Source organism: Bicyclus anynana, chromosome 3 (genome assembly GCF_947172395.1).
Source record: "Bicyclus anynana chromosome 3, ilBicAnyn1.1, whole genome shotgun sequence".
Taxonomy (NCBI): Eukaryota; Metazoa; Arthropoda; class Insecta; order Lepidoptera; family Nymphalidae; genus Bicyclus; species Bicyclus anynana.
The window spans coordinates 5,098,798-5,242,976 of NC_069085.1; the positions used below are offsets into that span (position 1 = coordinate 5,098,798).

Consider the following 144,179-nt stretch of genomic DNA (forward strand, 5'->3'; position numbering starts at 1 on the left):
ACTATAGGTACTACCAACTACTATGTATTACCTTACCTTACCTTACCTTATCAGCCGATAGACGTCCACTGCTGGACATAGGCCTCTTGCATGGACCTCCAAGCACAACGATCTCGAGCCGCCAGCATCCAGCGGCTCCCTGCAACCCGCTTGATATCCTCGGTCCACCTAGTGGGGGGTCGCCCAACACTGCGCTTTCCGGTGCGGGGTCGCCATTCCAGCACCTTGGGGCCCCAACGTCCATCGGCTCTTCGAACTATGTGGCCCGCCCATTGCCACTTCAGCTTCGCGACTCGCTGAGCTATGTCAGTAACCTTGGTTCGTCTGCGGATCTCCTCATTCCTGATTCGATCACGCAGAGAAACTCCAAGCATAGCACGCTCCATCGCCCGCTGAGTGACTTTGAGCCTTCTAATAAGGCCCATAGTCAGCGACCAAGTCTCGGATCCGTATGTCATCACTGGCAACACGCACTGATCGAAGACTTTCGTCTTCAAGCACTGAGGAATTTCGGACGAAAAGATGTCGCGGAGTTTCCCGAACGCTGCCCAGCCGAGCTGGATTCGGCGATTCACCTCTTTCTCAAAATTGGACCTACCTAACTGGACTGTGTGTCCTAGGTATATATATTCGTCTACAATTTCGAGCGCAGAGTCCTCAACAATAACTGGGTGGAGCGGTACATGAGTATTAGTCATGATCTTCGTCTTGCTCATGTTCATTTTTAGGCCCACACGTTGAGAAACCCTGCTGAGATCGTTGAGCATGGTACTAAGGTCCTCCAGAGTCTCTGCCATAATGACTACATCATCGGCAAAACGTAGTTGAGTGATGTACTCACCATTGATGTTGATGCCAAATCCGTTCCAGTCCAGAAGCTTAAAGACATCTTCCAATGCAGCGGTAAATAGCTTTGGGGAGATCACATCTCCCTGCCGCACTCCTCGCTGCAGTTGGATTGGCCTCGTAGTCTGATCCTGTATACGGACTGACATGGTGGCGCTTTCATACAAACACTTCAACGCTTGAATGTACCTGTAGTCGATCCGGCATCTCTGCAAAGACCTCAGCACAGCCCAAGTTTCCACCGAATCGAAGGCTTTCTCATAGTCCACAAACGCTAAGCAAAGTGGCTGGTTATACTCTTCAGTCTTCTGTATAACCTGCCGCAGCGTATGAATGTGGTCCATGGTACTAAAGCCTGCTCGGAAACCGGCTTGTTCGGGAGGCTGGAAGTCGTCAAACCTACGAGCGAGACGATTCGTAATGACTCTTGAGAACAACTTGTAGACATGACTCAACAACGAGATGGGTCTGTAGTTCTTCAGCAAGGTATTGTCACCTTTTTTGAAGAACAGAACCACCACGCTCCTGTGCCACGCCTTAGGTGTTGTACCCTCGTGAATGACGGAATTGAACAACCGCTGAAGGACCTTAAGTATCGGTTTTCCACCCGCTTTCAGGAGTTCTGCTGTGATTCCGTCATCACCTGGTGCTTTGTTGTTCTTAAGTTGTTTGAGAGCCATACTAATCTCGTATAGGCTGACGTCCGGGATATCTTCGGTATAGTGTCGGGTCAATTTGGCTCTAGGATCTTTGGCCAAATTGTCAACAGGCTTTTGGGTAGAGGTGTATAACTGTCCGTAGAACTTCTCGACCTCACTCAAGATCTCAGGCTTAGAAGAAATGATATTGCCCTGATCGGTCTTCAAACGTGTCAACTGTCTTCGTCCAATAGACAGATCTCTCGCGAACACTTTCGAGCCTCGATTTTTCTCGATTGTATCTTTGATACGCTCGGTATTAAAGCGTCGCAAGTCGCAAGTCTGCGATTTAGAGATCTGTCTATTAATCTGACGGTATTTTAACGCGTCTGTTGAAGACTGCAATCTCATTTCTTGTCTTTCCTCCATGAGCTTGACTATGTATTACGTGGTACCTAACACTAAATATGTGTACATATGTATATCTCGTCAAACAATCTCTTGTTGCCAAAATAAAATTTTAGGGAATTAAAACTTTCTAGAATTGGGATGATGACTAGGTTTGAATATATTGTTTTTTATAATACATTCGGGTAAATAGGGTCAATGTTAACTAATTTATACATAAAAAGCAAAGATTGTCTGGATATTTGCAAAATAAATGAGATTATAAAATTTCAAAATCTATTAAAATTATTTTATCGTAATTAGATGAAAATTCATACAGTTTTAGCTTCCTTACATTAAATGTGACATTTTTTAATATATGAACTATAAGCATAAACGCACAAATAACAAAGATATTAGTAATTTTGTTTGAACGCGCATACAATTCTAACAATCATTACATTGCCTATGACGTCATATTTTTGAGCCATTTTGTATGGGGCGTTTTTCAGGGATCCGCGGCAGCGCCGCAAATCTGACTCTTTAAATCCCTGTAGCTCCGAAAGTAATGATCGCAGATACCCTGTTCCTTTTACAAAATTGCTTTACTATTAGTATACTCTTAATTTATATACAATTTAAAAAACTGTCATCATCCCTATTCATGCGTTTTTCTATTCAAAAATAAATTAAACCCGTTTTAGCACACAATGATAGCTACGCGTATGAACCACGCTATAAACCAAACATATAAGTAAATGAGAGTAGTTCCCGACATAGGGTTTACGATTATCACGATCACATCAAAATGTTAATGTTTCTAGGAACTATCAGTATCTGAATCACCATAAAAAAAGACTCTGATAGATTTGTGAATGATTAACGCTGCTTTGCTTGAACAAGCTCATGACACAGAACCTCGAATAAGTTCAAAACTAATCAAACATACTCGTATTGCGATGAATTCCGTAGCGTAAGCCATTTCTGAAACTTCTTATGGGAGGGTAAAACGCTTCATAACGTAACGCGTTACGGCGCCACTGTCTGGCTTCCCTTTCTCTCCCTCATACAATAGCAGTTTTAAGTAACAAGATCAGTTTAGTCACAGTAATATTTTTTTGTGCATAATATTACTGTGCTTTAGTCAGGCGCCCCGAGAAGCACTAGTTTTGTCCCCCAAAATGTTTTTCAGATAGCATGGGTACGGTGAGAGTCGCCTGTATGACGTTCATAATACGTACCACTCGTATTATCGTGAATCGCGGCAAACTTTCAAGACTAAAACGAACTGTAATCTACCCAATCACGTCGCAACTGCCGAAACGATTAGGCTAAAACTTGAAATGGAGATAAATTATACCCAGGATTTAGACATAGGCTACATTTTATCCCCGAAAAAATATATATTACACCCATAGATTTACGATTCGGTACAAGTACGTTACACCAATGAGGATATACATATCAGATCGATGTGTTTCACGCCGAATTTGTGATAAACAGACACGCAGTTTCAAGCGGTCAACGTCCGCTAATTACTCGTAGTAGAAGATAAAGATACATAGAAAGCTTACCTCCCTCAATATTTAGCGTTTATTTCTGCCAGTAACTAATTTCTTAAAGCTACCGTTCATTAAGGAAAGTTCAATAAATCAAGTCAGTTGCGTGTTTCGAAGAGCATGCAATTTTTTTATAGAAAAAAGCAAAGGGCACCCCATCGCGATGATTAGTGGGTTGGCCTTAGTTCTCCAAGTGGTAATGGTCTATCGGAATTGTTTTATTTATTAACTAGCAGAATTTGGTAGTTTCAGTAGTATATTAAGGTATCGAGAGAGTTGAGAGGTATTGAGATTTCAAACTGTAGGTAAGCCTACAGTTGCAACAACTTGGAAAACACATAACGACATAATATCGAGACGAGAGAAAGACAAATGTCTCTTTATATTTTTAACCGACTTCAAAAAGGAGCAGGTTTTCAAGGAGACCGTTACGCGCTATTTGTCGACATTTTGTCTTCCTCTTTTTTCGGGATATGCCGTGTTGCGCATCATAGGCTTATTGGTGCATAGATTAAAATATGGAGAAAACTACTGCTATATCTTATCATCTTCTAAAGCAATCCTCACTGTTGAACACGAGTCTCTTCTCAGAATGAGAGGAGTTAGGCTAATATACCACCACACTTTTTTTTATTCTTTACAAGTTAGGCCTTGACTACAATCTCACCTGATGGTAAGTGATGGTGCAGTCTAAGATGTAAGCGGGCTAACTTGTTATTGTTAGGCGGGTACGTCTTTGCCCGTGGGGTGGTAACTAGCCACGGCCGAAACCTCCCACCAGCCAAAACGCTGATCCAATGCGGCGGCTGATTCACACAAGTAGATAATTTAGAAAATTCTCAAGTAAGAAGTTTTCTTCACGATGTTTTTCCTTCGCCGTTTGAGATACGTGATATTAATTTCCTAAAATGCACATAACTGAAAAGTTGGAGGTGCATGTCTTGGACCGGATTCAAACCTACGGAGGTCATATTCACTGAACTATCACAGCTATAGCATACAGATTGGCATATAGCGATCTTTAAAATTTCTGAATCTATGCTTTATGCTTTCACAAAAAAAAAAAGATTTTGTCAACCCTAGGGCAGAATGCGAGGACGCGCCCAGACCGAGGCGCGGCCAGAGGATACATTACTCCTTGCCCGCAATGCGACGTTAGAACGATATCAAAGCTTTCGCCGCTGCGATTTTATTAATGTCTACACGGGCATTGCGATTTGTTTTCTGCTTCCCTTAAAACAAAAACTTCCATTCTTCTTGGTTGTTGCCTTCTCTGCAGAAGGTCGTAGCTGCATTTAATTTCCCTTGTTGCGTTCTTCACTATATTCTATAGCCATCGTATAGAATCGTCGACTTTACTTGGTCAGACAGCAGCACCCGACCGCGTGATTGTTTGCCCTCTACGTTTACGAGTACCTAGCTCACAACTACAAGTTTGTCCAAATTATAGGGCAGGCGACGGGCAATGTGACAAAATTAACTCAGAATTCTCTGGTACTTAACATATAGCTAAGAGCCTTGTGGCAACTCGAATCTACTTCAGGATCGAGACGTTAGTTCTCGCCAACACCACACCTCAAATTCATCTAATCTCTTTTGATCTATCGCTCGTATCGTCCATGCTTCTGAGCCTGAGGATTGCTTCTGAGGAATATTGAGAAGGCTGAGGTCTTAACAAGTCTCTTCTTAGTGTCGTTCTGCTTCGAGACCTTTTTGTTTTGCCAAATTATTAACATTACAGGACGTTAAATGACCGGTTAAGAATTTATGTTAAAAAGGGAAAACTAGCGGTTAACTTGGATTTATCTAGATAATAAATACTTTATGGTCAAATCAAATCTATCCATTAATGCCTCAAAATAAGTTTATTGTTTTGATGAAGGAGGGAAACTGCCTTTGAACTTAACCTAACGTTTTTCCATAAATAATATTATTCTGAGTATTAAAGCAATGTATAACCTTAGATAGTCGCAGCAGCGTAACTGGGTTTTAGGCATTCGCAAAAGCTGAGCTTGACTGCGAACTCCAGGTCGTATTCAAATGAGATGTAGGTTCTTCATATTAGGTTTTCAGTAGTTATCAAGCGATCTCTGAATCGTGTAGTTCCCAAAGAATATATCTCTATGTGGTAGTATTGTTGTAGTAGGTACCTACCTACATTTTACCACTGTAGACAGAAAAATTTTGCAGATGTTTCTAAATAAGTTGGCAGTTATTAAATTTTATATCACCATGGATGATTAAAATTAAGCCCTCATTCACACGAGAGATTTTTTAACGGACGTTAAAAAAGCGTTCAAATATAATAAATTAAAAAAATGCATCCTATACTTGGGATACTTCTTCACACTACAGCGTTTTTAAAACACGACGCCTTTTTAGGAGGGCGGGCGTTCGCTTGAAATAAAACATTAATAAAACCATGAAAGTTAATAAGAGCCCCAAGGGTTTTAACGTATCGCTTTTTTAACTCTCATGTGAATGAGGACTGACATATTAACAGATCTTCCTGTACTCTATAATATTCTTCTAGATTAGATTAAATCGAGATTAAAAGACAATATTTTATCACTAAATCCTACACAAATTATTTTGTACGCGCTAATGGAAAACATTCAAAAATGCCGTTATGAAGGCTATATATAATGCATGGTTCTGCCGGTGATCGGCCGGTTTCGCTGCCTTGGAGTTTGGGAAACATTACTCAATACATTTTAATCTTTTAAGGTTGACTGTAATAGTTGAACATGAAAAAAATATTTTATTTATCTACCTATACTATCTTTGATATTTCGACGTGAATGGAGCATATACGCAAGTGAAACCGCGGGGCACAACAAGATTGAAATATTTATATATTTGTATGAGAATTTGAGATTATTATATCCCAGTGGTGTGCAGTGTTTTACACACTTTTCATAAAGCACTGCTTAAGGTTGACAACAGACATTCTAGACTCCGCGCGACGAAGGAAGTCCCGCGGATAAAACCCGAACTAAAATTGACAACGCCTTACACAAACGACAATAAGACCGCCATTACCAAATGCCAATGAGCGTCATTAAGACATTAGCGCCGCATCTACGGGACTTGTTTTGTGGCGAGAAGTATATAATTCTTTTGGGTATGCAATGCTTTTATGTTTATCTTACACACAGTTCCATAATACAAATATTCATAATACTTTTATACCATAAATAGAGTGTAATCCATTTTGAAATATAAATTAATAGATACTTTAAAATTACAATGAAAAATTGATTTGTTGAAATTATGATTTATATTTATGAAAAAAATCCTTACCTCAACTAATTAGGTATTTAGATCTGAATTAATCTGAAATAATATACTTAAGTATATAGTTGATTATTATTCAATGAAACAAGTTAAATTTTTGGAAAGGAGATCATTCATTTTGGGCCCTTTTTGAAAGTGCCGGCCAACAAAAAAAAATGGCTCGATTCGTTAGAATTAGCCATTTGAATTAATAGCTAATATGGCATAAAAGTTGTCAGGTGGCTCTGAACCAAATTATACAGGTTCGATGATTCGTTAATTCCATACATTTTCTCAACTTTTAAAAGTGCCCGCTAAGAAAAAAAAAACTATCAATCTAAAGAAATATAAAGAAATACATAAAATAAAGAAATACAATCTTTGTGCCATACTAACTATTGCTCCAAATGGGCAGTTCTAACAATGCGTATCAGTTTTTTTTCTTGGCGGCACTTTTGAAAATCGACAAAATGTATGGAAATAACGAATCGTCGAACCTGTATAACTTGGTTCAGAGCCCTCCTACAACTTTTATGCTATATTAGCTATTGCTCCAAATGGCTAATTCTAACGAGTCGAGCCATTTTTTTTTGTTGGCCGGCACTTTCAAAAAAGAGCCCAGAAATGTATGGAGCGTGAATGATCTCCTTTATCCATGTACCCACTTGATTTTACTATCTTCATCATAGTATCTATAATTTGTATTAAAATCCAATTTATGTACTATAACTTACTTAGCAGTAGTGACGCTGGCAGCACCAAGCGTACTAGCAATACTGATATATAGTATTTATGCATTGTCTGTAAAAAAGAAAACATAAATTATTATCTTTAAAACATCAGTGTCATCTACTACATTGCCATAATATGTTGAATATATTGCACATACTATGTTTAAGTTAATTGTATAACTTCATTTTTAAACCCTCAAGAGCTCCATTTATTATAACACTGCAAGACAAAACAGAGGGTTTCCATTTCTGTTATTGATATTCCAAGAATTTCTACTAAACTTTTTGCAGAACGGAAATGGAACTCTACTGAAGTCAATGTCAATTGTTACCTGATTACATATATCCTGGGCAATATCTAAGACAAGAGTGATTAGGCATCTTCTACACAAGTGCAATCCACCTTAGCTTGCATCTTCACTTACCATCAGATAAGATTAAGCGTAAGTCATACATTTTTGTACGTATAAGGGGTTTTGAGTTTGGTATTTTCCAAAGAGTTTTGAGTTCAGTAGCCTCCTGTTGGAGCATTAGTATACTCAAAGTTATTACCAATTTATTAGACTAAAAAGGGGATTAAATATGAGTACTTTCTTTTTTATAAAAAACTGTGCTGGATTATGCAAATATTTTGAAAAGTTTTGAGCTCTAAGTTGTTGCTATACATTACTGTATGTATAGTCTACATACAGTAATGTATGTTGTTAAATTAATTATTGACACCAAATTAATCATTAATACACAGTGTAAATAAATATGAGAAAATAAAAAACTGATTAAGTCATAATCTCAAATCTTCAACAGACAAAATTCATATCAATACAGTTACCGTACGTTATGTTTTTGATACAAGTTTTCAACCATGTTATGTCGTTTGGTTAAAAACTTCGATGAAAAACAGAACGTTTTTAATGTAAATAATATGTTTGTTTTAAAATACACTACGTATTGAAACAATTTTAAAACGCATGATATTGATTAATAACATAATTATATCTTTTCTACATTATTAGGGTATATGTGTAACTTATTTAACTATTTAATTAATCATTGTATGATAAACACAGAGGTTTATTGTGCACAATATTTAGCAATTTTTGTACGTACCAGACCTATAATTAAACATACAAACACACACTAATAACACTTATTTACAACAGAAAAGACAAAGGTAAAAGTTTATGACTATGATTTGTACTTCCACACTTTTCGCACATTTTTTTACATTGTGAAAATCGTTAAAACCAAAACACAACCAACACTTCTCAACATCCGCAACGACTGTGACAGATCTGACAGATGACGTTTGATTTGACGTAAATTGTGTTGACATTTGGCTATACATGTCAGGAGATGAAGTGAGTGAAGTTTTGCACTGTCTGTGTAACAATTTTTTATTTGGGGTGGTTGCTAATTTGAGAGAGTTTGCTAGTAATCATAGTGCATTTTTACAAAATATATTATAATATTCAGTATAATATTTTAATTTTAATTGTGAAGAATGAGTTTAGTTGCTAAGTATAGTTTTTATATTCAGTATAAATTAGTTTACATTTCAAGTTTTAGACTAACCATTACACTAGTAACACTAGTCATTGCATACTCTTTGGTCACCGACTAAATTTATTTTTATTGCGAATTAATGGCGTAGCCAGGTGAGTTTTCTTGTTTATTTCTTATTTCATTATGTTCCATAGTTTGTCATTTGTTTTGTCTAAATGGTTTTCATTGAGTAAAATATTAGATCTTCTTCAAAGTCAAAATTTTATCCTATAAACATTTTTATTACATGAAAAATAAACCAATTTAACGAGGAATGAACACGTATCGAGTTTGCTCCGAATTTATTCGCTAGGATCATTGTCATCACTTTCACTTTTCACGCGATTTGCTCTAATAGTGGTTCTAGTGTATATCAAAAAGCCGCCATGGATGAGTGAGTTGCCTGTTTTCCTAATCGCCGTTCCTCGTAGGTAGCATTGTTTCATCACGAATACATTGACTGACACTCCTTCAATAGGTCTATGTAACCACGGTCCGTCACACCGTGTCCGTGTCTGTATTGTTAATGTAATGAAGCCGCTGGTAACACAATAGTAGCTACAATATTTTGATACATTATGTTGCTTTGTTTTGTTTGTGTTATTATTTTTTATACTAGCTACTGGATAAATTATCCTATTAGTATTGGTAAAGCAACATTGACTCAACTATGTATTTGGGTAGATGAATCATTTTAAATATTAGAATTTGTGCTTTAAAAAAGTATCAGAGAACAAAATAGACTTTGTCCATAACAACTAAACTATTTTTGAAACTATTGCTTTGGTATTATTATTTATTAGGCTAAGGTATTGGTAACACATATATTGTGACCATACAATATTAAGACAAAGTAATTGTTACTTGGCAAAATCATATTCATTCTTGAAAATCGCTAAGTATACTACAGGCTCGTAGAGTATTAGCCAAATTTTGAGTCTGCTCTGACATTTCAACACATCGCTATTATTATCCAACTGGGATATGTTTTAATTTACCACACAAATCATATTACTCATATTCAAAGTGGACTTGATTTTCGGTGCAGTGTATATCTATAAATACTATCAAAAATATACCTGTAAATCCTGCAAAGAGGAAGCGTAAATTTTTGACTTGAACAGGCTGTCAATGTTGACTGATGACTTTTATTTTGACAGCACCATGTCGACCCTAACGAAAATGACCCGCACGGTTAAGAAACTCGAAATGCCCAGACCCTTGAGATCAACAACCAGTACACATATCCGCAACTCTGTTTTAGACATAAAAATAAATTCTGGTAAGAATTTTGTTGCCTTGTATAACCTTTTGTAATTAATTCAATGAATTTTGCAGTCCAGCAGTTTTAGGCATTTTTATCACTAATCTGCAGAAAAATTCCTATAGCTTGCAGCAAGGTGCGGGTGACAGTTAATTTTACTCTTGAAAGGTTGCTGCGATTCATCAATGTTGATTTTCCAAATCTTCAATACTAATAAATTATAATTATAAAGGTGTATACAAAAATTCCGCATTTTTACGTAGTTAATACCTTAGACTATGCTACTATATTTTATCAAGTGTATTGAAGTATAACTTCATTCAATTAGATAGTTATAAACTTCCATTTTTTGCAATGTTGTAAAAATTTGTTCTTGACTCAGTTTCTAGAAGCATTAAAATATTGTAATACTAATAACAAAGTCACTGAACTGCATATAAATGATGAGTCACTGTAAAATGAAATAATGTTGCTAATGAAAAGCTGAATATCTACTCATTGAATTTAATTTGCATAACTACCTAATTTTTTGGTAAAAAAAGTAACTACAGTAACTTAGTTTGTTTCTCGCCAAACTGGAAAATCAGCTTCAGAGAAAAATGTGCTTATCTTTTAAGTATTTAGTCATAAAATGTTAATGTTCTTAAAATCACAATAGATATAATATATCTGAGGTCTGAGATGGGAAATTGGACTCCGCGCAATGAAACAAGTCCCGTAGACGCGGCGCTAATGTCTTAATGGCGCGCATTGCAATTTTGCAATGGCGGTCTTATTGTCATTTGTGTAAGACAGTGTCAATTTAGTTCAGGTTTTAGCCGCAGGACTTCTTTCGTTGCACGGAGTCTATATCTGCCCAATATAAAGTACCTGCTATTATGCTGTTACAGTTGACGACATTATAGTTTTCACTGAGAGGGTGGCTTGTCAAATGATGCAGGGAAATTTTGACCAAGCGCTTCAGAGCAATGTTTCCACTATGTACTCCAACCTTAAGGTTTTTGGTGCACAAAGTGAACTACTCTACAAGGACTTTCTTGACAGGTTTGTTATGCAGTAAGGGCCCATTCAAGTATTAAGTAAGTACTATAGGGAGCTGGGAGATGCTTTGTTGATTTTTGATGATATGGGGAGGGGGTTTTAGATGATGATTATATCAGCAGTAGTTATTTTCATATGTGCACACTTAGTCTATGTTTGAAAATCTAAAAGAATTTTAAGGGAATCTCACAATATATGGGATCAATATATTGTTTCCGTAGGTACGATTGACAATTTGACGTAGGTATTATAAGCAAAGCAATAAAAAACATAATTGGAACATCAAAATGCATAAAAATAACAATTTAAGTAAAAACAGTTTACTTTTGATGGGCGAAAGGGGTGTGGGGGGTAAATAATCCTAATAAATCTGCTTACATAATACTTCAATGGCTCCTAAGACAAACTTGGAACAGTAACACCCACCACACACAACAAGAACTTTTATTTGTTTATTTTATATCACACAAATGGATAGAGTTTAAATTCTGCATACAAATTTAAATTCAATGACAATTCATATATGATGGGCTAAGTGACGTCACGTGAAATCTAATATGGTGGACAATAGAAGAAGAAGAAACTTTAACGTTAAAGTATGGTAGGCCCTGGAAAGAAAAAGACAGTCAACAATATTTTTTGTAACTGCAAGACAAAGTTACATAATAATAATGATTATAAATTTTTTTTTTTAGATATTTCGTCATTTTCCGCAATGGATCTCAGGATGAGCGGCTGGATAAAAAAACGCGACTTCATCTGCTTGAGTTAATAGAGTTGCGTGCTAAAAACTGGCAGGGTTCAGACTTCATGAGCCAATACTACAGGCACCGCGGCACACACACTGAGGTGAGATGCTACTTCAAGGCTAATCTAATCTAAATACTAATCTTTAGAATTCCTTGACATTCTCAGTCACATGACTAGATGTCCACACTCTGAATCCAACTGAAATTATCTCTAAAGTAACATTAATCCTTTTCAAATAAGTGCAAAATTTGATAGCAAATCTGGCAAAATGGCATTTTGCCAGATTTGCCAGCATGTATTGGTTTCCCAGTGAAATAACAGTTAAATGGGCACAGGACAGTACTTTGTAGGTCTGTGACATGACTAGATGTCCACACTCAGAATCCAACTGAGATTATCTCTAAAGTAACATTACCCCTTCTCAACTAAGTGCAAAGTTTGGTAGCAAAGTGGCTTAGCAACCTCTGTACCTCCCTGCAATACTTATGTATTGGTTGCCCAGTAAAATAACAGATAGATGGGCATAGAACAGTACTTTGTATGTCTGTGGCATGACTAGATGTCCACACTCTGAATCCAACTGAAATTATCTCTAAAGTAACATTACTCCTTCTCAACCAAGTGCAAAGTTTGATATCACATAATATAGCAAAGTGACTTAGTAACCATAAACTTAGATACCTGTCAGCAATACTTATGTATTGGTTTCCCAGTAAAAAGTAAAATAACAGATAGATGCACAGGCGTTCATTACAAGCCTGTGATATTTTTGTGAAGGTATTTAACAACTAGTGTACCTTCTATTTGTTCCTTGAACAGTTACTATGAATGTTTTTGGCAGCCAATTCTGGTGCCGACGATGGATGGTTCCGGGACGAGCGCGCTGGGCGGCTCGGTGTCCCCCACGCTGGCTGCGCCGGCCGAGCCGCCCGCGATGCTGGCCCCGGGCGAACTCATCAAGACCTCGGGCAAATTCCCCAAGCCCACCAAGATCCCCGGCAAGAACTACTCCAAGGATGAGGTTGTGATACGGAATGCTGACTCAGGAAAAGGTATGTAACAAACATTTTGCGTAACATAACATTTTTATGTTTGTATTTGTGCAATAAGGAATGAATAAATTTCTTGTTGCACAAATACAAGACAACAAAGTATGCAAGGTTGACACCTGTATTCTGTAATAACTGATAAACTTGTATGACATGTTTTGGTTTTTTTTTTGTTTAATTGTGATCACCTGGATAGCTGTCTGGTGATGACAATCAAACAAATATTTAAAAAAAAATCACTTTTATTTTTTGAGTAATAGTAAAAAATACATAAAGAAATCATGATAAAATATTTCATAGTTTTGGACTGTCTGTTCTGTCTGTAGGTTGTGTTATGACAGTAGCAAGGGGTATATAACATTGCATGGTACAGTAAATGTCCCAAAATCTGGAAAGTTAATTATGCTGACAGTTGCATGAAAATAATTTTACTGTCATTACTTTTATTGGATGTGTAATTTACGAGGGTTCCATTTATCTTTTGCATGTTAAGGGTTAATATTATCGAATAGTATATTTGTTATGAAGAGGGCAGTCAATTAATGTTACTGTTTATGAAATGTTGGTAGAAGTAGAAAAATAGTAATAAGCATGTATATTTTTGTTATTTAGTGTCATTATATATTCAGTTTTGACATAATAAATCCTATATTTATATATTTTATAAGTTACATGTATTGTTTTGTACACTGGTTCTATGACATGGAACTAATTTTCACCGTCAATTTTCACTAGAGGAGTCGTCCTTAGAGAGTCATTTTGAACGCAGAAGCAGAAGAGATTTCTGCTTCTGCCTTTGGGCTCCACCGAACACACCCGATGGCACCGCTAAGGTTCCATTAAGCGTTATTAAAATATCAATAAAGATATTATCATCAAGATAGTAAGGTTATGTTTTTTTTTTATTATTGAGTTTGACCAGGGAAATGTTACTGCCTAAGATGATGACAAATGAAACCAATATTTTTAGGTTTATTCTATTAAAAAAAATATTTGGTGTTCGACAATGTTGTATCTGCAAGACTAAAAGGTTTATTAATTTGAGAATGATTGTTTTAATGTGAACTGAAGTGGAAATTAGAGCCATATGTTATAGTCTTTATTATACGACTGTACGAGTATGGAGAACCGACGGCCGAAGTCAGACGGTGGTCTGAAGTTGTGTTGTGGTGTTACAGTGATGGGTATCAAGGGCAGGCGGGTGCACATGATCGAGGAGCTAAGTGACACGATCATATCGTTTCAGCGAGGTATGAACGCACGGCCGATGACGGACGCTTGCGCATGGTGTGGTGGACTCTTCTCTCTCTTTCTCCTTTTGTTTTTTACCCAAATAACAAAAATAATATAATGTGTTCGTCACGTAAGTTTATGAAGTGGATAATCCCTGTGCAGATATAAAATTCACCATTTATAACCCAACTAGCTGATGCCTCGCGATTTCACCAGCGTAGTTTCCGTTCCCGTAGGAATACGGGGATGATATATAGCCAATAGCCTTCTTCGATAAATGGGCCTCAGTAGTTCCTGAGAATAGCGCGTTCAAACAACCAAACTCTTCAGCTTTATAATATTAGTATAGGAATTCAGGAATTTAGGAACAAATTTTCGATTGCGATCATTTTCTCTCCTACCGAAAAATACCCAAATAAATAGGAATGTCATACAGTCATTAGCTTATGCATCATCACATTTAGCGCTTTTAAAAGCATTTTAATGAAGCGATAATTTAAAATACATTTTAATAAAACTTATTTATGGTTTCTATTATTATTTTTTATTACATGAGCAAATTACTATAATTATAGCCAAAAGCGTAATCGACTATTCCACTGCTTCGACTTGCGTGACGAGATATGTAACTGATGAACACTTTACACCACTTCCTGTTGCAATCATGAATATTAACTCTTGTGAATAACATACTAATTTGGTATATTAATCGATAAACAATATACTATATTTTTAAATTTGACATGTCTAATGGTTGCGGTTTTAACCTGCCTGCCTTCTAAAAATATTTAGCTGTGCTGTGCTATACTATGTGTGCTGTAGCATGGTGCGGGTGACAGTTGTCTATTATCGTGAATCGCGGATAACTTCAAGATTGAAACGAACTGTCACCTGCACCATGCACAGCGCGCGAACTGTAATGGAATGACAAACGTATGTATTGACAAACTTTGTCATAACTTTTTACATTGCAATGGTTTCAGTGAGCCCCGGTGCGAAGGAGCGTCTCGTGCAAATAACTGGCCCGAACGAGGAAAATGTAAAGTTAGTATTTGTTGAATTTTAGTAAAAAAAATACAGAAATTCAACACTCTTTAAAAAATATATAGGTACTATTTTTTCATTCATTAAGATTAGAATCTCGTTTGAAGTTAGACGTAATTTAAGATTACTATAGAATATTACTACTTGGCAGAATTTTTAATTTTAGATATGTGTTATATGTTTATTTTATGCGTTTAACACTAATAAATATTTTATATTGTAGCAAAGAATTTTATCTCTTAATAACGTCATTTTAAGGAGAAATAAAAAATCTGAAAAATAAGTCCCACTTTGGAATTTAACACTTTATTCAAGGAACCAGTCAAAGTTATATAAGAAAACCCTATTTTAAAGTTACCGTGCATCGCGACAGGAACAAGAAATAATAAAAAAAAATGTTTGCTCTCAGAAATGTCTATAGATTTATTATTTAATTATTATCTGTATTTCTGTATATTTGAAATGGGTGTATAACCTGAAGTAAATAAAAAATTATTATTATTATACCACAGTTACATACCTTATTTGCATTGTTACTTATTGTTTCTAGCCACGCAAAACATTTGATCGGAGACACGATCCGGCGCAACGCGTCGCCCGTGCGGCTGGAGCCCATGGAGGGCGCAGCGCTGGGAGCTTCGCGCGCCTCCCTCGACTCCACCGGCTCCGACGAGCGTCCGCGGGAGGTAACTCTTTATTATCTATGCATACTATATTATAGTGCACAAGTGTCTAAGTACACAGGTGCACTCTAATAGTCGACATAGTTACCACGAATAAACGGCGACTAGCGATTAAAATAAATACATAGAAATGTACCGATCATAAGATGTGCACGCCAAGAGGGATCTCACTCTCTCTTTCTCTCTCCCCCTACTCTCTTTTTCTCTTCCCCCCCCTCTCTCTCTCTCTCTCTTTCTCTCTCCCCCTCTCTCTCTTTCTCTGTTTATCAGGAGCATCAACTTAATCTCTTGTGTCCCTAAATTGCCCAATATGAGTACTGTTATAGAGATTTTCTTAACCAACCTGGCGGAGGCGTTCTGCATCCAATATCCCGGCCTATTGGCCCTTTAGGCCCACACACTTAGGGTTGCCGCTCATTGACAATTTTTAGTTGGCCGATAGTTGGACGACTATTTAATTGTACGTGATATAATTGGACGATTTAGTTGGACAGATGTGTCATACATCGCTATACCTGTTCTATAATCGGCCAACTAAAAGTTGTAAGTGAGCGGGGACTCTTATGCTTACTAGCCAACCAATCCGAGGATCATGACCGTTTTCGCGGCAGGCGACTGATACCACAGCAGTGAGGCTAAAACCTTGGGACTGTTTCCTCACACCCCAATGGATGTCAGAGAATACAAAAACAATTTACTTGACAGAAACGACACATGCTATGCATTGTATATGTACCAATGGTATACATATATTAAAAATCTAATGCGTCATAAAATGTACTCGAGTAACATTGTAACCTATAGCTTGGCAACTTTGTTCGTAACACTCCCGATGTTATGCGTGTAGCGATGCAAGAAAAACCCACGTCTGATACACGTCATTTCCCCGCACGCACGGTTTCACACCCGCGCAGTCTTTCCCCCTGTCGCCCGCATATCATGGTAGTGTTACCAACGATCTTGCCAGACTTTAATTCCTGATCTGTTATCTTTCAGAAGTCGCCCCACAACAACAGAGCGCTCCTTCACAGTTTCTCGACAAACGACGCAGCGCTGGGAGAGTATAAATACACTGTCACTTTTGGGGAACATTCCATGAAGATTACTGGCAATAATTTGGATCTTGTTAAGGTTAAACTCTTTCTCTTTCTCCTACAGTAACATACGAAACGCAACTGTCTCATTCTATTTTCACTAACCAATATCTGCTTCTCAACGCCCGTTTGCCTCGCCCGATCACATCTTTCGTAACGCTCGCGTAACGCATTCACCAGCTTATTCCCCAATTGAAGCGTGTTTAAATGGAAATGCCCACTGGCCAATACAACGTCGGGAACCCAGGGTAATTGATATAATAAAAGTTTGTTTCTTGAAGTAAAAACATTTTTTTTTATCACTCTTCTTGCTCAAAAAGTACGCTGGTGTACCAAAACGGAGAAGTAACATTTGAAGCTATATTATTTTTTATTTTGTATTATTTTTTTCTGTTACCACCAAGCTTAGTAAACAAAAAAAAAACAATCATAAGTCTCCTTAAAATGTCATAAAAGTCAGGCTGTACCGTTAACGATCTTTGCTTGTCAGATTAAAGATTAATTAAAATTGTCGTAAAACATAGTAGCAAACTTTTTTTGATAAAGTAATGATTTCTTTGTTAAAGTAGAATCATTTAGATACAAGTAAATTGCCAGGTGGTTAGGTTAGGTCTGGGCCGGGGTTGGGCATTCCCTTCTAACACGCTCTATATTTGCTTCACTTGTATGTATGTAAGAAAATCTTGGAATCATAATTTGACCCACTTCCCGGTTTTCGATTAGGATGAAATTTTGCACACGCTCTGAGTTCTGATGACAATACATGACTAGCTAAGAAACGTCATCGGCCTCTCCAAGATGGCGGACTGGCTGTTTGAAATCCACCCCCATGATATGGATATCAAATGAAGGGGTTCGTTGTCCGGAATACGAAAAAAATAGTCACGTGACTTAAATCCAATATTTGTAATTTTTAGTGCGTGTTAAAAGCATGTTTTTTTAGTTTTTTAAACTATTTTTCAAGAAAACATTTGGTTTCATAGTGAGTGATGTTCTCTGTTGTAGACGGCAAAACTAGTGTTGGACGAGTACTTCGAGAACTTCGCGTTGGAAGCCGTAGGGCTGGGCTCCGGCGACTTCTTCACGCTGTCGCAGCGGCCCGCCGCCGCGCAGCTGCTGCGCGACGACGCGGCGCTCAACGGCGACGACGACGTGTTCCTCGCCGACGCGCCCAACAGCCCCGACGACCAACAAGGTAACGATAGCATAGCATAGCATAGCTCACTGTGTTCATTGAACCCTTGCCACTAGCTCATAAAACGATGACATTTAAGAACGATGATTGTTGACGGCCTCCGTGGCGCAGTGGTATGCGCGGTGGATCTACAAAACGGAGGTCCTGGGTTCGATCCCCAGCTGGGCAGATTGAGATTTTCTTAATTGGTCCAGGTCTGGCTGGTGGGAGGCTTCGGCCGTGGCTAGTTACCACCCTACCGGCAAAAACGTACCGCCAAGCGATTTAGCGTTCCGGTACGATGCCGTGTAGAAACCGAAGGGGGTGTGGATTTTCATCCTCCTCGTAACAAGTTAGCCCGCTTTCATCTAAGACTACATCATCACTTACCATCAGGTGAGATTGTAGTCAAGGACTAACTTGTAAAGAATAAAAAAAAAAAAAACGATGATTTAGAATATGCTACTTGACAAGACGACGAAGAGACATGTTGTCGTTGTCTCTTGTCTCGAGATATGTTATAGTGTTAATGTGCGGAATCTTACTATGTATGTATTTTTATTAATGTACTACAGTTCGTTTCATGTAGTTGCAGGACAGTTCGTTTCAATCATAAAAGTTTCCCGCGATAGTAGTATTATGAACGTCTCACAGGTGACTGTCACCACATCTGTGCTTTCTGAAAGACACTTTAGTCATATAGATTTTTGGGACAGAATGTGTCGGGGGACATTCTACCGCAATGCTTATTTCTGCTGTTAAGCAGCAAATCTGTGTTCTGACCTGAAGGGCATGGTTGCTGGTGTAATTAGAAGCGTATGAGGCTTAACACCTATGCCCTAGGCTGATGGACACAGGGTGACATTTTGTAGGACGCGTTACCCTGCGAAGTTACTTTTTTAGACGATTGTTTTCTACTTGCAATCAGGTTATACCTGTTTATTTTGATTTTCTCCGCTAAAAACCAATAAATCATAGTGTCACCTAGTCAGGTTGACTTGATTTGAGGAGTGAAATATACATGGACGGCTTTTCTAGTCTGGATAACGTTGCCACTCGGATTTGTATATTTTTATGGAGAATATCAAAATAATTTAATGTAACAGTCCCTGCGAATTAAAAAGTAATTGATATTAGGGCTCTAAAATCATATAACTGTTGCATTGACAAGACGAAACTAAGTTTTATTCGGAATACAAATATCTAATCTAAAAATTGCAATGGTGTCACTTGTCAGTGTTTAATACTTAAAAGAATGACTTCCCGCTATAAATTATAATATACATTATAATTATATTCCTGAATTCCTGTGTATATTTTTTTTGAAATTGAAATTTTATAACTTATCACTGATATATTATTTATTGTTTTAAGTTTTGTGGAACCACCGGCAGCTTCTTTATTGTATTAAGCGCCTAAAGCTGTTTTTCATAGATCAGTTAACTTGCATGGTAGGTTTGAAAAATATTATGCATTACAATAAACCAATAAGTATAGAAGCTATAAAAACCAAATAATATGTATAATAATATAATATACACTAACATAGATTTTATATTACTTTGTAAGTGAACAGTTTGAAGCTTTTGAAAAGCATGAATTTAGGATTTTAAACTAAAAATGCGTGTGGCAGAATAATAAATAGGATAGTGTGGCGCAAAAGGTATTCAGTGTCAAATGTGGCTGTATATTTTATATTTGCTAAGAACGTTATATTAATTAATATTATCTATAAATGTTTTCATGATAGAGATACTCCATAATAATATGTAATATATACACATTACATACAGTTTCGTTATTAAATCTATTCTGTTCACATTATTAACGTTATAAACGTTCGCTATTGGTCCACCGAAAGTGACGTAATCATACGCAGTAACAAGCCAACCAATAGTATTAAAGTCCCTTTTGACATGTGTGACGTCATATTTTGATTGCTCGAAGCATGACAAATATTTACAGTAATTTATTCTGAATTTGAAGGTTGTTTACAATGATCATTTGACGCTGAATATCCTTTAAAATACCAACTTAGGCCTGGTACAACAACATAGAGTTATATCATTGAACGCGACACTAAGTAGGTATGTCTTCATATTGTATTTTTTTTTGTTTTCATAGTTTCATATATGTTATTATTTCAATATACATAATGCCATTTTACTCATATGTATTTATATATTTATATGCATCAATTGACCATTCCGTACCACGGTCGCCGCTGTGTCTTCCGAATTAATACCATTTCTTTGATGGTCATGTACTCGTATTTCATTATTAACCTGTGTCGAGGAGTGCAGAATAAACTATCATTTATATACTATGCAACTTATTTATTTTATAGTTTACACGCTCGAATAAAGAAATACAATTTTACACCTAACTGTATGTTTAAAAAACGAGTTTTATACTTATTTGAAAACATTTAGAAAATATAAATTTTCGTTTGTTATTTCAATTTATTCATTTTATTTAGAACCTCTGGTGAATGTGGTAGATGAAAACTTGCCTAGCTGGCATCACAGTTACTTACATCGACCATACTTATGCTTAAGTTTTTATTCACATGCTCTAAGGGACAAGCTTAAGTTTTTAAGTTAACTTAACTCAGCTAGAGCAATACGATTAAACAACTGTGCCAGACTGCCCTTACATATCTGATAAATTAAATTTGTTATTAGTATACAACATCCACAATACAATATTAGCTATAATCTATCCATAGTATTCAAGAATACTAAATTTACAAATACTTTTGAAATGTCAGGTTTGTTGTGACTATAGTAGTGACTACCACTGTACCAGCAGATACATCATTTTGTATGTTTGTATCAACAAAGTTTAGTTGCATAATTTTGTTATAAAGTTGCACGTATACGGTACACCATGTCCTGCGGTGTAGTGTACTATACCGTATACGAGGTGATAGTTTGTTGCGCACAAGTCGCGAGTGGGCCGTGGTCGGTGGTCGGTGGTGGTGTACCGGTGCGTTGTGTGCAGCGGAAGGCGAAGCTGTGCCGCGCCGCCCAAGGTTCTCGCGCGCCGCCTCCACCGACAAGAGCGCAGGTGAGCCGAGCGTACCCTGTACCCTGTCTTAGCTTTCAGTACCCTGTCTTAGCCTTCCAGTACACTGTCTTAGCCCTCGAATACCCTGTCTTAGCCTCCCAGTACCCTGCCTTAGCCCCCCAGTACCCTGCCTTAGCCCTCCAATACCCTGTCTTAGCTTTCCAGTACCCTATCTTAGCCACCCAGTACCCTGTCTTAGACTCCCAGTACCCTGTCTTAGCCCTCCAATACCCTGTCTTAGCCTTCTAGTACCCTATCTTAGCCTCCCAGTACCCTGTCTTAGCCCTCCAATACCCTGTCTTAGCCTTCTAGTACCCTTTCTTGGCTCCCAGTACACTGTCTTAGCCCTCTAGCACCCTGACTTAGCACCCCAGTACCCTATCTTAGCCTCCCTGTACCGTGTCTTAGTCCTCCAGTGCCCTGTCTTAGTCCCCCAGTTCTCTCCACATAATGTAACATTGTCAATAAAATAGGGTTATATAATATTGCCGGGTTAAGACTTGCGCCTAGTTCAGTGGCGTAATCACACTATCTGAGACCTGAAAAGACTACAGCGCTATACTAGATTATAAAGCCGGAAATATCTCTCTCTCTTTCGTCCTATAGCAATGAAACAGAAAGCTATATTTCCGGTTCGACAATATTGGTTTACATCTGCCATTTTGTCTTTCCGAGATATGTCGTGGGTCGCATGCTAGGCCTACTGCAAAATTTTTAACACGAGGCCTCCGAAAAATGGTCTTATACATTACTTTTGAGTTCATTATATTTTCGGACCGTGGGACCGTGGTAATTTGTCTCTATCTACTTACGCCACTGGCTGTGATACGACTTTATGCAACCTTACCCTACCTTATTGACAATATTGTTGTTTGTCTGTGTGGGACCTTAATCTATCTTGTCCCGCCCATACACATCGCCACTCAATTCAATACTCATTTATCATTGGTCTTTTTTTAATGGCCACCTACAGGGTCAGGTAAAGGTAAAGTCGCTATTTAGAACTTACAATCCTCTTTGCTCGCACATTATCAGTTTCACAGTATATATAACTTTTATGTTTGTATATATATTTAATTATTATCATTAACAAAATAATGGAGTCATCGTATACAGGTGCAGAAAAGTGAGGGCAGTATAGTAACCGCGCGGGCCGGGGGGCGTGTAGCGATGAATGAAAAACGCACTACTGATGCACCTCAATTCCCCGCACGCATGATTTCAAAACCGCGCAGTCTTTCCCCCCTTCACCTGCATATCATGGGAGTGTCATCAACGAAATTGCCAGATTATAGTCAATGAACGATGTATGTGCCTGCCGCTATCTCTAACTTCCCTCTGTCGTGACCCCTGTATCACGCGGTCGATGACTCACTTATGTGGTGCTTACACATACTTCTCGTCAAAAAAATCGAGAACCGACTGTTTCTATTTTTTTGTTGAGAAGTATAGTAATTACGCTATATTATATAGGCGAAGCTGAATTCAAGCGAAAGACTAGTACAAAATATTTATTGAAAATATTTATTTATCGTAATCATAATATTATGATTATATATTTTAACGTTTTTTCTAATGTAGTTCCTGCTTTCATTGAATATATTGCACGCGAATGTTTAGGTATAGGAATAATTTCTTTACTAATATAAATAAATTGCCAATACACAATAATTATGCTTGCTTTGGGCATGTTTTTATTCTAAAAGTATAGTTTAATACACTATAATAGGTGCATCGTTTAAAATTTTTTTATTAAATTATTGTAAATATAAAAAATAATATTAAGTGATTAATTTATTTAGGATTAAGGTGATCAGAGATTGTGCGTCCTTTTATTCTAAGAGGTCAATGTTTGCAATATATACATATTTCAATTTGGGAGCATCAATATCCACCATAATTTTTAATACAATGCAGTGCACCGTGGGTTGCTCTATCATTAGCGCTAGATGTAAGCATTTTTTTCATGTTAACGCTATTTATCTTGATGTCGTTGTAAGTAAAAGAAATTAAGCCCGCATTTAACTAAATTTATTCATTAGCTTTATTTTATAGAGTTTCGCGCGTTTACAAAATAGAATCCTAATTTTTCACTAGATTTTTATACCAACCAAATATGTAATCCATGTCTAATATTCTACTAAACGGACCGAAATTAAACATCACAAACCTCAAAGTTGTTGATGTCTCTACTTCTTGCATCTAGGTATGCCATATTGTATAATATTATGGACTATGGTATACAGATTCTGGTAATTCACATTCCTCTTTTGGCACAATTATCATGATTAATCCACGCACTTATTATTATACACTATTTTTACTTAGTATGTACAATTCAATTACAAAGCTTCAAAACTTAATCATTATTTAGTAAGATCAAGATCTCTTTACACATTTTACTATATCGCACCTACATTTAGGCTGAAGCAAGATATCCCTTTTTTGTTTTTTTTTAATGGATATATGTACTACTATACAATAAATAAAGTGCTTATTTAGATCCTAACTACTGCTACTTAATGATGGTATGTGCAACTAACTGCTTTATTGATATTACACTTAACCAATCAAGGTTCCTAACTGATTCAGTGCTATATTTATTGTGTAGTCTAACCCTTAGGGGTTAATTCTTGTCATAACGTACGTACAATATACTAAAGAACTTACATACTTCAACTACAGACGACAGTATTTACGACGAATATTGTAACAGTGACAGCTCTATGTTCACAGCAGTTTGTCTTAATGTAGGTGCGATAAGTATACTAGTGCGAGATCCGGCATAAGAAATGTATACCCTCATCTGTTATTTAATTGGGATAAGAAATTAATGATAGAAAATGTTCACATTGACACATTGCACATAGGTTGTCTAGTTAAATTCCGGCCGTACTTAAAAAAAAAAATATTTAGTCTCCTTCCCTCATTGGTTCATTGGTTAATTAAAAAATGCACTACACGTAAACAACAAAAGTACACTAGTTAATAGATTATACCCAAAAGAATTGTAAAAGTAAAGGTTGCTTGCTCTTATACTGCAACTGTGGGGTTGCCAGATATAATCAATTAAGCAATGTTATTTATATACACTCATCAGTTATTAAGTCATCTAATATGTCAAATGGTAGCTCATTTTATGCTTTATTTAACTGTATTAGGTTGTCTTTGTTCAAGTTCATAGTTTCTTAGATTTTGTATGAAAAATATGTTTGGCCGCAATTTAACTATACAGGAAGAAATTTTTTTAGTGCGGATATTTTTATATTTTGTACATAAACAAAATTTAATGATCACGTATTTTTTCTTTTTTTTTTAACTCAAAAATAACAAAATTATCGTTAGCTAAAGTTATTTACTTTTGAACAGAATTTTAGGGTCACCCTATTGTGCGTTTATTTTATTTTCGTTTGATACCTAAAGGACGTCACCAGATCACTTTTAAGCTGAATATATATAATATGTACATTATTTTGTTATTTTAGAGACATAAATTTAAAAAAAAAAATACATAAAATGTATCGAACTGTTTGTAGATTTATATTCTATTAATGATACAGAACCACGAAAAAAAATATCCGCACTAAAGACCGAATCACCCTGTATAGCCTCAATAGCTCAACGGTAAGAGCGGTAGGACTCATCATCAAGGGGTGGTGATTCGACCCCGTCACGTTGGTCTATTGTCGTACCCACTCCTAGCACAGTATTTCCCGACTAGTCTAGACTTAGTCGTAACTGTCTTTGCTTGCACTGCACCTTTGTGAGAATATTGGCTAATATTCTTTAAAAAAAAACTAGGCAACATATTTGCAATGTGTAACTGTGAACATCATGATTTATTTCATAGCACCAATGAATAACAGATGAGGGTATACATTTGTAATGCCGGATCTTGGACTATATGACTTTGATTTTGTTAGTTTGTTTACCAGTAGTGACGATGTAGATTGTAAACACAGCTCGATGCGCGCAGGAGGCGGGTCGCGGCGCGTGTACTCGCCGGAGACGCTGATGAAGCTGGCCGACTCGCCGCAGTGCAAGGAGGCGCCCGACCGCCTCGCCGCCTTCCCGCCCGAGCTGGTGCGCAAGGTACGGTTCCGCCCTAGCCCCGCGCAGCGCCTGCCCTACCGTCCCAACTACCTCGCGGCGCTGCTCTGCCGCAGCTTCTACTAGTACTACTACATTACCCCTCACCTACGCAATACACCCTCTATGCGGGACGATTTTACAGTCGCACGTTAAAATTAAGCATGTCTTTGTTTCTATTAATCAGTGGTATGTGCAGCGTATTTTTATAAATATTGTAAACTAAAATATTGTAAAATGCACGCCACTGTATTTTTTTTTTTGAGAAATTTGTATGCTCGTGCATTCTCGAAACGTTTACCGTTATTAGAATTCGATTCGAATCTTTTAACGAAGTAAAAATAGCCTAGCTCTATATTAAAATATATGTAAATATCGTAAACGATATGGAAATATATTTCGCATTCGGTCGTTTCGATTTGAGAAAATAGTCAAGAAATCGTCCTGTTCCTTATCCTAATATTCCACACTAACCATATTTCCTCAGCTGTATACTCAGTGACAAAAGTTGAACTTTTGTGTATTGGCTATGCTTGCTATGTGCTTTTGTTGGGATATTTGTGGGTCCTTGATCTTGATGAACTTTTTATTTGCTTGATTCATATATTCATCAAGAGCCTTAATTATATTTGCATGGAATCGACACAATCTTTTTAATTGTTCTTTAGTTTCGATATGAAACGTGGAAGTAATTATTATTCGATCCGTTTTCAGACTAATAGCTGTAGTCTCGTACAACGGGCGCATCTTGTGTGATTCGATTACATGCAAACATATACTCAGAGGCACAATTATCCGCCCACTTTAATATTATCGTCATATTAAAGAGGGCGGATAATTGTGCCTCTGAGTATATTTCCCACGCTTGAAAACGCATTTGTTGTTCTTCGTTCATTCCGTATTTACATCTGGGGCCAAGTACATTATTGAAAATTATTTTGGCAATACATTTAGATTGCTTAGATTTGTTAGTCGACAAAAAAGTGTGTAGTTTTAAAATTAACTAGTCATTTGAATTTCATTTGAAGACATTTAAAAATTGTTAATAAATACATAATTTGATAGGAAACAAAGTCTAGTTTTGTCCAGTCAAAGTAAAGTTTAGTATTATTATTTATTAGGTATAACGCTAAGCGTAAATCAATATTGTAAGTGAAATTTAGAAAGATGTTAGAAGATTTGATCTCATAGAGTAAGTGACACGTATAAAATAAGACTGACTCCCATATTCTTATTTAACAGAACAGACAGTTTCAATCTTATTCTTGCTCTCTATAGTAAATAAATTTTTAGTACATTAACTGTCCCTAATCAGTCGAGTGGGAGCATAAAAATATTGGATTTTTCAATACAATTTCAGTCTTGCTCCTCAGTAGTATAAATTTTTAGTTCCTATTAGTATAGTTACTTGTGATTATTTTCAATACTCCCAGTAGGAGCAGAACCAAATGATAATAATATACTATTATATTCTAAAGTAGGTATTTGATTACCAGAACAATTTTTGACAGCATTGATACTCGTATATGTACTCAATTGACCTCATATTTTGGAGTAGCGTTCGAGTTATGATAGATTTATTTACAAATAGTATTAAATTATATCTCTGTTGATTTTATAAATGAAACATTTTTGAAATATTTATTGCGACCTGTTTTGTGCAAACAAAATTTAATTTTCATGCTGCTTCGACAGAATGGATATTCCAGAGGGGTACTGTACAGGTAGGAGAGCGTGTGCTACCCCCTATGATGTTATTCGGACAACTTCACATTTTACTGTGTTTTGTATGTTGCTGATTGTTTATAAATTATCTGTGTTATTCTTGTTTCAATATTGTGATTTTTTGGTAATAAAACTTTGAAATGTAACTGTCTTTGCTTGCACTGCACCTTACCAATAACGCTCACATCTCATACCACTAACAAAATTGAGGATTACTATAGATCCTTACATTATATGCATTACCTAACCTACTTGCCTAAGGAAATACTTGCTTTGGAAATAATTGGTGGCAGTAAATCTACAATTGATATTTTTACTGTTTGGTTTAAAAATTTTAAATTCTTTCTACCTTTCTACTAAAACACTCAGTTTAGGAAATTAAAAACTGTAATAGTGTCATTTCAGACTCAATATGTAACCATTTTTAAAAGAATTCTTCAACACAAATAAATGTATGCACGGTAAATCATTGGCTTTTGCTTTGACAAAATATGGAAATGGATGCACGATTGTTCTAGTAAATGTAAATTCAAACGCAACTGAATATACAAGAAGAAATAATTAACTATGTATGCTTGTAAATTCCTTATGAGAAACATCCGAATTAAGGAAGAAAGAAGATCGCTAACGTAGCGAAATTGGTGTCGACAGAGTTGCCTGGAGTTCGACAGCGCTACCTACCTGAAGCGCGCGCGAGCGGCCGGCGGCGTCACCATCGCGCAGGACGTGCCCGACTCGCCCGAACCCGAGTGACGTCACTGCGACCCTCCCCAACCCCCCGCCACGCGCCCGCCCTGCACCGCTCCTCACCTACTACTTACCAGCACATTTGCACCTAAATATACAACAGAAATCGGGCGGGCGCTTAGTATATGTCTCATACGCTTTTCGATGCAGCTAATCTCACATTTACGCATAACGCACTACGAACGAAGCGAAGCAGTTCACTGGTAGCTTTATGATTGGGAGCAACTAAAAATTTGTCGTTTAGAGCCGTCCGTGTATTGGTATAGATGTTTAATTGTTTTTTCTTTTATGTAATGTGACTAATTTTAGCGGACTCATTTAACTACTAAAAAGTATTAGCTCACCAAAATATTTATTTATTTTAGCGTCGGTATGAATTTATATGCCGCACTTTTTATTAACGAATAATAATATGTTGTATCTTGAAACTTCGTGTATGGATCTGTTTGATCGGAATTGTGATAGATATTTTACAATATAAAATTCAACATTAAGACACTTTAAGCGTCAAGATACAGTCTACTATATAATTTTATGATCTCTATAATTAACATAATATGCTTGAATAATATCGCGTTGCTGGAATGCGATTCATTTATACTCCACTTTGAACAAACGATAATAAAAAAACGCAATTCTACAGATCCCCTGTGTGTACCGAGGTAATAACTCTTCTACTATACATATTGACGAAAAGAAATTATATTTCGGACGTCAAAGAGTGATTCCATTTATATTTTAAGAAGAATGCATGCATTTCTTTGTGTGTTTGTATATTTGTTACGGGCGAGTATTCTTGTAATCATAATGGACAGTACGAATAATGCGAATGAAAATTGGGCATTGTACCTAATTAAATGTCTATTTATTATGTCACTAGCTGGCCTAATGAGCTTTGTACAACCTGAAATGGACTATTGAAAAACATACATCTGAGCGATAGAACTTGGTCCTTTTTAGAATTCGGTTACAAATAATCTAATTCCTTTAAAAAATACCTGCTTTCTAGTATGTATGTAAGTGGTAGATAAATTAGGGTGTTCGTTTTTTGTCACTTTTAGATTTATTATCAGTTTTTAAATTCTTATCTCTAAACACAGACCCCGATCCAGGGGGGGGGGGACAAGCGTTATATACAAGCGCCCAGAGCGGCAAAAATGAAGTGTAGCAAAATTTACTTATTCCCCAGCAGACCTTTTTTCCCTCTGTGTTTGGGTCACAGGAATTGATAGGTGTACTATATTTTAACTTAATTGGTCCAGTAGAATCGGAGAACATTGATTGTGACAGACAGACATTCGGATGTGCGCGAGAGATCTTATAAGGGTTCCGTTTTACGTACGTACATTCGGAACCTTAAAAAAAAGCATATTATGGAAAGAGCAGCAAAATTTATCAAATTGCTGGATCGGGTCCTAACAGCACAGTTTATATGTTCTTAGCGATGAGTATGCTCTATTCAACTTTGCATTATTTATGGTGCGGTTTTCATTGTGAATGAGTTACTATGCCCGTGACATTCATATTCAGATTTGTACTCGTATCTAGCGTCTAGTCTTGTGGGTAGGTAGATTCTCACTATGTCGTAAGCGTTTGTTTTCGAGAAAGCCTGCCAATCTTGAGTTTTAATTTTAATGTTAAAAGTGAAATTATATTATTAACGGATAATCTTTTAATTGTTGTTATTATTATTATTATTAGAGTATATAAATATCGCTGTGCAAACTAAACCAAATAAATAAATTTTACATTATGGTTGTTATAAAAAAAGTATTAAAAGTATTTTAACGTTGTTGTCGGGCTTTCTCTTGTGTAAAATGTTTATATGGTCTCGTAAATAAAATGCATTAACATATTTTACTTTAACAGTCTGTACCTACTTGTGGGGGGTCGGTCAAGCAGAATATACTATACTATACTATTCTTGTCTGATCTGATAAATATACAGGGTGCTCGGTAGTATTTCCCATAACTTCAAGGTGTTGACAAGACCACTTATAGGAGCCGAACTGCATGACTAATATTTTTTTTAATAAAAAAAATTAAAACATTTTATGTTTTCATACAAAGTAATTCAAATATTTCCGATTATCCCCATGTAACACACGCCTTTATTTATCCTTGCATTTTAAAATACGTAAAACTTGGCTACGTCATAATTATAAGGATGCGTATAAGGGACACATTTTAAGATCTATTTACAAAAGAAATATTATTTACCCTGAAAATATTAATTTTAGAACACATGTTCCTTGAACATTTTTAATTAATTTTCGGTAAAGAATATAACCCCAGAGTTATGGGAAATACTCCCCAGCACCCTGTATAGTGACCGATTAACGTGAACAAATTGATAAAAAATGTCTACCATTAAACGTACAGACCTTTTTTACCAGGTAAGAAACCAGACTGTTATTTAGTTACAAAGGAAAAAGTTTTATTTTCGAGATTGTTTAAAAAGTATATCTAAAATGTCTATATCAGAAATATTCTTGTTACTTTTAAGACTGTTAAAAAATATCACCTTTACGGTATATATGGCCTTATTATATACATATTATACCCCCAAATATTATGTTACTTTATTGGATTTTTAGTTTATTTTTTTTTTGTTAACAAAACATATTATTATACATGTGTTGGTGGAATTTATTTGAAATTACTAAATATGTGATGTAAGTAATTATATTGTTTGTCTATGTATTTACATTGTGAAACTCGAAGCAATATTAAATTCTTAGTATTAGATGTTGACATTGGGTAAGTACATAATATTTTGAGTGTGCTCAATCAATACATAATATATCGACTGTTAGGCAAAAGTCACGTACCAGCGGGTGCTCTTGGTAAAGTATCATTTAAATGTTAGTTGTTTACACCAATTTTTGTTCTACGTCCAACTAAAGGCTATATTGTGAAAATTTATGATATATACTAAATTTTCTAATAAAGTTGTGTTTCATTAGCCATTTACCTAAACTCAAACTCGGGCGTAATTAGATTTCAAAGACTAATTGGAATAAAAGAATTATATTATAAGATGTGAAATCTAATAATATAGTAAATCTAGGAAAAATCAAAAGCAAGTATCAGTAAGAGCCTCATATTTAAAAGGAAATAGGTACAAATAAAACATTAGAATGTCAATAATGTTTTAATTATATTTACAAACAATTAATAGATATTTATAGATTGTACAACAATTGCTGCCACCATAATCATATACGTTACATACTATGTCATATTTTCATGATAATATATCCAACATAATTAATCAAGAATGAATTAATTAGCGCTCATAGCGGAGTATTAGCAAAATAAAATCTCCATTTACAAAAAGTATCCACAACTAGAAGTAAAATCTATAAAATTCATTAAATAATACATACCAGCCAAAATCCCGGTTTTCCCAAAATGTAGGTTACAAAATTAGACCCAATGCAATTTTTAAAACTCCAGTTTTAGTTAATGTAACGTAACACTATTTTTAGAGGTAAAATCACAAAAGTAGATTTTGACCTTTAGAATATATTTTCCTAGCATTTTTTGCACTAAGAAAATGTAAGTGTTTTTGCTCTGATTGATTTTATTTATTAATATTCATTGTCTACACAAATGGCACATAATTTTGATCTTTACTTTACTTAGTCATGTACTTACTATCACAATAATATAAATTAATAAATTAAAACAAGAAAATATATCTGAAAGAATAAAATATTCAGTTTTACTAATACTTAAGAGGTTGCAAATTCAGCAGTTCATTTTAGCTTAAATATAAATGCTTTATAAATAAATAGCTTAGCTTGTAGCCATCGATCTCCTATAAAAAAGTGGATGCACCATCACTGATCAAAAAACATCCCCACTCAATGAGTGCTAAACACAACTTCTTGGCACTCAATTCATGTAGTCGCATTTGCAAATTCAACCTTAAACTCATTTTTTAAGGTGAATTTGCTTTGAATTTCGGATTTTATTGGATATTGGTCTTTATTTAAATGGCTTTAGGTATAATTTTCTTCACCAATAATTCTAAAACTGTCAAAGCAAAATTGGCCAGTTTTTAAGTGAAATTTTCTACATGATTGTGCGTCCTTTTATTATAAGAGGTCAATGCTTGCAGCACATATTATAGTTTGAGGCAGTGATTGTATATAGGAATGAAACCTATATATACTTGGCTTACGAGATGCCAAGAGTCAAGCAGCGGTCAAAACTCAATATAAGTATAATATACGGTTACTCGGAAATAACAATCCTTACGATTCCAATATTAGTATGTGGATGGAGTAATCTATCGATAAGTTTTCCATGCTTCACAACATATGCCAAACAACATATATAGCTTGGCAAGTTCGTTGATATGCGGGCGACGGGGGGGAGGACTGCGCGGGTGTGAAGTCGTTCGCGCTGGGCATCGCTAGCCCCCTTTCGGCCCGCGCGGACCATCGGGAGTGTTACGAACGAATTTGCCAAGCTATAATCTGGAAATGGCGAAAAATAATATATTTATTGAGTATACAATTGCATTAGGAATGTCATACTTATTCTTGTGTAACAGTTTTCTACGGTGATCTACCGCCTAGTTCATATTATTGCACTATGAATTATATTCGATCTTTCGTAAGTAGCACTTAACCTAAAATTCAACATAATTATAATTGTGGTATAAATTATAAAGACTGTACAACCTTCATCTATTTTGTGACGTTACTTTTAACACGCACGATACTTTTAGCGCCAATAGTATATTATTTTGTCTGTCACGGCACGTGTCTGGCACGCTAAATGTCTGTAGATATAAACGGACCTTTCTTTAGTCGCTTCTTTTTGGAAGCTCATCACTTCCGAAGACTACAATCCTGAAATATCTATTTTGGCTCTACAAGTCCAAACGCAGCAGTTGTGGAAGGAGCTCGATGCCTTCATATTTCACTGCAAACAATCCATCAAATTGTATACCAATGGCAATATGGCAATTAAACTAAGAAAGTCAAAATTGGGGTGAAGTCACAACATTGATTATTATTATAAAGATAGGCTCATGCTTGTCTAAAATTATGCCTGACGGAAATCAGTAATGCGGTCTAGGTTGGAGCGCACTTGCCTAGAAGGTGCCTGTTCACCCTTTTTAAAATTGTAAGTGTCTGAAAACAAAAAGAAGGGCATTCCAATATTTTGCTGTGCGAATTAAAAACGCTGAATGTTAATCAATTAGTACGAGTTGCATGGATATCCACGACCTAAGGATGCCACTTCTTCGGAGGATTGAATTCGCTAATGCTATAAGTATTGTGCGTGCTATAACTATAATTAATTTCTTCGTAAATGTGCTTTGGGGTAATAAGATATAATAGGAAAATGTGGATATTTACGAATTTATATCTATGGAACCAGTCGAATTAACTAAATACGCCTGAAGTTTAAAATACCAAGATAGCTGGTCTGGTACAATTTTGGGATGTCCCCATTTTCGTGATTACCCCAAATCACATTCAATGAAACAATGTCTATACTCGTTCGGCGATTTTATCCGTGATGTTGGTGGCCCTGGAACGCGCGTGTTCCATGATATCTATGGCCAGTTCGTCGACTGTCGTGTATCTACATTTGTGGAAGCTAAACAAATCTGTAACGAAACCGACTATTTCTGATTGGAAAGATTCGCAAACGTCTCTCAACCGTTCCCTCGGCCCCAGGAAGCCCCACACGAGCACGGGCAGCAGGTGCTCTGATATCGAGTAGAAGTGCGCCATGAACCCGTCCGGGTACTGCAGGTAGCGGCGCTTCGCCTTTATGACTGACCATACTGCGGTCGTTAATGCCTAAAATAGAGAAATTAAGAAATTAATCATCTTTCTCAGACTCAGACCAATTACAGAAGGACCTGTATCACACTCATAGTCACGAACAAAATTGTCTGTCATTTTCTGAGGAAAACGAGCTAAGATTTTGTATACATCTTATACTAAACTAGAAGTTTTTGCCCGTTTTTTAAGCAATTCAAGTACACAAAAAGGTATTTTTACGAAGCTCTTTAACCGACGAACACGATTACAACTATTTAACATCGATTCTATAAATACAGTTTTTATAATCGCATTAGATCGTTGATCATATACTTTGACAGAAAAGTAACGTCTAGCGTGGCAGGTCTTATACAATAATTGGTCTGAGTTCTCAGATGATCATTATGGAATGAAACGTCCCAAGTTTTCTCGTTTCGTTTCGTACAACTACGAGTACCTACCCACACCTAAATGATTCACTAAGGTACATTTCTAAATGACATGATTATACAAAAAATATTTTTGTCATCGGTCCAGGCGTCTTCGAGTAATCGAAACTAAAAAAAATTAAAAAAAATATACCGATCAAATTGAGAACCTCCTCCTTTTTAAAGTCGGTTAAAAACAGGAGTCTTAATTATAATGAAATTGTCTGTCTTCACGGGCCCTCCATGACTTGAAAACAAACCATGGATATCGATTGATAAATATAGTCTGATACAATATTTATAACGGTTCGGAAATAAGCTGTGAACATTCGTTACAGGTAGTACATAAATTACGCTAAAATCATGACTAATGAATATTGTATTGCGCAGCTACGCGTACGATGTTCCGAAATGTAATAAATTTGCATTGTACTATATACGAGTATGTTTAAATAAATAAATATGAATCTTGTATGTTCTACTTAATAGTTACACAAAAAGGTGGCTTTATCGCTTCAGAGCGATCTCTTACAGGCAATCTGTGGAAATGTATGTCGTAGAGTACTCACGCTCTCCTTGAACCCGTCGGAGAGCCAGCGGTTGCGCACGACGGCCAGCACGGACGCGGGCGGCGCGGCGAGGTCCTCGAACGCGTCCAGCAGGATGTAGTCCAGCACCACGTCGTAGAACGACACCACCTGGGGGACAACACATAACTTATAACTCTATAACAATATGACAATCAAGGTCATTCAAAATCAATTTAGATTTGAGAAAAAATTAGTCCTAGATAGTAGCATGTAAGCTATTTAAGCAATTGCTTAGGGCATCCCGTCTAGGCAGGCACCAGAGCCGACGGAGAAGTAAAAAAATTAGCACACGAAAGTTAAAGCAATTTCACAAACCGCGCGGTTTAAATTATTATCATTTAACACATAGGGGAAGATTGCCTAGAGCAGGAGACACGGACCGTGTCTACTATGTTGTTGGTATTCAACATTATGACCACAAAGACATTACTTTTAAACCTCACCTTGACTCCTTTGCTTGTCAATTCGTTCTCAATAGCTGACCAGTTTGCAGGGTCGTTCGTCCACGATACCATCTCTTCATATGCGACTAGAAATTCTTTGGGTTCCTGTAAGCAACAACAACAGCTGCTAAGCGATAATGCCAACTTATTATACATTATTATTATATGCCACCGTATTCTACGTCTTTTTATGTTTCTGTTTTGCTTGTTTTTTTTTTTAATTATTGTGGTGTACAAATAAAGAGTATTAAATAAATAAAAACAAAAAGTTCCTATATTTTTCTGTAATTTGTTCAACAAAAGAGCAAAGTTAATTTTTTATGCGTGTAGGGTTTAATTAGAATCCCAAGCAAGCAAAGAATTCTAAGTTAGAATACGTAATGAGCCTAATGAGGGTTTCAAAGAAACAAGAAGCAAAAGACTTTAATCTCTTAGATTGGTGGCAACCCTTCGAAAATCAGCAGAGATCAAACTTTTAAAGGTCTCTAATAGCCAAGAAGCTTTCCCAAAGCCACAGTTGCCCACCACACTTTCTTATAATAAGAGCGTGCGCTGAAAAACTTGCAGTTTTTACAAAATAACAAACGCATGTTAACACAGAAATTATTTTTTTTTATAATTTCTCTCAAAAAGAGGGTATTCTATCATCAAGTTTCTGTCCCGGTTCAAAGAACATCGCAGGTAGGTGGTGACTCACTTTATCCGCAAACAGCAGCAGGTCGGTGAGCACCTGGCGGCCCGCGTCCACGAACCAGGCGCGCGCGGCGGCGGCTCGCAGCACGTGCTGGAAGCCGAGCCGCAGGCAGTGCAGCTTGCACAGGAACTCTGTGTCCGAGCCGCACTGTACCACCTCTGTGCGCAGCGTTCTAGAACATACCACAATAGGCTAGTTGACACTTTTTTTTAATGTTCTTTATTAGTTCATTATCTTTCACTGATTGAAAAAATAATTTTCTTATTTTTTTGAGACGAAAATTTTAAATATTGGATAGAAGCAGGCGTTACTTTGCGGAAGTTCATCATGATTATATAATGATTTATTTATTTTGCTATCATCCGCGAAAATTCGGCGAACCCATGCGACAACGTCACCCAGGTCCGACAAAATACTCTCTACGTACGTTTCACCCCGAAACCGGAGCATCCTCAGGAGACGTTGACTCAAATTCTTCTTAAAAGTCTTTCTTAAAAAGTTGCTTCTTTGCAATTGCACGTTGTAGAGTCAACATCTCCTGAGGAAGCTCCGGTTTCGAGGTGAAACGTACGTAGAGAGTATTTTGTCGGACCTGGGTGACGTTGTCGCATGGGTTCGCCGAATTTTCGCGGATGATAGCAAAATAAATAAATCATTATATAATAACGAAAATTTTAGTTATCAAATATGTTTTTGACAAAACGAGCTAAAAAGCTGTCGGCCATGGTGGTCTATATTTTAACTGTTTCATGACGTCACTATAACAAATACCTTAGAAAACGGAGCGTTTGAAAAAAATATTGTTTAGTAGCTACCTACAAAAAGTGTGTTATACGTCACAAAATGGACGACAGAGCGTTTTTGACGTTTGGAATTTTTTTTAAAAAATATGTAACATTTAAATTAAATTTTTTATGAAACCCTGAACTTGAAAATTAATTGAGATCGACATATTTCGGACCCTTATTCCATGTACTACACGAAATTAATATTGTTTACTTTTATTGAGTTAACTGTCCTATTGTTCCTATTTAGGTACTTTCATCCTTCGGATGATGATGTAAGGTAAATATGGAAACAAACTTGATACAAGGAATCAAGACTTACCTGTATGGTATTCCAACGTCGAACTGTTTGACTGCCATTTGATATAATTCTAAATTTTCTAGTTCAGCAACTGATTCCGCTAGGTCGTCAAATTCTCTAAGGTCTGCCACCTGGAAAATGTATGCATAGGTAGATATAATGGCAGCCTTCGATTAGTAGGTATTTACAATAACATCAATTATATGTTATATAATACTGCCTATTCAGCTGTATCACCCGAATTTGTTAAATAGAATAAGACGTAGGTACCTACCTAACTCACCATCACGTAATGCTATTACCTACCTACTATCCAAGAAGGTACCTACTACACTAGGTTTTAACGTGGAAATCGCTCCTGCAAGGTAGCTTGAAATTTTGTACCTTAGTACTTTGGCTGATAGATGGGTAGGGACATCGTGAAAACTACTCTTATGCATATTGCGCATAGGTATATTTAGGGATTTTTTCAATAGTTGTGAAATTCGCAAGCAAGGATAGAGGACATTGGACTTGCAAGTTAGTGAACTCAGGGTAACTGGGTATCATCACAGTCGCAAGTGCAACTGATTCCGCTAAGCTACGCAAACTCACCAAGCTGCATTGATGCAGCGTGAGCATCTCTATGGTCCTTCTACTTTAAGGAGGCTTGGCCCTGGGAAGGACGATGTAGCTATAATTTACCTATACATGAAATACTTCCTGACCTGATCCTCCGCGGAGGCGAAGGACTCGGCGCTGGAGTGGTGCTCCTTGCGCGTGTGCTCGGACGCGGTGTGCGAGGAGAGCAGCCGCGTGCGGCGCCCCGCCGACCCCTCCCCCGCGCCCGCGCCGCCGCTCTCCGAGCGGAACAGCACCGAGCGCTGGTCCAGGAACAGCAGCTCGCAACGTTCCTACAACACGTTAGATCAGGGTTTCTAGGGGTTCATCAACTGACGGTAGAGGGGGTTTGCGACATAAGATTTACATGATGGTGGCTGTATGATGTATCAATAAATGTCAGTTGATAAAACTCTTTATGGTAATTGTCTGTCTTTGATTGATTTTTGGGCAGCGAGACAGGAAGAATACCTACCCCGAATCATCACGCAAAGCGGTGCATTTCCTTTCACCCTTTGTTGCAACTAGAGTGGAATCATATTTATTTTTAAATATAAGCCGTGGGAGGCACGTGAAGCCATAACTTTAAGAAACCCTGCGTTATACCTGCCTACAACTTGGTACCTACCTAAATATTTGGCAAAATAGGCGATTGTTTGGAGGTTTCAATTAGTTTAATTTAGTTCGAACTCTTCACCTGCAGTATGTAAGCGTTCTGCGGCAGGCCCTGTATCTCGCGACAGAACTCTGCCACATCGGGCGTTAACGGGAGCGCACCCGTGATGCCGCGCACGCCCTCCGAGAACGCGGCCAGCGCGTCATCCCACTAGTTTATACTTATTTAATCTCTGTAGTATTAGGTAGCTGATTATTTACCTGCAGGAGGTAAGCGTTCTGCAGCAGGTCCTGTATCTCGCGACAGAACTCCGCCTCCTCCGGCGACGTGAGCGCGAGCGTGCCGGTGACGCCGCCGCGTGCGCCGACTGAAAACGCAGCTAGCGCGTCCTCCCAGTAGTTTATACTCGTTTCTAACGCCTCCATACCTGAAACCAAACAGTTTTTCTAGTCAGATAGACGCTAATTTGATAAAGTTTAAAAAATATATATATGTTTGGCGACAAATGTGTAAATGCAGCACTGATGATTGTTTTATATGTATATAGGTATAGGCCTAAAGAAAATATATCAAGTCAAGTAGTAATCTCGATAAAGACCATAACTATCTTGGGGATCTTGTTATAGAAGATTACACCCAACCCTAACGAAAGATTTTTTTACTCTTTCAGAACCATCTGGCCATGTGGCTATCTTTTCAGTATCTATCTAGCTATCTTTCAGTATCTATCTAGCTATCTTTTCAGTACCTTTCTAACTGCATAGTTGATTGATTGTTACACAAAAGATGCAAGAAACCTTAGAAACAAACCTCTTCGAGGGTATTTTATCTGATTGAAATACGGCCATTTAATTATTATTAAAATGGTCGCTTGCAAATAAAAAACCTTTTTGGATAGTTCAATTTATTATTAAATATTTTAATAATAATAATAATAATTTAAGCTAAGTATGTATTTATATTTACAAATTATTAAAAGTTATATGCTCCTAATATACCTACATATAAATGGGAAATTAATAGGTATTAATAGAACAAAATATTGTAAAATCTAAATTGTTATTTACAACATATTTACATAGCTTCATATATTCGAAAGACTATAGAAATATAACATCTTTCATTGCACTCTCTTGATCTGATTGCGTGGGCATATGGTTCATAGCGTTCCTGTGTTGTGAACTACTGTTGATCTCCTGCAGGGTGCCAGCGATGGCTGTCAACGCGTCGGCTATCCTCTCGTCCAACATGCTGCGTCTTTCTTCCTGTGTTCGCATGGTGTTGGCGATGGTCTCCAACGCGTCGGCCATTCGCTCCTCGGCCGCTATCCTGCGGTCTTCCAAGTCCAACGCCCACTGTGGCGGCGGCGTACTCGGGTCTATACTATTTATTTTAGAGTTGTAATCTGAAAAATGACATTTTATTTGATTAGTTTACTTTGTAGTAAATTTTATACTAGATTTTTAAACGAATGCTGTCCAAATCTGTTGGAATATCGGAAAAAAGAAGCCTTCGTTACTTTTTATAATATCAATTATCTGAAAGTCCAGTCAAAATTGATACAGCCGTTTCAGAGATTAGCCAGAACAAACAGACTAACAGGCAAGATTTTTAAAAAATAATAAATTATATACTTTCATACGCATTTAGTGGAGAGCTGTTAATTTTAAACTGAAATCTGTTTTATTTATTTTTATAGATATTGCATTGCTCATGCTGTTTATAGAATTTAAATCTGAGATTGTTGTGTAACAAGTCAGTTGTTTGTAAGGCAACGTGGACACCGTCACGCTGCCAGCCATGTTAGTAATTCTGTGCTATCTAATAGAGCAGTACTGATTTAAATACATTTAAAAAACTTTCAAGTACCATATTATGTTTACCTGTTGTAGGCCTCATTGTTTTTATTTCCTTTATTTGGACCTTAACAGGGAAATGGGTTTCTTCATCCTGCTCGTGTTCAATATCTGATTCTGAGTCCTGTTTTATGTACTCCACCTTGGGTATAGAACCTTTTTGCTTCTGATGCAACTGCAAGACTCTAACTTCCAGCTCATCCAGAGGCAGGAACCTGTGTAGGTCACCCGGAGACATTGTTTTGATTTTGTTTACATTTTCGGCTTTCTTGCTGCATCTGTGTCGCCATGTGAACCAGTACTGGAAAATAAATATGGTTTTTTTTTATACTTTCTTCTTGCGTAAGTACTAGGTAAGCATGCCGAGTAATAAGTATATAGATTCGGATATAAAGGGTTGGGGGCTTAATTAACTGTCAGAAAATGTTTCAGAGTATCTGAAATTCAAAAATTAAATTTGATATTAAATAAAATTCAGTTATTTAGTTATGTAGTTTAAGTTAAGTGTTTTTGTGATAGGACACTGTAGCTATAAATTGTAATTTTATATTATTATAAAATTACAATATATTATATAATATATTGTATTACTAGTATATATGAAATAATAAGTGTTTAAAATATTTTTACACGTTTCCATCCCTGCACTGCCTTCTTATCGCCACCATCAACAGCGTTAAGTTTTCTTGTCAGTTTGATCCACTTCTCCTTCATAGCCTCGTGGGTCACCGGGGAACTCACAGGGATGCCCTTGGCCATTTCAATGTTCTGTTCCAGGAAGTCTATCATAATCTCTTGTTGACGTTTTACTATCTTTTTTGGGGGTGCCATCTATCTAAATATATAAAAGCGAAAGATCATCACAAAATATTGAACACAGCTTGATATACACAGATGAAATTTAGCAGGGAGGTAGTTTATAGTTCTTAGTAGACGTCTGCTAAGAAAGGATTTTGTGAGAGGTCCAGATCAAAGAGGTCTAAGAGTGGACAAAGTTGTGGGCATCCACTAATACAGTATATAATTAATGTTTAACATAACTGTCTTACCTTCTGAATCAACATAAATGTGGTTAACATTTATGTTGATTCAGAAGGTAAGACAGCTAATGTATCTACTTAATAAAGGATTGTATGCAAAACTACAAGAGATTTTAAGAGATTTAATTAAGTTGTGTGTATTTCTCTCTCAGGAAGTCAGGACTTAATAGATGGTTATAAGTGTCATTTCAAAGTTCCTTATTTTTATTTTAAAAAAAAGAATTATTGTAAATTAAAAATTAGAGAAATAAAAAGTGAAAGTATGAAAATAATTATTATAGAAAAATAAAACTACAGACTAAGTATTTGATATTTATATGAATTAATGTAAACCATTAGTTATTTGAAGCTTGTATAAAAATATGAGTTTCAAACTAGATTCAACAATAGACTTATAAGATTAGGTAGTACTTGCAATAAAATTTCTTACAAGAAAATAATAAATGTCAATATTAAAACGTCTGGTACGTATGTATTTACTTGGAAATTACTAACTACTAAGTAATAGGTACATAACTACCTACTGTTACCTAAATTATTACAAATAGAAAAGAGAAAAACAAGAATCATATGTTTTGGTAACAACAATATTAATGGTTTTGTGATAAAAAGCGTATTGTTTAACTTTAGTAACTCTCCTTACTTACCTTAATTTTGCCAAAAGAGTAGATTTGGCAAACTTTTTATTCGCAGTAACTAATTTTCAATTTAGAATTCAAAACAAATCACGCGCGTTTATTTGACACAAGCAATTTCTTTTAGGACTGCAAATACAAAATTGTTATAGTGATACGTAATGGCGACCGCTTCTTTCCGATTTCGATTGAGGTGAGGTTAAAAATTACAATTTGATCTGTCAAAAGCTGGCTGGCATGAGCGACACTGTCTCCATCTGTTACGTAATGATTAGTTAATAAACTTTTGGTCGGAAGATGGCGCGAAATAATTTAAAATGAAAAATAGTGTTAATTTATTGGCTGTTATTTTAATTACTTTAATAATATTCTAAAGTCCTTGCGTAAATTGTTAAGAATTCATAAATAGTTTATACTATTTGAATAACGAAGCTCTTGTTGCAGCGCCACCTATCGACAAGTAGATTTTATATTTATTGAAATCTTTGCTAGATGGCGCTATTTGAGTTGGCGTTTCAGTTGAAATATTTTCAGTGAGATAAAATAGTATTGAAATATCAGGTTTTTAAAACGGGAAACAACAACCTTTGACCTTTCAAGATATCTCCTTGAAAATTTACATACTAAAATACATGTAGGTACTCGTAATAGTGTATACGAGTAGGTACTCCTTAAACCCATCTCCTTAATGCACGCCATTGACGATCAATTATTCTCACGTTTCTGCAGAACCCACGATTATAACTGATCGTGTATTGGTCATTGCGTTCATGACGGCTCGACTTATGAAACGTCTTCGCTGCCGTTTGCGCTGCAGAAACGTGACAATAATTGACCGTTAATGGATGACTTTATGGAGAGACTTAATGGAGGCCTGGCCCAATAAAATAATGATGATGACACGTAATAGTTTCTTTTTTTTTTTTTGCTTTTCTTTCGAAGTTGTAAATCGGACTTTACATTGTATTAAACAAACGATTGCCTAATAAGACTTTCTGAATAATTTCATATAAAGCCTGTTGAATATTAATTCAAAAGTGCGAAAATGTAATACGCGTCACATGGTAATTTGATGGCGGTAGGCGGGGCACAGGCAGTCAGCCGGGTGTCGGATTACTGCTAACCGTAATTAATACATCTACCCTGAAATTACCAACCACCACTTTGTTTTTCTCCTGGAATCGCACCGTAACAAAACACCCTTAACGGAAATCAGTGCACCTACCCCAATATATGTTGATGTAAGTAAAACCTGACTTGTACCTACATTTTTTTAAATTCAAATGACAAGTTAACCCATGACTGCGATCTCACCTGATGTTAAGTGACGAGTCTTCAATGGAGAAGGATGATTAGTTAACTTGGTATGGTTAGTTACTTTTCTACCAATGTATTTTGCTTACTGGATTAACAGCACTATTCTGTAACTGTTTATAACTCGACAGTGTGAGCTTCAATTCGTCACTATGGCTCTTTATCCTACATGATTATATTAGTACTAAATCTCATGGAAGCTAATTTGGAAGAGGTACAAGTTTATTCTACCTATACCCACCCCTGGCAGTTTTACCCGGCATCGTACGAGATCGCTAAATCGCTTGGCGGTAGGGCGGTAACTAGCCACGGCCGAAGCTTACCAATTTAGAAAATATAAAATTCTATACCGACCCGAGCTGGGAAAGTAGGAACACTGTTGTACAATAGTAGATTGTTATGCAAGGTGCTAAAATTTAAAAACCATTGAATAATTAACGGAAAGAAATGCATTAAGACACAAATATAATAATATTAAAAAAACTAATAAAATATTAGTTATACCTAATATTTTATTAGTTATACCTACCGGACCGGATTTGAGCCCACACCCTCCGGAATCGCAAGCAGAGGTGATATCCACTGGGCTATCATAACTCTGGCCAGTTACATCACGTTAAAAAATTTCGAAAGAAAGAAAAGAAGTTCAAAATGAACGGCGCAATAAGTGACCGTAGCGTGAGTGCGGGGAAGTCGCAACGTGCGAGGCAGGGCGAGCAATTTATGCTTCGAGACCCCGGACAACCGCTCCGCGACACGCGCCCTCGTAAGCGTCCGCGACCGCGTAAGCGTCCGCGCCCGCCGCCGCCGCTTGCCCGCTTCGCTTCGCCCAGCCCAGCCGCCAGTCCGTTGGAGGCTCTGCAGTGCAACGGTGCCCTTTCAAATTGCGCTCTCTAAACCCGATTTCACTCTGATACATCGATACGCTTGTGGGATTAATCCAAACGTTTGCCATCCAGTGTTCCATCGTTCCCAGTGTATGTGAATCTCGGAAGAGTATTGTGACTTTAAAAGCCTTCGTCGCCACTCGCGTTTGTAGACGCCGGTCTTTTCCTACAACAGGTAAGAATAAAACAAAAAAGCGTACACCTACCTCGGTACCATAAATATTTTATTGTGGTAAACAAATTTTCAATCGTGATAAAGCTGATGAAACAGCTTCAACGGTGTTTGTTGAACGAGATTGTTGATATTTCGTGAGATGAAAATGGTAGCAGTTACTGGAATTCTTCAAAAGAAGCGAATGAGATTTTTGTTAACGACGTGCCTCTTTCGCTAAAAATTCATTTAAAAAAAAAAGGTTTAGTGATAACGTTTCTTGACAATAATGCTTTGAATATTATTCATGTGAGGCACACTTGATTTTATTTTAATTCTTACAGAAATCCTATTAAATATATCATTTGTAAATAAGAAGTACGCGATCGTGAAATATTGCCGCTTGTTACCCGTTGCTCACAGTTTAAAAATACAGACCTCCTAACACGTTTCTTGTAAACCGGTTCAAGCACGCAGTTTAGCCGCCAAGACTTATGCAATGGACTAACCCTCAGCGACCCATCTATGAGCTCATCCGGTCACAGAAGATACCGCTGTACTTAAATATTGACTAGACATTATTTATCTATGTTCTATCTACCTTATTTTTGTGTAACCCGTTTCTCTTGGAACCTCTCGCAAAAATAGAATAACTGGAAACACCTTTGACATTTGGATATCTTTGGGTACTGAAACTTTTAATAATATCTCTGATATAATTTACAATTCTGATGGTACCAAGGTATTAGTATTACGTTTAAAGTACATAGTTATTATGTTGGTGATTGTAGTGCCTCTCAATTTATAAAATCCACATGTAATTGAAGATAATAATGATACGAGTTCAATCGCGGAAGCAAAGTAATTTAATTTTTTGCTTGCGGTATACGGTAAGTGTGAAATCTAAATTAGATTACAAAGCAGATATTTTATTTAAGATTGTAACACATTTCGTAATAGTTACAGATATAAATGTATACATAAGGATTAAGGCAACATATACAGATTTTAGGAATAATATTGTTTACTTTGTTCAAATTCCCCGAAGCGTTACCGAATCCGAATCACTGAATGCGCAAAATTAATCGGAACATCTGCTAACAAAAAACTTTGGGATATCGCATTGTCAGCGGCAGCTGCGCCGAGTCCACGTGCCCTACAAATTGTTCTCGATGATCACGTACGACTACCGGCACCACATCTCACAGCACCAATAGATAGACGACTTTCGGAATAAATTGATCGACCTTGATGTCATGATACACTCGGAAAATATTTATGTGAATCATAAACAAATTCTCAATTCCGATTCCTGTTCTTTTCGTACACGGCACTTTTTCGCCGTCTGCGATTAATTAAATTTAAATCGTTACGCTGTCTGCGGTGCTTTACTACTAGTACTCACGCGAACTAACCATCAAGATCGAGTTGTTTGATGAGAAGAATAAAGACAGCGCCAGGTTGAACGAAGAGACTCGTATATTAACTCGAGCCGGCTGGCCAAGTCGCCCCGCCACCGACCATTAGGCGTCGTCGTATCGATCTGCAAGCCCACATTGCTCAGTGCCCATGTCATATGAACTAAAAGGTTTACTCCCTGAGTCAACATCCTCGATAATATGACAGAGTTTACTATGTCATCAGACTCTTTACGTGGGACGACGTAGTAATGAAAACTTCAACTCGGTCCAATCTCGCTAGTTTATTTCTAGGTCAGCTATTAGCTGCCGACATCGTGCGATTGTTGGTGTGTAGAAAGCCGCCTGCAACAAGTTACTGCTCGATGGTGGTGTTTTATTTAACAACTGGATGTTACCAAATAAGAAACTACAAGCAATTACTGTACGTCAAAAACTAATCAAATGGCTACCGGCGCGGCCGTCGGTCACTTGTTGTCATTTCCGTTTCTTTGGTTAGCTAATTCCGCCAATTACAGTATCGGAGTCAATATAGAAGCTAATTAGATAGCAACGCAAGTTCGTTAACCTGTGTTTCTTCCTATTACGTGTAAAAATAATCACGGTATTCTCTTACTAGACATTATAATGACATTGTGGTTCAAGTAAATTATTCTCATGGCACTAATTTAATAACTAAGCTGGCCTACTTGGAAAGTTACTACAGCAAGGAAGCATTTCCGCGACGCAATAAGCGGCGTTGTCGGCTGGAAAATTGCGCCAATTTTCAGGGAGCGTCTTAAATATAATTAAACTTGAGCGGAAAAATCCCGTCAAAATGTTCAAATAAATAATAACAGTCGGCCAACCCAACAAATTATGCCATTTGGCGTCTTCAATTTAAACCGAGTTTCTTTTAACTTGCATTATAATATCGTATCACTTTTTGTGTTTACATTGTCCCATTGTTTATTTTTACTTTGAAAATTTTTTTCTCCTTTTATTAAAATCATACACTATAAAATTGTATCATGTAATCGTTACTCTGTATGAAAATTTGTGCAAATGTGCTGGTATTACAATTTCCATGAAACGAGGTCTCGTCCCTCGGGTCGAAACAAATATAGGACAGCATTTTGTAATCCATCTAGTACCGTGTCCACTGGGCGCTATAACATCGAGGCATTAGATTTTTTTACGACCAAAGGGTTGGTGCAAAACGACAAATTGGGTGTGTGTAATGACCGTAAATAATCGCGGGGTATGACATGCTGATGTAACAATCGGCAAGGTCGCGGCGCTAACGAAGGGATCTAGGGCTGTACAGGGGTAGTTTGATAAGGGCTCCCAAGTGCCAGTGTTGAGCAATTCCCGTATTCGTATGCAGGCAGTGTGCGGCCGCGGCGCGCGATCGATTCGCGCCCGCGCGTCGTTGCCGAGTGCCGTACTCGGGAGCTTTGCTATCTACAGCGTTAGCCAACTAAATAACACTAATGATAACGTACATTGCACAACGTATATCATCACTTTTTTAATCATCTTAAAAGATAGTACGAGTTTTATTGTTTATCGAGAGCACACACATTATGAATGCCTTTAATGTTTACATAGCAAACATATACAGTAACAAGCATTAACTTTATTAATATCCATAAGCATACTGATCAATTTCAGTTTAAGCGATTGGACGGATGTGGAATATCGTTACAGGGGATCGAGCCCGATGATTTATGGGCTCCAAGTGATGAGGATGATATCATCACTGTCGTTGACCGACAGAGAGAAAAAAATAGTTTATACAAGCACAGAAGTATTGAGCAAGAACGCGGCGGCCGGTGACCGCGTGGCCCTGATCTTGGCGAAAAAACTGATCATATAAATTAATTCTTATCCTCTAGTATATAGAGCGACAGCTTATCTGGCAACTTAATTACATAATAATTATCGTAAAATTCGATATGCGAAATACTTTGTGCTTCATTATAAAGATATTGTCTTAAGACTGCTTGATTGAAGAAAATTAGAAGTTAATTGAAATTGGTGTCTATTGTTTTGATACTAATTTTCGAAAAAAATGCGTAACATCACTTTAATGTAAGCATTTTTTTAAATAAAACAGTTTTGTACATTTTTGTCTACCCAGTGATAAATCGGGAATTCGGCGAAAACTAAATTTAATTAATATCCTAGTCTTAATAAAACCAAGTAAAATAGAAATTAACCCGTGTGAAATAAGGACTCTAGGACCTTACCCTTGTCAGTTATTGACAAGTGATAAAAGCAATTGCTATCTTTAATAATAACTTGATTTATTTACTGAATTATTAATAATAGCAGTGGCAAATATATTGCTTATGTTATTAATAACATAAGCAATATATTTGCCACTGCTACACAATAATACAAGAATATCATTAACCTATTGTTTTTGCGAGAAAAGATTTTCGTCAAAAGAATTAAAAAGAACCAAGCTATTTTTTATTGCACAGAATTTTAAGATATCGAAATAAATATGCTTTTTTTATATCACACTTTAAACAATAAAGATATATAATAAATATATTGTACTATCAATTCATAAATTCAAAAATAATAATAGTTCCTATTTATAATAAATATCTATGGTTTGTGATATAGAAAACCGAGTAAGTTTTTAAATTTGATGAAAAGCTCACTTATGTATCCTATATTAGATAGATATATGTCTGTATTTTGGATTTGCAGTGAATATTCAGTGCGTGGGGGAAACAGAACACTAACTGTTTACTAATAGCTTAATGCACTTCCAATGTGGCGGTACGGACAGACAAGCAAGCAAGGGGAGCTAAACTAGGGAGCTGCAAATGGACACCAATTTTGCTCACTTATGTTTCATCACAAGAATATTATTCCTTGCACGTAACAAAACTTTGCCTTGGCATGTTTTATGATAATATTGTGTATTATTTAAATTTATTTCTTGCACTAACTAGCTATTATAGCAGTTGTTGTTCAAGATGTTTCAACATACCCATATGATAAATAAATTCTTATATTATTACTCTTATAGCCTTTTTATATCCATAATGAATGTTGTAACAAATGTATCATAGGATTATTATTACATAAATCATCATCATCATCATTGTCGGCCGATGGACGTCCATTGCTGGACATACGTAGGCCTCTTGCATGGACTTTCAAACAATACGGTCTCGAGCCGTTAGCATTCCAGAATTTACATAAAATCATATGCATGCAAATAAATACTAGGTATCTGTATTTTTTTTTTAATTTTATATAAGTTCTTTAGTTATTCTACTTTTATTTGTACTCATATTTTCATTATATTAAAGTCTTTTGTAATAAAAAGAAAAATCTAAATAAACGATTAAGTAATTCCATTCAGAATGTTGTTCCTTAAAAACTGACGAACTCCATTCACTATCAATAGAACAAAATTCCAAGCCATGATTACATGTATTAAAAAACCCATTGAATTAGATGTTTATGTCACCAATACCAAGAACTCTAAAATCTCGTGGCAATATAAAAAAGGAATATTCAAACGACATTCTGTTTATCTACAAGTTTTTTGTTACAACTTTTTTAGCTTGTATAAAAGGATACAGATTTCGGACAGGACAGACATCGCCAAAAGCTGACACTTTGTTACGAATAGTTTAAACTTAAGTCGGAACCGTGTTTTAAAGTAATAATCAGTCATGAAATAGTCTGATCACAATAGATTCCGTGCGTGGGTACCTGGATGGCGTCTTTTGTATTTTTTTTGTTGCCCGGCCATTGCTCCCTATAACAGAACGATTCTTGGCCCAACAATGATTGGATAGAGGGGAACTGTATGCGTGCAGCTGCTCTTTTCTTTTGAGACACCAAATTCTTTTCTTCATGTCTATGTAACTAGATTGCGAAACTTTTACCATTTATTTTACAGCTGGACTTCCTAATTCATTTCAGTAGACTTTTAATGACATTAGTGATTTTACGAAGCCCAACGGTAGGAATCTGCGGAACGAAGCGGCTAGGAAAGTAATCTAATTACGCCAGTACAACTGTCTATTTATGTGCCTCACCCGGCTCACCTTTGCAGAAATACAAATCGATTTGTTCATTATTGTCCTATAGCATACTATCGATTGATGACATCAAGCGAGTCGCAGGGATTCGCTGGATGCAGGCGGCTCATGAATCGTGATGTTTGGAAGTTGTTACAAAAGGCCTATGTCCTGTAGTGGACGACGTTAAATAAAGTCGGATTAATTACACAATTTGTATTAGGAATTGCTATCAACTCACCTACCTTATCTTAATCTGACGTGCTGGTTGAGTATTTCTGAAGTTAGTTTTTTTTGGTTTCCCTAAACGTACCTACCAATGTTAAAGGCTCATACTTGGTGGAGGTACTGAACAACGTGCAAGGTATACTCCCTTATTTGACATTATTCATCTGTCGCGCTCGAGTAACTGCAAAAATCCTCTCTTCGGCTCCCGTACTATCACGTAGTTTTGAATTTACTAATCTCTTCAGGTAGGAGTCTGAAGTCATATGTGTGGTACACGAAGAATTGGTTTCTCGTATATAATAGATACGTGATAGACATGGTCATCACAAAATTGTTATTAAATAACATAACAACATTACAGAGCAATTTTCTAAACGCGACCGCGAAAGTTAACAGAGTTTCTAGGCGCCGCCGTCGAGACCTATCCATAAACAGATGTGTAATTTCCCTTGATAAAAGTAAATTAATTGGAATTACATCTAGCTTATAAATAAAAACTCGATTAGCACTGCGCGGAGTATTGCTTTCGGTTCCATATCGGTGCAAGCGTTGTTTTTACACGCTGACAGATTTCCGTGAAATACATGCTTGTGGGAGAGGTAGGCTGGGTTCACGGCCATGGGAACAATCGATCGGCGATTTTGCGTGCTTTTGCCGACAATATCAGACCTATTGTTTTCCAGCATTGGGAAAATTAAGGACCGAATTATACTCGAACACAATGAAGTAAGCGAGTTAAGGATCACGTTACATTCACAATATAAATCAACCGACTTAAAAAAAAGGGGGAGGGTCTCAATTCGACGCGTGTGTTTTTACTCATAACTTCGTCATTTCCGACCGACCGACTTCAAAATCACAAAGCTACCTTTTGATTACTTTGAAGACGGTGCCAACACAGTGATGCATTAACTTAAGCCGATGAAATCATAAAGTTTTAGAATTTAAACACAGTTCTTTCCCGTGGTTCGGCTTTAATTAATACGCCACTGGCTTGGCACCTTCAAAGTGATCAGAAAACAGCACATACGATGTTATTTTTGGCTTTTTAGTTTTTGTGATTTTGAAGTCAGTATATTTTTTTTGTTAAAAAGATTTTTTTAACAAAAAAAACCATTATAGTATAGATATTCAATTTCATGATGAAGATTTGACTATGACTAGGAATAAGGCTACAATACAAGCATGTTTGTGTGTTAACTGAAAAAGCGTCAGCAAACCAGAAAAAAATTTAATAGCTCAGACATATAGTCTGAGTTATTAAAATTGTTTCTGCTGTTGATGTTGTCTGTACACTTAAAGCCAAACATAGAATATCTATCTACACATACAGGTTAAATAATATTCAAAATGAAATTACAGTTAAACCGTCCGTATAACTGAACCATAACGGCTCGGTGGAGTTAATTAAGTATTTTTCACACTTAACCAACGAGCGCTTCATCACGGCCAATGCGAGGAAATTAAATAAACACACGCGGTCGCCTCTTGGTGTACCATTCTTATTAGAATAGCTGATTTACTCGAATTACGAGTATGCATATGAAACATAAGATGAGAGAATGAATGAGAATCCAGTTAAAGACAATGTGTTGGTGCAAACATCGATATAAATCGTTAGATGGACCCCTTCATATTAGAGAACGCACAATTTTATGCCATTACCCAAAGACGTGCACGCACGTCTTACTTTAGTACGTAACAAGCGCATGCTGTGAGTGGACGTGGACTTAATAAAATATTTACTGTGTTTTCTTATTTTAATCTCTTAATTATGCCTTCGTGTTCATTTTGGAAGTGTAAAAACACAAGCCACAACATGAATAGAGAGAAATGTGTTACGAGTGATGACGTACTCAATGTGCGAAACCAATGACAATTCCGCGACGCTTTGAGGCTCATCTAACGATTTACGATCGATGGGTGCAAAGTTGAAGGTTTTTTATTACGTTTGCATTCGAACGAGCGTTTAATTAGAACAGGTGGATGTAACAGGTGCGTAACGAGCCGCAGTAGAATATAAAACGGCTAATGTGTCTGAACGCCCCAACTATTGTCGGCGCGTGCGCATCCACGTGGTCGCGCCATTCAACCGTTCAACTAAGTTAATGCATGTGATAACCATTATCATGCTACATTGCTATAATGAATGAAAACAAAGTAGTACACACAAGTATTTGTCGTATACTCGTATTAGCTAATGAATAGAAATGATTTCACCTCAAGAATTAAAAGTAAGTAGGTACTAAAGTGAAACTGGTTGTTGAAATTCAAATAAGTAATGTTTACACATGTGGTGGGGACCATGGGTATTATAGGACTTAAAGTGATTACAAATATAAGAAAACTAATGTCGAACAAAGGTAATGATTCACAACACTTGTCAGGACAACTTAATTAGCAAATCAAACTGTAACCAAAATAAGACCCTATACGATAAATTGAGCCGATACGATAAATTCAGCTACAATAAAACCTTCCCTCCGCTGATAGACTAATTTCTGGTGAATCTAGAATTTATGACATTGACATGACATGTATTGCTAACATTGCATTTGGATCTTATAGGGTTTGTAATGTTACTATGGGAGAGGTATAGTATTTGTCATGTCATGTCATGACTGATGTCATCACATATTGTTGTTACCAGAGTACATATGTTTTCTGTGCCAGAACGTTATACATATCGGATGGTGCTTGTTGTACCACCAAGCGACGTAAACATAGCGTTTGCAGCTAAGGTCATCAGGAGTTATAGCCATAACCATCAACAACAACATTAAAATCAGAACCAATTAAGAAGTTACTTCAAAATTGGTCTTTAATCTATGAACGGTCGTCATTATGTTTGAATGTAGCGGCTGGTCAAAGCCTTTTGTTTATCATAAGTACCACATCACAAGGGTGGCTCAGTACGATGATGAGGTACCACAGAGACGCAGTGCCTGATACAATCAAGAATGTCTATCTAAACAACCTAGTTGTTAACACTACAATGGCTGTAGTTGACACAAACATGGATACAAAAGGACCCGCACGGTGCCCGCTACCGGCACAATCCATAATTTAATATCCGCCCTTGAAATAATCCCATTTCCTCAATAAATCTACCTATGCTGATATCAAGCTGAAAGACATCTTTATGAACTTGTTAAAACCAAATTGAATTTTTATTTCTTAATGTTTATCAGCCCACCAACCCACATTAGAGCAGCGTGGTGGATCTTTGCTCCATATCATTCTCCTTTATAGAACATCCTGGCCCTGTAATGGGCTGTTAAACTAGGCTGATAACGATGATGATGAATATTTATCAAAGTATCAGTATTCCTTTTTTATTCGTACAAAGTATCCTCTCTCCTATAATGACAAGGGAGACCTGACCATGTAGTATAGGCTGGTAATTATCATCATCATCATCATTTTTAACCCATATTCAGCTCACTGCTAAGCTCGAGTCTCCTCTCAGAATGAGGGGTTAAGGCCAATAGTCCACCACGCTGGCCCAATGCGGATTGGCAGACTTCACACACGCAGAGAATTAAAAACATTCTCTGCTATGCAGGTTTCCTCACGATGTTATTTCCTTCACCGTTTTAATATTTATAATGATGATAATTATAATGATAGTTATGATAAAAAGATACAAGATTGAAGATATAAAGATAAGATCAGATTCATGACTGAAATATGCACATATAAAAATCACCACATGCGACACCTAAATAAAATACAATCGAGAAAATTTTCTTTGAATTACTGTAAAAATACGTACACTGAATACGTGTTTTTCACAGATGCAGTCACGACTATATGAAGCTGTATAAAGTTACTTATATGTTAATCGGTGCTGAGCAATTAAGTGAAAGCCTAGTCCTAGTGCGATATTTGGTTACGAGAATGCAACGCATGCAAGCGCTGATTGTATCGAGCCTTTTATGCGGAGATCGCCCTAGTCTCGTGTAGAAGGTATTGAGTGCACCAACAAGTATAGTTTTCCTAGACTTCCGTTACGATTTATAGAAGGGAATGATTTTATTTGACTGTTTGAGCGATAGATTCGTTTTTTGGATTTAAGATTTCATTTTTTTCTAATAATCTTCCTACTTCTACCACTTTCTAGAGTATCTACACTCAGATGAAAAATAATAAATATGCGAATGAAACAGAAGAATTTGAAATGAAAAAATACAGCGTGCAATGTTTGTAGTGAAACTTCTCCGAAACATCTCGACAGATTTTTATAATTTTTTATGTACCTACACATATAATATTCGGCAGGTCGTAAACTATTTTTGGCTCCCCATTTTTAAATCACTACTTTAACATTTTTATATGAAAGAAATGTATATATGACTGCAGCGGCGAAGAGTCCATACAGGCCGAATCTCGTCGGGTTACTTTTTACAAATCCATACATACTCGTACATATTCATTATTGTAATGTATGAGTTTGTATCAAGCTGTATGAATTTCCTTTTCTTTGGGACTGCTTACCTTCGTCAAAAGTTCATCCTTCGCCACTGCTAAATAGATAGACAGCTAAGCGGAACAAAGCTTGTTGAGTCGGCTACTATTTTTATTTTCGAAATAGAAAAGCATCCAGAATGTTTTACGTAATTAAAATGGTAATTTTATCTTAATTAAAGCTGATAACACTAGAGTATACTCTTAACGTTCCATTAGAAAATCCCATAAAGCTAAATTAAATTGCACAAGGTCGGTATATACTGAAGGTTGTTCCCAAGGACTCGCCCGGGCCGTTGCGGACAGCCTTCCATTTTCCACGTTTACTTTTTGATCTTCGATTTAAAATATACCGCCTCGTCTATTCTTAGCGTCTATTTTTATTCTGTTTCAACTCTCAGTCTGGCTTTCTATTTTGTTCGTGCCTACTATCTATATTATTTTTACCTGGCGCCTCCACACATTGATCTAATAAGTTTCCACATGTCATACATGTGCTTGTGAGTCCATGAATGAACGCAATATGTGATTTTCTCTCAAATATTGCGTAAATTATATATAATATATGCAATATATATATATATATTGTATATTTATCTTTTAAAAATCACAGTGAATGATTGTGCCAAGTAAAAATTGTTTTATGAAAATAGGTAATGCAACCTATTCTTGTTATAACATTACCAAATTAATTTATAACACTTGCAAAATGCGTTTTTATACATCAACCGACATATACTCATATCTATGACTACTATCAATCCTATACTACAACCTATGAGCTCTTAAAAATCTTAAAGACTTATCACAGAACCATGAAATGCTAAAGCGTATGTTATTGCTTAGTGAAAAAGTTGAAAAATGTATTTACAGATTTTCTATGATTGAGACCGGTGTTGTTCATTGTACTTGTTCATCCAACATTCATCATTGAAAGATCTTTATCGCTAATTTATAATTAAAAAAATTAAACATGCTATTAAAGAAACATGAGGTTATGAAGCATTTTTCACAGTCCGCAGAAAATAAATCTTTCATGATTATAGTGAGTTAGCACACAACAAAAATATACAACAATAATACAGCAGCTAGTTGTTGCAGACCGTGTAGTTATTATAATGATACAATTACAACACAATTTATCCATGATGGTATGATAAAAATTCCGGAAGCCATTGCAATTCATAGTGATCCACTTCCTGTTGGTCCCTTTTAGCGGTCGCACCGTTTTTTAACGGTTGTTCATAGTTTTTAATTACACCAATTACAATAACACTTTGTTAGATACCAATTTATGAATGCAGGTAAAATTTTTCAATGGAATGAGAGCAGAATTGAAACAAAAAAACTTTGAATTCGAAAACTTAGGTTTATTTTACAAACACTTTTCCACCGACGAAAAACGAAGAGATGGATAACTGAGTAACGATTTTGATGTATTTTTTCCTAGGTCCCATATTAATTGAGAAAAAAAAATCCTATTTCATATTCTCTATACATCTAACCCTAAGCGTAGGAAAAGCTTTTTATAATATTTGTATAGATAAGAAACAAAACAGAATAGACGAAAAAAAACGAACCCGCCTTGAAAGTTTTAAATAACAATACCTCGATCGAAGCAATCGTTTCCGCTAACACGCAAAAGACTAAATAACTTTATTAGCCAAACAATGGTGAAACAGAAAACGCAAAATAAACAACCCGAGAACCTTCCATTTGAAGTGCACAAAGGAATATTAGTAGGCGAGTATTGAAGCGGACAATGCGTCGGTAACGGGACAAACGCACTAATTGTGAACCGAGTACCCAGCTCTTCCGTTACCCGTTGCTCTGTCGAGCTATAGCACTCTCCCGGGAACTGACATGCCACTATTAGAACGTCTCGAATAACGCCAACCACTCACATAATGGCCCATGATACCACCTTTTACCAGTCCCGCTATTATTTCCTAGCCCATTTATTATAAGCGGTCTCGAAGCTTATTACTCGGATGCACTAAAAAAGCACTTAAGTTACGTTTTATAATAGTATCATCATGCATACCTGCACTTTTGAGGTAATTTGGCTCGTTTGCTGTAGCAAAAGAATTTTATATCAGTGAGAAACCTTTAGCGGTAAAGCCTTTTATAAATTGCGGCGGAGAAAACGTTTTGTTAACCGAGCTCGGCGGCTCTTGAACTGACAAAAGCCCAGTTTGTGGTTAAAGGCGTGATTCTCTCCTGGAATTGAACACCAAACGTTGATGAGAATTTGTTTCTGAACGCTAATCGGTTATTATATGATAAGATCATATGTCTAACAAGTTAGTATTGTAGAAAGCTTAAGCTTGAAATATGGCATGCTTTACTATCTTTGGTATGAATAAATAAAAATAAAGTAAATAACTTGATGCTGCAGCAACTTGGTCTGCGGTTAGTAGCACAGGTATAAAATTATGTACATTCGTTTAATTTATATTTAGAATTCCCGTAGGAATACGGGGATAATATATAACCTATAGCCTTCCTCGATAAATGGGCTATCTTACACTGAAAGAATTTTTCAAATAGGACCAGTAATTCCTGAGATTAGCGCGTTCAACCAATCAAACAAACTCTTCAGTTTTATAATATTAGTATAGATTTTCATATTTTTTGAGCATTTATAAAGGTATTGCTTTTGATAGATGAAGGTATTGAGAGAAAATTGTAACGGTATTTATCAAAGTGGATCAGCCATAAAAGTACTAACCTAGTCATACTCTCCTGTAATAACAATGGTGAATAACAATTGTAACAAGAGCGCAATATCAAAAGCTTAGTACGCTACGAACGTGCCTTGATTACAAATGTGCACTAACTACGTATCATATTCTAACCACGATTTGGTAACATCGTAAGCACTGTTTTATATTTGTCATTTGTTATGAATGACTAATACATCATAGTTGTATAAACTTGGGTCGGGCAATTTCGCCTTTAAAGCTAAACAGTTTCACGTTTAAAATTGTGATATGTCCTATAATAAATCCTCGATCATAGCAATTTTGTCATACATACTCCTAGTACAAGCTTTTTTATTTGAACAGGATTAGTCATGTCTTTTATGTCAATATATTTTGTGGCAACGGGTAGTGATCCGTGGTTGACATAGCCACTCAGCCAGTGACTGCGGTTCCATCCCCATTATTTCCACAATTGTTGGTTTATGTATGTCACCGTCTAGCTATATCTATAGAACAACACCGTCTATTAGTTACACCGATGGATGTACAAATGATTACACCAATTGTAACTCTAAATATGAAAATAATATAAAAATTGGTATAGATATATCTGATATGATTAGAGGTAGATATCAGGAATAGCACTCACGCTATTTTTTATACAATCCCACAGGAAAGAAAACAGCTAGTTAGACATATTCCTCCAATGTGAGAAAACAGCCTTAATCAAAAGTAATTCGTAACATGTTTTGAACTATTTACACATTACATAGATTACATAGACCTAGTACAGCGGCTGTAAAGTGTAAATACAGAGAAATAGCTATTCCTCCCCACCGCAACGTCATCTCCCCGAGACGTGTTGAGTTTAACAAGCTCTCGACTTGCACGCCGCTACCGCAAGAGCCGTACGCGCGCACCGACTTGAGCAAAGTACCCTCTACTTGTACCAGGCGAGCACAAACATTGTGTACCGCCGCAGCCTCGGGTGCGGAATCAAAAAGTTTACCGTAATAAGAAAAGTCTGGAAGACAACTTTCTCGAGCGAAATTTTTATCCATCTTAGTCACGTTTTGTATTTGTACTTACATATTTTGAAAATGCCTACTTGTATTACGGTCTGTTTTATTTTATGAATTTTATAAGAATTTTATAACCTTTATTATGATGATTTTTTAATTTACGCACCTACGCAAATTAGATAAAGAGTACCTAGCATCAAGGGTTATCAGAAAGTGTACTTTTCCAATTATGTATTCTATGTCATGTTATTCATGCACTTCACGTGGAAATCTTTTAATTCTTAATATATACTTTTATGTCACAACAATACTTGATATCTCAGTTTATTATTGGCAAACATTGTGTATTTATAAGTTCAGTTATTCGTTCAAGTACAAAGGGAAACGATTAAACTATTTGTGGCTATATCTTTAATCGTAAACCGCTCTTCACAGTTCAAGAGGCCGTATGTGACTGCAATAAACTCAGCATCTTTATTGATATTGCCGCTGTAATACGTCAGTAAGCTTTCTTAAGATGAATCTATACATTTCATAACTTTGCTACTTCTTCACATAGTATAAAACAAAGTAGCTCTCTGCCAACCGCTTAGACCTTTTAAACTACGCAACGGATTTTAATGTGATGTGAATTTCAACTATATAGATAGAGAGGTTTAAGAGAAAGATCTGTACGTTTAGTGTTATAATGTATAACATCGTGGTTTCCACCGACGATGTCGTTGTCCGTCTATTTTAAATATATTTACAAATAAGCTTGAAGTTATGACATGTACGAATTTGCAATTACGGATGTAAGGATATATCAGAGATGTAATTACAACGATATTATTTCGGAATATCATGTAACGAATGCAGTTCGAGTGTGACTCCCGTTAGCGCATGCTCCACCAGTCAACCATTTCTTATTACATACGTTATTATCTCAATTGCTAGTTACGAGATCACGGTAATCTTGTAATTTTTATTGCTTTTTTTATTTAGAGAAATATTAGGCCTTGACTGCGATCTCACCTAATTTATCTTAGACTATATAGGTAGTGCCTTTTTTTTGGGAATAACGACCGAATAGGTAATGTTAGTGAAAGAAAGTGTTTTCAAATCCTAGAGTTCATCCATCAGTAGTTTCATTGTAATTAAACAAACAATCAAGTCTTTCCTCTTACTAAGTGGTATAGATAATATACAGTTTCCTACAGATAAAATGGTAGCGAACTGTCTTGAAAGAAGTAAGTAAGGTAAGAGGTAAACTTACTTCCTTAGAAAGAAGTAAGGTAAGAGGTAAACTTCTACTCTCTCAAACTGATTTTTACGCGACATCATGCCGAACCACTAAATCGCTTTACACTTTTGCGTGTTGGTGCGGCTACGCTAAAACTTACTGCTAGACTCATAAAAACAAAATTTACAAAACATAAAAACCATAATTTTTACAAAAAAAAAAACTATATCAAATAGAATCTCTAAAGCAAGTACGCCAGGAAGGTCGTTAAAAGGTTCTAAGAATTAAATATTTATTTCTAAATTAATTTGACCTCAGAATACTAATTACATCTAGAATCTATCAAGGGTAACCTGAACATTAATCCTCACACAGTTATTTCGTCAATACTTGCAACAGTCTTGCCTTGAGTAAAAAATAATTGCACGGGATTAATCGTTTAGATAATTAACACATGTATGTGTTATGCGATAATAAATAATTTATCAACATTCGTTGCATTCGCCTGTGTTGCAAATAACTAATCTATGTTAGCAAAGACAATTTCGCAACAGTGTTAATAAATTAATGAAATATAATAAAATACAGTGAAATTTTCCGCTTTTTTCTCAAATTAATGCCGCATTTCAGTGACACATTTTTAAATACAATGTTTAATAATTTAATAACTTAATAGCTATTCCCTAAATTTATCCGTGTATATTTCTTTTGATTTTTATTCATACCCCTACACTTTCGCGTTTATAACATTAGTAGAAGTAGAATATAAAAGTAAAGATATGAATTTAGTTTGTACTCGTAAGTGTAGTTCGTTTAATTGCTCGTCTATATCTGTTTCTCCTTTAAATAGTTTAAGACTCCAATGGCTCCGATGGATCAGTAACAGTTAAAAATTTACTGGGAGTATTAAATAAAAATAGGTACATATTTCTCCCATAGAGTAACCATTCAACCCCTATAATAACGCATAACTTTTAATATCTGCCGTTGAAGTGAATGCTTGAAACGCAAAGCTTTCCAATCAAGTCTTTATAATGGCATTCATAAATGAATAAATATGCGAGGTTGATCCTTGATCAAAGTTATGCGCTAATAATGGCGGAAATATTATAACTAGGCATTACAGAAGCCCTTTAGACATGCGAATTGAATAATACAGTGAGTGTATAAACAAAAATCAAACATAACATTGGGAATTACTACGAAATTTACGTTACGTAATCAAAGTCGTTCATCTGTGCAGATGTGACATATGCATGCTGATTTGTACTTTCAGTGAGATTTGCGAATGTATTGAGAATTGAAGATGCGATGGTGACCGATGAGTCACAATGAGCCGCGTTCATCGACCCGCCCTCACGACTTGGGCCGTTATCGAACAATTGCTTGTACCGCATTTTTGCAACCAGGCCCAAAATAGGTAGACACAGCGAGATTAATGTAGTTTTTCTCGAGAGCAAAGCATCTACTTCTTACGCAAATAAAGAGTTGAATTTTATTACATAATTCAGTTTTAATTGAGGAAACCGGAAATCATATTGATTCATTCATCCCACAGTTGATTCACATTATAGTCCGAAATTCAATTATCCCAATTGTAATTAAGAAACTAGAATATCTTATTGATTCATACACGTCACAGTTGACTCATGTGAGCGTGTGACGTCATTAAAGTTGTTAAGAGATTGTAGTAACTGGATGACTGGCCCTGTACCCTGCGCTACATAGGGATGAGTCATGAGTTTAAAATAAATTGTTGTAAAATTTAACTGGGACTGTTTTTGATTTTTTCATCATCATCATATCAGCCTATGGACGTCCACTGCATGACATAGGCCTTTTGTAGGGACCTCTTACAATCACGATCCTGAGTCGCCTGCATCCAGCGAATCTCTGCGACTCGCTTGATGTCGTCAGTCCACCTAGTGGGGGTCGACCAACACTGCGCTTTCTAGTGCGTGATCGCCATTTTAGCACCTTAGGGCCCCAACATCCATCAGCTCTTCAAACTATGAGCCCCGCCCTTTGCCACTTCAGCTTCGCGACTCCTTGAGCTACGTCGGTGACTCTGGTTCTTCTGCGGATCTCCTCATTTGAGCCAATTTTATTTTTTATCTCTCCTTTATTTAGGTTTCGGTAAGATTTTATAAATCAATAATTTAAGTTACCTGCAAATTTTATGCAAAGCAATAAAAATGCAAACAATAAGTTTTGAATATTGTTGTAAATTACATAAAAAAAGACGTCAACTATACATCTTTATCAATAACAGCAACAACATTCGTGTCACGACGTCTCCCCTTATCCTAAACTCCAGACCTACTTTAGTCTCACAGTAATTAAAGTTGAAACCTTCAATATTACTTTATTCAATGTGTTCATAGCAGTATTAACTCTACCGACGGCTGACGGCAACTTCAACAACTTAGGAAGTTAATTAGTGAGATATTGCGGTGTTTATTAGAGCAGTTTGTTTGTGCAAAGTTAGGCGACAGTAATTACTGTCGACTTTGAAAGGGGTCTGCATAATGCGTTAGGGTCTCCGATGGCTTTCTAAAATTATTGCTCTCACATAGGAATAATGTAATTATTTCTTTAATTAAGAATTTAATCGATCTTTTCGATAAAGGAAATATAAAACATTCCAATCTATGAATTATGGAAGAATTCTCTGAATTGAGATGAAGCCACAATTCAAACGTGTTATACCTATCTAATGAAATTTTATCCAGCTAAGAATGTCTATAGGTATATGTATGTATTATGTATGTATAGAATTATAATAATTGTGTAAAATCACAACGATTATAGTAAAATTACGGCTTAAATTGCAAAATTAGAGGCTTCAGATAAAATCAACCATGCCCGTCGATCCCGGAAGTTTCAAGACTACGCATTTCCATTTCGCAACGTTCCCAAGACCCTGCTGGTAATAAATAAGTAATGTACCCGGTATCGATTACAGGGCAGGAGGGGTGGTTTTATTACACCGAAGGTATGACATCAGCAAAAGTTAAACTTTGCTCTTGACATCAATTCCTAAAAAGAGGGGAAAGGTTCTTCTAAATTACCATAACAATTTCGTTTGCCACTACATACTCTTATGCTTAGCTGTGATACCTTAATGGTAAATAACAATCATTGATAACTTACCAACAGTTAGCCATAAAAATATTTCTGAAGTTTTTCCGCAAAGAGAAATAGATTCTGTAAATATTTGGTTATAAAGACACAATGTCTAAGATAGCATTCAGAATAGGTAAACTTTAGAAATCATATTTTAAACATCTAGTAGATACGGCAATACTTATGTATTGCAACTAGAATCATATAAGAAATAAAATAAGACATTATTTTAACTGTATTTGTCCAATAGTTTTTTTTATTTAATTCAACTGAGAGACGAGGATAAACTAATGAGCATCTAAACGACCCTCATGACTGTTTAGGGAAAATCAGAGGGTACTACGAGTCTGAATAAATAAAATGCAATTAAAAGTGGGGGAGCCGCACAATCACACCCCTTGACGAGAGACTCTGTGAAATAGTGACGAAATCCTGCAATTGTTACAAAAAACCAGGGGAGATTGAATTATCAATTTTCTATGCACACCCAAAACAACAACATTCAAACTAAAAATTTTAATACAGAGCTTTTAATTTAATGCCAAATTACCGAAGTTATATTAAATCTTATAGTAAATCATCCTACATTTCTGAATTTTAATACAATAATAGCCTGAGGAAAGGCTTGTGCAAATTAACGTCAAGTACTTCGGTTCGTAGCCACTGAGCAAATCGGCGAGCCACTTGCAGGGTGTTGCCATAGCAACGCAAGAACTACGACGTCGTTTACCCACATCCCCTGAATTTTGGCATGCGTACCGCGTATCAAAATATTTACTTTTATTCACACTGAACTATTTATTTTTATTTAGTCGACTAACTTTTAAACAATCACAGACATTTCTTCAAAGAAAATGGATTTACAGCGGTTTTTGCGAAGGATTAAATTCCGTTGCCACAAAATATATTGACATAAAAGACATGACTAATCCTCTTCAAATAAAAAAGCTTGTACTAGGAGTATGTATCACAAAGTTGACTATGATCGAGGATTTATTATAGGACATATCACAATTTTAAACGTGAAACTGTTTAGCTTTAAAGGCGAAATACTACCCGTTAATTAAAAGGACCATTAAATAATTTCACAACCCTTTTGAAATCAGTGACCCGTTATAATAACTCTATCTATTGGACAAAAGGATTTGAGATTACAGCAGCCAATTTGGGATTTGGTGGCCGGGCGCAACCTTATCTTGTCTAAATGACATACGTTATTATAGAAGGTCGGATCGGGGGATAATACGCCACAGACAAAGGACATTCATGACAATATTTGCTTTGTATAAATAAGACCTAAAATACATGGCGTCTCTTTGCTCGTTTGACCCCTGTCGATGTGGGGTGTTGTGATCGGATTCCCCTATTGGAAATCCCTACAAACATGTGCGCTTTCGTGCTTAACTTAGCAATTATTCAGGGCAGTAATACCGCAAAATCCACAGCAGCATTTGTTTTGAAACAATTTAGTCCGCGTAAATTATATTTTCGAAATCATATTTCTCTAGATACAGATTAAGCTTGTTTATTACGAAATTATAGCATCTTTGTCACAACTGAGGAAGTAGTGTCAAATAAGACATACTTTGTAACATATTTCAGTCAATTAAGCGACCCCGCTCAGCGTGTATGTCAATTACTAACTCGAGAAGTTGTGTACAGAGACTGATATCTGGTTTCTAAGTGTTCATTGTAAAGTCACAATGGGTCCGTTGCCGTGGCGAAGGCCAACCTACCGCTGCATAACGACTGCATTATCACATTTGCCGGTGCAATGTGACGCATTCTCACAAATACTTAAAACACATAAAGACCTGGTTGTTCATAGAGCAACTTATATGTTTACGTTAACTTAGGAACGCTAAGAAGGGGAAATATAAAACCTACGTAAATAACATTATATACATATACATATAACATGATGAGAGCCGTGATAGCCCAGTGGTTATGATTTCTGCCTCCAATTCAGGAGGGTGTGTGTTCGAATTTGTTCCGGGGCACGCACCTCCAAATTTTCAGTTGTGTGCATTTTAAGAAATTAAATATCACGTGTCTCAAATGGTGAAGGAAAACATCGTGAGGAAACCTGCATACCAGAAATTTTTCTTAATTCTCTGCGTGTGTGAAGTCTGCCAATCCGCATTGGGCCAGCGTGGTGGACTATTGGCCTAACCCCTCTCATTCTGAGAGGAGACTCGAGCTCAGCAGTGAGCCGAATATGGGTCGATTATGACGATAAATGACCTATGAGCACACGAATATGCATGAATGAGCGAACGGCATTTTAAAAGTTACCACCAAAACAATTAAAATCAACCAATATTTCTGAACACCACCATTCAGTGGTTTCAAACATTTATCAAGAGTACACTTCGATGTTGAACTACTTAACTAATTGTGCGGTAACTTAAGAAACCGTCAATTTCCATTTCATTACATTTGGTTAACCGCAAACGTAGCCATAGTGGAATAGACTGGTCGGCGTTCGTTATACAAAAGGGAAAATGCAGATGAAAGTAAAATGGTTTAATTGAAATTAAAAAAGAAAGATTAGCCTTAATAAACGTATTCGCAGACTGAAATAGATCGGAACGCACTGTGACTAATTTACGTCCTAATTACGTGTATAAAGCAAAGTGCAAGAACTAATAGGACATCTGCCTAGCAGCACTCTCCATTTAAGATAAGACTGTTTTCAATCGCGTTTAACATCTTGACAAATTGTTTTAATTAGTGAATTTAAGTCTCATTTGCTTGTTTCAATTGTTACAGATTTCGACAATAATATAATATTGTACAACAAAACTGGAAATCTCATAGTGGATCAGTCAAAGGTAAACATTCAAAGGATTGGCCTTATTTTTTATTTTAATCATATTTCAAATTATATATTAAAAGGCATTATTTTAACCAGAATTTGGGAATTGACATTTAAAAAAATTTGCATATATCCAAATAGTAAATGAATTATTTAGAGCTACACAATCCTGGAGTTTAATAGAAACAAACGGATAGGTATGCCTGGGTTGTGAACAGGAATCAACTTATCGTCGCGACGAAGGCAAAAAACGACAAAATTGAAAATTCAATGGTATTCTTTGCCGATGTCGTCACCAATCTAAAAATAGTTCGTTCCACTACTCGCCGGAGAGCGTGTGCCCACTGTAATCCTGTCAAGAACCAGGATGAAATAAACAACTCACAGTATCATAAGTGCACTTGATATACGGGTTCTTAGGTTACGATATGAGCATTATAACGATTGCACTTTTATGAATAACTTAAGCCGCTTTGTCTTTATAACGCAATCAAATATACAGGGTGATTCGGTCTTTAGTGCGGATATTTTTTTTCGTGGTTCTGTATCATTAATAGAATATAAATCTACAAACAGTTCGATACATTTTATGTAATTTTTTTTTTAATTTATGTCTCTAAAATAACAAAATAATGTACATATTATTACTAAACCAGATATATTCAGCTTAAAAGTGATCTGGTGACGTCCTTTAGGTATCAAACGAAAATAAAATAAACGCACAATAGGGTGACCCTAAAATTCTGTTCAAAAGTAAATAACTTTAGCTAACGATAATTTTGTTATTTTTGAGTTAAAAAAAAAAGAAAAAATACGTGATCATTAAATTTTGTTTATGTACAAAATATAAAAATATCCGCACTAAAAAAATTTTCTTCCTGTAGAAAGTGACACTAATCTCGTATTTACAATAGTTTGTTTACGGTTGTAATTTATTAACGAATTGAAATTAGCACTTAAATTAACAATGACCTAAATTAGCATATCAACTTTTATACTCGGAGATAAATTCAATATTATAGCTTGTTTAGTAGAATTACACGTCGCTGATGAATCTCAGGCAAGTATAGCTAATCTTGAGTTACCGGAAGGATATAAATCACATTAAATTTCACGAACGCTGGGAAAACAATCTATGTGAAATGTGTATGTAAAACAAAATCGGGTTAAGTGCACCATTTATAATTCCTAACGGTTGAACGGATCTCGATTAGCACAGACATATAGTATAAATCTGGAATAACAAATTATACTTGTAAAATGTGACATAGAAGAAAGGTACAACAACAGTATTGAATATATTTCAGTATACTCATAGAATTCTTAACTTCGACGCACGTCCCGTTCTCAAGGTGATACTGATAATGATAGAAATATTTCGGCAATAAAATAATGGAGTTGTATAACTAGACCGGTGTCGTCAGTGTGTCAGTATGACATATCATAAGTGGCACTATTATCGACAATCAGACGACGACCTTGCAGCTTGTTGTCGCAAATCGTGGGGAGCCGCAGATTGTCATCCTCCATTCCGGCATCCGCCTTACGTGCATTTTTATTATGTAATCCCACTTGCAAGTACTTTTCCTTTTACCTTTTATAAGATGATATTAAGAGCATGATAAATTACACTCATTTTTGAAAAGACAAAAAACGGATACAATCATTTAAAAAGATTTATCAGAATGTTTTAATAACAAAATATGCGAAAAGTAATAAAATTCTAATTGGAACTGAATCTTATATAGTGGTTCCCTTTCTAGGATCTATAAGTTATTTAACAAATGGCTTTAGATCTAAAAAAAACTATAGCACAGCCTGTTTGCCTTCTTTTGTATTCTTAGCTGATGTTACTACATTTTAATTAAAAATCACTATATTTTTGTTTATTTATTTAAAGTTAATTTAAGCCGTGAAAGTTGCGTATTATTTAATAAATTTCAAGCAAACAATAATACAAAGTCACAGAACACATAATAGTGATAAAGCTTAATATGAAATTAAGATTAACGATTCTTCGTAGGTGTAGCAACGGTATATCTTAGATCGGCTATTGCATGTTCTAAATCCTAGTCTAATCAATATTTCATACACGCATCTAGATAATCTGGCTTCGTTCAGGAAACGTAACCTTTTAAGATAATAATTTAATAAAATAGATAAGTGTCGGTATAGAGTATAGACTGTTTTAATTAACATGGTTTATTAGTTCACTCAATGTTAGGTTAGCCGAGTAATTTTTTCAAGAGATCATAATGTGTAAAAGTACCTCCTGAAACTTTATTGTTATAGTAAAACAACTGCTGCTGCTTCGATTTTCAGTATTTACCTATGACAACGAGAATAATTTTATCTTTGCTAATAGGAACAGGATTTTGGTCAAATCTAAAGAAGTTGCGACTAAAACAAAACTAACCATTTGTGAAAAAATATTAAAATCCTTTTTACTATACTTTGAACATACTAATTTACTGAAAATGGATCATTAATAGATTGGTATCTATTAATAGATTGGTAACTATTTTAATTTTATTGTACTAATGTCAACCTTTTAACCTAGTCATTATTTAATATCTAAATGTGGTTTGAAAATTAAAGCTTGTATGTAGCGTAAGATTTATCTTCATAGATAGTATTAACCCAGCGGCTTGATTTATTGGCTGCCTTTGAAAGCAATGCTGCCATTTATCTTTATCGATTTGCGATCGCCGACACAATATCAGCATTAAGAGTATGTGTAATTACTAAACTTAATGAAACGCTTTTAAGTTGTGTATTGACGTGGTTTAATTCTCTCTCATCATCACTTCTTTTGTTTCGTCACTTTCTCTACATCAACGTTTGCGTTAAATATTGCGTAGGTACAATAACCTTGTTCATTTCATACCTTTCTACCTTCATAAAGGAAAAAATGGGAACACTTTTTTCAACGTACAACGTTATCATTAAAAACGACTTAACCGTTTTTTTTGTTATTAAGCTCCATGTTGTGATACTGTAATCCGAAGTTCATTCAGATAAAAACTAAAAAGTTTCGGAAGTGAATTGTATATTTAAGTTTTAAGTAATAATAGAAAAAGCTGGTGATCATAAAAATATAGTTTTTATGTGAACTATAAAGTGCGTTTGGAACACCCATTCTTTAGATTTAGAAATAAATCTATATACTGATTGAAATATTTTTAACATATTTCTTGTTTAGGTACTTAAATAAAAAATAAATTTAAATGGAATGCTTATTGTTCGTATACGTCAATTCGTCCATTGTTAGGAAGTACTTTTAGAAATACCAACAATCACAGTGAGAGCTTAACCAAATTGATTTTCAAACGTTATGTGTTAGTATTTCCAAACGGAAGCGCAGTTTCAATGGGTCCCTGATGATTATGTATGCAATTTTATCTGCAAATCGCCCAACACCGTCACGCATCGCACGATGGTGATTGTTGATGGCGCGACTGCAAGTGATAATGCATAATGCAGAATGCTGTTTGACCAGACGTGACCTGCGGTAAAACTGTAAACTGCCACACAAATACTTTTGATACCATTGAATGTAAAACTTACCTCCAATAAAGTACTAAATTTATTCGCGCTATTGCCACTTTATCGAATTTAAGACTTAAAAATCCATAAAAATGCAATGCACTCGTTTACAATAAAGAAATTTGGCACGATAAAGTGGAATTCACCAAAAAAAAAAAAATACTGAATATTGTTTTTTCAGAACTTCTCGTATAATGTCGTAATATAGAGTTTTGGTCGATTTTTATAAAATATCTAAAACCCGTAAATGAGCCGTAAGAAGAAAATACGGAGCACTAAAAATAAAATATACTGTACCGAGTATGTAGCCCTCCATGGGTTGTAATTTGGAACTGACGCCTCAATTAACCTAATGGATTCAATGCTGACATCGCTATTCAGGGCACGTGCAAATCATTGCGTGATGACCGCAGGCAAGTAACTTTTCCCTGAACGGTTATTAACACATCTACTACATTAACAGGTGATACATTTCTCTTAATCAATGATAACAAGTTGTTCATAGACACTTAATGTAGTGCCTATTGATACAATACGTGATAATTCGTTAAGTAGCTTCGAATAATATTGATGTGAAAAGATTGACTATCAAAAAACATACATTGGATTATTATTCCTTAATGGACAATTCTCAAAATTTTTGGTACGTAGAAAAGTAACTTCTAATCCTAGTTAAACTAGGATTAGAAGTTACTTTTCTGTCCCTGGGGAACCATTTTATCGAACAATCATGACAAGTCTTCAAATATATCAAGAGACCAGGTTGAAGACTCAATATGAACTACAACTGTTACTAATAACACGATCTTACCCGCATCCGTTTGTGCTGAGGACTTTCCAATGGTAGAATATGACAGTTTGTATGAGTCAGTGGTAACCCTCGCGTACGTACATCTATGTACATAGTATTTAGTAGTGTAAACAACGAAATTTTTATACATTTGTTTACATTTAATTTCATCTTAATTAAGTCCTCTTGTCACCCAACTCGTTATAAAATAAAACATACTCGTAGAACAGGCATGTTAGAGTCAAATCGACCCTTCAGAAGAGTTTAAACAAAAACTAATTAAAATTTCAAAAGTTATCTGGACCCCGGATTCATAAACCGTGAAGTCAGTTAGCAGTGTTCATGCATCAGTATTTTTACTTTTCAATTAGGTATACATAGTTTGTATGAAGGTGGCAGATGGCATTAAAAATATACGATGCTGATAAAGAGAGCTACTTATAAAGAAAGCATAATATTTTGTTTGCGGTGTTTCAAGATACAGACAAGTTATTTAAGTTGTCAATGCTAGACATCGACAAAGCAAGATAAAGCTCTGCATTTGTATTACATTTTCTTGATTGATCCGCGATGTTTTTGATGAAGGATTTGAACTCACTAATAGGTACTAAGGCGTAAGAGATTGTGATAACTGTATTACGCCAATCATTTCTAATGAAGTACCCCCAAATTAGACACTACAGTTTTTCAACCAGCACCATTTACTGGCTTTGTAAATAAAATGTGGTGAAACGCGTATTGCGAAATGTTACAAGTAGAGCATAAAGCAGTGGGCACGATGTGACTCCTCTTGCATGGTGTGATTCCCACACTATCAGCTGTTCCACGGCCCAGCGCGTACGCATCGACCGCGTCACCGCCGCCCGAAGCCCGGCGCCTGATAACCGGAGTCTACCGTTTATAACTTCGGAATATGATTTTAAATGCCATTTGTTGTTCTATAGTTGAGTCACAATAACCGCAAAATTATGCTAGGTTGGCTATTGTTATTCAATTACACAGAGTACCTATGTATTATATATTTATCGTCAGTGATAACAAATACCGTCGGTCAGCAGTATTGTGGAAGATGCCTGGCGCCAGATAGCTGTTACAGACTATAAAACAATATAAGCAGCATTCAAGTGATACTTAAACAACTATAGTAGTTACGTTATAAATAACTTTATTTTATATTTTTATATTTTTATATTTTTATATTTTATATTTTTATATTTTTATATTTTTGTATTATTATTATTATTACTTTTGTATATTTTATATTGGGTAAATACCTTTAAATAAAAATTATTATTATTATTATTATTTATTGATTACATAGTAAATCTTTTCGTTATTAACAAATTATGAACAATTAACCTTTAATAGTAAGTTATCTTTAATAGTAGGAATCTTTAATGAGCAGGAATATAGAGTTAGAGAATGAAATAAAGATAAAAATTAAATTTGCTCTATGCCGAATTCATCAACAAAGTAAATCAATAGTTGTAACGATTTGTTTTATTCGACATAAAACGGTAAAAATATCTTTAACAGATTTTATTAATACAAATGTTTTATGCTACATTTGTTGGGTTATGGGAACGAAGTCTAATAGCAAACGTGAATTCAAAGAATGAATAGGAATAACATCATGAATAGGATTACTAATGACGTACGATGTAATTACGGCGCAGATTAAATTCGAAATTCCCGTTAACTCCATTCGTAACGCACGTTTCAACAACATTCACCATAAAATCCATCATTAGAAGTGCAACAGTATTGCAGTAAATGTATCCGCGCGTTCAACGGCAGACGCAAACAATCATAAAGAGAACAATATAGGGAATGATTTATTGACAGTTAGCCGGCGGCGCCCGGAGAGCAATTTACACTCCCGCAAAAAGTGACCGGAGCACACAGCGTATGATCGCAAGTGAGAATACCGCAAGTGAGAATACCGTTAATATTCTCTACGAGCGTTACCTGTTGATCTACGAGTTGTTAATGACTACATTCACGTCTACGTTGTTAATGACTTACATTCACTTAAATATTGATTATGTGTAACAACACAAAGTTCTGCTTCTCAATGCATGTACCTATCAGATATAACAGTGCTTTACTAAGTAAAAAATTGGTAGCATCAGATAGTTCAACTGTAATGTCACAAATTAAAGTACCGTTTGCGTTCTCTAAAGTGTTGTAGCAAATCAATAGATTGGCTACCGTGTTACGTTCACTTAAGGAAGATTCACATTATAGCTTCAACCAAAATGTAATGCTAATCCGACAAATAACACTCCGCAAAAACAAAATTGAATCAACACTCGTAAGTACTTTACAGTTAGCTTTTTCTGTGAAGACCAATATGAAGATAGATTTGTAAAGAACGGAAATTATATTTTTGCTGCCTTTACGTATTATTTTCAAACTTCGTCATGGTCATGCACTTTTTGAAGAGTGGTCAAAGTCACTATGATGCGATGCTTTTGGCGTTTTGTTGCATTGTAGGAATACTCGGCTATTGTGTTTTGGGTTGCCGCCTTCACTAGGTATGTCCATCGAGTGATCTTCCTTTTCATTCCTTGGCTCTGCAGCACCCTCAATCGACTCATTACTTCTTGGTCACTCCACTTTTAAAACTATACCAAGTAAAATGATAAATATCAACGTGAAGGCACTAACAAAAGTAACTTTAGAAAGCAAACTCGATAAGAAAACAAATTAGGCCACATCGATCTCGCCTCGATGTGCTAATAAAGCAATTGTCTGGTAAAGTGTGTCGGGCTGAAATCAAAACCCATTTCATTAGTTAGAGATGAGAAGGCATCCGATAACGAAGCCATTAGCGTCATAATTACCAGACTATAGGAGTATATCCAGTATACGAAAAGCTCGAACAATGATAGCGATCGCTCTCGAATACCGAGAAAGATTTCACGAACCAACGACATCGTGACACTCGTATCAACAACAATACTTGGTTCTTGTTTAGTTCGTTTTAAATTGCTTAGTTCCAAGTGGTAAGGGATTTGTTCAACACATTACATATGCAGTACATATTGAGCAATAAATATATTGTCCTCTATTGTGAAGTCAAATGTTTACCTTGAATATAGATGCTAAGTGACCTTACGTGATAGTATCATAATGTATCTCTAGAGACGCCGGTACAAAACTGCCCTCAGCTATTTGCCTACAATGTCACTAGGCCTGTAAATGTTACTGTGATATTCGTAGCTGGAATGTATTCTGATATTATAATAAATATTTGTAATTTTAATTAATTTGTTTAGATTGCTTTTGTTTTCATGAAATTGAATTGAATTTAAATTAAATTAACATACATTTGTTCAATCTAATCATGAAATAATTAGATTGAACTAATAGTTCAATGTAATCAGGAAATGTAGGTGTATTAATTCAATTAGATTATAAAATATTTGTAGATAAGAATCCTAATGTTCTAAATGGGCAATCCGGTACCATTTTCTTCACAAGCGCGAAATCTAATTAGTGTAATGCTTAAGTCACCTTAACTTTCTTCAATACCGTAATGGAATACACTAGAAAAACCTTAGTAATTGTTCCTTACAAAAGGAATAAAGAAAAAATACTATCTACCACTAGGTATTCAGTGGCCGTATTCGTATACTCAATATAATTAAGAGATGACTTGAAAGATACATTTAATTTGTGATTTGATTATTTGTACAGTTTCCTGTCAGTAAAATATTAAAATAAATTCTTTTTAGGAGATGATTTAAGAAGTTGAATGTACTTGTATAGATGTTATAAACTCGTTACTCAATTATCTCGTTTTAGATTAAATAAAGGATTTGCATAGTAAAATCCATATCGCGCTGAAACTCTTGTAAAATTGAATTATAGATCTATGAGTTTCAGTGCGCGACACTAATCCGGAACATTATTGATTGCTTCTACATAAATAATACGATTATAGTATAAGTATGAGACGGGGAAGGGTGGATTTTAATATACTAATGCGTGGGGATAAAATTACTCAACGGATGAATAATTTAGGCACGGAGAAAAATTATAAATCTACAAATCCAAGCTGTATAGAAGAAGTAAATGATAACATACATGTTTGCGTGTTAAGTATTTAGCATTAAAATATAAGAGTTCCTAATATAGGTTGTCTATTTTATACATACAAGATAAATATAAGGGTTGTTACATAGGTGGCTGAACCAATTATATTTCACAGAGCACTTTACGAAGTAGCTACTTGTCATGTCAACAACCAGCTGTGTAGTTTTTATACACGCATAGGGGAAAATTCAAAACTAAAATGGCTTCGTGCATAAAAAGGACAATCTGTGCAGTTTTCACGTAGCAAACCTACCTATATTAATGTCAAAACATTTGTTCCTATCTAACCTATCATATAACCTACACTGCGTTGTGATAAATGGAACCTAATATAATGGCCGACTTCGTGGTCGGGGTTTGAAGTGCCAGCTCGAGTGACTGGTGATATATTATGCTCATACGAATCTGTCATTATTTCTCTCTATACATCAACACAGCTGATACTGCTTTCATAATAACAGCTTTGTTTTGAAAATCTACAAAAACTGTTTTATTTCCAGTAATATATTCGAAACTAGTGAAAGCCGCGACTTCGTCTGAGTTTAACAGTGTTAAAATATCCATATTATAAACCTAACTTTTATATGCATAAAACTCTAATGATGAAAATGACATGAAAATCTTTATAAGATATAAGCGTACAGACGGTAGAACGGACAGTACCGACTTTGTTTTATACTATGTTAAGATTAAGAAGATAAGGATGTAGAACTTATTAAAAACCTACTCCTAAAAGCAATATTTAAAGGACTTTTTCATTCTTTACAACGGCACCGGAACCAAAATTATGCGAATATTAAAGGTCATTAATAGCTCTAGAACGTCAGAAGTTCAGAAAATAGAAATAATCTAAGATCAATAAGGTATGTTCTTTGGTGTACACTGTACAGGTTAACTGTATGTACTCGTATGTACATTTATAATATACTCAAGAGTTATACAATTTGTATAGGAATTTGCATGTAACTTTTTAAATAATACAATTTTACACAATTAATGTTGAAAAATGCAATTCGCAAGAATCATCATAATGGAATGCACAATAGTCAGCTATTGGCATTGACATTGAAAAACACAATTATTATTGTTGTTGTAGCGAGTGTACTAGGTAATTATGATATTATGTAATTACATTAAAACAGGTATCATAAAAGTGACCTCACGCAAACCAAATGCGTAAAAGTAGTTAGGACAGTAGTACGTTAATGTTAAAATACTGTGTCATATGTGCCAAAATGATGTAATATTATGAAAATAGCAAGTGTAAAGTTTAAAATGATGAAAATATTTGTATAATGAATATAATGGGGACGTTCGTCGTACAATCTTGCACTGTTCTTCATGGCATTTAACTATACGGCTTCCGTAAACATGGTTTATCTACATAATAAGTGATCAGTAACGGTACTAAATATTACACGCAATAATACTTGTTTAGCACAGTTTGACGATCTGCCTATTATGTTAATGTGTCTATTATTTGACCTTTCCAACGAACGCTTTTCAGTAATAACGAACCAAGGATAGGAATTCAATAAAAAAAATATCCATAGCATAGCTTAGCTTTTATGTAATTTATCAAAATTTTCTTTTGATAAAATTTTTCAAATGTCACGGTAATTTTTAATCCAATAAGCAACAAATTCAAAATTCTTTTAAGAAAACAAAACAAATAATGCTTGTAAATAAATCAGCTATATTAACGTTTAAAGTAACTTATGCTGGAAATAATAAAATTACAAAAGTGATTTTGCATGGCCCTGTATTAAGACAACAACTCTGTAATTCAATACTCACTGGTACTAAGGCAGGAACAGTCAATATGCATATCTAGATACAAAGCTTCGTAGATCAAGCAATTGTTCGTAACAAGTTGGGAGGACTCAAACAAGAGATTTCCTTGTTTTATTGAAAGTGGTGTTTCCCCTTGTCACGTCGAGTGTCACAAGTAGAAGACGGGGAGAACAATGTGTTGGAATTTTCAGTGGAACGTGAACGGGAAAATTATTAAGGGATCCTATTTGAAGGACCAAAGTGGTGTTTGAGGTTTAATATACTTAATACACGAACATTTGTACAATTTGTGTAAATACAACCATCTTTTGTAGAAAAATCCTGGATAATTCCAGGATTTTTCTACAAAAGATGGTTGTATTTACACAAATTACGTAATAGCAGAGTAGATCAAAGATATAAATGTTCTTTTTCTACTGACAACACGCAAGACCTGAGATGAGTTCCTGAAAACTGATGGTTAATCTATCTATTGTTTATAATATTACCTGAATAGGGAAACGTGTTAACTCAATAAAAAACTATAAATGTAATAAACTGACCTGACTTGAGACAATAAACGTTTATCAAGACAGCCTATCTACATAATACTCTGGCAAATGTAATTAATTTCCTACTTAACATATAACAGCTCCACCTACGCGAATTCTTCGTACACATCTAATAATCTTTCAATGCCAAGATAACCTTTGGCTTTAAAATGAGTAATATAGTATTTTTCAACGTTCATGACCTAAAAAGGATAGGCGAATTGTGGATTTTTTGTCACGCATACCGTAATGAGTCGTTTTAATTTAATCAAAATTAAATTGTCCTTGTATACTCAGAGCACAGTCCATGGCCATGGGTAAACTGACATCGCAATATACGTACCTAATGCGAATATTTACTTTATTGCATTAAGCACGTAATGGTACAGGTACTACATATAATATTATACATATAAATCTATCTTTAACCAAAGCTGGTTACCCATTACATCATATCTACGAATAGTTAACGTGTTCGAACAGTATATCATGACGTTAATACAGTTGGATAACTCAAAAGCAATATATCAAAACTTGATCACACAACGAATGGGGTTTTAGGATTTGTGTCGGGAGTATGTGGGCCGTGTCAAACCCCAATTGAACTATTAAATTGAATTAAATCCATTGGCTACATTGATGAGTTATTGCATATTATGGTTTATAGTGCACAGCTTTAAAGCTTTTATACAACTAGTAATGCAATAGTTCAAAGAATAGATTCTCATTGATGTATATCAATCGCTCGAAAGAAATCCTACAAGTAAGCGTAGTCATAGTCAATAATAAATATAAATGTGAAAACTTTCCAGTGGTAATAGAAAGCATGTTAAATAGTATTGTAAAAACTAACATATATCTACACATTGCTCTACTTGTGTCATTTATGATTACCATAAGCCGCTACCAAAGACACATTGTAAAAGGCATTGTCAAACATTACAAACCCAAAATAGAATCGCCGTCAATCGTACGTAACAATAATCGAAACCGGTCTTGTATTTGGTATTGAACGCTAAACAAATTTGAATTACCCACAGCACTAGCAAAGAAAATATACTGAATATATCTACTAGAGAAAATAACTACAGAGTTGTCGACCGTTCTATTAACTCGAGGATGTATGGGAATCTCAGTTTTACCCTCTTGATTTACGCCAGATACAATGGCTTAGGGTAGATAAGCAGGGAAATTTGGGTGTAGACCTTTTTTACCAAAAAGTAAATGAATTTTTCGGATAGGTATTCACTAAATTACAAACGCTACGTAAATAGTAATTTTATAAATGGTAAAAAGTTAAATGATAAGAATTTCTGGGATAAAAAGTACGCTTTTTATATTTTGTAACAGAGAAATCTGGTCTGCAAAATTTTCCTTAATAATATGTCCCTAAGTTTGAAGAAATACCGTAAGTATCTTCGCTAAATAGAGAGCAGTAACGGGTCTTGCTGTTCAAGATTTTTTATGCCCTTGGTGTACGAAAGAAGTCGTGCATATCTGATTGTCATAACAAACTTTGGGTCATGATTTACTATTTCAAACATGTGCTATAAAATATATCAACATTATATAAATCTGAAGATAGGTATGCGATAAACCTGCTTAAGGCTTGACATTTATTACCTCTTTATTTTCACGAAAAATAATAAAGTATTCGATAACAGTTATTCAATGTTCTCACGAAACCAAAGTACATAGAGAAATGAAAGTGGATGCATTAAATCGATTCGCCTGGCGCCTCGGTGTCCACCCCAGTTATTACCTGCATCGAAGCAACAACATAAAATAAAACTGAGTTTTCCCACACATTCGGTACATGAGGCTAACAAATTGCTCGACATAGACAAATTTGGAATTTTGGTATTTCAAATTTCTTTATGTCCAGCATTTTGCCTAAATAGTTGCAACTGGAGAAAGAAAAATTACAATTGCAAAATGCGAAATTAGTATCAGCTGTTATAATTATTTTACTAGATAAATTAAAATGTTTCGTCTCTATATTAGACTGAAATTAGATGAACGATTTTAACAGATTTAGATTTTAATTAGGAGCCTCAAACGATACTTATTTCACGCCGCTTTGTTGTATATTATCTATATATGTGTTAGATACTTCAAGCTTTTAACTTCAAAGCTGTACGTATGATGTTAAATCATATTTCTTACAGAAAGCCACACCCCACTCAAAGGTGAAATGGCTTCGGTAACTTTGTCAAGAAAATTGAGTTTTACAGCGATCGTGGCACAGCTTGTTTACTTTACTCTGTCCTACATCTATTGGAGCGAGGCAATTTGAAAATTTTAGCGGATATATAAAAGGTTTATATGTTTGAACTGTCGCTTGTGGAAATGTGACCATTTTTTCATCCAACTATGATAAACGCTTTTAGTATTAGAGCTCTTTGTGATTAAGGAAGTACTGTCACTATGGTAAGCATCCTGGAAGCAGTACCGCTGTTTCAGTATCATATTATTTGAAAACGAGATACGCGCAAATTTTAGGAAAGTGATTAGTACAAGAAAAATACTATATATAGATACCTATAGAAGAGTGATAAACACAGAACAGATAATTCTAGGATGTGTTCCTAAAAATTGTCGTTTTCCAATAAAAGCCGCGTGACCCACTTACTTACACCACTCACTTTTGTACCAAAAAATGACAAAGCAAATCAACCTATGTATAGAATCCCAACATTCTATTGTAGCGTTGCCTCCATTGAGTCGATTATGACAAATGGGATATCAATTGATATGTCTCCTGTGTTAATTTCTTAGTTAATAGATTTTATATACGGTCATCCACTTTACTTTACCTGTATTTCATATAGTCATCTAAAAATGTTTTTGGTTAGTAGACCATATTTTTTTATTAATTCATTGTTGATTTAAATCACATATGGTAAAGAGTTACGGGGATGGCTAATCCATGGCGAGAGAAAGCGGACAGTCCACTACGCTGATATGTTTAGTTAAGTCCCGTAGAAACCGAGTACAGTAGATATTAATCTAAACGTAAAATTTAACTTGAAATTTAGTAAATTGTTGTCTTTAATAATAATGTTTTTTATTAATTGTAATATTGCATTTGACTGTCAAGTACAGTTTTTGAGAAAGAAATATCAGTGAAGGATTATTTATATATCATCTAATCTTCATTCTTCTTTGATAAGTTTTTTGCTATATATTTTAAAAAGAAATTTCCAATTATGCAACTGATATCTTAATCTTGTAGAAAAAAATGGAACGATTAGGTATATAATATTTATATAAAATGCCAAATTGCTCAATACTTTAAAAGTAATATTATTATGGATTTTTACGAAAATAACTGTTTTGAACTACTTATTTTGGCTAAAAGCCAGTAAGAACTGTGCTAGACAGATTCCCGCAGTACTACAGTTTTACAGCTTATGTAAAACACTGCATTGGAGATTTCGACAAATAGAGAACATATGAATATATTTATTTTCTTTTTGTTGCAGATGACAACAATGAAGAAAACAAACCACTGTTCTAGTGGTTGGTGGGTGGTGTTACTGACGGCTACATTGGCAGTGGGAGCTATAGCCGATGCTGGTGTCGGGCTTTTCAATGCTCGACTTAACCAGATCGTCACATCCAGTACACTCAAATGGGCGAACATGAAGAAAGAAGCCATGGAAAACTATGTCATTGGGGCAGAATCACAACAAGGTATAAATCAATGTGTATTGTACAGACAACAAATGTTATGTTACTTTAATAAGGATATTTTATGATTTCTCTTTATTCCTCACTAAAAAGGATTTAAGCTTTTTAGAGGATCTCGTACAGGGACGTATTACTACCATGCTTATTTCTGCCACCAACCAGCACTGGTGTATTACGGTCTAAACGGCATGGTTGCCGGTGATATTACAGGCATTTGACGCTTAACATCTATGCCTGAGCATCATGGACACATGACGGCACTTTGTAAGACCTTCTTCGAAAGCCCTGGGAAGTATTGCTTTGTTTTAGCGATGGTTTTCCACTTGGGCAATTTTACTTGGTCCGTCAACTACTACTTCACATAAAAAAGAAACGCTTTTAATTTAGACTGGCATTTTTGATTATGAACCATGCAAATTTTCAAGTTTCCATGCTATTTTATTATTATGTATCTCGTACGTTCTTATCAGACAATCACCTTTTTGTTCGTCTGTTAGGAAAGCACTGCTGACGCTGATTATTTATTTTTAGGTCCTGTTTACTTGTGCAGAACGAGACATGAAGGTGATATGCTCTTAGGTCAGTTAAGACCTGACTACACATCTTGTGCCGTGTCGGGAACTAAAAGCTACGACATATTCGAAGTACTGGAAAATATTGAAAACGCATCTCTTATCATATGGAGTCCCTGGTACAAATTTAATTCGAAACCTAGCGGTGGAGTTGTCGTCGATTCGTCCCTTGATTCAGTCTTTATAGGTCGATTAAAATCAGAGACCGACTTTTCGCACAATATCGGAAGAATAATCTATGAAAGTACAGTTGGTCATTTGATTACATTCAATGAAATATATAGTGAGTTACAGGAAAATAGCGGAGAGATTTTATTGGAGATTGAACCTGTCAAGTACAAATTGGAAAATGTTGAATTAGATTTAGAAACTCAACATGAGAGGCAAATGGATCCTCAAGTATATGAAGAACGGGTGTTAAGAAATGATGACGATGTTGGTGCTACTGTGACAACAGAAATAGAGTACAAGTACAATTATACTTTGTCTTGGGGTCACGGGCACGGCATCGCTATCGGTTTGAATACTACTATAGAAACGAGCGATGGAACAATATATCCGCAAATAGAGTGGGCCAACCCATTCAGCGAGGAAAGAAAAGAACTGTATAAACTGGAAAAGTATCTAGAACCGGGCACAGCATGCAATGTGACTTTCAGAGGCAACAACACCGACCGCGACGTACAATATACAGCGAAGTTAATAACTTATTATAAAGCAAATGACCCACGATCAAGACAAATGAGAGGAGAGAGGATCGAAAATACAGTAGAAGTTGAAGCAATATATGGCGAAATTTATTACACAGTAAACAATACACTTGTGCCAACAACTACTACTACCACTACTACAACTACGACAACCACAACAACAACAACACAAGCACCCACCCAACCACCATCAGCGCTAGAAAAGAACGACGTTGGAATGATTATGGATAGCAATGATATATTAATGAACAGCAGTGAAGATATAGTAAAAGGTCCCCCTAAGGAAGACATCAACCGCGCAGTAGTCGGAGGGCTCGGCAGCAAACCGGAAAATGGTTCCGGCACCAAGATATACAGCTTAAGCTATTTATTGTTTGCGCCGATACTAGCTTTATTCCTATAAATGTATCATTATATCTTAACCATGTAAATAAAAAATAATAATATATGTATCATCTATCATCATACTTCTTGATGTTATTAAAATGTTGTGGCAACTATGCTTACCGCGGTTGCTTTTTACCCGAGAATACGATACGACTTTCTGGGAGTATTATGTAAATAAAGAGAAGTTTTTGTTTAAAGACATTCCTGTTAAATATTTTCATTCCAAATGTATAAATTACCCCAAGAAATCCATTTGTATATAGACTTTGTATATAGTTAAGAATATGAAAGTCGCAGAGCGACGACAAATTATCTTTTAATTACCACAAATATATTGGTTATATTTGTTTACTGAAGTATAGTAGCGTATACCACTTTTCCAACTATTAATTTATTTTTATTTTCATGGCGAATAATTCAGCAAAATTAAAATATATTATGTTGATGTTATATGTTCTTAAAGTTTACACCTATAAAATAATCACACCAGGAAATATTATAATACTATACTGTGTAGTACACGAGACTTGATTTAATGGATTTTTGATAATGTCACAATCTTCTTAATCTATGTTAATTATTTCCATGGACCCTCCTATTTTCAAAACGATTAAGTATTCATTTTAAAAATACTTTATTTATTTCTGGATCTGGATTATAAATAAATAGTTTCCAAATTCGTATTTCAAGTCAACTATATCTAATTGGAAAAATTATTTATTGTAATTTGTAGTAACTAACTACATATATTATGTTTCTTACTTGAAGCCTATTCTCAGGAATATTTCTCTGCATTGTTATAATAATAAAAACGTTAAATATCTACTTTGAGATTTGCATAATTTATAGAATGTAAGTATTACACTGAATCAAATTAAAATGCTTGACGGAAACAACGGATAATGAATCGCAAAATTCATATTTTTGTAATATGTCGTAGAACATATCTTTCGAGTACCTCTATATTATAGTTTTTTACTTTAATATAATTTCTTATATTTGTTATTTTTAGTTGTAAGTCACAAAGATTTAAATCCAGATTAAAAGATATTACTTTAATTACAGCTTTTAGCGTTAGTTGATAAATTAATTTATTTGTTTTAGGTTATTTTGTGTGAGATACAACCGTACCGGTACTCCGATAATGTATTATTGTGAAAGATTTAAATCTAATTATTATAACTTTGTTATTAAGTACCAAAGTTACATTTTCTTTATAAAGTTTACCTTACATTTAGAGTAATCGATTATTATCAATATCTTTAGCTTCCTGTTATATAAGTATATCAATGAATACACCAAGTAGCAAGGAAATAGTTTGATATAAGTGTTATAATGCTTAGCTGTGTTTGTGAATGTGAACAGAATGAATATTTTTGTATGGACACATGCTGAGCGCACATTAATGACTTTTCAATAAACTTACAGGTTCATCAGCAGATTCTTCTCCGTCGAGAACTTTAATTAATATATTCATGAACACAATATTCAGAAGTCGTTAATGCGCGTTTGGCTTTTGATTGTCAATGTTAGTAATATTATTGGTGTAACGATACATAATTAATGTTAATGTTATATCGTACCTACGTAATTGTAGTGTCATTAATTCCAAGACGTCACGTGTCCATTCATTATTATTATTATTATAAAACAAATCATTGTTATGTGGTTTAAGCCGAATCTCATTATTAACATAAATTATATTTTTTAAAGATCAATATCCCACCTAGTATTACATTATCACTTAAGATTTAGAATATAAAAATATCCTTCAATTGTATTAAACAAAGAGTTATTCGATGTGTAAAATTGGCTTGAACTAAAATATAAATAACCTTACAAATACATGATCTATTTTACAATCAATCAAAAAGCCCTATGGCAATGTAGGCGAACCTTGGTTGCCTAAAGCATTATATTAAATTTATATTTGGCAAAACAATTCTATGTTTACGTAGACATGCCTAGTCTTAGTCAATAACAATATAAAATTCAATATTTTCAATTAAACATACATTATAAACGCTTTTGAAAAGTCTAGTCTGTCTGTTGTGGCAGACATAGCAGACTGTTTATATTTTATTCAGTAATTTATTTTTCAATATGTTTGTTTATTTCATGGTTTTCATTAAAACACACGAGTACATAAATATGTATGTATTTGTATTCATCATGAGTAGTATTTTATGCTTTATGCATTTAGAGGAGTGGCTCTTTTTAAAAGTTAGAATTAATTCATGAATCTCAAAATCAAGATTGTTTGCGAAGCATAATTGTGATGTTCTATGTAAGTTTTGTTTTCAATCATTAAAGCGTAACTATAAAAATGAAGTTTTATTATTAAAATTATTTACTTATCTAGTAATTTATTGTTCAGGACTGTAACAGATATAGGTAGGTAGAAGTCGTCCTTTTTTTCGAAAAACTTACCTTCTTTATTAATAATAATAATTGACCTTTTCTGTTACATGTCAAATAAGTTGAGTAGTTAATATGACCGCATTAGTAATAATTCATAATATTTATAATAAATAATGTCTTTTTTCACCAACCTTTTGATTTGAGGTATATTAATTTTCCCGTCTCCTTTCAATTAGTTGGAAAAACTGTATCGAGATACGAGTACGTGGGTTGCAACGTAACGTACAACAATACTCCAGCCGACAGTATTTATTATCAGCAAATCAAAACCTGTAAAATTAATAATACCTAAATAGCTAATGAGCTGCTCTCCCAAAGCACAGCTGCTGCTCTTGTATTAGACCAGATTCGGATATGAATGCAGTAGAAGAGGCATACAACATAAGAGAGACCATTCCCTAATCCCTTCAGGTCGGAACAAAAGCTAAGGTGCTTGACAGCATAAAGAGCATAGCAATACAAACATATTCCTGGATGAGGTCGGTCACAAGCAACAATATATAAATGAATATACCTCCCTATAGAGAGAAATAAATGTGAACACTAAATAGTTTGAAATGATTTTAAGTTACAATTTCATCCACATCTATTCAAGGCGCGTTTGGAACCCTCGTAACTTTAATTTTAAGTTTACGACCAATTATTATCACCATTATGTATTAATATTAATATATACTGAGGGTTCGAAAGTGCTTGTAAACTAACAGCCGTTTTCAATGACCTATCTATCCGCCATTTCGCTTACTAAAGTTAAGAAAATACATTTTTTTTTCTTTTCTGCTTTCCAATAACCTACTGACAGATAGTTTGACTATGTGAAGATAGTTTGACTGTTACTGATAATCGAGGATAGCTATCTATCTGTTATCTTGGATAGGTTACTGTTACTGATAATCGAGGATAGCTATCTATCTGTTATCTAGGTTATTGAAAACGGCTGTAAGCCCAATTGAAATAAATGAACTTTGACTTAAACCTTCACAATCAATCGCAGTTCCGTTAAAACTGGGCCACATCATCACATATAAAAACATATACGTATGTAAATATTAAGAAAGTGTAGGTACTCGTATAGGTAACGGAAGAGCCCGCGGTCGGTAGACAATGCAGCTACCTGTGCTAAATAAAAGATGAAGCCTCTTGAATAGGAATCAATTGACCTCAATATTGGCCTCATTTCCCGCGCTGTTAACGAGACAACGGATTTAGAACATACTAGAGATCTAGCCTGACTTCGCACGGTTTGCAAGGCAAGACCACAGAACACATGAAGTTTCACATCATAAATGTTCTAGATATACCTACGAGTAGGTATTATCCACATTATAAGAAAGTAAGTATGTCTGTCTGTTTGTCAGTCCGTCTGTCTGTTACTTCTTTACGGCTTAAGTACTAAGCCAATTTAGATGAAATTTGGTATAGCGGTACCAACCTAAATATGACTTTGTAGTATAGGCTAGGTAATATTATCCCAGAATAGTACATTACTGTAGTGGCCGGAAAGAGAGGCATTGATGGACGAACGTGTGGGCCGAGGCGAAGCCGAGGCACACATGCGTAAGTTCATCAATGCCTAGTTGCGGCCAAGGCTTGTATACTTTTCTCAAATAATGCGCGGAAATTAGTACATTAATTTCTTAAAATTTAATGTGGATTTTCCGGTCGAGGTTTTACGGGAACGGAATCGCGGGCATCCGCTAGTCAAGGCATAAAAAGAAATTTCAAAGCCTCGTTACAGTCCCCCGGCCGGATATTTCACAGGCGGTTCAACGACGGGGGAGGGGCACAACACTTAATACAGCCTCTTCCAACTTATGTGATGCGATAAAAGAACGATGGTAATACATTATCCTTTGTACACTTCTATGCCTACTTTTGTTATGAAAGGAGTAACATAAAAATCGAACAATGGAACCCGTTATGTTTGTAATGATAAGAGTATTTAAGATAACTTCCAAAACTACGTAATAGAACAGTAAGTCTTTGAAGTTTTTGTAACTAACGTTGGACTAAACAATGGGTAGTCTTCGAAATATGAGGTCTATGAACTGGGTCGGCTATGGAGTATTGAACTTTTTCTTCCAAGTAATTATCAGCCTTGAAGTCAGTCGTGGGACACCTCAGTACCTTGGCAAGCATGCATAGTCAAACATTATTCTAAAACGCCATCCACCATCCGATAAGCTTGAAGGGCTTCACATTTAATTAACTGGTCGTGTGCTGGTCGCGATCTGGATGTCAAGCCGTTAGTGCTGCAGGCTCATGTGCTGATTGTATAGTGGGTGGTTAGCATAAGCCTACTAACCTGCATGGAGCACTGTGTTAGATCTAAGCTACCAATCCCTTGCTTTTATGCAGGGGCGTAGTTACTGCCTTATCTATCAATGATACAGCCCCAGCCCCCAGCTACGTGGGCACCATTAGTTTGAAAGCAAAAATTTGATTAGAAATATTATTATAATTCCCGGAGAAAAAAAAAATATATACAAAAACTCTTAAAGAGATTTTCGGAATTTGCCGCTCGTCTATTGAGCCCCCCTACTAACTTGATACAGGACACCTTCAAGGCAAGCAATACTTGCCTTGGAGGCTTTTTTTTATCCTTTACAAGTTAGCCCTTAACTACAATCTCACCTGAGGGTAAGTGATGATGCAGTCTAAGATGGTAGCGGGCTAACTTGTTCGGAGGAGGATGAAAATCCACACCCCTTTCGGTTTCTACACGGCATCGTACCGGAACGCTAAATCGCTTGGCAGTACGTCTTTTGCCGGTAGGTTGGTAACTAGCCACGGCCGAAGCCTCCCACCAGCCAGATTTGGACAAATTAAGAAAATATCAATCTGCCCAGCCGGGGATCGAACCCAGGACCTCCGTTTTGTAAATCCACCGCGCATACCACTGCGCCACGGAGGCAGTGCTCTTATGAGTGAATGTGGGACGGAATATGTCCCCTCCTTCCTTACAGTGGGCTATTTTATACGCTGGTGATATTAGTTATGACGGTGATCTGGGGAATGATTACCCACTTAACATCTATAGTTGAATATTCTGTTTCTAATAACGCCAGCGAACGTCCATCCAAAGTTCACGGTTGTGGCATTTACTGGCGTAAAGTAGGGTGCGTCTGTAATGCTCCTCGCTCCGCAGCGGTCATAAAATAAATCATTTCACTGGGAACTAATAGGCCTATCAAAAGTACAACGAGGATTTCCAAACGTTATACTAAAATAAAAAAATATTACTACTTATGTTATATACCTCTGTATAGTAGGTACCTAAAAGCCTAATTTCCCGGACCTCAAAAAACAGCAAATTGTTGAAATTTAAACTATCGTGAGTGTTATTCATATTAATTGATTATGAAACACGGCTAAAACTCACGTGATATTAGGTCGGAGTATGTATGTTTATACCAACAGATATGAGTTTGTAGCCGGCTTTTCCTAGCTCATGACTAAGGGCCCCGTATGGGTTCGAAACTGGTCGGGCATACTCCGACCTAATATCACGTGAGTTTAGCCATGTTTCATAATCAATTAAATTGTTGAAACCTTCAGATTTGAGTAAGGTAGTAGGTACATGTTGCGGTGGTTAATACCAACAGATATGAGTTTATAGCTGGCTTTTCCAACCTTAAGAACCAGTGATAGTCTCTTTAAAAACTAGTCAAATTAAAGAGTTTTCAAAAAGTGCTTGTAAACTAAGCCTACTTAAAATAAACGATTTTTATTTGGATTTTGAAATCGGATGGGTTCACCAAGAAGAACTAATGACACTGTATGTTTTTTGCATAATAGCCCCTTCGGTTTTGCATAATAGCGTTCAAATAGAACAAATGCATTCCCAAATCACGTCAGCGTTTTAAACACGCGAGCTGTGTTACATTTTGGGCGTTGGAAATAGACCTTTAAATTAACTTTATACTTAACGCTCGTTAAAAAAACACTCGTGCGAATGGGGGCTAAATTGTGACAGTTACAAAATTTACAAAATCAAATTATTATCAATCTAAGTCCGCCAACCCACATTAGACAAGCATGTTGGGTCTAGGCTCCATATCCCCTCTCTTATAAACAAGGAGATCTGGCTCTGAAATGGGCCATTAAAATCGTCTGCTAATGATCATATTATACTAGTTTACTGATTGCCTTCCAAGTATTTTTAAACCTGTAAATTACTTCCGTTTGGCGTTTGTTAACTGACCACAGCCTGAGCAAATTCTGGGAAAATTACCTCCCCAAATTACTTACCAAACCGGAAATCAACATCCGAAGTGAAACCCCGCGCGAAAAATTTAAAACGCCGTTAGAACGACTCACCACATTACTAAGCAAAATGCTTTACAATCGAGGACTTATATTTAGCTAGAAGCCGCTTGCTCATTCAGAATTAGCCTTATTTTAATGACCCACTGCAGGGCCAGAACTCAGACCTCTGCCCTTTTTTTCGGAGATTTGGAACTTTAGAGAATACTACGGAGAATATTAGCCATTTCTTGAATATTAATCCCCTTTCTCCTCCGACGAAGCGAGTAGCTTGTGCTATGTGGATCCGATAATGGTCCAGGGACGGGGGTTCGCAGCCAAGACCTCGTATTACCTTAGTACTTTTTATTATAAATGCGAAAATAACTTTATTTATTTGTAGATTTCACGCTTAAACCACTACATAGATTTTTAAAATTTCTTTACCGATGGATGTCTACATTGTCGTCGAGTAATATAGGCTATATCGTATCCCCGTATGCCCACAGGAACGGGAACTACACGAGTAAGCCCGTGGAGCGTCCGCTAGTGAGAATTATTACTTCCACACAGTTGGTTCCCGCGAGATCACAACAACTGTATTTTTGGCGCAATTGGGTATTCGCAATGCGACGCAACGAGACAACGAACCCGGATTATACAACATTCGCATTACCTATTTATACATTTACTTACTATGCGAGTAAAAACAGCGAAACGTATGACTAAAATACCTACAAAACCTGCACTATTGTAGGTAGGTACATACATTATTACACTAAAAAAAACATCGTATTCGTAGGTTAAACTTTTCCGAGCATCGTCTTATACATATGTTATCTGTGGCATCGAGCGAGATTTTTCGCGTCTTGAATAGCGTAGGTAAGTAGATAGCTGATTCCACAGTGCCGAGCAGTTTGAAGAAGAAAGTCTACGAACAGTGCGTGTTGCCAGTGATGACTTACGGATCTGAGACCTGATTGCTGAATGTGGCCCTCATAAAAAGGCTCAGTCACTCAGCGGGTGATGGCTGATGGAGCGATCGAATCAGAAATTAGGAGATCCGCAAAAGTACCTGAGTAACTGACATAGCTCAGCGAGTCGCGAAGCTGGACGTTGGGGTCCCAAAGTGATGGAATGGCGACCACGCATTGGAAAGCGCAGGGTTGGTCGACCCAGCATTGGATGACCGAGGACATCATGCGACTTGCACAGAGCCGCTGGATGCTGGCGGCTCGAGACCATTTTGTTCGGAAGTCCATGCAAGAGGCATATGTCTAGCAATGGACGTCCATCAGCTGTTAATGATGAGTTAGATACGTACTTTATATATGACCTGTGCGTCATATTTTGCAGACGTCTTAAAGATTACGTCCGACTTTACCAATGTCCTTTTTATTGATTGCTTAATAGGCGGTACCTACCAAAAATCATTCAATACGGCTTTACTTTCCGAGGCACAGAGGTACAGAGGTCTGCTGGTTTTCTAGGTACTACCTACTACGACTACGACTTATTTTTGTTGGCCTGACCCGGGATTCGAACTTAGGAATTTAAATATAACAGGTAAAATATTCGAGGAATGAAACTGCACTTGAAATAATGAGATTCGCAATTGTATACCTAGCGTCTCTTGGGGTTATTTATATCTGTCGCCAGGTGCCGGCGGGCGGGGAGGCAGACAAGAAAAATGTTTATAACCATCCGATACGCGAAACGTTAGGAGATATCTATTTATTATACATACATAGATGGACGGGCCACGGGTCAAACGCTCAAAGCAAATCGCTACGAGCGTCAGCGTCAAGCTTCAAACACAGACGTGTTCTTTAAGGTACTTCAACCATGCTTGAATTCCAACCACGGTTCAAGGTCACACACAGGCCATTATACATGCCCCAATACAAAGCTTTGTACATCAAATCATCATCATCAAAACCGCAAATATCTTTTTTTTAATCATGACTGGAACCTACGTGAAAAGCTTAACTTAGTACCTACGGGTGGTGACTATAATAATTCAAAGCGCGGCAATGGAAACTCTAGAATTTTCGGATTTGAGTACATTAGTAAGTACACAAATAAATATGTATATAAGGATTACCTTAGATCGTAGAGCTGATATAGGTAATTTTGTATTGAGTCACAGGAGCCTCTTAATAGAAAATAATAATAGAAGACAATTCCGCCCGTTACTTTTTCAATTTTGAGGCTTGATTCAAGAACAAATGAAGTTCTATATTATTTTGTAAAGCAAAAAAAGTGTAATAGCTTAGTTTGCACGAAACTCGAGTTTACAAAACAGTTGATTGCAAGTAAATGGTATAGGTACCAGTGGCGAAGGATGGAATTTAAATGAAGGTAAGCCGTTCCAAGTAAAAGGAAAACTCCGCTTTCTCATATATCTAGAGCTAGACACAGTACAACAATGAAAATTCATAAATTTTTAAAAGGTAACCCGGCGGAAATCGGCTTGCATGAACTCTTCGCCGTTGATCTATCTGAAATTCCTAATCTTGGTTTTTTTGTTAGAAATTATATTTCGTAACATAAAGTAAGAGATGCAATAGTTTCATGGCCCATCCCATAAGGCTAGGTTCGTCACTCTATTTACGATTTTGTGGTCTGCTTTTGTTCTGGAATAGATACATTCCCATACATTTTCTGGTTTTCGAAGCGTCAGCGATCGTAGAAAGAGAATCGACGTGCTCCTTGGCTACAGGGGCAGCAGTATAAAATATTTCAAAATAAAAAATATTAATATTATCATAAGTATAATAAGTAATCTATGTAAAACTCGTAGTAGGTATAAGTAAGTACTTCATAACAGTGATTGTAGCAAACGTTACCAACATGTGTTGCAAGGATTCTCCCAAAGCAAAGTGCCGCCTTACATTTTAGCGAGCGTGGATTTTTAAAAAACTCCGCGCTGTGAATTCGCGTTGCATTTCAAGGAAAGCGCTGTGTAAATAGCGGGCAATCCTTTTCACCCGAGGCGCATTCAGCTCCCTTTGTGGAGACATTTAAGCTAGGGCTAGCTCAAAGCCAGGGCTGGCTCTTTAATTATTTCCAACCTGCCGGGGGAGACGATCGCGGTGGAAGGGTCTCGTAGGTTCCCTCTCTACCCCTCGTGTTCTCCCTCATTTATTTAAGTAAAACATCGCAATCAAAGAAATTAGTAACCCTAAGTTCTGATTCTGAGAGGCAAGCGAGAAAAGCAACAAATTGAATACAGAAAATGTTGTGTTGAAAATAAGTAAAAAGATTTGATTTAAAATATGATAAGTAGTTTTGGTGTTCCGATAAATATTAAGAAAAAAAAATAAAACCAAAAAAGGGTTTGGGCTCGTCCGGGATTTGAACCCGGGACCTCTCGCACCCTAAGCGAAAATCATACCCCTAGACCAACGAGCCGTTACCAGTGAAATTGAAAATATACAACTATTCTTAGCCAGCTTACACTGAATGTTATCTTTACTTTTTTTTCTAAATAACCATAATATTTTAATGTAATAAAGAAATAAAAATTAAATAAAGTAGAGTTACGATAAATATACATTTCAATGAGAAGTTACGAAATATTTTCTATCAGCGCCATCTATCGTACAGTAGATTTAATAGAGTCTGGCCTTTATGTTCCGCGACGAAGACCTTGACGGATATTTTATTTATCTTCGCATGTTAGCACCAAAGATTACAGTGTATGGTTAGCACGTCTACTTGTCACTAAATTAGCGACTACTACTTAGTGAAAAACCTGACTTTCAAGTATAAAATAATTGTAATGGTTTATCTAGAGCAATGTAATAAATTAATAATAAACACAAAAAAAGTATTAAGTTATCATATTATCAGCTTACTTCAACGGCTTTGGACAGGGTCAGGCCTCCCTTCTAATGGGGAAGGGATATTTATATATTTATATAAATTACCTATATACCCGGAGAAGACATTACAGTCCCCAGTTCGTCTTTCCAGGCTTTAATAAATAATATAATAAAAGACAATTACTACTTAATATAGAGCTTAGACCCATCATGCTACTTTAGTAGCAGTCTCAGACTAAAATTATCTTCTATATGACCTGCCTCGCTAGAGGTTACCCCTCTGTCTAAACTATTTAATCATGATAAAACATTTTCATACAAACTGCGTCTATAGAATCGATGTGTTAAAATTACACGTGTGTGTAATTTATAGTTATGTGTAGTGTAAGGACACCAGATATATTAATTGGTGTTAAATATTTTCGATGTATTCGCTGGATGCAGATGGCTCAGTATCGTGATGTTTGGAAGTCCCTACAAAAGGCCTATGTCCTGCAGTGGACGTCCATCGGCTGATATGATGATGATGATGATTTTCGATGTGTGTGTTTACCTCGTCCTCCTCAAAAAACTACAGTCAATTTTGTTAATGAATCTGACTGCGGTGCGATACAAGTCTACAGAAGGTAATTGGTCTGAGGTAACAGTGACTACAAGACTCAGAAGAAAGCCTTTTGTCTACAGAACTTTTGTCAAAGTTATAATTTCAATCCTTTTCAAGTCAAATAGGACATCCTACCCGTCGCATGTCTCCTCAGTTAGTAGGACGCAACGTGCAAAGAACTTAAAACGGGAATTATCTCTTTAGACGCCCTAGTATTTATGTGCAGAGTGCGCCCAGATATCTACTATTGTTCTCTGACGTACATTAAATTGCAATTCCTTAGCCCCATGCCTATACAATAATCATATAACTGTAACTTTAAATATCTACCTACCTTCAATTCTTTCCATTGTATTTTCGTTTTTTTGGTAATGAAAACCAGCTTAATTATAAAAATTAATAATATATATTAAAAAAAACTATACTTAATAATAAGTATAGATGAGGTAAAGTTGTGGTATGTTATCGCCGTGTTGCAACGACTTGCGGTACGGACGGCTTCAGTGTGCTCGTGGCGTTCGAGCCGTCCACATCTCTTGTTGTGTAATTCTTTATGGGTTAGGCGGGGAGAGTGACTTTAGTGGAAAAGGGGAGTGTTTGGTAACAGTCAAATGATCCTTTAACCCTACACACAACGTTCACAAGTGCGTAACTTCACTCAAGGACATTCCCTGCCATTCTAAGGTCTTATTTTGGTTACAGTTTGATTTGTTAATTAAGTTGTCCTGACAAATTACCTTTGCTCGACATTAGTTTTCTTATTTTTGTAATCACTTTTGAGTCTACTAAAAGGTATTATAGGGGGTAACCGATTTATACGAGGACCATCGTACTCGTAGGTACGTCGTTTAATCGTATATTATGTTATAAGATTTATTACTAAAGTTCAACCAAAGTCCGCTTGTTAGTTTAGTTTTAACAATAAAAGTTAATTTAGCTTATTTAACTACATACATCGATAATCCAGTGGTTTGCATATGTGGCTTCGGATCACGAGGTCCTGGGTTTGGGTCTCGGTTGTTCATATGTTATCTGTGCTAGCGCTTTGAATTTTAAAAAAAGATTTACACTTTGCACAAATTGTATAACTAAGGTAGGTATACTTTTTTCATCTATTACCTAGTTAAACCTTTCTGTAGTTTTGAGTTAATCGTAAACAGATAAACATACAGCCTCAGAGGAGAAGTGTGTTTATAATATGTCCTTATAGAATATAGATCATGTCCGTGTCATTGGGTTGAAAGTAAGCATAAAATGATAAGTAATATCGACTCCATAGGGAGAAGCTCCCATAGCTCACTTTATAATTAATTGTAATTTATGGATTCCTAGTATGGGAAGGCATTGTTTACTGATCCATATGAACTGAGAGCTTGTGATAGTCAGACATGCCCTTTTTAATTTTTTTTATTCGTTTCAAGTTTTAGCTACAATCTCCCTGATAAAGAATTAAAATCCACACCCCTTTCGGTTTCCTTTCACTTTATTTGTACACCATAATATAAGAAAAAACAAATAGGAACAAGACATAGAAGTATAGTACAGAAGTTTTGGACACGAATGGCAGCCTTATCGCTACGTAGCGATTTCTTCCAGGCAACCTTGGGTTTAAGAAAATGCGAGAATACGAGAATGCAGGTGGTGTAAATAAAATAAAATACTCGTGCATACATTCATATTTTTACACATTATCGGTCCCCCTCTCTAACTCCCTACTCTTTACGGAAAATAATTCGCGCCACTCGCGTCTCAGACTACTATTTACTACAATACATATACTTTAGTATGTCATGACAGTAAATACTATGGTTGAAAGTTCGACACCCATGCTCCTACCTAATTTGGACCATGGTAGGATGAAAAAAATCGATTCGATTTTTTTCATCAGAAGTATACTATCAGCCTTCCTAAAATGAGGTGTGGCTATTGCAGACTCTTGAAGTAGAACAAAGGTATGTCTATGTCATAAAATACCTTCGTTGACAAAGTTATTAAAAAGTAGGTCAATCGTAAACCCAGAACGCACGGATTCGTGGTAAAACATGTCAACCTTTCAGAGTTTATTATAGGTAATTTATATGGGTGAAGTTTTAATTTATTAGGTAGATACTTTTTTACATGAAAGAAATTTATTGATAGTATATATATGTATTATGGTATGTACTATGGTTATGGATTTAGAATTATTGTTAAACTGCGACAATTACAAAATCCAAAAGAACTTCTCAAAACGAATTACCTAATTTTTATCTGACTACGGCGAATCCAGAAGGAAGAGTAATGAAATAATTAAGCACGATCAAGTAATGTTTAATGCAGTTTTTTTTATCAAAAACATTTTCAAGAAGGCCATTAATATTTTTTTTTAATAAAAAAGAAAATAAAAAAGCTTGGGCTCGTCCGGGATTTGAACCCGGGACCTCTCGCACCCAAAGCGAGAATCATACCCCTAGACCAACGAGCCACATTACAAGACGGCGAATGATGTAATGTGACTGGCCTTGTATAATGACCAAGGCAAAATCGTATTTATAGTGAAGTAATATTTAAACTTTGATAGAGCCAAACAAAAATTTACCTGTTTATCATACAGTAGTGAATAAATATATAAAAACGTGTACTCACCTTTCAAAATATTGTCTATTAAATCGAGTCTCGTTTCGTGAAAAGGGATACTCAATGATTTTTAAAACTTAAATACCTACAATGTAATATTTTTACCAATTAGGTACTATAATTATAGTGATATATTGCTTCACCTACCTACTAAAATAAATAGGTAGTTATGTAAGTAAGGATGAAAACGATATGAGTGTAAGTACACTGCTGTTACCTACCTAATAGGAATTCGGGCAAAAAGTGGAGTACCTAATTTAGTTCGTGACCTCTAATTCAAAAGTCCCGTATCTCATCATTCTTCCTGACAGCCACAATCGAAAAAATTTGTTGCAGCTAATCAAATTAAACATGTTTTTTACCTACGAATCTACGACATTTCAAGTATGATTGGTACGTAAGTACGTAAGGTATCGGTATGAATACATAGGTACATAATTAGCGTAATATAAATACATATATTGTGTTCTAAAAATATTAAGAAAATTGTATTATTTTTAATATTTTTTTCACCACATTAAATTACTCTCACACTCGAAATAATCATGGCTTATGTTTGCGCGTCATCTTTCAGAAGTGGTCGAAACTACAACGGCACTTAAGCACGTAGTTCAACTACTCAGCAATAGATGGCGCTGCAAATTTTTGATAACAACCCACTCCTGCACAGTAAATATAATCTTTTTAAATCGCCCACAATAGGTTCAAAAGTATTAGAACGCAAAGCCATATAAAAAACATTAAATTAGTTTCCCATCAATAGATGGCGCTGTTGAAAGAATAAAATAAAACTTACCCATGACACCAAGTTGCTGAGGTGAGAGGGGCGCAGCATCACCGCCTCCAGAACCAATCGACCCTGAGGCCAGTGAAAGACGTTCACTGAACCCGAGAGGGCTACTGCGTCCTCCGCTACTGGCAACAGATCCCATACCTAAAAAATTAAAAATTATTTAATTTACACTACTTATCATTTTATAGAGAAAAGATTTGTATGTTTGTATGAATGAATAATTTCGAAAATACTGGGCCGATTTAAGAATTTCGTTCAACAGATATCTACATTATTTGGGAATAATATAGGCTATATTGTATGGATTTGTAACTATGCTGGTGAAACAGCAAGGTATAATTTCATAAATATACAATATTACATAATTACAATCTATACTAATATTACTAACAGGAACAATTTGATTGGTTGATTGTTTGTTTGCATTGAATAGACTCTGAAACCACTGAACCAATTTCAAAATTTCTTTCACTGTTGGGATGCTACAGTATCCCTGGGTGCCACAGGCTATATTTTATTCCTGTATACATACAAACTACATAGGTGAAACCACGTGCCGTCTGCTAGTACATAATAAAGTAGTTAAAACAAAGTATTGTAAGTGTTATATAACCATATAAATAATAAATAGTTGGTCAAATGAATGAAAAATAGTTAAAGGATGAATAATTAATAGATCATATTTAAAAAAGTATGTTAGAAATACCTCCATTGGGGCTTCTCATTCTGGATAATCTTTTATTAATAGCTCTTTGGATTCTGGGATTAAATATTGGCTTTGCACGTCGCCGAGCCAAATACCTTGACAGCACCCCTACTACTACTGCACTGGTACCAACCACCCCTAAACTCCATAGCACCACCTGGAAATTACACTATTATGACTAAAAAACTAAATATAGTAAACAGGAAAGATTTTTGTGTGTAGTTAGGTTCAGAAAGTACTGGATTGATTATAAAAATTCACTAATTATTGGCGAGTATATTTTATTTCAGTGGGAGTACTCTTCTAGGGAATGGGATATTTGTGAGTGGGACCCATTTGTACATTTACCCAATACATTTTCAGAAATCTGTAATAGCTATTTGATATGCCTCTTTTTTAACTGACTTCAAAAAGGAGGAGGTTCTCAATTTGACCAGTATTTTTTTTTGAGAACTTATTATGATATGTTATTTTATCTTTTGAGATAAATTAATACATTTCTTGTTTGAATATCCTGTTAATATAATGCAAGTTTGAAAAGATTTCCATAGCATTTTACAGTAATATAGTTTATAAATCAGTATAATACTACAGCTTTGTTGTCTTAAAATCTGTTGATAGAACAGCATAGCGTTGGTATAATATTAAAACAAGGCCTAGGTACCATTAATAGCCTAATAGAAGCTGCAATGAGGTGTTGTTCAGTAATTAATCATATATATTTTGTATGCTTCATCGTCAATTTTGGATATGTCTACAACAAATAAAATGTTATTTACCAGAAGTGAGCGATAGCTTATTGGTTGCGTAACTGCAATTAACAATAAGGTAAAGTTGTCAAGTAGAATATGTCACACATATTTATAGTTTTGGGCCTGTCTCCCACATCTATTCACCTTGACCTGTGTTATAATCTGTATAACTCAGTAAAAATGAAATATTAATTTGATAAAACATTCTAATATAATTTTATAAAATTTTATCCATCTAAAAAGAAATTTAATGAAATTAACAAGAATTTTGTTTATATAATTTCACTAACATAATATGAATTATGATATAACTATTATATGATAAAAACATACAACAAATATATAGTGATAAAAAATTTAAAAATTCATATTTAAAAAAACTTTATTTAAAGTAATATTGTTTAAGTTACTCCAAATGAAATCAAAATACTCTGAGTGTAATGAGTTCATTCATCAACATCAACAGTAATATTTAAACGGCCCACTACAGGCCAGGCCAGACCTCAGGCAGGGCATATGGTGCTTATATCCACCAAGCTGCCCCAATGCGGGTTGGCGGGCTTATGGAGATAATGTTTACTCAATATAAATAATTTTAACCTTTTGTGATGTTGTCAATTGAATTCTGTATGATAACACTTGCTGGAAATGCTTTAACTTCTCCAGTACTGGACTGGCTTGTATCATATGCTGCATCATTTATTTTTTACACTTTGCTCACTTAGAAAATATTTTCACTGTTTACAAAATTGAAGAATTAAGTTTCAGGTTATCTGTCAATACATAACAGTTTTATTGATGTTTTAACACTATATAACTGACTGTGATTTACAGTGAAAATAAAACTACATTTTCCGGTGCACCTTGAATAAATAATAGCTATATTTGATATTACAAATAAATATAACCAATTAAACTTAAATATTCCCGGTCAGGGACACAGTCATAGACTAAAACCAACTAAAACTAAAAAAAACATCAAAGTCAAAGTGACGTTTTTTCAAACTGGCTTGAATTCTAGCTCTTTAGAGCTAGCAATAGCAAGTGACAAGTATCATCGGCTTAGAAAGCAGAGCCAAAAAGCAGTATTAAAATTTAAGAAATATTTATTGTTATCAATTGTTATTGTCAATGTCATTATTTGTCAATTGTCAAATTGTCGAATTGTTTTGTGATTAATATTTTAAAAATTATTTTATTCTCTAATTTTTTAAGATAAATATTATTTTTGAAGTTAATCTGGACGCAAGTACTATTTAAGTAATACCAGGAAGTAAAATATAAATCCATGAAATTGTTTGTGCTTTAATGTTTTATTAAATTGTTTTGCACTCCAAAATAATTATTAAAAATGGATATGGATATAAAATTTATGCGAAAATAGATTATTTAAAGTTGTCTATTATGGATACAATGCTGGGACAACCCTTACAAACTTTAGAAATAACAATTGAAGACCTCCCTGATGAGGTTTTGGAATTTATTTTAGGATTTCTGCCACCTTACAAAGACCTTCAAAATTGTATGAGTGTTTGTAAAAGGTGGTGCAATTGCGCCCATAGTAAGTTTATAATAAATAAGGTTATTTTGTAAATGAATATTTTATGTTCTTGGACTATCAAGACTGTCGACATTCTTTGTATCACCGACTGCTTTTCATCTATTGTGATTGCTAGTTTTACTGCTAATGGTTACTGTTTACTGATAGGTATAGCACCACTCTCTTTGCTGGGATGTGTTTTACCACATCCAGGCTTACAATTAATTGGCTAGATAAAGGTTGTTTTTATGGACTAGATCTCAAAATGTTTCATGTTTGTCAATCATTTATTTTCAGATGTATTACATAAAACTTCAATTAAGCTGATCAAAGCAATTGGTGATTTCAATATATTATGGAAAAATGTGGCACCCACTGATGTGGTACCAACAATTACAAAAAGGTTTTCACACTCAGCTTGTATCCTGGAGAATAATATGTACATCTTTGGAGGATGCACCACTAACGCCACATCATTCAATGATTTGTGGAGGTTTGATCTCTCTAGACGGCAGTGGGTAAGACCTCTGGCGACCGGCACATATCCTGTTCCTAAAGCATACACAACCATGGTTGACTATAAAGACTGTCTGATTGTTTTTGGAGGCTGGACTTACCCATCTATGTCTCAATACTATCAAAATGTTACAATGTTTAATGACATTCATTTCTATTGTATTAAAACAAATAAATGGATATTAATAAATGCTACAAATCCTCCACCGCCAATGGCTGGACATTCAGCATGTATCAAAGGGGATGAAATGGTTGTCTTTGGTGGTTTGATAATGTCTGCAGCCCAAAATTTTCAAATACAATGCTCAAATGATATATGGGTACTGAATTTATCAACATGCAGCTGGAGGAAGCAACCATCAACCTTACCTAGTCCATCACCTCGATATGCCCAATCTCTTATTAGACTAGACTGTGACAGGCTAATGTTGCTTGGAGGTGTTCAAACTTTGCACAATCGCTTTGTCTATAGCGATTGCTGGATACTCACTATGAAAGGGCCTATATGGACTTGGAAAGAGATAGCTGTGAGAAATAAAGAATGGGCTTCTGCCAATGTATGGTGTAATCCTGCCTGCCGTGTGGGGGACAAGGTAGTTAGTCTAAGCAGAAGCAGAAATGGTTGGAACAGTGCTAAACCAATGGTAACCTCTGCAGTTCGCCTGTCTAATCTAAACAGAGCAGAAGGAGCACCAGTTGCAGTAAGAGTTGAGCAAAGTCTGCAGAGACCTTTAGACAGAGATCACAATATCAATGGAAGACGTGGAGTATTACCTAGACAAAGAGTTCCTGCAAACGAGCCAGTAGCTGGTCCAAGTAATGAACCAGAAAAGGGGGAAAATTCTAGACACAATAATGAAAATGTTACAAGCCAAGCTAATGCTTCTTCTAGTGGAGAATCTAGGCAGTCGCTTAATAATATTGATGCAGCTAAAAAAGAGTCTGCATTGAGAAGAAATAAAAATAAGGTTAATATAATTTATTTAAGCATTTGATAAATATTATTTAAAGAATGAATTTTTTGTTTGTTTGCTAAAATTTAATTCAAAACTACTAGACCGATTTTTAAAAAATCTGTCACTATTAGATAGCTACAGTTTCACTTAGTAACATGGGTTATATTTTATTCCTTTGGAAATGGGAACTGTGGGTGATGGTCTGTCAGTGTGTTAATATATTACACCTTATTTTTACAGAATAAAGGCATGAAGATTGTTAGACAGTTGCAAGAAGCTAATAAATATAGGATGGCTGCATTTGCATGTGACTCGACTGGAAATAATGCCCCACCAGAAAATGACCTTATTAATCAAAGACAAATAGCACATTTGGAAAACAGATTAGAGCCAATCCCTGAAAACCAACAACAGAGGCCACCAGCGGTAAAAAAGATCAAAAGGAATACTTTGGCAATGCATGTCTTGGATATATCCACTGTGGTTAATGGGAATTCAATGAATTATGTGTCATGGTTATGTCCTCGACTTGGAGAAATGCATGGTGCACCAGAAGAGCTGGTCATGTATTCATTAGTCAAAGGCAATGGAGAGTTAATAATGTTTGGCGGTGTTCATAATGATATTAGTATTTTAAATTATTCTGAGCAACAGAATATGTATTCAAATTCATTGCATTTTATAACACCACCTAGGGATGTCATTTGAAGATATTTTTGTTATGTAAGTTGTTTTTTAAAAAATATGTTGTGTTGTGACTATACTAAGATTTGTAATTTATCTGAGTATAAAAATTATATGATGTGTAATGATGAATGTGATATAGTTGCATATTTTTTTCAAGCAACATAGGTAGTCCATTTCTGACTCGGAGAGTCAGTATAATATGTAACAATAACCAATATTACTATCTTGATACCTATTAATGTTACAGAAATACTTTCAGCAGTAAAATCAAAATAAGTGTGTTTTCTCAAATAAAGTTCATTATCATGCTATAATAAGAGCCTTTATTCTTCTTTTATGACAAAGGCTTTCTCTAAACTTTTCCGCACTTACTGATCCCTTACATGCATAATTAACATGATATAAAACAAAAACAAGCTTTGAAGAAATGTTCTTGAAGCATTATAAAGAATTGATTTACAAATTTCCATTATTTAAGGATAATTTATTATATATCAAGCTATTTGTACACATGTATTGCTTAATATTCTCAAATATAAACAAAATCTCATACAGTAATCCAACTTGCTTTCACCAATCATTGCTAAAACAAGATTTATTAATTTTCATCTAATAATAATCTGATCTTTATCAAATTATTATTAGATGAAAATCCCAAGTAATTCTTATATGGTTTAGTTACTTAAATTATATATGAACAATTTAATTATCTAATATAATTGCATTTGTTGTAAAGAGTATTTGTATAAAAAGTGGTGCAAATGTATAGAAAAAGTTATTGCTAAGCTTGATAAATTAAACTCGTTTATTAATTAATGGTTTATTTATTTTATTTGTGTATCAGAAAATCTACTCCTTTTCAGATAGTAAACCTCCAAAAACAGCAGCAGGAATTTCTTTTTTCTGCACAGGTGCCACTTCTTCATCTTCATCTCCACTGTTTTCAGATTCTTCTTCGTCAATATCAATTTCATCAGGATTTACTACTTTATCAGCTTCTTTGAGACCTTGAGTTTCACCTCTAACAAATAGAATGTTACCTTTGTTCTGAACAGCCATTTCAGCTGCTTTGGCCTCCAACATTCGCATGCCATCTTTCATTCCAGGAGCAAGATCTGATACAGTACCTGCTGCCTGTGCCGCTGAGCTTAACATTTGTGCTGACATCATGTTCACTTGAGTGTTGTATGTAGCTTGTACACTTCTCTTAATTCTAAGCATTTCACGCATTGTATCCTCATTTCCGTGTCTGACTTCAAATTCTTTCCAAGTATTCCAAAATTCTGCAGTTATACGAGGATCACACATTTGACTACAGTGTGCATATATGGCACGTGCCCTGTCAATCTCACCCAGACGTGTTTCCATTTCTGCAAATCTTATACACATTTCTCTAGCCTTAGCGTCTTGCAAAGTTTCAATTGCTTTCTCATATATTTGTCGTGTTTTTGGCACTCCATATATCTCAGCAGCTTTTTTAATGTAAATATTAAACATCTCAAACATCTGTTCTGGTAGAACCGCTGTTGTGGCTCGCTCATACACAGACATGGCATGTCTGGCTAAACCATGTTCCTCTTCTAATTTAGCATATAGTAAGAAAATTGACTTAGCAAACTCTGGTGGACAGTGTTCTAAACATTGTTCAAACAGATCTCTAGCCCTTTCTAGTTTTGACCCCCCATATCTTTTTAAGAATTTGGTCAGATATGTGTTCCAGATGTCATATACATTTGGCCATTTGAAAAGAGCTATTCCCTTTTCATATGCTCTGAAAGCTTCTTCAAAATAATTGTGTTCTTCCAAAAATAAGCCATAATTTATTATTATTTGTGGTGTAGCTATTTTTAAATCAATAATATGGTCATAGACAGCTTTACAGGATTTGTATGTGCCAAAACTTTCTTCTAAATCAGCATACATGGACCATACCTTTAAGGACTTGTACAAACGCATTTGAACAGTTTCATTGTCATCATGATAAGCTACTTTGCGGCTTGGTAGTACTGTAGCTCTTTGCATCAATGTTAAGGCTTTTTCATAGTTTTCATGTTTTATTTCCATTTCTGTCCATTCACACCAAACCGAAGCCAGGTCATCAACTTTTGCATAACTAACTTGGGTTGCTTTCTCGAAAATCAATCTTGCATCTTCAATTTGGTCATTACTTTCATAAAATTTGGCAAAACCCACCCAAAGGGTGTAAAGCTTTCCTACTGCTAGTTTTGGATCTACAGTTTGTACTGCCTCTGTGTATGTATCAATAATTTCATGGGGTTTGCCTTCATAAAGTTTAACTCTTTTATGCCATTCAGCTACATTATGTGGGTTTTGCCTTAAAAGCACTGAATTCAGAAGTAGCAATCTTCTCTCCATTAAGTATTCAAACCTTGCTAATCTAAGTTCTAAATCAATGTCATCATCTTCAGTGGGATTTACTTTCTTAGCAACTTCCTCCATTTTTTTACTTAGACTGAGTTCCTCAAATTGAGCATATGCATCAAAAACCTGAGTAAAGTCTCTAACAGTGGTTACAGTTTGTATGGCTTCTTCATAGATATCTCTAGCTCTCTCAAACAGACCACTCCTAACATAATAGTCTGCTAATGAGTTCCACAGATGTCCTAACTGATCAGTATAACGTCTAAGTCCACCTCTAATTATAGCATCAACATTTAGTGAATGAATTTTGTCTGGATTTTTAGATATTAATTCACAAAGTTCATTCCAAAGTTGGTGATTTGATTTTCCATGCTTTGACTGAAAGTTCTCATTGTTAACAAGTTGTGCCAGTTTCACTGCTGCTTCATCTAATTTTTCTATTACTATTAAATAATCAATATATTCTTCTGTGTCTTCTGGAGATAGCTTGAGATATCGTCTGAATACTCTCACAGCTGTTTCTGGGATGTTATGTTTCTTTAGAAAACTGAGATAAAGTGGCCAAATTCTATGATGTTGTGTAATAGGCAAAGCCCTTAAAGCACTATCAAATGCATTCCTAGTAACAGTTATTTTACATTGGTCTGTTAGAAAGGTACAGTAATCCATCCATATTCTAGGCATTTTATGCATAAAAACAAGTGACCTTTCAAAACAATTGTTAACATCTTCATAAGCAGGGTCTATAATGCAACGACCTCTAATCTGTGATCTTCTTAATTTAAGATAATTGTACCAAAGCTTAAAAGAACCTGGTAATTCTTTGAGAGCTCTCTCATAGATCATATTAATTTCATTTTTGGGTGCAGATTTTTTATGTTCTATGTATCTAAGCCAATGTTTGACTGAAAATGGATTTCTTAATATCTCTTCTTCATATGGTAAGTCTTCTTCAGTCTGTAAGATATAATAAAATAGATATAAACCTTAAAGAAGCAATTAGTATTGTAAATCTTAGTACTCATAAATCTTAATTAGGTTAGCGCCCCTATGGTTTGTCATAAATGCCCTGGAGAATGGATTGTGCTTTGGTGTGGGATGCCACATGTTCTGATATCTTATATGCAGTTGACCAGCAAATGTGTGAGCACAGACACTGATACTAAAATACAGTTGTCTATACTATTTGGCATCAAGACTCTAGGTCTGTGGGGTAGGACCGCCCAGACTCTCCACAAGGAGATTACCAAGTGCCTCAGGGAGACAACAGGTGACCTTCGGGCAGGCAGTTTTCTCGCTCAACAAATTCGGGAATGCTGCCTGTGTGATGGGCACTCTACCAAAGACAGCAAATTTTGATAATTAAGTATTAGTTATAATTTATTTGAATTTTATAGATTTAGGTAATTCATTTTAATATATGCCTATCTAATAGTTCAGTTGTAGCTGTTGTTTTTTAATATAAAATCAAGTTATGTGAACAGAACAAAGTTTGCCAGATCAGTACAGTTTACAATACTGTACTAACATACAGTATTGTATGTCTCCTGATCCATCTATTTTCTAGCCAGCTTGTGAAGCTAACACACATTGGCGTATTTAGGATTATTAAGGTATGCCTGGCCCCCAACATAAAGTCTCTTATTAGTATTTTAATAGAATTCCATATTGGTAGCACAGAATCCTAGGGTAGACACAGGTCCACTTTAGGGTAGGGTATATAGCTATATACGCCTATGCTAACACAATGTGTTTCATGGATTCTGTGGTCAGGCCCTGAGGTTTTCTGTAATGCCCATTCCGCACAGCATAATCATGAGTCATAGGGGCTAAAGTAGGCTGCTATAGCGTAACTTAGCTCTTTAACTATTAATACCTAATAAATGGACTGAGTGAGACATAATAATAGTTAATTTTCATTGTTTATTCACTGGTATTATAGCCCGTGTACGTATTCGACAATATGAAACTACGAAGTGATTGAAAAATAAGCTGTTTATAGATATATCTTGAGTTTATTGTAGAATAGTATCGTTTATTTATTGTAAAACAGTCAACCACCATCAAAATGCTCAGAAGTGAAAATTACTTACAAAAAATATATCGATTTCTTTTCCATCAAGAGTAGGCATATTGTTATTTGCAATAACAATTAATTACTATTGATATGAAATAATGAAATTGTTATTTGTTAGAGGAACAATAAACATTAAAATAAAATTAGTTTTTAATTTTAATAATTTTTCAGAATTTCAGATCATCTGATGACAGATGATAATGACCACAGTGCACAAACGTCAAGTCCATAGAGTACATTGAATATAGGGTATAGAGTCCTCAGTTGCCATCTTCGCTTAGCGCCATCATGTGAGCAGATAGAGAACTACACCAATTATAATATATACCCATAAGTATAAAATGAGCGTCGAATTACGTATATATACCTATATCCATAGAGACATAAACATAATGTTTACATAATAGTATTAACTGTTCTTTAATTCTATTATTTTATTTAGGAATTCGGATACAAATAATAAAAACACAAATGGGATACATATAATTATTTATTGTTTCTCCTTTTGTGTACATAAACAACTCCGTCTCTTTGAATAGAGTCATCTTCGTCAAAACCTCTAGTGGTACCCCTTAACAATATATTTGTTGACTTACACCAATTAAATGTAAAAAATCTGCACGAAAAAATAAAAAAAGAACTCTACTAAATCCCAAGACAAGACATATATAACAGAGTTCTCGGAATCCAAAGTAAAGCACAGGTTAAAACGGTTTATAACAGTCACCAAAATCCATAAAAAAAGCCAGGTCGTCGGGAAAGATCAACGCAAAAAAACACCATGAAGAAAGCAGCAGAAATAAAACCGTTTCGTATAAAAAATTAAACAAAATGTCAGCCGCACAAGGTTATAATTTTTTTTTAATACCTGGCTTAAGATTACCTCAGAGTCCTGCTGGTCAAAGTGCCTTAAAGCGCCATCTATTGAGCAAATAGGGAATTAAGGAGGCATATGCAATTTGTACTGAGGTCGTAATGTACAGACTGATTACACCCTGGTCAAGTCAAATGAAGATCACAAACGGCATAAAAGAATGAAGATAGTGACCAAGGAACATATTTAATAGTGACCTACCAAGACAGAACAGACCGCCATAGATTAATGATAACATAATATCCTATAATCTACGGCACAGAGGGCTGTGGACACTTAGACCGTTTAAATAACAGGACCTGCCTCGCTAACCGTTACCCCTCTGGCAAAGATCAAAAATCTATGATCTAACGCGTTTATAAAAACTGTTGCTATAGAATCGATGTTTGATTGTTTTAGTCGTGTAAAGAGTTCCCTAAAAATGCCGGTTTGTGAAGTTAAAGGGCATAAAAAACGGCCTAAAACTTGTAGTTTAGTAAAATATGGAGTAACGTTTCTTTTGAAAGTATTTTAACCTTAATTTTATCAAATTTGTAATAAAAACAATTTATAAAAAGAATCGATTCTTTTGACGAAACAGCCAAACATCGATCAGTAATCGAATATTCTATGTATCTGTGGATAGTCAATGTGTTTGATAATAAAAATTATGCGTGTGTGTATTGCGAGACAAATTTATAGTTGTGTGTAGTGTATGGACATGGAATATTTTTAATAGTGTTAAATATTTTCGATGTGTGACTTTACCTCGTCCCCCTCAAAAAACGACAGACAATTTTGTTCGTGAATTTGAGTGTGATGCATCTCCATTTTCTAATTCCTCTACGTGTAGACATAAATCTATTATAAAGCCAGAGAGGAATTAGGTATGGAAATGCTACGCACTCAAATTTTGCTATAAAATTTCTTGTCTGTATTTCTTGTAATAGAGAACGTTACTAGGTACGCAAAATCATTTGAAATTTTGTTACATTAAAGCTTTTATATATACAGATACACTAATTTTTGTTTTATTTAAAAATACTAAAATAGTTGTTATTTTACATGCATTCAAAGTTTGCAAAAATATCGACTTCCGCTGACGGTCGCGATATTATACGTGACGTCATCACACAACATTTGCTCACCTGTTATAGGCAATTTCGTACTTCTGCCTTACCTACTGACGAACTAATGGTTAATTTTTTTTTTGTCTTCAAAAGCCCATTTATCGAGAAAGGCTTTAAGCTACATAACATCACGTTACGACCAATAGGAGCAAAGCACCGATCAAAAATGTGGCCAAAACGGGGAAAATAATGTTTGGTCGTCGGCTAGTCTTCTTCATACAAATGCGAAAGGGCTTGAGGTACAAAAATGTTTTTTTTTTAATAATGGCTTTTGCGATAACGCAACTTTATCTTTTAGTAAACTACAAGTTGTTGGCAGTTTTTATGCCATTCAACTATATAAACTGGCATTTGTACGCAGATCTTTTCACATCAAAAATTATGTACATTACATGAATGTAAAACAAAATTTCATAGAGAGGTAACATCTAGCGAGTCAGGTCCTTTGTAATTGATCTGAGTGCACTGTATAATATACCAGTGTACACTAGTAGTACGAGAGCCCACGACCAAAATTTTTGTCTCATAGCAATACGGCCAAAACCGCATCAAACCGATAGATACGATTAACGAAAATGTGAGATGAACTCGAAAATACCAATATCAGACATTTTCCGCGTAGCGTTTGTGCTGACCGAATTTTCAAAATTGTCAAAGAATTTTACCGAACTGCATCATAGCAATATATCTGATTTGCAAATTGGAAACATATTTTTCTGAGTAATGACATCTGTCATCTGTCAAAGTACATATAATAGACAAGGGAGATTCTTGAATATCTATGAAGGCTGTAAATTAAAAAAAAACATTTAACAGAGGCGTCGGCCAGGCGACTCCAAAACGTTACTTTCGTTTTTGGGAGTATATGCTACACTTAAAGTGTCTGAAAACAGGTTTTTGGTAATCATGGCAGCAATACGAAAAGTTGAAAAAAAAAAAATTATCCTTATTGCTATGATACAGGTCGGCTAAATTTGTTGACATTTTCAAAAATGCGCTCAGGCTATACGCGCAAAATGTCTGAAAACAAACTTTTTCGTAATACAATTATAAAATCTATGTACATTTTCACTATCAGACGTATTGTTATAATACCGACTGTCTTATTTTTTTTGACACAGCAGAAATGGCCTCCCACGCAGTTGCTACACTTTCAACCATTACTACACACCTAGTCGGGTTCAGAATCATACAATCTAACGATTTTATAGGGTTTTTGCCGTATTGTTATGAGACATGGTTTTGGTCGTGGGCTCTCGTACTACAGTCTGTAGTGCACAGCACATTTTTTCAGTTGTGTGACTCTGTGATGTGATGTCCAAGGAACATATTTACTCAGTGTCAGCTTTGGCTTTTTTTATTATTTGACGCAGGGTGTAATCAGTCTGTACATTACGACCTCAGTACAAATTGCATATGCCTCCTTAATTCCCTATTTGTTCAATAGATGGCGCTTTAAGGCACTTTGACCAGCAGGATTCTGAGGTAATCTTAAGCCAGGTATTAAAAAAAAATTATAACCTTGTGCGGCTGACATTTTGTTTAATTTTGTAGACGAAACGGTTTTATTTCTGCTGCTTTCTTCATGGTGTTTTTTGCGTTGATCTTTCCCGACGACCTGGCTTTTTTATGGATTTTGGTGACTGTTATAAACCGTTTTAACCTGTGCTTTACTTTGGATTCCGAGAACTCTGTTATATATGTCTTGTCTTGGGATTTAGTAGAGTTCTTTTTTTATTTTTTCGTGCAGATTTTTTACATTTAATTGGTGTAAGTCAACAAATATATTGTTAAGGGGTACCACTAGAGGTTTTGACGAAGATGACTCTATTCAAAGAGACGGAGTTGTTTATGTTCACAAAAGGAGAAACAATAAATAATTATATGTATCCCATTTGTGTTTTTATTATTTGTATCCGAATTCCTAAATAAAATAATAGAATTAAAGAACAGTTAATACTATTATGTAAACATTATGTTTATGTCTCTATGGATATAGGTATATATACGTAATTCGACGCTCATTTTATACTTATGGGTATATATTATAATTGGTGTAGTTCTCTATCTGCTCACATGATGGCGCTAAGCGAAGATGGCATCTGAGGACTCTATACCCTATATTCAATGTACTCTATGATTTGACGTCTGTGCTTTCTATTAATCTGTGGTCTGTGGTGCACATTTTGATCGATTTTTAGCGCAAACAAATCTTTTAATAATTATTTACATTTTAAGCTCTAAAACAAATACCCTCTAACAACATTACTGTTTGTTTGTTTGAAATAAAAATATTTGGGTTTGGTTATCATTGTTTAATATTTTTCCTTGCCATAGGAGATGTGTTTCTTTCATAAACGCTGTAGGTGAGACCAATGTTTTTTCACTATAATGTCAAAACAAGGAAAAAGAAAAATCACTGTCGAGTTACCGAAAACAAAAGACCTTTCTAATAGACCAAGTGTGTTCGAACGTCTCGGTACTAAAAAGTCTAGCGGAAAGAAAGCCACGGAACATTGCAGGCAGTGGGCACAACACGGCAGCTGCGCCTACGGTAAGAGTTGCAAATTTGCATCCACTCATACCTTGATAAGTCCATCGAAACAGCGAGCAGCGAACAAAGACACTGAGAAACGTTTATTGAAAGATGATCCTAAAAGTAGATTGCATTCCACTGTAGTTGTGAGGTCAGGCCGAAGTCCCGATGGTGAGATCGACAACTGGGACCAGAATGACTTAGAATATGCGGACACAGACGTACTCGAGAAGAGGCGCCTGCAGTTGCAGCGGGAACTAGAATTGCAACTGAAAATGGACTCTGGTAAAGACATGCGGAAAGACAAAAAGAAAACAGTGTCGACCTCATCTTCATCTAGAAGTTCAAGTTCATCAAGTGTGTCGTCATCATCTTCAGACGGTAGCAGTTCATCGTCTTCGTCTGGCAGGTATACATTTTTTATAACTAAATACAGCCTTTTTTAATGGCTTACAACATTACAATTACAACCATTAGTATTTGTCTCAGTGGGTGGACCTAAGTACTGTCAAATTAATGTCTCAAAAAAATAATCATACTTAAGCTACTACTATAGCAATAGAAAGATCAAGGAGGCCTGCAGAACCTCTGTATGAAGATGTATGCTTATTTTTTGTATTATATAAGAAAATGTACTTTAATAATGGTTACACATAGTAAACTTTAGTTAGTACTAAAGTACTGTTGCTATGCACTAAACTATACTAAAGCTATGCCAACATGGCTGACACATATTATAATAATTATAATTAACTTGTTATTCGTCGTCATCAACCCATATTCGGCTCACTGCTGAGCTCGAGTCTCCTCTCAGAATGAGAGGGGTTAGGCCAATAGTCTACCACGCTGGCCCAATGCAAATTGGCATACTTCACACACACAGAGAATTAAGATAATTCTCTGGTATGCAGATTTCTTCACGATGTTTTCCTTCACCGATTGAGACACGTGATATTTAATTTCTTAAAATGCACACAACTGAAAAGTTGGAGGTGCATACCCCGGACCGGATTCGAACCCACACCCTCTGGAATCGGAGGCAGAGGTCATATCCACTGGGCTATCACGGCTCTTAACTTGTTATTAAATTAATAGAAATAAATTTGATTAATAAGCTTAGAACAATAAGATGTTTATATATTTTGATTTTTATAAAAAAACAATACATCATTTAAAAGAAATAAATTTTGAGATGTATGATGTATAGATGATGTACCTATAGATGATGACAGAATTTTACTTGATATCTGTGTGATAATAATAATAAACAGTTGTAAAAAATAAACAACTTTCAACTCTAAATGAAGGAAATTCAGTTCATTTTGAAACTCTAAAGAGTAAAATATTTTTAATTTTCAGTTATAGTTATAATTACTAATTATGTAAGGAGTATGTTATATTTTTACAATAAAGTGTGTGTGTTCATTTAGGATACTACCGGGTACAGAGTTAAAAAAAATGACAGATGTGAGTTTCATGTATTTATTATGTAATTGGGCACACTAGTGCTGGACTTGAACATCACAGCTTCTTACAGTGATGGCAGTTGACTATTACCAAGAAATGCAAACAATGATGGAGATGCATGCAATTCAACGACCAAGACTGATCAATCGCTGTTCCTCATTGCTTCTCCTCAACAATGTGCAAGCTCATGCTTCACAACAGACTATCTCAAAACTACAAGAGTTAAAGCTCTTCGTAATACACAGTACTTGGAACTTAGAACAGATTTTTACTTTGTTCAAAATTTAGACTTTATTGCCATCCGGGTCGCAGACCCCAAATGGCAAAATTAAATAAATAATTAAAGTAAAAAAATCCAAAATTTTTACTTTTTAAAATTTTCGTTTTATCTCCAATTTCATAGATAAAGACCTAAAATAATTGTTATTATAATTGTTGAAAATGCCAGAAAAATACAATCAACCTGGTAGGGCCACCATGCTTTCATCAAAAACACTGCCTTAATAATGCCTTTGAAATGTTAACAAAACAATACATGGTGGATGATTCTGCTTTGATATCAGGGTTCCATGAAGGCGAAGTCACGGGCATCGGCTAGTTTTATGAGAAATAATAAAATGTTAAAAAAGAAATGTGTGCTTTTATTGGTATCTGTCATATAATAATGGAATAATGTTAGCAGTATTGATGACAAATGCATGTTGTACATTGCAAATCTTACCATACTATTATATATGTATACCATAACTATGTCATTTGTTTGTGTACTATATTATAAGCTTGTTCATAATTCTGTCTCATGGTGTATAAAATGATGATTGAGAATTAGATCCTACAAAAATTTTCTACATATGTTTCATTTTGAAACTAGAGCATCCTCAGAAAATGTTGACTAAATTGTTCATTCATCCACCATGAACTCTCAAAGTAACACCTAGTCCTATTAAACACAGCCTGGCTTCTCTCTAAAAGAGAAGGGTTAGACCACCACGCTGGACCAATGGCAGACTTCACACACGCAGCTACTAGTACTAACCAGCTGTTTTTTTTACTGTCGCTTAATTAATAGTTATACAACAGCCACAATGTCGTACAAATTGTGTGGTACATTATCTCGTTTTGATGCTTAGAAATTTTTATTTCGTGGTAACTCAGCTCATAATAAAAAAAAATTATAAATAAAAAAGTTGATTGTCTCATCGAGATGAAGCTACTCACCAAAAGTTAACTTGATAGTAATCAGTTGTAAAAAATGTTCTATGGATCGTGGAGCTTGTGATCCAAAACTACATTGATTATTATCCAATCAACAAACAAGGACCAATGAGGTATAATATAATTTTTAATTTTGAGAGCTCTCAAGCTCTCAAAATTAAAAAAAGTATTTGTGTCTATTTTTTTAGAATTATAGATTTTGAAATTCTAATAAGAAAAGACGCAACATGACTAGTGAAGCAAAATTTACATTTTATTTAACTTAAACATTTATAAATTTAATATTTCATTCCATATGGCTTAGTCTATGGGGATCAAATACTGCTTTATCTAATAATTATAATTTTAGGGATGCAAAGAGGAGAGCCAAGAAAGGAAAATTGAAAAGGAACTCCAGTTCATCATCAGAATGTGATATACCTTCCAAGAAAAAGTTAATAAAGACTGATTCAATGAAACGAGATAAAAGTGAATCAAAAAAAGTTAACTTAAAGAAAGATGATAGTAGGTTGTTAAAAAAACATGAAGCAAGCAAAAAGAAAAATCTTTCAAAGGCAATTGGTAAGAAATCATTGTCACCTGGTAAAAAATCAGGTGGCACACCTCCAATATCTTCAAAAAGTGCATCTTCAAAAACCGCCTCTAAACATGTCAAGTCTCCACAAAGAAAAGATAGAAATAGAAGTGTGTCGCCGCATACTGCTAAAGACAGAGATAAAGATAGAGATCGATTAAAGGATAAAGACCGAGAAAAGGATCGTGACAGGGATCGTGGAAGGCGCAGCCGATCACCAAAAAAAGGTCGCTCTAGGTCACCACGTCAACATGGATCACATCCAAAAGACCCTAGAAAGAAAGATAGCTCAGAAAGAAGCAGGCCAGTTTCGCCTAAGAAACAAGTAAGAAGAGATGGCAGTACTGAGAAACATCGAAAACGATCTCTCAGTAGAGATAGAGACAGGGGACGTGATCATAAGGATAGATCGCTAGAGAGAAAGAAAGATAAACATGATGATAAGGAGAGACACGATAGAAAAGATAGAGGACGTGATAGAAATAAGGATAGTAAAAGAGATGACTCAAAACGTCGCGGTCGCGATCGTGGTTTAGGTAGTGGAAGAGGTGACAAAGGTTTAGAAAAGCCAAACAAACCAATGCAAAGATTGCTGCCGAGACCAGAAGAACGCTTAGCTGCTTTAGCAGCTATATCAAATAGGGCATTGGAATCGGATAAAAACTCAACTAATTCTAAAGATCGTCAAGACACGCAGTCCGAGAGAGGCGGTCGTAAACAAGACCGAGCTGAAAGAGATAGACCCATCAAAAGAGAACGGATGGATAGCTTAGAAAGGGAACAGAGTGAATTTGATGTAGCCATGGAACGTCAATATGATCATGGTCATGGCATTGATCATTACGATAGACTAGATGATCGTTATGATGGCGTTGCACGGGAAGGCGATCGTTCACCTAGTTACAACTTACAAGGCAGGGACAGACATTATGATCCAGGTTATGATATGCCTGGACCACCTAGAGGATACCCTGACGATGACGATAGGATGTATGGGGATGCTATGGGCGACCCCCGAGGAATAGAAATGGGTTAGTTTAATGTTAAATAAATTTTTGTATCATTTTGTAATCTTATATACATTGTACAAAAATAACGTTCTAGGTTATGACGACCGGCGTCCACACCGCGACCATTCCTGGGAAGGACGCTCGGGTTCTATGGATCGTGAGCGTGGTTATATGCATCCTCGTAAAGATTGGGACAATGACGACTATCGTGGCCCAGATTGGGGTCGAGAACGACATTGGCCATTACATGAACCTCAGGTACTGGGACTCACAATATTATGAAATAATTAATTAATAATACTAATTACAAATAAAATATTTTAAAATCTTTCCATAGGTAAGTTGGTCTCACCATTCCTGGTACTGGAATGAACTTATCGATCCTCGCAAAAGAACCCAAAATACCTGTCTCATCCTGTCCCATATTTTCCTTGGATGCCCATATCCTCATTTTGGTATGCTTCAAAGCTTTTATTGCATATACATATGTTATATTGTATTTTTACCAAATATTATAATATTTATTTTAGATGAGTGAATGGGGTGACAAAGAACCAGATGAAGGTTGGCACCACCGTGGTCATCCTGGACCTCATCGCGGTCGCATGCATGGTAAGATTTGATGTCTACTTAATTCAGTTAAATTGCTAATTAAGAGGTACTATAAAAAATGTAACATTATGTTTTGAATTGGCAATAACAGATGATTACAATCGTGGAGGTAGAATGGATCAAGGACGTAACGATAAAAGACGTGCCCCAAGAAACGAAACAGAAACTGCAAAGGATTCAGCCCCTACAACTCAAACTGCCCCAGTTGCACAAACAGATGAACAGGATGGTGATGAGAAACCTATCCCTGATGATCTGAGTGAGATTAGTGATGATCCAGATGACATTCTGGAAAGAGAAGATGTAAGTAAATTATATAAACTTAAGTTAAGATTAAATTGTGTAAAACACTTTCAGATACTAATAGAGGATCCCCTTTCAGATGTTAGATCAAAACATTGATGAAAACAGTCAAACTGATCAGCCTAATGAAGAAAGTATTCCTAAAATAGATGGTTCAGAGAAAGAATCCACACAGGCAAATATTTTTTTTATTTTCATTTGTACTACGCAATTAAATGTCATCTGCTTTAGTATTACAATTTACAATACCCTTGTATTTTGACTTGGAAACGAATTCAATGACACTCCCATATATTTATGTTCTTCAGGACACAAGTGGTGCTTGCGAGGAAAAGGAATCTCAAGATGGCAAAGACGAAGAGGACGTCGCTAATTTAGATTTTGAAGAAATTTCTGATGGCGAATTAGAAGAGGAACGAACACGGGGTACGTTATAAAAATTACGTATTTACTTCGTCCAGTGGTCGCCCAAACTTTTAATTAAATGTCAATGTCGACATACTGAAATGTCCGGTCCGAGGAATGCACCATGCAACTTTTCAGTAATGTGCAATTTAAGAAATTAAATATCACGTGTCTCAAACGGCGAAGGAAAACATCGTGAGGAAACCTGCATACCTGAGAATTTTCTTAAATGTCTACGTGTGTGAATCCTCATTAAGCCAGTGTGGTGGATTATTGGCCTAACCCCTCTCATTCTGTGAGGGATTTGTGCTCAGCAGTAAGCTGAATATGGGTTGATAATGATGATGAAGCAAATGAAATAATATTTTTTTTTTTACTCTTTCAGCTGGCCTTGGCGATGCTCTTGGTGTAGATTGGGCGAGTCTTGTTGCCGATGTCCACCGGCGCGAGCAAACCGCTCCTGCAGGAGGCGCACGAGACCGTTGGCGGCCTGAACGCGTGCTGCCTCGCATCGGCCTCTCCATAGAGATGGCGGGCAAAGACACGGTCCAAGATATACTGCAGCAAAACGCCAAGTCCCTGCAAGGTGACAAAACTGGAGCCGATGGTGATAAAAACAGTTTGGTCAACGGCACACATGATGATTTACATAAATCTGATTATCCAACAGATGTCAATGATTTACATCCAGTGGCTGCTATTCAGGTAATTTAAACTGCCATTGATTTACTATAAGCAATATTAATTTCTTGTAGTACATTCAATAAGGGTCCGAAATATATCGATATTAATCATTAAAGTTTCATAAAAAACTTAATTTAAAACTAATGTATTTTTTTTAAATTTTCCAAACGTCAAACACGCTGTCGTCTACTTTGCGACTTGATGTACTAAATATCAAACTATTATTTTTGAAACAGTTAAAATATAGGCCATCATGGCTGACAGATTTTGCCTCGTTATAATAAAAAATAATTAAAAATTGAAATTTTAATGTCATGTCTCAAAAAAATATGATTTGTTTTTTCAAACTAGTAGAAAGTTATTGAACAATTTAAGACCTTTTGAAAAAGGCGTCATCTAGCTTATTAAACATTTAATATTTTTTCATAGGTTGCAACAGAGAAGCGGAAACGTCAACGCGCAGTTTTATTCGGTTCTGGGTGTGAAATCACGCGGGGACTGAGCGCGAGGCGGGATCTGGCACTTCGCAGATACCTGTGCCACTTGCCTGTGGCCGAGCGCACGGGGCAGGCCCGGGTGGCGCCACAACCCACCCTGTTCCACGCCGCCCGAGCCTTGCTCATGCAAGCGCCCGTCTCTGGCTGACAAAGACTATAAACCAAGCATAGTCTTTGGTAACACAAACACAAGTGGCACAGACCAAAATTAATTCAAAAAGAATCAACATAATGTGTTTCTAATAATTTCTTGTTTTGAATGATCCACATTGTGGTGGTGTAAAATAGTATGATTTTCTTCTGACGACGGAAAAATCAAGAGATTTTGTTGGACATTTTGAAATACAAGGCATAATGATCAGTGTTCAGAACAGTTGCCCGTGGCCGAGCGCACGGGACAGGCCCGGGTGGCGTCACAACCCACCCTGTTCCACGCCGTCCGAGCCTTGCTCATGCAAGCGCCCGTCTCTGGCTGACAAAGACTATAAACCAAACTTAGTCTTTGGTAACACAAACACAAGTGGCACAAACCAAAATTTGTTCCAAAAGAATCGACATAATGTGTTTATAATAATTTCATGTTTTGAATTATTGACATTGTGGTGGTGTAAAATTGTATGATTTTCTTCGGACGACGGACAAATCATGAGATTGTGTTGTACATTTTGGAATACAACAAACAAACAAATGATTAGTGGCTCATGCAAGCGCCCGTATCTGCCTGACAAAGACTATAAACCAAAATTAATTGAAAGAGAATCGATATATTTTGTTTATAATAATTCCATGTTTTGAATTATCGTATCGACATTGTGATGGTGTAAATTTTGGAATACAATTAACATAATTATTAGTGTTCAGAACAGAACTGAATTTGTGTTTAATAGACATCGAATATTATTTAAAATCCGTGGCTTTATAGAGCCATCACAAGCAGAGTAAATCTTCAAAATCAGGATAATTTGGCTCATAAAATTGAGTTATTATTTACATTTGAATACTAAAAAAGTTTGATAAAACTGGTATGTGAACTGAGTTGTAGGTATGAGATAGTGAATTTCAGTGTTATATTTCAAGTTGACGTGAACAAGTAATGTGCATTTTACAATGTTAGTATAGATGCACAATTTTTTTCATATAATCTGTGACTGCAATTAATTTTAGAATCATCAAAGTAATGTTTATTTTAAAAGCGTAAGTTAGGTAGCTGTCTAGAAAATCGTTTGAATTTAACAAAAACCGCATCTAAATATTATCACAAGGCACGAGAATCAATTTAATTCCTAATAATTTATGAAAATAAACCTTTTCATGATACAAATTTTATTATTATTATTATGTATAGGTACAATAAGTATCTACATATTTTGTTTTAAATTTTATTGTCTTTTAAGAAACTCTATGTTAATATAAAAATTGATAATAAAGTGGCTAACGAATAGATTTTTTTGTTTAATTAAGTAGACCCACAATCTGTAATTTATACTTATGTTTAAATTTCTTTACTGCTAATATGTAATGAAATGATAATAAATGTTGGTTTGTGACGCTAGCGACTCACCATTCAATTAGCCCACGTGCCTGCAGAGCCAACGGCAGGACAGCGATAAAACTGATCTTGCGGTGGTCGCGATGTGCATGATATGCTGAAAACTGATCGTTTTATCGGATGGCCTGCCGTTAGCGCTGCAGGCTCGTATACTTATTGGATGGTGAGTGGCTAGCATGATTTCATTTGCAAGTGAATAGCTTGTGCTAGAAATAATACATACTTCTACTAAAATAATTTAATTAGTGCACACAATGTGATGACCTCTGCCTTCGATTCGGAGGGCGTAAGTTCGAATCCGGCTCGGGGCATGCACCTCTTAACTTAAATATCACGTGTCTCAAAGCGGTGAAGGAAAAAAATCGTGAGAAAACCATACCTGAGAATTTTTAACCGACTTCAAAAACGAGGAGGTTCTTAAGTTGATTGGTATTTTTTTTTAATTCTCTTCGTGTATGAAGCTGAAGTGTGCCAATGCCAATCCGCATTGGCCCACCGTGGTGAACTATTAGCCTAACCCTCTCATTCTGAGAGGAGACTCGTGCTCAAACGTGAGCCGAATATGGATTGTTAAAGATTGAATATAGTACCTACTTGTCAGATTTCAGTAGGCAATCAAAATACTGATTTACCAAATGTTTAGTCAAGTATTTACACGTTATCAACACAAACAAGCTTGTTTAAATGTTTCATCTGTCAGTCTGGCTTTGGAACGACTTAACCGTTTTAATGGGACTTTCACAGGAAGATCTGGGAGGTTACAACTTATACCTTATACTTAGGCTGTTTATTCCGAAAAATTCCTCATTCCCGGGCGACATTCAAGATTGAATTTCACGTGGACGAAATCGCGGCTTTTCACTAGTTCTTTTAAAAAGTAAATAAGTTTCCATAATAAAACTTATTGTTAATAATAAACTTTTATTATTTTAAATACTTAATAGGTACATCGTGTAAACAACTTTATCTAATATATAAAATTCTCGTGTCGCGGTGTTCGAACTTGAACTCCTCCGAAACGGCTCGACCGATTTTGATGAAATTTTTTGTGCATATTCAGTAGGTCTGAGAATCGGCCAACATCTATTTTTCAAACCCCTAAATCCTAGGATAGGGTAGTGGTAGGGTAGGGGTATGGTATAGGGATAGGGTAGGGGTAGGGTAGCGGTAGGGTAGGGGTAGGGTAGGGTAGTGGTAGGGTAGGTTTATGGTATAGGGATAGGGTAGGGGTAGGGTAGTGGTAGGGTAGGGTAGGGGTAGAGTAGAGGTAGGGTAGGGGTAGGAGTATGGTAGTGTAAGGTAGGGATAGGGAAGAAGTGCAAATACATAAATTAATAAGTCAAAGCGAAGCTTGAGCGAGTCTGCTAGTGTACTATAATATTTTAACCCTGATATGATAGTATTTTAGCTTGACTAGATCCAATTTTAAATTAGCTTCTATTGAGAATCATACCATATAATCATAATATTTTAGTGAGTCAATAAAAAATAAGTTCATAACTCCTGTGAAGAAAATGTGTCATGAAATGCTAGGAGTCTCAATAGGAGTCAATTTTAAATTGGTTTTAGTAGTCTTTTGTTTTATCTTCAAAATGAAGTACTTAAAGATAAAACATGACTTAACAAGTCTCTTTAACATAGTTCAGCAAAAATGATATATCTGCTCCAACTGGATACTCTTCTTTCTTGTTACCACTGAAAAGAAAGGAGTAAAGGTCAGTTATATGACACATTTCTAATCCCTACTATTAGTACCTTCAATGAGTCCTTTTCATAAAAGAAGTCCCCCAGACACGATGCTAATGTCCTAATGGCGCTCATTGTCATTTGGTAATGGTGCTGTCAATTTTAGTTAATGTTTAACCGAGGGACTTTTTATGAACAGGACTCTACACAGTTTCATCTGTCAGTTTACCTACACTCTACACATGCTACAGTGAAATCTTTAATGTAGTTAGTAGCTATCATGTACATCTATACTAATATTTTAAAGAGGTTTTGTGGTATTCTCTGGAGATACTGAACCAATTTTGAAAATTCTTTTACCACTAGTGCAGACAATTACCTCCAATTATTTAAATTAAAGTTGAATTAACATAATAAAACATGGGATCTCAAGGTATTGGAACGGCAACACTTCACCAGAATTGGCAATGTTGGTTGACCGCTCACTAGGTGGACCGGTGACATAAAGCACATAAGAGAGAGCTTTAAGATGCAAATGGCTCAAGACTGGTGCTAAGAAGTCATTGCAAGAGGCCCATGTCCATTCTTTGGCTGAAACTTATGAAGAAAAAATTGTACATACGCTTTAAAGAGTACAGAACCAGCAACTCCTTTCAAGATTAGAGAATCACCATTGACATGCAAGATACAGCCCTCTCTCAGACCAAGCACTGGGTTTGCATGTGCCATCTCCATATACTCCTGTATACGTTGGTCTCTAGTTTCACCCTTGTGCGTTTCAGACTCAACTTTGTCAATATAATGAGGGTTTATATTGAAGGGCACAATGCCAATAGCTTCAAATGATGGAGGATAAATTATTGGCATATCATTAGTTGTGTGTATACTTTTTGTTGCAACATTAGTTCCTGCACTACTGCCAATATACACCAAGTTCCCACTATTAACCCTTTCTCTTATCAAATGGACCAGCTTATTATCATACAAAGTTTTTAACAGCAAGAATGTATTTCCTCCACCAACAAATATTGCTTTTGCTGAGTTTATAGCATTGACTGGATCAGGGTATGTATGGAGGCCTACCACTGAGAAGCCCCATGGATTTATTGCATCTCTAATCTTCTTAGTGTAGTCATCATGGTTCTTTTGAGCATATGGTATGAATACCAGTTCAGAAACATTGTGCCTGAAAATTCATTTTATCCATTTAAGTATGTCTTAAGAGGTTTTATTTACCTCCTGCCAATCAGTATCACTGTATTTTTAATGGTGTGACTATGGGTGAAATTTTCAATGTAGAAGTATATTTTATATTGATATGATGATGCACTAATATATATTTTTTTTATTTATTACTGAATAATTGTATAATTATATAAAATATGATGTTGAGTTTATGAATGTGGTGTTATATCTGATCATAACCCAAATATCCTGAAGCGGGTGAATGAAAGAGTTTGCCACGAAATCAAAGGCACATGTTTCAAGTGTAAAGAGTCATTCATCTTCATAATCATCATATTAGCCGATGGGCATCCACTGCAGGACATAGGCTTTTTGTAGGGACTTCCAAACATAACAATACTGATTCGCCTGTATTTATCTCTTTATTGGTGGTCTGTTATTGGTGATGATTTATTACTGTAATTGCTAAATTAAAGTGATTGTCACAATATTATTTGATTCAAGAACCATCATTCCTGCTATGGTTGTTCCTAATAATTATAATATTTGGGTTTAATATATGACTTATGGGTCAGTTAATTCCATAAAGGGTGGCAATGTATTAGCAGTGCCTCTGGGTTGCAAATAGGAGACCTATCATTATCAAGAAAGGTCAATAAATGAATATTACATAAGTATATTAAAAGAAACTTACTTTTCTAAAAATAAGCAGATTTCATGTTTTGCAAACTCCAGTAATGAATAACCATGGCAATTAGACGAAGACAACAGTAGAGCCTGAGGGTAAGATTTCATTGTACTGCAATTTCTATTTATTGTAACGTGGCTGTTGTAGAACGCACTGGACAATTTGCAATAACGCAATTCAAGATAAGCGAATCTGACGGAAAAATTGTACCACATATGTATTTTATGTCTTTATTGCTACCACGTTGGAAACTTAGACGATTTAAATTCTTATAGATTTTTATCTAAGTATAATTTACATTGATAAGCAATCAATAAGAAAGATCTAATCTTGTGACCGAGGATGAACCTAAATGAAAATACCTATAAATAATTTTAAACTCAAATAGAGCAACAATTCATTAAACACTTAGATAAAAGGGGGCATGAATTAAAAAAGGCTTTATAATGTTAATGAGGTGTAAAAGACAAAATTACTTGCAACTAAAATATCTGTTTTTATTTTTAGACCATGTAAAATGTAAACAATAACAAATTCCAAATCTGTCAACTTGTCAATGTCAAAAATGGCATAAAACACAGTCACAGATTATTAATAAACAGTGCCAAATTACGAAAATATTTTTTTATAATTTTTATTTTAATATTTTAGCTAGCTAAGCAGCAGCTTAACTATTCAAATCTTAGCTATCCAAAGATATAAGCATCACCTCTAGCAAGAGGTGATGCTTAAATCTTTAGATAGACGATACACGTATACAACCCGCGGCACGTAACTTTAGCGCTGACCGTTTATGCGCAGAAGTCTAAAATACGGTATCGGAGGGGGGCTGCAGGTATGAAGGGCGGGCGTGCGTAGCGTCCGTAGCGGTGATTGGCTCTCTAGTCGTATTCGGTCCCCGGCACTGATACGACGCTCCGCGAACTCCCAGTGTACAGTCGCGTTCTGAATTGTTTTGTTATTGCTATTAATTTTTATTGTTGGTTTTCGTTAAGTTTATTTGTTAAATATATATATTTTAGTTTGTTTGCGACTTTACAGTGAATATGTCTAGAAGAAATACTGTTTTGAGAAGACAGGCACGGAAAATGGTGCATGACTTGCATTGTTTTTTAAAAAGAGAATCTTCTGAATTAATATATTATTTAAAACAGCTCAAAAGTGAGATTGGCAAAGCTACGAGTATTTTATCAAATCATTTGGACAGCTGCACTGGAAATTGTAGCCAGATAAAACAAACTGTAGAAGTTATTAAGGCAGGAAATTTGAAAATAAATAATATAATCAGTGCTTTAGGGAAAATCCAAAAAAGGACAGCAGAGTCTACAAACACGTCAATTGCAACAGTAAGGGACATCTTCACTCAAGCCAATAGTTCCGATTTGATCACAGTGTTTAGAACGCCTGGCAAAAAACGTTCCAAAGCAAAACCGATCATAAATATCGATAACTTCGACCAAGGTGTAATAAAGAGGTGCATTCATAACTTTCACCAGACAAATAACGAACTTCCCACCGTCGGAAAGCTGAAAAGGCAGCTAGAAGAAGACATAAATTTCAAAGGCTCAGAAAGGAGTCTTCGACGAATAATTAAGACACTGGGGTTTCGGTGGAAAAACACTGAAAACAATCGGAAAGTGCTAATTGAGACTTCAAATATACGTCTGCTACGTATTGAATATTTACGTAAAATTAATCAATATCGCCAAGAAAGAAGGTCTATTGTTTTTACAGATGAATCTTACGTAGATTCATCACACTCTTCTTCAAAAGCCTGGACCGATGGTACTACTAAGGGTCTCAAAAAACCAATTTCAAAAGGGCAGCGAGTTGTCATTGTACATGCAGGGGCTGAAACTGGGTTTATACCCCATGCGTTACTTACTTTTAAAGCTGGCACCAAATCAGGCGATTACAAAGATAATATGAATTACGAGAACTATGAAAAATGGCTCAGAACTCAGTTAATGCCTAACCTACCCCCAAATTCCGTCGTGGTAGTCTATAATGCGGCCTATCACAATAAACAGTGGGATCTTGCACCAACCTCTAATTCCAAAAAAGCAGATATGCAAGCTTGGCTGACTGAAAAAGGTATACAGTACGAGGGAACACTCCTTAAACCTCAGTTATACAATTTGATCAAGGCAAATAAGGAGCGATTTAAAACATTTTCGATTGACCGAATCCTAGCTGAACAAGGCCATCAAGTGCTGAGATTACCACCATACCACCCAGATCTAAATCCTATCGAAATGGCATGGTCCGATATAAAACAATATGTAGGTAGCAAAAATGTGAAATGGAGTATTTCTAAATGTATAGAGCTAATAGAAGAAAAAGTATTACTAATGGGTGAATGGGATTGGCAAAAGCTATGCAAAAAGGTTAAGGATATAGAAGAGCAATATGCAAAAAGTGACCATGTCGTGGATTTAATAACAGAAGAATTCGTTATTCGCGTTGATGGGGATAGTTCAGAGGAAAGCCTTGGTGAGTCTGATAACGATGACACTGTTAGTACCGAGGACCGAAGTAGCCCGGAGTCCGGGTCCTCAACAAGTAAAAAGTCTTGTCGAGTTACCATTGAAGGCGTGTTACCATTGTCTGATTCAGACTAGACTAGAACTTACATATCTAGACTTACATTTATCTGAATTAAAAAATTATAATTGCAATAATGTTTTTATTTTTTACATTCTATATACTTGTTAAAAAAACGATGTCTTTGAAAATATTTGGAAATTTGAACTATAAACTACTCGTATAACACCTACACTGTGAACTTTGTAATATAGAAGTAATAACCACAATATTTTATTTAATAAGTATAATATAATTATGCGTGCGTGACAGTACCATGCACAGCTATACCCCACATTTCGTTTATAGCTAGACTTACTATTTAACATAAACATTAAAATAATGTCATTAAAATTATTTACTTATTAATTAATAAACGTAATAATTGTATTGTGTGCGCGACAGTACCGATGCGCAGCTATCCCCACCGTGTTTCGCTCAGCGCTAAAGTTACGTGCCGCGGGTAATACACGTATTGTACGCGACACAGTATGTTTAAAACGACAGACAATAATTTTGTTGGTGAATATTAGTGCGATACAGGCCCAAAGTGGACATTCTGTATAGCTGATCGTATACTTAACGGACGCGATGTGCATGACGTCATGCAGATCGCGACAAATACCACGATCAGTTATATCAGATCTCAAGTCTGCGCTGCAGACACGTGGATTTATAGGATGTTGGGTGTGGATTAGGTTAACGATGAATAAAAATACAATTATTTAAATAGTACGAAAAAATTTAATGTGCTATTATTTCTATACTATACCTATAATACTTTCAGCATGAATCTTATTATTTGATCACTTTTAGACTAAATGAGTTTGTTGACAGTGGTTGGCTTATTGTACGCCAGCTATGATCCTCCCTAAAGATCCATTAGATTAGGGTTAAGTGCTAAATTAATAGATGCATCCGTGCGAAAAGCGAGCACGTCGCTCGCTACAATCACAAATGTTACAAGTAATAATTACAGACATGGAGAAGAGGAAGTACTTAGTTTTAAGCCTTAGCAGCTACACGGTAAAAGAGCCGAAAGATCATGGGTTCGATCCCCGCCGGCCGCCCGCTAGACTATTATCGTGCCCACTCCTAATCAACTTGCTCATTGCCACTCATTGCTCTTATCACAATGGTCACATTCAAAAAGTCAAATCACTGTTATTAAAAAATATAAAAAAGGTAAATATTATTAAAAATGCGAAATGCGGATATTGGGGCAGAATTATTTATGTATAGAGCCTTAGAAATAGGAACGAAATTAAGTTTATGGAATGTGTTTTACCTACAAATCTCAAAATCTCGGGAACGTAGACTCGGTAAAGAAACGAGGCAACTGGCTAGACGATCCGATAAATTTCGATATTCATGACAAAATCAATAACCAATAATTAGTGGAATAAAACCAACATAAATACAAAATAAACGTAATCTGAACACGATACAACCTCAACTTGTTGCTTCGCCATATCCCGTTTCCTTATAAACTCCATGCATATGTATGTAGTTCTCTTTTTTGAGAGGGTCTATTCTCTGTAATTCAGATTCATACACATATTATTCTTTTGGCACCTATTAAACAAATGTGTGGGTACATACTAGACTGGTGGCACCACTTCTCTAACATTTAACGATATCAAGTTTCAAACATACCTTACAAAATGATCAACTCTAAACCTATTTTAAAACCTAACTTAACCTAAACTATGAAATACGAGCACCATAAAGAGGCCCGTTTTAGGTTTTGGCATCGCACCTACTGAATATTTAAAAAATGTATAGGAGCTCATAGGATCCTCTTACAATAAGAAAAAATTTAAACCTTCCTACAGAGTTATTTTTCCTCCTAAAGTAAAGGAATTATTTATTACGGGAAAAATACCTTCTTAATTAATTAGGGGCAATAACGCTCACTGGGTATTGGCGCTCACTTCTTTATCTTGTGTAAAAAATGGAACATAGCAATACGCCGCGTCCCGTGAATCAGGATAATATATGTAATAGGCAGATACACGCTCATGGCATGCGATCGTGAAGAATGAAGTGCACTTGTTTGTACGGGGCTGATCTAATTTTCGATTCGGCCTGTTCGTTGGTTAGTCCAGACTTTTAATCCTTGGTTAATTGACAGAAAGTACAAACCTGTTTTGTTTTATGACACATGTATGTACCTACCTAAACAGTTGTTAATTGTTTATGAAAGTTTTTAAATTTCAAATTAAATGCAAAACGACTGTTTGGGGTTAAGCCGCTCACCTAAGGGCATTTACACTACATTTTTACCCGACTACAAGAAGTTATGTTTTTCGCGCGTATCTTGTATATATTTTATTAAAGATATGCCCAGAAAAATGATATGAAAATCAAAATCAAAAATATGAAAATATGAAACGAAAGTTATGCAAGAAATAGATTCAGAAAATGAAAATAAATAACACCTTTGTGACGACAACAGTCATGATGAAATAATGACGGTGATGAAGCCTATAACAACATTAGGTTTCCAGAACCAGGGTATACTCAAACCTAAATCATTTTTAATATTATTAATTTTGTAAGTAAAATTTAAAAATATATAGTGTTTTTGTGAACGCCACTCCCCCTGCTTACCCTATACCTAGTTATTAACAACAAAGTTCATTTATTTTCAGCCTTTACTTTGAGTGGCCAGGTGCATCGTTAGCGTGTAGAAAAAAGAACCTCTCCTCGTGAGGCGTATCGCATCCAGCACCCAGGTACTGTCGCCGTAGATCAAGATCAGGGGGCGCAGCCTGGTCACCTTGGAGAATGTTGTGCGCTTGTTCAATTGTATTCTCTATTTCTGACTTCAGCTCCTGAAAAAGAACATTATAGTTTAGCTACAATAAGAAGGTTGGAAGTATGTTTCAAAATAGATAAGTTCAGTTGTCATTGTCAATTATAATTGAAATTAACAAGACAACATTGACATATCAATTATAATTGACAAAAAAAAATATCGCGTACTTATACACAATGATAAATATCATTGTGTATAAGTACGTATCATTGTGTTTTTTCAACGACAAGTTAGGCCTGATGTACCTACTATGACGATGCAGTCTGAAATGGTATCAGTATTGGGCTTACATATTAGTAGGGAACTTTATTCTACCCATATCTACAAATGACGGTTTCTACGCGGCATCATATTGGTCTTCAGAATGCTAAATCTCTTGGGGTCACGTCTTTCTGGGTATGAAATATGAATATATTTATGAATGGTAACTAGCTACAACCGATGTCTACGACCAGACAGCCAATTTTGATCAAACAAGTCTAAGAACACTCGCATCTAAGTCACCTTTCATACAAAACAAACTAAGTTTAACTCGCTTCATTCGTTCGGGAGCTATGGTGCCACAGACAGACTGACAGACTGCCAGACAGACAGATACGTCAAACTTATAACACCCCTCTATTTGAATCAGGGTTAAAAAATCCATATTCACGTAATGTCGTTAAAATAATCATGTTAGATGATCGTAATAAAAACAAAAATAAAATAGTGCCACTTGATGTAAAATGGCTCAAGATCATTTCGTTGAAACAACTGTATTAGAGGATCACTTATACTTAGGTACGAGCTATTGACTCCTAAACTAAAACTCAAAGTTCATTTATTTCAATTAGGATTAGTTTACAAGCACTCTCGAAACGTCTGATAATAATATTATTAGATAAAGGGGGTAATAATTAAAGTTACGGGAGTGCTTTAGTCCGAGAAGAGCCCTCAATGTGATAGAAGTCAAGGTTGCCTTGCTTGTCAATTAGTAAAAAAAAAGTAAACGTAAGCGGGTAATTGCCTCATACAGGTGCGGTTCGCGGCGCGCGCGCTCCGCCAGCGCGGCGTGCAGGTGATACAGCAGCAGGCCCCGCAGCAGCGCTTCGCCCGCGCCCAGCGCCGCCAGCGTGCGCAGCGTGCCGCGGCACAGGCGCTCCGCCAGCGCCAGCCGGGGAGCCGCCAGCTCTGCAACATTCACAGAGTTTTATTACTCGTTATTTTTTCTCGTCACAAGTTACAGTAGTAATACTGCAAACTTAATGGGATGGTTCCAATCACAATATTACTGCTATGTTTGAAAATAATGTACTAATATGTTGAATCCTTGGAAATAAACTATTTATTATTTCTCGTTGGTTTTGCAGAGATTAGCCAAACACACTTTCCACCTCTGATATGGGGATCGGAGCTTTTTTAAATTTTTTTTTATTAGGTATTTTTAATTAGCTTTTTTTCAACCAGCGAGTTGTAAAAAACTAATATATATACCCATATTGTTGAGCACGTGTCTCCTCTCAGAATGCAAGGAGTTAAGCTAACAGTCCACCACGCTGGTCCAATGCGGGTTGGCAGACTTTACACACGCAGAGAAAATTCTCAGTAATGCAGGTGTCCTCACGATGTTTTCACTGCACCGTTTGAGACACGTGATATTCAATTTATCAAATTGCGAAGTTGGTGGTGCATGCCCTGAACTGGATTCGAACCTACAAACTCCGAATCGAAGGCATAAGTCATATCCACTGGGCTATCATTATCAACAAGCATCATTATCAATTATCAGCATCATCATCAAACTGAATAAGCCTGAATAGCTCTGAGGTTATGGGTCCGGACTCGTCACCGAGAGAATCGATCTTCGCCCGCTGACTAGTGTCGCAGTTACTTTCAACACAGTCTGTTTCCGACTTTGAGCCTTTTAATGGTGCCCATAGTTAGCAACCAAGTGTCGGGTCCATTGGCGTATCTAGGATTATTTCCTGGGATGGGTCTACATATCACTGAACAAAGTTGACACTCAATATAAAAATTTCGTTAGCAATATTTGTAGACGCTGACCTCTGAAACGGTTCGACTTATTTATTATTTTTTCTTTGTATCTATCAGAAAAGGTCTTGATAATTTTTTCAAAATATTTACTACTTACAGGTTATTCTTTATTATAAGTTGTAATTGTGATTATTTGACATTTTAAATGATATTTTCTGTAAAATTATTAGTATTTCGGCGTTCATCATAGAATTTTAAATCGGTAGCCCAGTATCCTAGGGTGGGCACTGGACTATTCGTGGTGGGCCCGGCCCACCCGCTATATATGACTATGGTCGGGTCAGTAAGTCATCACTGGCTAGTGACTGCGCATAGCATAGAGGAGATGAAAAAAAAGTTCATAATCTTCTTCAGGTGCTGTTGGAGCTTAGGTCCACGTCCACCTCGCCACTCCAAAAGTTAAACGTGTTTTCTTTTTCTAAAATCTAAATAGGAGCCTGGAGTTGTACACCCTATAATGATTTTTGTCGTAACCATTTTCATTTTCCCCTTTGCTCTCGTTCGCCTATAGTGGGTAGGTACAAAAAAATATAGCTAGCTAAATATTGTTTTAGTTAAAGTTAGTTAAGATTTATGTGCGAAAGTAATTTTGAAATACAAAAATTGTTTAATGTTAAAATCCATTGTTCAAATAAATGTTGGTAGATACACGTTATAACACATACATACCTAGTACCTACCTACTACAAATTATGATGTAGGTAAGTATAATATTAAAATGAAATATAAAAAGTTCAAAATGAATTACTATGACAATTAAAAAAAATTAACTAATGCGTTTTCTAGTTTATTTACTGTTTGGCATACGATGCCGTTTGGTATTTGGTTAAGCAAAACATTTGGCACTGTACCTACTGAGTCGGTCCACGCGTCCCATACATTTCATAAACGAAATTGCAAAGCATAACGCTGTCAGCAAATACCTAAGCGTATAACGCATCAATTCAGAACGATTAATTCCTGTGGACCGATTAATTTATACAACGTGTAAATTTTGCACTACTAACATAAATTTTCTATGACAATATGAATTTATGAAGCGTAACATTTGTGGTGTGAAAGAATTTTGTGCATACCTTCAATACTACTTCGTTTTGTACGAGTTAAAAGAAAATTAATTTAAATGTAACAAATGTTAATGAAACAAGGTTCTTAATTCAACGCGTTCGTTTTTTTTTCATTTATTAACCAATTTTGAAAATTCTTTTTATGTTTGAAAGAGTACTTCCAGATTGGACTCATTTTATTTTCATGAAAATCGGTTGAGTATTTTGTATTAAAATAACTGAAATATGTATTTGAAGTCGATTCCATTTTTATGTTAAAAAGATTAGATTCGTTTTAGAGTGTCTTTCGAAATAAAAAAAAAATTAACTAAAAATATGGCAGCCATATTATAAAATATGTGGGTATAACTATAAATAACCCTTTAATTACTATCCAAAAAATAATCATTATCACTTTTGGCGAAGCTGTTGATTTAGAAAAACTCACAACATTACAATAAATCGGCAAAGTCACATAGGAACTGCTAGAAGTTCTTTAGAAGAATGGATAAGTACTAACGGAAGAGGTGCACCAAACCACCTGGAGACCACATGCGGGCGTGGATTCTTCCTCGAACCGCCCATGTCAACAAATAACAATGGTCGTCAATACACTGATAAAATTTATATGCACGGTTGCAACAATTGGCTCAATAATGTCCGCTCACGAGATCGTGTCAGGATATACTGAACGCTATGCCGTTAATGAATTTAAAATTTTATACACGGCCTTAAAACTGTAATACGCAATACGTGGCAATACAGACGCGTTTATGATATTCGACTGTTTTGTCAAATTGCGCAGTTTTCTGACGCGCCCGCGCAGTTGCGAGGTGCAGTCATATTGGGCTTCTTACTTAAAATGTGAGTTGAATGCACAACCATCATCACGTTCATAAAAAAGGAGATTGTAGTACATAATATATTTGTATAACAAAGGTTTATAGTTTTGAAATGTTGCCAGTTGTAAAATTTATTATCTATAGTGTTTTTCAGATAGCATGACAGTTGCCTTAAGACGTTCATAATACATATTATTATTGTGAGCAAACTTTCAAGAGTAAAACGAACTGTCACCGTACCCATGCTATCTGAAAAACACTATAATCGGAAGTATTTGAAATTAAAATTTATTTTCATCCGGTATTTGTTGTTGTATTGATTGTTAAATATATTGAATAATTAAATTAAATAATTTAATAAAAATCTTTTTAATAAAAAAATTCAACCGACTTCAATATCACAAAAATAAAATAAAAAGCGAAAAATAACATCAAATGTGCAACCTTCTGATCACTTTAAGACGGTGCCAAGCCATTTTATTAGCCAGAGTATTATTTAAAGCTCTGTAAGAAATTACAAAGTTATTGTGTTACAAACATTACAATAAAACATATGCGTCATATTGAGAACCTCCTCCTTTTATTGAAGTCGGTTAAAAATTATTTAACTCATGGGTACAATAAAATAGACAAACGGGAATTTTTATAGAATATATGGGAAGGTATCCGACCGAAAGAAAGTACCCATCTGTGGTTCTTAATTAAAAAAAAAAAAAATTATACTCTTGGCTGGTGGGAGGCTTCAGCCGTGGCTAGTTACCACCCTACCAACAAAGACGTACCGCCAAGTGATTTAGCGTTTTGGTACGATGTCGTGTAGTAACCGAAATGGGGGGTGGATTTTAATCCTCCTCCTAACAAGTTAGCCCGCTTCCATCTTAGAGTGCATCATCAATTACCATCAGGTGAGATTGTAGTCAAGGGCTCACTTGTAAATAATAATAAAAAAAAATGTTCATGTTCATGCAACGCAACTTATACCAAACCAGGAACTTGAGGACAAAGTTGTGGTTAGCTTAACTATCCTCATCATTATAAGTCGATGGGCGTCCGCAGTTACACATAGGTCACTTGTAAGGACTTCCTAACACCCTGGATATATGTCGCATCGCATACGTAAATTATTGAATATGAAGATATTTAAAAATTTCATATTTCTGAGGTTTTCCGGAAATCTACAAGTAGAAAGCTAACTTCTGTATTTTTTTTTCAAAATTTTAGGTTTGGTAGTTTCGGAGAAAAGGGGGGGGGGAATGGTCTATTTTCTTGAATATCTTGGAAACTATCAATTTCAAAAGTTACAATAAAAATATTTTTAAAATTCTTTCATCAAGGCCTTTCATTTGGTGTATCACATGATGCAGTTAAATTTTTTTTTTTTAATTTTCCATCTAGCCCCCCAGACTTATTTCCTAACATGTATTCCATATTCAAAAATATCATACTTTCAAAATTTACCAGAAATTTTCAAGTAAAAAGTTTATTTCTGTACTTTTTACTTGAACATTTCTGTATTAGTATTGTGCTACGTACGTTCGGAACCCTAATAATTTATTGTTCTATAACGAGGTAGGTAGGTAGTAAGTAACTCAAAAATCTCCACAGGACCGGACTCAAAATTCGCCCACTGGACTATTTGTCATACCCACTCACAATCAGTGCTAATTACATAAAAGCTTTTAAAAACCAATTTTCACGTGGATACTGTCGCGGGCGTTTACTAGTTTATGAATTAGGAAGTATCAAAATATCTCGGGAAAGTTTCGGGTTAATGTAGCTGTCTAATACAAAGTGGGCGGAGTGCGTTGCTCTTGATTATTTTTATATCAGTGCGTAAACAAGGCAATAACGCTTCTTTACTTCTTTATTAAATCCTTATGAGATTACGCACTTAAAGTATTCGTAACTATAAGTACCTATGTACCTATAGCTACAAATGTTGCTAGTTAACATAAACTAGCATAACTGCTAGTTAACATAAACTAGCATAACTGCTAGTTAACATAAACTAGCAGTTTTTCTAGAGGTTTGATGATCATCCGTGATTCGTACTAAAATGAACGTATTTCAGAAGTCAAGATCTCTGAAACTATAAAAATTAAATGATATTTAGATTACGTTCTGGGTCTGCTAACATTTTAGCTTTTGTGGCATCATCTGGACCAAAGAAAACTTTTAAAAGCTTTCCAAAATCGGTAGACAGAATTGCAACCTGTTTTTTTTCCTCGTATTTGATAAAGTATATCTACAAACGAATACAAAAGTCAAATGTACTCGTATTTTTTGCACAATTTGTTAACAATTGGTATGCCAATTTACAACTTTCAACTATTTATTTGCGTAACCGGCGCCTTTGATGACGGAGGCGATCTTTATCCCGTCCCAACAATGACACAAAGAAGAACAAAATGCTTTGTGTTTAAATAGCGATGCTGATTGCTGAGTGCCCGGCACAAATACGCTATTAACACTTCCTGTACCGGGAAAACAAAGAGAGATGTAAGTAATACGTATTAGTGAGTAGGTGGATATATATAAAATATATAACTTATTTAACTTTAAGGGCGCGCAGCGCGTCGGTACGATATGGATAAAATTGGAAGCGCAAACGAGACGCCGAATTATGACTTTCACGTGAGTGAAAAGCACGGAGCGATTGACGCGCGACGCAAATTTTATGACATGAGCGCCAAAACCATTTTTACCTAATTGCAAGTAAATTAAACAACATAACGAAAAACAAAATGGCCATGTTCAAGATATATATCTAATTTTCGATACAAAACAAAAATTTATGAAAATAAGTTTCCTTTTCCTGAGATTGAAAGCAAAATGTGAGCAAAACATGTATTTTTCAAAAAAATAAACTATCGAGAAAAGTTTTACAAATTGTGTATTTTGTATAGTCATAACGAAGCTAACACTTTAAAATATCATTTACCCAAATATCAGGTTCCTAACTTTTCCAGAATCTGAGATCCAGAACCATTTGTAACCACCAAATTACATATTGCACACTCTTAAAATTAAACGTTTTTTTATTTCTGTACTTTCGTGGAAGTGTTAATTACAACATTTTTCTCTCAATCACACCCACATACATGAAATAGTTGTTATGTAAAGTAGAAGTATTAGGGATATATAATTTACCAACATATTATTATTATCAACAGAGGTAACGACTAACTCAACCTTGCTCATTTCATTCATTGCATTTACGCTAATTACTATTAATATATTTGAATGTTCCTCGCTTAATAGACATGTAGGCCACAGTGAAATGAGGCAATCACCACAGTGAATTATCATGACTTAACACCAGTTGGCTAGTAAAACAACTGGCCGAAACACCCGATTGCATCTAACTTCTAAAGTTAAGAAATATAATATACTAGCGGACACTCGCTACTTCGTCCGCCCTTAGACCTCTTTAATCCTACCCTATCGCAAAATCCGTTCTTAGTGGATACTAACTAACGATAAACTACCTCCCTGCCAAATTTCAGCTCTGTACATCAAGCGGTTTTCGAGATTTCGTGATGAATGACCTTTCGCATTTATATATTAAGATTAAAACTATATATGTACTCGTATGTTTACATCGATTTGTTACATCATCATCATCATCATCATCATCATCATCATCATCATCATCATCATCATCATGATCATTAACAGCCGATGGACGTCCACTGCTAGACATAAACCTCTTGCATAGTTTTCGAAACACCAAAATCTCGAGCAGCCAGCATCCAGCGGCTCCCTGCAACCCGCTTGATGTCTTCGGTCCGCCTAGTGGAGAGTCGACCAAAACTGGTCTTTCCAGTGCGGGTTCGCCATTCTAGCACCTTGGGACCCCAACCTCCATCGGCTCTTCTAACTATATGCCTTGCCCATTGCCACTTCAGCTTCGCGACTTGCTGAGCTATGTCAGTGACTTTGGTTCTTCTACGGATCTCCTCATTTCTGAGTCGGTCGCGCAAAGAATCTTTTACCACAGTAAAGATATTACAAGCAGTATAATAACTCGGCCGTATTTTTGAAATAAATACCTACAGCCGCGCGGTACGTAAACATGTCATAGGGCTGCCCGCATGCAGCAATTTAATTACATTTGCTAACTTTGTGTTTCCACTTAGTTTTGTGATTGTAAATAAACTTTTTTTATATAAACAAATAAAATACTTTGTAAATTGTAGTAAAATGGGAAGTGATAAATAAAAATGCGTGTTTTTTGATTGGTTGATTTAATTAAGGCTGATACTACGTCAATGATCTTGAAGGATTGGTCGTATTCTTAAACATATTTATTTCGGTGTTGCCATCTAGGTATTACCTCCACACTACGTGAACAAATAAAAAAAAAGATAAATACCTTCATGAAATTGTAGTGATTTAAAATAGATAATGGAACAATGAACAAACGCACTAATTGTCCCTACGATACGATAGTTCCCCTAGATTTCTCTAGGATGCCATTATCAGATCCTGACATGAAAAAATGGGACTAACCTGAAAGAATATTCATCCAAACAAAAAAGAAACGGTTTACAAATGACGGAAATATCGCTGTAAATACGATACGATTCTTTTTGGAAGTCGGTTAAAATTCTTGTCACCAATGCCAAGCTGAGCAAAAGTTTTATGAGCTTGCACATTAAAGTGCATAAAATCCGCCATTTTGATTTTTTAAGAACTAAGTTACCCAGTGACACTCGGCCTATCTAGACGAGTCTAATGACATATCATTTATCAGTATGTGTGCTTGGCAAATTTGTTCGTAACACTCCCGAAGGTCGGCGCGGTCCGGGAGGGGGGTAACGATGCCCAGCGCGTACGACTTCACACCCGCGCAGTCCTTTCCTCCCGTCGCCCGCATACAACAACAAGTCATAACATTCAAACACATACTCCTCCTTTGGGCTTCGCCGCAGTCGGGTAACAAAACACAAATGATCCGAGCACAGTCACACAATACATTGTACAAGCAGTCGAGGTTTTAATACAAGCTTATCGTACCTACTGTATCGTGATTCATGAACCGCGTATAGCTACATATTTCAATCGTGTCAATCACTTTCCTTTACTCTATTCACTTTATTTACTAATCCAGATACCTACCTTTATTCTGGAGATAAAAGGAAATACCTTATCCATTAAAAAATACAAGATTATGTACCTACCTACTAATAAGTAAATTTATTTTAAAGTTAACCTTTCAGAGTTTCCAGGTAACTTAAAAAAAGTTATCTCTGGATGGGATAATTTTGAATTCATGCATCCAAAAACGGCACAGTATTTCCTACTGGTCATAATTAAAAAAATCTAATACTATTAATACACTTTACTCTGTTAATACACCGTGCGTTCGTTCGTCACCGCGGCACAGTCGCGACTGTCTTCACCCTACGATCACCCCATGTTCAAGGAGCGTAGGTATAGCTCGCGTTTCGACCTCTAGTATGAAGTCCAACTACTGGTTGTAATATCTTTTCTGTGCTTTTACCTTGCAATCCGATCCTTACCGAAAAGGCTTTATTACCATGTATTTGTTACATACTCGCACTAAGTAAGCATCGAAATAATCATATTAAGGGAAGTGGCATGCTCATAGATGCAAGAATACACTGCCCCTACCCTGAGGACTCATTATAAATATTGAACAAGGAATTTTCCAATTTGAATACTCTTTACATATATTGCTTACCCTAGTGCACCTTGTGCACGCCACTGCATAAAGGTGATGGGTCATCACCTATTATGGTTCTGTAATGTTATTTTATTTATCATTTATTGCATATTTACAAGAAAATTAAAATAATTATATTAAGCAAAAAAATTAATAATCTTTTTAACATAAAAATGGAATCTTCAAAGACGTATTTCAGTTATTTTGATTTTTTAACACAAATTTACTAAACCGATTGTCATGTAAATGAAATGGGGCCAATCTGGAAGTATGTATGCTCTTTCAAACAAAACAAGAATTTAAAAATAAATGGTTTATAAATGACGAAGTTATGAGGTAGCAAACGTACAAAAAAATACTCGTCGAATTGAGACCCTCCTCCTTTTTTTTGAAGTCGGTTTTTTTTTTAAAGAATATTTGCCATATCTTTTATAATATGACCAATATTCCCATTGCCCTCCAACAAGTCGGGAAAGACTGTGCTAGGAGTTGGTACGACAATAGACCAACGAAGCGAGGATCGAACCACCACCCTTCGGTGATGAGTCCGACCGCTCTTACCGTTGAGCTATTGAGGCTATACATATATATATAAATTATATCACAGATATCGAAATTGAAGGCACAGCGCCTGCCGGGGCCAACCTTTTCGTCCCGATTGAAATCGGTTGGCAGGCGCGGGGTCTGCCATAAAGATATCCTGTAGTACCTATAGACTTATCATAATATTAGTCACGCAAAGCCAGGGCGGGTCGCTAGTCATATAAATAAATATTAATCTGTATAGTCATGATATTAAAGTCAAGCGTTTTACGTGAAAATGGTTAGATCATAAAATCCTTGACATAATGAAAACCGCATGTCCTAGAAATCCTACACGATGCGTGTTATTATAATAGCCTTGTTTGTCGCATTTAAGGCTGCTACTTATGTCATCGACCTTGAACAATTTGACTGGAACTGCCCTATATTTTGACTGGAACTGCCCTATATTTTGACTGGAACTGTCCTATATTTTTACTGGAATTGTTAATTGCGAGTTTTTCTTCTTTTGTGGTTCATCTTTAACTTTTTTATGTGTAAGTTTCACGTCAAACGGACAAGCGGTTTTGGAGCGAAATAGCACGTAACATAATATCTACGATTGATATCATATATCAATATATATTAATTTTTTGGTTCGGTTTTAAGAATTTTACCAAAAAGGAATGTGCTTCATGAGGAAACCTGCATACCTGAGAATTTTCTTAATTATCTACATTTGTGAAGTCTGCCAGTCCGCGTTTGGCCAGCGTGGTGGACTAAGGCCTAACCGCATTCTGAGGAGACTCGTGCTCAACGGCGAGCCGAATATGGGTTGATAATGATGATGATGAATATAAATATATTCGGTAATAATATGTTAACTAATATCTTGTAGGAGTGTAAGAAATTTAGAGATGTTTTACATAGATAATAGAAGAGCAATTAAAACACATTAAAATAAATAAATAGACATTTCCAGCGCCTTTTTGATTTTATACCGCAATTTATTATAACGTGTCAATTGATATTAAATTATTAATTAAAGCGTTTTCTATGTTCTGTGAGTTAGTTGGAGAGTTAGTTCGAAGAGCCGATGGACGTTGGGGTTAACTGATGAAATCAAGCGAGTCGCAGGGATTCGCTGGATGCAGGTGGCTCAGTATCGTGATGTTTGGAAGTCCCTACAAAAGGCCTATATCAAATAATGAAATGATGAGAGACTCGCTGGATGTATGCGGCTCGAGACCGTGGTGTTGGGAAGTCCTTACAAGAGGCCAGTGGACGTCCATCGCACATCTTAAATATATATTCATCTCTTTTTTATTTTAAACTGAAAAAAGGTATGCCCTTCGCACCACAGGGAAGTCGTATGTTTTTAGTAGCCGCACCGCAAGTAGGGTGTGGCACGAGGCTGATCGACCCCATGACGCAGCGAACGTGTTAAAACGATCATGATGATTATATTTGTTTTTGGTTGGTAAGAAGTAGGTATGTAACTGTGTGTCTAAAGCAAAACAAATGTGATTGAGGAAATAACGCAATAGCTGTACCTACGGAAATAAGCGACTACAGTGTTACGGATGTCGGCGGAGCAATCTTGTAGACCGACAAACAATCTCTATATGTATACATATGTGTTTCATTGTGAATATCGTGTCATATAAAAAAATCACAATTTTTGCGTATCCTAACTTATTCTCATTATAAATTCGAATGTAAGTTTGTCAGTTTGTTATGCTTTCACGGTTAAACCACTGAACCGAATATAAAAACCCTTTCATCAATGATAAGCTTTTCAGTGAGTGAAATTAAATTTGACCCCTGCATTCTCACTCACGCCTAAACAACTAAATTAATTTTAAAGATCCTTTCACCAATTAAAAGCTTCATTATCAGTGAGTAAAATAGGCTATATTTTATCCCTGTATTCTCACGGAAACGGCAACTATACGCGAATGGAACCGCAGGGCGTCCGCTAGTATAAAAGTATACTTTGGAATAAATCTGTTTTATATTTCGAAATCATCTCCTCTATTTCTATTCTTATATTTCTGGTATCAATGTATTTTTTTTATTACGTAAACCACCATGGTGGTAATAGAGAATGTCCATCCCCGGCTCTGGCCTACCCTAACCGCCCGGAAATTTAATTTAATAATGAAATCAATAATTTATCAATAAAAGTTTTCTACAACGCTTTACGATATTTTATATTCATCTTTAATTTGTCCTTATCATTACAAGCTAACATTGTTGACCATACAGCCTGAGCTTTAGGATAGTTTTTATTGAAGACTTATAATTAATTTGTTTTTCGTTTTCTTGTTGTTAAGCTTGTTGGTAACAGAAAAAAATAATACAGAGTTTTTGAAAACACTATTTGAAGATAACTAATTAACAACACATCACGTTTACAACTTTTTTTTTACAAATTTCCAATCGTATTTGAATATATACTTAATACATTTGTTGATAATAATGAACAATGATGTAAACATCTTTACTGGATGATCCTTCGAATCTATTGACGTACGAGCATAATATAGAAACACAATTTTGTTAGAAACCTATTATTCACACAGGCAAAATGTGAAAACCATTTTTTACTACTCAACACAGTTCACTTTTCAAGATAATATTAGCTATTTATATATTGTTTTTTTTTGTTTATAAAGAGATTTATAAATTGTTTTTTTACAAATTTCAGTTCGTTCAGCACTCGCGCAGTTAAGTCAGTATGTATTTGTAATTGACTGAAGATAAATCGTTCCGATGCCGATATTTGTATTTGACCTATTCTGAAAATAGCTTCTGGAGACTTCCTACTACACGACTCTGAGGCTGATGTTCTTATTAGTTCCGTATTTAGTTGGTTTCTTAATTGATCTTTACTGCATAAGGTCACAATTAAAAAAAGCAATATATCAGTTTTTTTTTCAAATAAAATATTGATTGATAAAAATTAAAAATGATTTAAAATTTGATTTGTACCACTTTGTACCTTATATTTTTTTTAATTTTGGGACTGCAAATGATGTAATTCACTACGCAGACGTAGTAATTGATTGACATATTAAAATAGTTTAGGTAAAAGGGTGATAAAATTAAAATACTTTTAGGTCATCGAGCTAAAGTGAGAGATTTTAATTTTAGATTCCAACCCGATCCAACTGATATATTTTTATTCAAACTGATGTACCGTACCTATAAAATATGCAATTCTCTTGTAATGGTGTTCCCAAACTTGTCTAAAACAGCTGGACCGAATTGTAAGGAATTTTTGGGTGTTAGAATCGGCCACCATCTATTTTTCATACCTCAGGTGAATAATTTATAAGGTGAAACGTTTGCCGTGTCAGCTACTTTTGTTCTAAATTAGCTATTGTGTCTTCGGATTCGGATGTTCGAATCCGGTCCGGGGCACGCACCTTCAACTTTTCTGTTATGTGCATTATTAAGAAATTAAATATGTCTCAAAGGCTGAAGGAAAAACATCGTGAGGAAACCTGCATACCTGAGAATTTTCTTATTTCTTTACGTGTGTAAAATCTGCCAATCCTCATGGGGCCAGCGTGTTGGACTGTTAGTCTAACTCCTCTCATTCATTTCGTGAGTCAACAGTGAGCCCAATACGGGTTGTTGATGATAATGATGATGATCGACAAACTTCCAGTCTATAAAAAATGAGATATGTCTGGCCACCGCAAGCTCGCATTCTATATCCCTGAGTTGTCATTTTGACGATATCTAAAACATCTCTGACATATCGCATATTGTTTCAAAGATAAGGGGCTATTTGAAATTTAACCCTGAACGTATGATTTATTCTATTGTAATAATAGTAATGTCTTACCGTGCCATCGAAATCCTTCGGCTTCTCCGATTTCCCAAATAAGTCGGCATTGAAGATCAACAACGACCTGATTGGTCTTTGGGACATATTTTGTGATCCTGTTCAAAAGATAATTTTCTAACGCAAGAACATTGTCAAAGTCTAAACTACCGACGAGGCTTCCAAGTGCACCTTGTATAGTGCAAATGTTATTATGCGGAACTCTGAGACCGCAGTCGAGACATTTCCATGCTGTATTGGTTTTCAATGGTTGCAGAGGTAACAAAGATCCTAGACATTCACTAGAGAAACATTTGAGAGCTGCCAGGAGAGTGCCACGTTCGGTAGGATCGGCACAGCGGTCACATGTGCATAGAAAATGCTTAGTGCTGTAAAGGTGGAGTCTTCTAGACGGCGTGCCCCATAACATTCCGGTGTAACACGTGAATATTTCAGAACCGGCTTGTATTGGTTTTACAGCTTTTACAGTCATTTGCGAGTCAGTGTTGAAACTATACCTCGTGTTTGATACACAATTGTGGTTCATTATAGCCGAAACGGGGTAAAGACCATGCAGACTCAGCTCCTTTTTCCCATACAGAGTACCAATTTGAAATGCGTTAGCATCCAGAATGCATGCGACGAGAGTCAGAAATTGTTCCACTTGTATAGGGATATCAAAGTATTCTTTTAATTTCCTTATTTCGCTCCCATGCTGTGGCAGAACATGTGCTTGAAGGGACGTTAGCAGATTTCTTTGCTCTTCGTTTAATAACATCGCTCGTATCGAAGTTAGCGCGCGGGACAATAGTGCGTCATCAACATCCTCAATGGGCACTTTGTTAGGCCAACAGGAAATTATACTGCAGTCACTAAAATGTACATCACTGTTTTGACACTGTTCCGAACATAATAACAATGCACAGCGTGAACATTTGAATAATGTATCGCTATGAATTTTCCTACAGACGGTGCAGCCACGTTGTACGATTGCTCTGCATCGAGGCCCGTAGACGAGTGGGTGATCAACAAATAACACATCACCGGTTTTTATATCTTCAGTGGCTACGAGGCCACGACCTCCGAGCGGCGATTCAAATATTGTCCATTTCGTCGTATATTGAAGTTCGTCAGAGAAAGCGTCAAGACCGAGATGCCGTGTGACCATTTGCGACAATTGCTCTATGGACGTCATCCTGTCGCTCGCAACTCGACCGGTGCCGGTGCTGCACTGAGCGCTCACTGCGATTATACACATCACCGAGTTTGATAACACTAACTGGGGTACTGGCCGAATATACATACATCGCCAAAACTTCTCGCGCTCTTCCCGATAATAATTAGCCGGGTCCGACTCCGATGGACGTGCGCGAGCCGCGAGTTCTAAGCGGCAGGCATACCTGTCGTTTTTCACTCGACGCTTGCCAAGTTTATATTGCCAGGCAGTATTGTTTAGAGAAGTCTATAATTTATCAAGTAATTTGAGAAGAACACCTATACAAAAATATTTTCTGCCCAGCTAGCATAAATCGGCACGTGATCAAATGTTACGTTACTACACTATTTTCTGACGTAATGATGAATTCACGCTATTTAAATTAGCACAGCTTAAAAATATTTAAAATGTACACGTTTATAATATAGATGATTATAAATACTTGTAGATATGATACCTACTAGTAGATAAATGATTTAGGTAATATTGTTTATTCAATGAGAATTACGTTTTCATGGCTCACTGATAATAATCAAAATTCAATTAAATTAAAAAAAGCGTGTTAGCTCCGACGCACGAATGGTGTTTACTCTTTCAGATCGACTGTCTAAATAGGTGTATGTTGCTCGCAGCATACACTATGTACGCTGCGTGCACATATGTGCAAGCTGTTGATGACAGCGCACGGTGGAAGGTGCGCAGAATAGGTTGCGCACAAAAAACATAACGCTGTCATTCGTTCATCGTATTTTACTGCCCATATTTTTTTCATATATGAAAAATCGATTCCTAAAGAGTGAACTCCAAAAATATGATCAATTTTTCCACTTAAATTTTTATTGACTGATTAATAATTGAATTGTCTAACTGAAAATCTAAATTAATACAAAAGACACAACTAAGTAAGAACTCGTACTTCGTGTCCATTCCAACTTCATTCTATTGTGTTATCAATTATGGTAACCATTGTTGTGGAATCTATATTTGGGTTCTGGAAACATATATAGAATGAGTGACATGGCAAATGAATCAAATTATATTTAGCTTGTAAACGAGTTGGCAGCTGGCTTCCTCGTCTTAGTTACGAACTCCGATGGTTACACTAATGATTTACTGTTTAATTGATCGTGGTTTAATGACGTAATTATTTATTTACAAGCTGTTATTCCCGACTCTTTCCACAAAATCAAATATTATATGGTAGCAATTTTTAAAAAGTAAAAATGAAAAATGTTATTTTAAACGTCACGTTTAATATAGACCCAGATTTATGGAAGTATGTACTAGCTAATACAGAAGCGATGAAATCGAAAATTGATGAATGTCCTGAAGTTTATGGATTAGATCTAAATAACCTTTTGAAAGGTCTGAGCTTCAAGGAGATTGATTGCATTGTTGTAGATGTTCGAGACGACAACAGATATTTAAACTGAGCGGCATAAATCAATTTCATCTGGTGGTGCACCTGCTCTGGTCAATCCAATGTCTTATGTACCGACTACGATCTATAGCTGTACAATAGTAGATATTTTTTTCTCTCATTTATTTATTAGTCATTTTTTTTAATTTTAACAATGTTGATTTAAAAGTAATATACAAAGCACTATTAAAAGTTTATAAAAAAAACCCTCCCGCTGCGAGACATTTGAGTGCCCAAGCAACCGGTGGTCAGGGCTCCAGAGTGAGCAACCTCCTCAGTTGCTCCTCGGCAGTCTCAAGAATCACTGCCTTCTGTATCTTCTTCTTGAAAACTTCTTAAGGTGTTGGTCGAAGCTTTTCGCTATAAGACCATTGACTGAAACAACTACCGGAACAATTATAGTTGATTCAACATGCCAC

General features: G+C 35.7%; 9 protein-coding genes and 2 non-coding genes across 23 annotated transcripts; 4 read left to right on the forward strand and 7 right to left on the reverse strand.

Moving 5' to 3' along the window:
• Positions 1-8,948: 8,948 nt before the first annotated feature.
• On the forward strand, positions 8,949-31,789 carry LOC112048290 (eukaryotic translation initiation factor 4E-binding protein Mextli). Of its 9 annotated transcripts, none has more exons than XM_024085772.2 (13): positions 8,949-9,092; positions 10,140-10,261; positions 11,134-11,287; positions 11,980-12,133; positions 12,876-13,086; positions 14,262-14,333; positions 15,300-15,360; positions 15,911-16,046; positions 17,040-17,174; positions 18,143-18,332; positions 21,315-21,380; positions 25,357-25,472; positions 27,846-31,789. In XM_024085772.2, the coding sequence occupies exons 2-13, from the start codon at positions 10,144-10,146 to the stop codon at positions 27,945-27,947; spliced, it is 1,515 nt and encodes a 504-aa protein (XP_023941540.1). In that variant the 5' UTR covers positions 8,949-9,092; positions 10,140-10,143; the 3' UTR covers positions 27,948-31,789. The 9 variants fall into 9 exon arrangements, 6 of the variants coding, with proteins under 6 accessions (XP_023941540.1, XP_052747021.1, XP_023941542.1 ...); XM_024085774.2 differs by lacking the exons at positions 8,949-9,092; positions 27,846-31,789 and adding exons at positions 9,161-9,373; positions 27,165-27,340; XR_002887014.2 differs by lacking the exons at positions 8,949-9,092; positions 27,846-31,789 and adding exons at positions 9,162-9,373; positions 27,165-27,340 and having other exon boundaries at positions 25,343-25,472.
• Positions 31,790-32,982: 1,193 nt separating this feature from the next.
• On the reverse strand, positions 32,983-98,157 carry LOC112048311 (mitoguardin). Of its 2 annotated transcripts, none has more exons than XM_024085799.2 (11): positions 98,050-98,157; positions 97,801-97,973; positions 96,449-96,605; positions 95,746-95,883; positions 38,451-38,617; positions 37,682-37,867; positions 36,996-37,105; positions 35,892-36,060; positions 35,195-35,299; positions 34,731-34,859; positions 32,983-33,769 (listed from the first exon to the last, which is right to left on the reverse strand). In XM_024085799.2, exons 2-11 carry the CDS (start codon positions 97,897-97,899, stop codon positions 33,455-33,457), a joined length of 1,575 nt encoding a protein of 524 aa, XP_023941567.2. In that variant the 5' UTR covers positions 97,900-97,973; positions 98,050-98,157; the 3' UTR covers positions 32,983-33,454. The 2 variants fall into 2 exon arrangements, with proteins under 2 accessions (XP_023941567.2, XP_052747020.1); XM_052891060.1 differs by having other exon boundaries at positions 98,064-98,146.
• Positions 39,137-41,922, reverse strand: LOC112048312 (uncharacterized). Of its 2 annotated transcripts, none has more exons than XM_052891063.1 (4): positions 41,734-41,922; positions 40,677-40,877; positions 40,074-40,347; positions 39,137-39,595 (listed from the first exon to the last, which is right to left on the reverse strand). In XM_052891063.1, the coding sequence occupies exons 2-4, from the start codon at positions 40,875-40,877 to the stop codon at positions 39,291-39,293; spliced, it is 780 nt and encodes a 259-aa protein (XP_052747023.1). In that variant the 5' UTR covers positions 41,734-41,922; the 3' UTR covers positions 39,137-39,290. The 2 variants fall into 2 exon arrangements, with proteins under 2 accessions (XP_052747023.1, XP_023941568.2); XM_024085800.2 differs by having other exon boundaries at positions 39,140-39,595; positions 40,677-40,881; positions 41,734-41,921.
• On the forward strand, positions 43,866-83,563 carry LOC112048310 (protein unzipped). 2 transcript variants are annotated; one of them, XM_024085797.2, is made up of 4 exons: positions 43,866-44,097; positions 65,068-65,129; positions 79,360-79,570; positions 80,099-83,563. In XM_024085797.2, exons 3-4 carry the CDS (start codon positions 79,360-79,362, stop codon positions 81,250-81,252), a joined length of 1,365 nt encoding a protein of 454 aa, XP_023941565.1. In that variant the 5' UTR covers positions 43,866-44,097; positions 65,068-65,129; the 3' UTR covers positions 81,253-83,563. The 2 variants fall into 2 exon arrangements, with proteins under 2 accessions (XP_023941565.1, XP_023941566.1); XM_024085798.2 differs by lacking the exon at positions 65,068-65,129.
• Positions 91,245-91,316, reverse strand: Trnap-agg (transfer RNA proline (anticodon AGG)). The gene has a single exon. It is a non-coding gene; the product is annotated as a tRNA-Pro (tRNA).
• Positions 94,726-94,797, reverse strand: Trnap-ugg (transfer RNA proline (anticodon UGG)). Its single transcript has one exon. It is a non-coding gene; the product is annotated as a tRNA-Pro (tRNA).
• Positions 98,158-98,307: 150 nt separating the features above from the next.
• LOC112048289 (F-box only protein 42) lies at positions 98,308-101,601 on the forward strand. Its single transcript, XM_024085770.2, has 3 exons — positions 98,308-98,761; positions 99,038-100,224; positions 100,453-101,601. Exons 1-3 carry the CDS (start codon positions 98,605-98,607, stop codon positions 100,918-100,920), a joined length of 1,812 nt encoding a protein of 603 aa, XP_023941538.1. The 5' UTR covers positions 98,308-98,604; the 3' UTR covers positions 100,921-101,601.
• A 102-nt stretch (positions 101,602-101,703) lies between these two features.
• LOC112048288 (pre-mRNA-splicing factor syf1 homolog) lies at positions 101,704-105,578 on the reverse strand. Its single transcript, XM_024085769.2, has 2 exons — positions 105,375-105,578; positions 101,704-104,238 (listed from the first exon to the last, which is right to left on the reverse strand). The coding sequence occupies exons 1-2, from the start codon at positions 105,411-105,413 to the stop codon at positions 101,749-101,751; spliced, it is 2,529 nt and encodes an 842-aa protein (XP_023941537.2). The 5' UTR covers positions 105,414-105,578; the 3' UTR covers positions 101,704-101,748.
• Positions 105,579-109,490: 3,912 nt separating this feature from the next.
• LOC112048283 (zinc finger CCCH domain-containing protein 13) lies at positions 109,491-118,085 on the forward strand. The gene is made up of 9 exons (XM_024085762.2): positions 109,491-110,286; positions 112,909-114,164; positions 114,238-114,401; positions 114,674-114,755; positions 114,847-115,058; positions 115,138-115,233; positions 115,367-115,484; positions 115,849-116,168; positions 116,577-118,085. The coding sequence occupies exons 1-9, from the start codon at positions 109,733-109,735 to the stop codon at positions 116,790-116,792; spliced, it is 3,018 nt and encodes a 1,005-aa protein (XP_023941530.2). The 5' UTR covers positions 109,491-109,732; the 3' UTR covers positions 116,793-118,085.
• A 1,708-nt stretch (positions 118,086-119,793) lies between these two features.
• LOC112048293 (probable alpha-aspartyl dipeptidase) lies at positions 119,794-122,446 on the reverse strand. The gene is made up of 3 exons (XM_024085781.2): positions 121,759-122,446; positions 120,502-121,065; positions 119,794-119,888 (listed from the first exon to the last, which is right to left on the reverse strand). Exons 1-3 carry the CDS (start codon positions 121,965-121,967, stop codon positions 119,813-119,815), a joined length of 849 nt encoding a protein of 282 aa, XP_023941549.2. The 5' UTR covers positions 121,968-122,446; the 3' UTR covers positions 119,794-119,812.
• A 2,610-nt stretch (positions 122,447-125,056) lies between these two features.
• Positions 125,057-142,506, reverse strand: LOC112048292 (SET domain-containing protein SmydA-8). 2 transcript variants are annotated; one of them, XM_024085779.2, is made up of 3 exons: positions 141,146-142,506; positions 128,163-128,326; positions 125,057-127,172 (listed from the first exon to the last, which is right to left on the reverse strand). In XM_024085779.2, exons 1-3 carry the CDS (start codon positions 142,425-142,427, stop codon positions 126,993-126,995), a joined length of 1,626 nt encoding a protein of 541 aa, XP_023941547.2. In that variant the 5' UTR covers positions 142,428-142,506; the 3' UTR covers positions 125,057-126,992. The 2 variants fall into 2 exon arrangements, with proteins under 2 accessions (XP_023941547.2, XP_023941548.2); XM_024085780.2 differs by having other exon boundaries at positions 127,031-127,172; positions 128,170-128,326.
• Positions 142,507-144,179: the final 1,673 nt, after the last annotated feature.

Excerpts from the sequence above, each read along its gene's own strand:
- LOC112048290 (XM_024085771.2), top strand. Across the intron at positions 12,134-12,875 it reads ACCGCGGCACACACACTGAG|CCAATTCTGGTGCCGACGAT; the intron begins GTGAGATGCTAC and ends TGTTTTTGGCAG. Across the intron at positions 16,047-17,039 it reads CCGACGAGCGTCCGCGGGAG|AAGTCGCCCCACAACAACAG; the intron begins GTAACTCTTTAT and ends GTTATCTTTCAG.
- LOC112048312 (XM_052891063.1), bottom strand. The coding sequence starts at position 40,877 with ATGGCACCCCCAAAAAAGATAGTAAAACGTCAACAAGAGATTATGATA. Across the intron at positions 40,348-40,676 it reads CAGTGCAGGGATGGAAACGT|TACTGGTTCACATGGCGACA; the intron begins GTAAAAATATTT and ends TTTATTTTCCAG. Across the intron at positions 39,596-40,073 it reads AACAATGAGGCCTACAACAG|ATTACAACTCTAAAATAAAT; the intron begins GTAAACATAATA and ends GTCATTTTTCAG.
- LOC112048310 (XM_024085797.2), top strand. The coding sequence starts at position 79,360 with ATGACAACAATGAAGAAAACAAACCACTGTTCTAGTGGTTGGTGGGTG. Across the intron at positions 79,571-80,098 it reads TGGGGCAGAATCACAACAAG|GTCCTGTTTACTTGTGCAGA; the intron begins GTATAAATCAAT and ends ATTTATTTTTAG.
- LOC112048311 (XM_024085799.2), bottom strand. The coding sequence starts at position 97,899 with ATGATGCAGCATATGATACAAGCCAGTCCAGTACTGGAGAAGTTAAAG. Across the intron at positions 37,868-38,450 it reads AGAACGCTTACCTCCTGCAG|GAACGTTGCGAGCTGCTGTT; the intron begins GTAAATAATCAG and ends AACGTGTTGTAG. Across the intron at positions 36,061-36,995 it reads GACGTTGGAATACCATACAG|AACGCTGCGCACAGAGGTGG; the intron begins GTAAGTCTTGAT and ends GGTATGTTCTAG.
- LOC112048289 (XM_024085770.2), top strand. The coding sequence starts at position 98,605 with ATGGATACAATGCTGGGACAACCCTTACAAACTTTAGAAATAACAATT. Across the intron at positions 98,762-99,037 it reads GTGGTGCAATTGCGCCCATA|ATGTATTACATAAAACTTCA; the intron begins GTAAGTTTATAA and ends ATTTATTTTCAG. Across the intron at positions 100,225-100,452 it reads TGAGAAGAAATAAAAATAAG|AATAAAGGCATGAAGATTGT; the intron begins GTTAATATAATT and ends TTATTTTTACAG.
- LOC112048288 (XM_024085769.2), bottom strand. The coding sequence starts at position 105,413 with ATGCCTACTCTTGATGGAAAAGAAATCGATATATTTTTT. Across the intron at positions 104,239-105,374 it reads AAGAAATCGATATATTTTTT|ACTGAAGAAGACTTACCATA; the intron begins GTAAGTAATTTT and ends TATATCTTACAG.
- LOC112048283 (XM_024085762.2), top strand. The coding sequence starts at position 109,733 with ATGTCAAAACAAGGAAAAAGAAAAATCACTGTCGAGTTACCGAAAACA. Across the intron at positions 110,287-112,908 it reads TCATCGTCTTCGTCTGGCAG|GGATGCAAAGAGGAGAGCCA; the intron begins GTATACATTTTT and ends TTATAATTTTAG. Across the intron at positions 115,059-115,137 it reads ACATTCTGGAAAGAGAAGAT|ATGTTAGATCAAAACATTGA; the intron begins GTAAGTAAATTA and ends ATCCCCTTTCAG.
- LOC112048293 (XM_024085781.2), bottom strand. The coding sequence starts at position 121,967 with ATGTGGTACAATTTTTCCGTCAGATTCGCTTATCTTGAATTGCGTTAT. Across the intron at positions 121,066-121,758 it reads ATCTGCTTATTTTTAGAAAA|GCACAATGTTTCTGAACTGG; the intron begins GTAAGTTTCTTT and ends ATGAATTTTCAG. Across the intron at positions 119,889-120,501 it reads GGTTCTGTACTCTTTAAAGC|TGGTAACAAGAAAGAAGAGT; the intron begins GTATGTACAATT and ends CTTTCTTTTCAG.
- LOC112048292 (XM_024085779.2), bottom strand. The coding sequence starts at position 142,427 with ATGTATATTCGGCCAGTACCCCAGTTAGTGTTATCAAACTCGGTGATG. Across the intron at positions 128,327-141,145 it reads CGAAGGATTTCGATGGCACG|AGCTGGCGGCTCCCCGGCTG; the intron begins GTAAGACATTAC and ends TGAATGTTGCAG. Across the intron at positions 127,173-128,162 it reads GCGAACCGCACCTGTATGAG|GAGCTGAAGTCAGAAATAGA; the intron begins GCAATTACCCGC and ends GTTCTTTTTCAG.